The 122,385-nt window shown below is 45.6% G+C and overlaps 4 protein-coding genes, 1 long non-coding RNA gene, 9 other non-coding genes and 1 pseudogene across 21 annotated transcripts in view; 14 read left to right on the forward strand and 1 right to left on the reverse strand.

Annotated features, from left to right (window-relative positions):
- The window catches only part of LOC133381043 (carnitine O-acetyltransferase-like), a 50,758-nt gene extending 3,544 nt beyond the window's left edge, over positions 1 to 47,214 (forward strand). The window contains exons 2-15 of one of the 3 annotated variants that reach the window (XM_061619463.1): positions 2,023 to 2,244; positions 3,168 to 3,286; positions 26,184 to 26,237; positions 27,809 to 27,974; positions 29,240 to 29,414; positions 30,995 to 31,173; positions 33,404 to 33,504; positions 35,702 to 35,821; positions 37,819 to 37,941; positions 38,435 to 38,570; positions 41,099 to 41,161; positions 41,808 to 41,945; positions 42,878 to 42,941; positions 46,668 to 46,800. In XM_061619463.1, the coding sequence (XP_061475447.1) occupies positions 2,023 to 2,244; positions 3,168 to 3,286; positions 26,184 to 26,237; positions 27,809 to 27,974; positions 29,240 to 29,414; positions 30,995 to 31,173; positions 33,404 to 33,504; positions 35,702 to 35,821; positions 37,819 to 37,941; positions 38,435 to 38,570; positions 41,099 to 41,161; positions 41,808 to 41,945; positions 42,878 to 42,941; positions 46,668 to 46,717 (1,710 nt within the window). In that variant the 3' untranslated portion in view covers positions 46,718 to 46,800. Of the gene's footprint in view, positions 1 to 2,022; positions 2,245 to 3,167; positions 3,287 to 13,695; positions 13,715 to 26,183; positions 26,238 to 27,808; positions 27,975 to 29,239; positions 29,415 to 30,994; positions 31,174 to 33,403; positions 33,505 to 35,701; positions 35,822 to 37,818; positions 37,942 to 38,434; positions 38,571 to 41,098; positions 41,162 to 41,807; positions 41,946 to 42,877; positions 42,942 to 46,667 lie in introns of those variants that run through there. The other 2 variants (XM_061619462.1, XM_061619464.1) reach the window with 2 other exon arrangements.
- TRNAC-GCA (transfer RNA cysteine (anticodon GCA)) lies at positions 5,648 to 5,719 on the forward strand. Its single transcript has one exon. It is a non-coding gene; the product is annotated as a tRNA-Cys (tRNA).
- TRNAC-GCA (transfer RNA cysteine (anticodon GCA)) lies at positions 8,315 to 8,386 on the forward strand. Its single transcript has one exon. It is a non-coding gene; the product is annotated as a tRNA-Cys (tRNA).
- On the forward strand, positions 11,948 to 12,019 carry TRNAC-GCA (transfer RNA cysteine (anticodon GCA)). The gene has a single exon. It is a non-coding gene; the product is annotated as a tRNA-Cys (tRNA).
- Positions 14,122 to 14,193, forward strand: TRNAC-GCA (transfer RNA cysteine (anticodon GCA)). Its single transcript has one exon. It is a non-coding gene; the product is annotated as a tRNA-Cys (tRNA).
- On the forward strand, positions 16,991 to 17,062 carry TRNAC-GCA (transfer RNA cysteine (anticodon GCA)). The gene has a single exon. It is a non-coding gene; the product is annotated as a tRNA-Cys (tRNA).
- TRNAC-GCA (transfer RNA cysteine (anticodon GCA)) lies at positions 19,792 to 19,863 on the forward strand. The gene has a single exon. It is a non-coding gene; the product is annotated as a tRNA-Cys (tRNA).
- On the forward strand, positions 20,507 to 20,578 carry TRNAC-GCA (transfer RNA cysteine (anticodon GCA)). The gene has a single exon. It is a non-coding gene; the product is annotated as a tRNA-Cys (tRNA).
- Positions 21,416 to 21,487, forward strand: TRNAC-GCA (transfer RNA cysteine (anticodon GCA)). The gene has a single exon. It is a non-coding gene; the product is annotated as a tRNA-Cys (tRNA).
- On the forward strand, positions 22,231 to 22,302 carry TRNAC-GCA (transfer RNA cysteine (anticodon GCA)). The gene has a single exon. It is a non-coding gene; the product is annotated as a tRNA-Cys (tRNA).
- On the forward strand, positions 23,786 to 23,904 carry LOC133382560 (5S ribosomal RNA; annotated as a pseudogene).
- Positions 47,215 to 50,911: 3,697 nt separating the features above from the next.
- PRRT1 (proline rich transmembrane protein 1) lies at positions 50,912 to 79,967 on the forward strand. The gene is made up of 4 exons (XM_061619496.1): positions 50,912 to 51,157; positions 68,626 to 69,038; positions 70,327 to 70,506; positions 76,148 to 79,967. The coding sequence occupies exons 1-4, from the start codon at positions 51,139 to 51,141 to the stop codon at positions 76,322 to 76,324; spliced, it is 789 nt and encodes a 262-aa protein (XP_061475480.1). The 5' UTR covers positions 50,912 to 51,138; the 3' UTR covers positions 76,325 to 79,967.
- A 2,066-nt stretch (positions 79,968 to 82,033) lies between these two features.
- Positions 82,034 to 95,582, reverse strand: FKBPL (FKBP prolyl isomerase like). Of its 4 annotated transcripts, none has more exons than XM_061619486.1 (3): positions 95,425 to 95,582; positions 83,288 to 83,375; positions 82,034 to 83,151 (listed from the first exon to the last, which is right to left on the reverse strand). In XM_061619486.1, exon 3 carries the CDS (start codon positions 83,027 to 83,029, stop codon positions 82,052 to 82,054), a length of 978 nt encoding a protein of 325 aa, XP_061475470.1. In that variant the 5' UTR covers positions 83,030 to 83,151; positions 83,288 to 83,375; positions 95,425 to 95,582; the 3' UTR covers positions 82,034 to 82,051. The 4 variants fall into 4 exon arrangements, with proteins under 4 accessions (XP_061475470.1, XP_061475469.1, XP_061475472.1 ...); XM_061619485.1 differs by having other exon boundaries at positions 95,421 to 95,581; XM_061619488.1 differs by lacking the exon at positions 95,425 to 95,582 and adding an exon at positions 95,228 to 95,249.
- On the forward strand, positions 88,219 to 90,568 carry LOC133381051 (uncharacterized). The gene is made up of 3 exons (XR_009761611.1): positions 88,219 to 88,326; positions 88,551 to 88,646; positions 90,291 to 90,568. It is a non-coding gene; the product is annotated as an uncharacterized LOC133381051 (long non-coding RNA).
- Positions 95,583 to 95,628: 46 nt separating the features above from the next.
- ATF6B (activating transcription factor 6 beta) lies at positions 95,629 to 120,026 on the forward strand. 3 transcript variants are annotated; one of them, XM_061619454.1, is made up of 16 exons: positions 95,629 to 95,914; positions 102,162 to 102,265; positions 102,989 to 103,073; positions 104,223 to 104,335; positions 104,423 to 104,552; positions 105,840 to 106,016; positions 106,832 to 107,019; positions 107,611 to 107,796; positions 109,964 to 110,055; positions 111,868 to 112,038; positions 113,395 to 113,502; positions 113,636 to 113,726; positions 113,911 to 113,981; positions 116,016 to 116,127; positions 118,069 to 118,153; positions 118,504 to 120,026. In XM_061619454.1, exons 1-16 carry the CDS (start codon positions 95,740 to 95,742, stop codon positions 118,773 to 118,775), a joined length of 2,160 nt encoding a protein of 719 aa, XP_061475438.1. In that variant the 5' UTR covers positions 95,629 to 95,739; the 3' UTR covers positions 118,776 to 120,026. The 3 variants fall into 3 exon arrangements, with proteins under 3 accessions (XP_061475438.1, XP_061475439.1, XP_061475441.1); XM_061619455.1 differs by having other exon boundaries at positions 95,770 to 95,914; positions 102,992 to 103,073; positions 118,504 to 120,025; XM_061619457.1 differs by lacking the exon at positions 95,629 to 95,914 and adding an exon at positions 101,500 to 102,078.
- Positions 120,027 to 122,385: the final 2,359 nt, after the last annotated feature.

The following is a 122,385-nucleotide window of genomic DNA, read 5'->3' on the forward strand; positions in this document are numbered from 1 at the left end:
ATTCATAGAAAATATCTAAGTGGTTTACAACTGTCATACATATATACATATACATACATATATGTATACATATATATATACATACATATATATACATACACACACACAAAATAAAAACCATGTAAAAAATTTAAACTTTGAGATAATTCACTGTTCTATTACAGAAAGATTTTCTGAATTGCTGCATAAGCTTGGTGGCATAGAAATATTTTCAGCAGATGTTTGAAAGTTGAAACAGAAGGCGCCTGCTGAATCTCTATTTGCAGAGCATTCCACAGGATTGGGCAGATGATACTAAAGGCTCGATTTCTTGTTCTGTCAAATGAGCCTCACCAACTTGGGGGATGACCAGTAATGCTCCTGCGGATGATCTCAGTGATCAAGCTGGGATATAAGGGTTCAGGCTGTTCCTAAGTTACCCTGGACCTTTACAAGTTAATGCAAAGACCTTGAGGCCAGTGTGGTGTAGTGGTTAAGGTGCTGGACTACGACCTGGGAGACCAGCGTTGGAATCCCCACACAGCCATGAAGCTCACTGGGTGACCTTGGGCCAGTCACTGCCTCTTAGTCTCAGAGGAAGGCAATGGTAAACCCCCTCTGAATACCGCTTACCATGAAAACCCTATTCGTAGGGTTGCCATAAGTCGGGATTGACTTGAAGGCAGTGCATTTCCATTTTGAGCCTGGCTTGATAGTAGATGTCAAGCCTGTGCCTGTGTTTTAACAATGGTGTCACATTTTTATTTCAGCAGCCTAATTTAGTTTGGGAAGTTGTTTTGCTGTTCCTATTAAAGAATTGGGAACTAGAAAACCATGCTGATCTGTACAAACTGGCCAAAGATCTACCAGTAGATCTTAATCTATCTCCTGCCCACACCTAGGCTAAAGCACACTGGAAGCACATTCTTCTTTCTAGGTAAGTTAGGCAGAACATTGCCTATACTAGGTGGGGCGGATAACCTGTTGCCCCTCTAAATGTCCTGCCATCCCTAACCATTGGACCTGCTGGCTGGGGCAGATGGAAATTGGGTTCAACAACATCTGGAAGACCACAGATTCTCTATCCCTAAAGTTTTTTTTAGCTTTGTTTACTAAACAAACAAATATGCTAAATTAGATCAATCTATAGCGCATCAGAAAATGTTCTTATGCAAATTACCGTAACCCATTCACCGGGAGTAACAAACACCTGAAAAGCCCTGTCTACAAGTTATTCATGTGAAGAGGCAATGTGGCTAGAAAGGGGCTGTGTATCTGACCCCACCTTGATGATGTGCAGTTCCCCCCCCCCGCCCCACTCCTGTGGTCTACGAATCAGAAGAGATATCCAAGCCTACCTGTGGCTCCATCTCCATCACCTGGAGATGCTGTAGCCCTCTGTGCCATGGATGAGTAACCTGTGGTGTTCCATATGGTGTTAAGACTCCAACTCCCATCAGCCCCAGGCAGCATGGCCAGTAGTTTGGGGTGATGGGAGTTGTAGTCCAGCAACACATGGAGGGCCACTGGTTCCCAACCCTGCTCTGTGCAAATAGGCTTTTCCAGCTCCTGCAACCCTATGAAATAAGCTTTCTGGGATCCAGGCAATTCCAGACTTTTCAGCCTTAGTCACCTGTGCTATCCATGGACAGTGGGGGAGGGGGGTCAGAGGCAGGGCTCTGTACCCATGTTGCCCCTTTGTGTGAGTAATGCGTGAAGGGGCTAGATTAAAACACATTTCTGATAATCTGCCCTTGGTAAAAACTCAGCAGCCCATTAAACATAGGAAGCTGCCTTAACACTGACTCAGACTTTGGGGCCATCTGGCTCAGTACTGCCTACACAGACTGGCAGCAGCTCTCCAGGGATTAAGGAAAGATCCCCTCCCTGCTGGGGATTGAACCTGGGACCTTCTGCATGCAAAGCAGACGCTCTGCCACTAAGCTACAACCCTTCCCATAGGGTGAAGTGGGTCAAGAGTTTGTTAAGAGGAAACAACTGTTCTTTTGAAGGTGGCCTCTCGGTCCTTCCCTCCCTTTCCAGACACTCCACCGCAGGAATGCGTCGTCTTTCCCACTCCCTCGTCAGCCCCTGCCCTCGCTGGCGGAGACCATGGCCCGATACCTGCGCTCCCTGGAGCCCCTGGTGAGTCCTGAGGAACTGGAGCAGACGCGGCAACTGGTGGCTGAGTTTGGGGTGCCTGACGGAGAGGGCGAGAGGCTCCAGGCACGGCTGCAGCGCAGGGTGGATCGCATGGAGAACTGGGTAAGGAAGGGAATCCCTGGGGCTCTGTGAGAAGGGAAGGAAATGAGAAGGATTTGCTCCCAGCAAAGGAAGAATAGGCAACTTGTGGTCATGGGGCTTCCCATCCAGCCCCTAGCAAAGCTCTCAAGTACCATTCCCTGCCGGCAGTGGAGGCTGGTCCATCAGGGCAAATGAAGTGCCGCCCCACCAACCTCAGTCTGCCCTTAGCTGACCCTCAGCTGCCTGCCTTGCAACCATGCCAGGGGGTGTCAGTGCTACCTACTGGCTTTCCTCCTCCCCTGTCTTACTGTTGTCCTTGTACAAGTCAGCAGAGAGGAAGATGCATATAAAACTAGAATTAGTTGGCTCTGCCTGTTACTGGCTCTGGCTGTGCCCATCATTGGCTGTGGCTCCACCTCCTGTTGGCGTCTCTGCCTTCCACCCTGCCAGCCCCAATGGGCACCAGACACCACTGCCAGAGACAGGCAAAGGGCTCTAATAGACAAAGGAAGGGCTGGGGAATTATTTATTTATTACTGCATTTATATCCCACTTTTCCTCCAAGGAGCATTGCATGACACTGTGGTTTTGTTTAACGTTGCATTGTAAGATATTGTTTCTCAGTTTCGTTGCTTGACATATATATACTTGTTTTAAATGGCGTAGAGGTTTTCTACAGTCAAGCGGTATATACATTTTGTTAAATTATCTTTATGTAGCACAGTATTATTTTTGTAAACTGTTTAGAGACTCAAGTGCTATATAAATACATTAGATGAATGGATAAATAAATAATAAAGCACTGTGCACATATAAATCATAGCAATGGGTGACCAATGAAAGGCTGTTGCATCTGTACCAGCTATATTGGGTGGGTTGGCATATGGGGGCAGGGAGAAGCATTATAGCCTCTCCGCTTTCTAACCTTATCTAATTCATCCCAGATCACAGACTGGTGGGTTCAATCAGCCTATCTGGAAAGCCGCCTCCCGCTGGCTGTTCACTCGAGCCCGGCTGTTGTGCTGCCTAAGCAAGATTTTAACGATTGGAAAGGACAGCTGAGGTGAGGAATGGAGGGGGGGGCATATGGAAAGATGCTCAAGTCTGGCCTTGAGAGTGGGATGTTGACATGGCTCTGGGATGGGAGTGAAGCCCTTGGAACATGTTGAGGGAACGGTCGTGTGCGTTCAAGACCAGTCTCGTGACCCTGGAGTTGGGTTCCTAATCTTCAGGGAAAGAGGACGAGGGCTCTGAAGCAGAAGGGGAAAGGGTGTGCAGCGCCAGCCCCAGAAGTGCTCTCAGGTGAACCCACTGCTCCCCCTGCGGGGCTGCCATCTGACTTGGAGGACTTTGCTGCAGAAGACCTGAGGCTCCCCACTCTGTTGCGGTAGGAGATTACTGGAGAAGGCTGAGCCCCTTTAAGGAGAACAGCATCTGGCAGCCCAGGTGGAGCCAACAATTTGGCTGCAGCTGCTGCTGCTAATACTAGATAAGGGCTCAGTTGCAGCTTGTTCATTTGCTGGAGCAACTTCAGAGCTCTGGGTTTCCCAGAGCACAGTCTGAACCTGGCTTCCTGTTCTCTTACACCCAGGTTGGGCCTTGCTTAGCTGCAGAGCGCAACTCCAGTAGCTTTGGAGCCTTTCTCCCTCCTGAACTGAGCTGAGCTCCTTATACTTCCTCTCCTGGATAAAGGAGGGTCTCTTCTTTTTCTTACACTGAAAGGATCCATCACAGAAGGAGCTGCCCTTTTCTGAGGAGTGCAAAGCTCTTGTTGAATACTTTAGGACAGAAGTAGGGGGCATTTTTTCAGCCTGCCTATATTCCCTTCTGGGCAGCCTTCTGAGGACAACATTCCCAGTGATGGGCAGGGCTGTAGGCAGAAGTGGGCAGAGCAACAAATGTAAAAGTTACCTTTGTGTGGTAGGCCAGTTTTTACGCCCACTTGTGTGTCCCATCTCTATTCTCCATCTAGGCAAAGATCAGAGTTCAAGGAGACATTTCCAGCCAGGCAGAAATGAGCATGGGTGTGAAGCAAGGCCAGTGAGGAGGGTGGTTCTGGGAGGAGTTCCAAGGGCCAGATAGAAAGGCCTGGAGGGCCTGAGGTTCCCTAGGCTTGCTTTAGAAAGTCTTCAGTTTCTGAGCCTTCTTACTCGTGCTGCTCTTCTCCATCCCAAGTCCTGGCCCTTGAAATGGTTCCTCAGAGCAGGCAGCTTTCTGTGACAGGCGTGGTGTCCAGTTTGGCTTAGAATCTTCAGAACAACACTGCTTTGTGGTAAAGGCTCTGTCCTTTTACTCTTCCCCCCCCTAAGGACTTTGACAGTGGCTGAGGATATTTATTTTTGTATTTATTTTTATTTATTATTAAATTTATATCCCATCCTTTCTCCCAAAGGGAGCCCAGGGTGGCCAACAATGTGATAAAACACTGAAAACATCTTAAAAACCAACATCCTAACAAACCATCTTTAAAACATTTTAAAAAGCAATTCCAACACAGACGCAGACTGGGATGAGGTCTCTACTTAAAAGGCTTGTTGAAAGAGGAAAGTCTTCAACAGGTGCTGAAAAAACAACAGAGATGGTGCCTGTCTGCTATTTAAGTTCCAAAGGGGGGAGTTCCAAAGTGTTGGCGCCACAATGCTAAATGTCAGCTTCCTTTGTTGTGCGGAATGGACCTTCTGATAAAATGGTATCTGCAGGAGGCCCACACCAGCAGAGTGCAGTGATCAACTGGGTATGTAAGGTCTGAGACTATCTTTCAGGTATCTTGGTTCCAAGCTGTATAAGGCTTTATAGACCTAAACCAGCACCTTGAACCTAGCCTGGTAGGTAATTTTAAACAATGTTAACATTCTCCTGTAGCCAACCAAACGAACGCTTTGCTGGTGACACTGGATCATACCACCAGTGGGCAAATTGCATTGACGATTATGTTCCCTGCACAGCCCCTTCCATTGGAGGACTTCCTTGCGCTGCTAATCTGATCTATTCATCCAGGGATGGGGAACCTGTGCCCCTTCAGGTGTTGCTGGACTCCAACCCTCATCAGCCCAACGGTCAGGGATTGTGGGAATTGTAGTCCAGTAATGCTTGGAGAGCTACAGGTTCCCTACCTCTGTGTTAATCCAACAGCAGTAAGTTATTACCAGCACTTAAGCTGCCCGTATGAATGCATCTGTGGCATGTATCCAGGTTGTCACACGGATGCTTCAGATTGAGTAACAATGGTTAGAGAGAAGCGTGTCCAGACATCTAAGTAGTTAAGCATGATGTAAAACTAAGCATAATTATATAATGAGTGTGGGTGGCAAGTAACACAGCGATCCATGTAGTTAATAGACCTGTTACTGGCAGCAGATCAAAGTGGACAAGGTGACCAAACCTGTATCCTTAAGAAGGCTTCCTGGGAAGGAATAATTGTGTTGGGGGTATAGCTCAGCAGTAGAGCATTTGACTGCAGATCAAGAGGTCCCTGGTTCAAGTCCGGGTGCCCCCTCTTTTTAGAGGAATTTAGAGTCTCATATTGGATAAAATTCAGAAATACCTTTTCTTAGAAAAAGTAAGAATGAATTATAGGACAGACCCTATCTCCTGTGCCAGACCTTAGTGAAATGTACCTGTGTGCTAGGGGTATAGCTCAGTGGTGGAGTATTTAACTGCAGATCAAGAGGCCCTGGTTCAAATCCAGGTGCTTACTTTGTGTGTGTGTGTGTGTGTAGAAATACTTCTGCCAATTTTTCCAGTCCCCAAAGGTTCCTGATGGGTAAAATTGTGGAAATAATTCTTCTTCATCATCTTCTGCTTCATCTTCATCTTTCTCTTCGTCGTCTTGTTGTTGTTGTTAATTAAACTTCTATCCTAACCTTCCTCCCAGAAAGAGCCCAGGGTGGCAAACAAGGACAAAACACTAAAAATATCTTCAAACATCTTAATATAAAACATCTTAAAAAGTCTTAAAACTGGAACATCTTAAAAACATCTTTTTTAAAAAAAAATTAAAATCATCTTTAAAAGCAATTCCAACACAGAGTGGGATAAGGTCTCTACTTAACAGGCTTGTTGAAAGAGGTAGGCACTGAAAAGATAGCAGAGATTGCGCCTATCTGATATTTAAGGGTAGGTGCCACAGTGCTAAAGGTCCATTTCCTATGTTGTGTGGAATGGACCTCCTGGTAAGATGGTATCAGCAGGATGCCCTCACGGGCAGAGCATAGTGATCGACTGGGTATATAAGGAGTGAGACAATATTTCAGGTATCCTGGTCCCAAACTGTACAGCAAAACCAGCATGTTGAACTTAGCCCAGTAGCTAATGGTCAGCCAGGATGTATACTTGGCATAATGTAATATGCAATATAATTTCCCATATATAGCGTGAAACATTCAGGAGGTATACACCCCAAAATTTGCTAGGATGAGCGAGTTAGGATTTGGTGGATCTCCAGGTCAGGTGGCTGAACCTTGGCTCAGCCTGGACTATGTTAGCATAAGTCCCGAACCCCAGCTCAGCCAGAGATAGCCAGCATAAGTCCCTCATCCTGACTCAGCAGACGTCAGCAGAAGTCCCCCCAGAGGGGCATTCTGGGGGTGTGGTGCGACTGGGCATGGGGGGGGGACTTATTCTGAATCCTTACTCCATTCAGCTTAGTCACATGACCCGACAAAAAGGGTGGTGTAAGTCAAAATACTTTCAAGGCTTGTTCTTCTGTCGATCAGAGCCTTGCTCCTGAACAGGGTTTGCATTGGGCCTACAGTGTAAATTACACTGGCTTCCCATAGCTAGGATTGCTCTCTGAGGGCATACTTTTTTTTTTTTTAAACCTTCTTACACTAACAGTGCAATCCTAAGCACATCTTCTCAGAAGTAAGTCCTATTGAATTCTTAGGGTCTTAATCCAAGGTTAATGGGTTTAGGATTGCAGCCTTAGTCCAACATCCCACAATATTGACAGGCCTTAGTAGCTGGCAAAAACCTGTGTTCCTCTTTATCTGTGACATGGGGCTGAACCTCAGGAGCACGAGATCTTTTGCTGATGGAAGTGGAGCAGCAAAGTCTGCTTCTGTGTTGGAATTGCTTTTAATATGCTTTTAAACTTTTTTTAACAATGTTTTTAAACTTTTTTAAAAAAAGTCTTCAAAGCTTTTAAAAAATGTTTTTAAAGTTGTTTTGTTTTAATGTGTTTTAATGTCTGTTTTTATGATGTTTTAAAGTGTTTTTAGTGCTTTTGTTTGCTGTCCTGGGCTCCTGCTGGGAGGAAGGGCAGGATATAAATAAAATAATAAATAAATAAATAAATGAAGTGCGTCGTACAAGGCAACATGTATAGTATCCAAAGCTGGTCAAGTTATGCTGGCCTCCGAGGCTCAAAGTGCCTCTCCCTGGCAGCAAATACACAATAGTAACAAATAACCATTTCCTGCCCTTTTCATGATACCCCCAAATCAGCTGCCTAAGGGACTGACTCACTGTGCCTAATGGTAGAGCCACCTGGTGGAGGCACTCTGAAGACCATTGTGACTGCAGAGGGCAAGCCCCTGTCCTTATTTCTAGCTCTCACCTGCGAAGAAGTGAACGGGAGCAGTGGCTTGCTGCAGAGTCTTGGAAAGGCACGGAAACAAGACGGAAGAATTTGTTGCTTTCCTGCCTTTTCAGTGTGAGGTCTGGGAAATGCTTCATTCTTCTTCAGGCTCAGGAGTGCGTTGGGGGTCATGACATCTATCCTGTTTCCTTAACAAGATCAGTAACAGTGACGGCAAACAGTCCATGGAAGACAGTTTTCACACCACTGTCAATCTTTCCCTGTAATATACAGCCACAGGAAGTGCTGGACGTATTCACAGCTTGCGAGGAGGCAATGGTGCAGAAGCTGAATGTAGACCATGCTCTGTGTCAACTGAGGCTGTGCTGTAGTAGAACATACTCTTGAAGCCTTTGCAATGCAAGGGGTTGTTGCTTACCAGAAAACCTGTTCCAGAAAGAGTTCCCTGTGGACAGAATATTCAAAAGCCATTACTCATAAACATATGGCAGAGAACTATGTGGCAAAACCAGTATCCATAACTAGGCTCTAGGTGAGGCATGTCTATGTGCAGGGGGTATAGCTCAGCGGTAGAGCATTTGACTGCAGATCAAGAGGTCCCTGGTTCAAGTCCGGGTGCCCCCTCTTTTTAGAGAAATGTAGTTGGATTTCTCACCTTCCCTTTCCCCAAGGGCTCATGATACATAAAATGCAGAAATAACTTTTTCCAGGAACGTATGGGAGCGAACGAGAAAAATATCTCATATCCTTCAATATTGTTCTGATTCATTTCTACCCCACTTTTTTGTTACACAAATTCTGCAAGGCAGCTTACATAAAATATAACACAAAACCAGATCAAAATTCCACATAAAAACAAATGAACATGCAATATCAACAGCAGTTTAAAACAGAAGCAGAGTACCCCATAAAAACCAAGATTCTAAAAAGGCCTACTTAATAAAAACACATTAACTGCCTACAGTGAGGGGGAGACATACATACAGGGGTGTCCACTGAGAGGGCAAGGGGGGCAGTTGCCCCCCCACGATAAACCATAATCTCCACATTCCCAGCTTTCGTTTTGCAAAAAAGAGACTGTAGCATTTGTAGAACCAAGATATGAGACAAAGTGTACAGACGCTATTAGAAACATAGGAAAGCGCCTTTTATTGAGTCAGACCATTGATCCATCTAGCTCAGTATTCTCTACACTGACTGGCAGCAGCACTCCAGGGTTTTAGGCAGGAGTCTTTTTTCCAGATCCACATGGAGATGCCGGGGATTGAACCAGGGACCTTCTGCATGCAAGGCAGAAGCTTATCACTGAGCTATGATCTTTCCCCTATGATTCTAATTTTTGTGTGTGAGAAATTAGCCTGCTCCCCTCTTTCAGTGTTTTACTTTGCTCTCTTTGAAAAAGCTCTGTGGATGCCCACACAAGCATATCTCTCTTGGGAAGCCATTCCACATCCTGGGAGCCACAACTGAGAAGGCCTTTTCCTAGGTCCCCAAACGTCATATCTCAGATGGCAAAGAAAGTCTCCAGAGTGGAACTAAAGTCACAAGAAGCTGTTTAAAGCCACCTTGGAAGCAATCTGAGAACAAGTCAAAATGATGGAGGATCAGTGCAACGTGGTCTGAATGGGCAACTCCCATTGTAAACCCCCCCCAATGGCTGCATTTTGGGCCAATTGGATGATCTCCAATGTGGGGAAGCCCACATAACTAGAGTTCTTGGTGAAAAAGGGCCATATCTTGGGAAGTGGGTATCACTCCACTGTAGAGCATAGGAATCCAAATCAAGAGGTGCTTGATTCAAGCTCGGGCTATCCTTTTTAAAGGCATGTATTTGCATTTTTTTCTTTCCTTGTCTTCAGAAGTGCATGATGGGTAACACTTTTTACTAGAAACATATGACAGTGAATGCCTCAACAAATTCTATATCCTTTAGTAAGAAGTTCTTAGGGTCAGCTCAGTTGAGGGGTACAGCTCAGTGGCGAGCATTTGGCTACAGATCAGACTGGTTCAAATTCAGGTACTTTCCCCATTCTTTGGGGGAAATGAGAAATAAGTCCTATTCAGGTGTTATAACCCCCTACATTTTTTTAAAAAATGTATAGTTCTTATTACCTTTTTGAATATTTTATATACAGAAAGGGGGGTAAGGAAATTACAAAGGAAAAAACACACACAAATGCAATGAACATTAATAGTTAAATAAATAAAGACATTTACTATAAACAACCATTATGTACATATGTTTATAACTTTGCTGAGACATAGTTTTGGGTTGTTTTGGGTTTGTTCATTCTTATTGATATGTAGCCCTCTTATTGTTTATTGTATGCAATTACATCATCTTATACTATGTTAGTGGTTTGAACTGTATATGTACTTTATTTTCATCTTGTTATTTCAGTCATCTGTTGGTCTGTGGTCATCTTGTATATTTATTTACAGTATTTGTATGCTTCCCTTTAGCCAAAAAGGCTCTTCCAAAAATCAGTATTTAGGTGGTCCCTGATCTTTGGCTCACAATCTGAAAAGACACGACGCACGAGGAAAAACGGAAGGGGAAGGAGGAGGGAATGACAGGAAGATCAGGGCTCTAAATCACACAAAGAGCCTCAATGGGAGGAAAAAGACTCCCTGCTTCAGAAAGCATCTCTCCAACTCATGGAAGATGATGGGGATGGGGGTGGAGGAGCTGAATTAGTGTGCTCATCCCTACACTCCCTCATCGTGTGACATATTAGAATACCTAAACAAGACTTTAGGTGAGATGTGTGTGTTTAGTCCTTCCAATCTTCACAGGCTTCTGTTGGATAACATTTAGAAAAGACTTGAATAGAAGCTAGTGAAGCTGCTATTTTGTATACTTTCATATCAGATGAAATATAATTACCATTCGGAGCTCCTGAGAAATGCAAGATAATTGTTAACAAGCGTCTTCCACTAAGCCAGGAGCGTGTTCACAATGGAAACCCTGAGATCTGAGGTCTGCAAACTTCAGCTGGTCTTGGTAGCCAGTCAAAATTTGTGTTCTCCTAATGGGGCGAATCGGAGGACTTCATTCTGATCCACAGGGAGCTTTGAGAGGGGTTCTGAGCACCTCAAACACATAGGAGATCAGGTTGTTTCAGGGAGGATAAGGCTTATCAGTGGCTACAAGCCCTGGTTGATGTGTCCTGCCTCCACCTTTGGAGGTAGCATGTTTCTGAGTACCAGGTGCTGGAAACTACAGAAGGTGGGAGTGCTGTTGTGCTCAGATCCTGCTTGCAGGCTTCCCATAGGCATCTGGTTGACCGCTGTGAGAACAGGATGCTGGATTAGATAGGCCACTGTCCTGATCCATCACAGCTCTCCTTACATTCTTAGGTTTGTCCCTGACATGATTCTGATTTCACAAAGAGCTTTGGGAGGTGCTCTGAGCACCTCCAAGATGCATTGTGACTATACCTCCTGAGCTCTGAGGTAGGAAGAGGAGGGCAGAGGATTGTCCACGAGCCTTGGAGAAACTTGAAAAGACAGTGAGATGCCGTGGCTGCTTTCTGATCCCTTCTAAGTCAGTGCAAGGCCTGGAGGATCCCAGAACCTTCTCCAGGCTCATGAGAAGCTTAGGGAATCTTGGCAGAATAAATAGGTGATTGCCTGTGACACGTTGGTGAGTACATTAATAGACTCCTGTTTGGGGGTTGGGGCTCCCTGAAAGTTTCTCCAAGGTCCTTTAACAAGATCAGCAATGATGGTGGAGAAGCATCAGTGTTTTTGCCCCACTACTAATCTTCCCTTACAATGTGCAGCCACAGGAAGTGTTGAGTATGTTTGCAAGGGAATGGTTGATAGGACTCCTTGCGCTCTTCATGAGCTAGCCATGTGCTGTAGAATACTTTGGAACACACAGATGTGTAGATGTGTTCCTCAGTAGAAAAATCAATGTGAAAAGCTGTCTGTAGGTCAGGTGAAGAGAACCTTTGGCCCTCCAGATGTTGCTGAACCACAACTTGCATCAGCCCTAGCAAACATGGCCAGTGGCCGGGGATGATGGGAGTTGGAGTTCAGCAACATCTGGAGGGCCAAAGGCTCCCCATACATGCTGTAGGTAGAACATTTAAATCTATTATTCCTAAGTATATGGTAGAGAAGTATGTGGCAAAACCAGTATCCTTAATAAGTCTTCCTAGGCAGACATGTCTATGTGCAGGGGGTATAGCTCAGCGTCAGAGCATTTGACTGCAGATCAAGAGGTCCCTGGTTCAAGTCCGGGTGCCCCCTTTTTTAAAAAAGCAATTTAGGATTTTTGTCCTCAAAAGCTAATGGTGGGTATCACAGAGAAATACCTTTTCCTAGAAACGTGACAGTGAATGATAGGACAAATGCTATATCCTTAACAAAGACTTCTCAGTGACAATTACTTGTCTACCGGTAGATACAGCTCAGCGGCTATGGTCTAAAAGCACATGAGCCAGCACCCTGCTGAGGGTCAGGTCTGGTCAGTGCCTGGATGGGAGACCACCTGGGAACCATATGTAAGCCACCTTGGGTTTCTATCATGAAAAGAAAGGCGGGGTATAAATGTAATAAACTTGACTGCAGATCAGTGGCTACTTGCTCCAATGGCTATGCTCTGCCTCCATGGTCAGAGGCAGTGTGCTTTTGAGTACCAGCTGCTAGAAACCGCAGGAGGGAAGAGTGCTCTTGCGCTCAGGTCCTTCTTGTGGACTTCCCTTTGGGGCATCTGGTTGGCTGCAGTAAGAAGAAGATGCTGGGCTAGATGCTGGGCACTGACCAGACCTGACCCTGCTTAACTTCAGCAGGGAGCTGGCCTTGTGTGCCTTCAGACTGTAGCCTGGGACCATTCAGACCATAGCCTGGGAATCTTGACAGAATAAATACATGCTTGCCAGTGGCACGTTGGTGAGTACATTAGATGGGCCAGTGGCCTGATCCAACAGGGCCCTTACTATGTTATGTTCCCGATTTAAATACAGATGCTGCTGCCTCTCTTTTTGGGGAGTGGGGGGAGAGAAATAACTTGGTGATTTGCGTTTTTTTAGGCGCCAGGTTAAGACCTGGCTGTACTCCCAGGCTTTTTAATGTTTTTAATGTTAATGTTTATGTCTACGCTTTATTTTAATATTGTTGTTGATATATGTGATTGATTTTATTATAATATTGTATTTTTAATCTGTTTTGTACACCGCCCAGAGAGCTACTAGCTATGGGCGGTCTAAAAATGAAACAAAATAAAATAAATTTTCCGATCCCCAAAGGCTCTCTAGGGTTAAAATGTAGACGTATTTAATCGACAGCTAGCTATCATTGTCTTTCATGTCTAGTGATAAACACAATAAGCATAACTTTTTAAACAGTTATTAACTTCTTCCATGCAGTCAGACTTTTCCAACTGGGTAACCTGGTGCCCGAGGTCCCCAACCTTTAATAGGCCTTGGTAGCCAGTCAAAATTCAACTGTCCTGATGAGGAGAGACAGGAGTATGTCATTCTGACACACAGTGAGCTTTGGGAGGGGCTCTTGAGTACCTCTGATGCCCAGTCTGACTGTGGAGGCAAGTCTCTACCCCCTTCCCCAGCGCTGAGTGAGGAAGAGGAGGGCAGGGGATTGTCCCTGAGCCTTGAAAAGACAGTGAGATGCCTTGGCTGTTTTCTTAACCTGTCAGAGGTCGGTGCAAGATCTGGCAGATCCCACACCCTTCTCCAAGTTTGGGAGACTCTTAGGGAATGTCGTTAGTTATTTTATTTATTTATTTATTTATTCCATTTATACCCCGCCTTTCTTTTCATGACAGAAACCCAAGGTGGCTTACATATGGTTCCCAGGCAGTCTCCCATCCAGGCACTGACCAGACCTGACCCTGCTTAGCTTCAGCAGGGAGCTGGCCTTGTGTGCCTTCAGACCATAGCTTGGGAATCTTGACAGAATAAATACATGCCTGCCAGTGGCACGTTGGTGAGTACATTAATAGACTCCTGTTTGGTGGGGATGGAGGCTCCTTGAAGTTTATCCAAGTTCCCTTAACAAGATCAGCAATGACAGTGGAGAAGCTTCAGGGTTTCCTGCTACTAATCTTCGCCTCCAATTATTGGGCACGTTCTCAGGTGTAATCTTAGTTTGCAAGGGGGTGATGAATAGGACTTATCACTGTCGCCAGTGCTTGGCATGAGCTGGCCAGATGCTCTAGAACACTTTTCAACGCGCGGGTCTGCAGGTGGATTGTTCCTCAGTAGAGAAATTGGTGTGAAAAGAGCTGTCTGTAGGTAGTACATTTAAAACTATTACTCTTAAGTATATGGTAGAGAACTATGTGGCAAAACCAGTATCCGTAAGAAGGCTTCCTGAGCAAACTTGTTTGTGTTGGGGGTATAGCTCAGCGGTAGAGCATTTGACTGCAGATCAAGAGGTCCCTGGTTCAAGTCCGGGTGCCCCCTTCTTTTTTTTTTAAAAGGAATACCTTTTACTAGAAAAATGACAGTGAATGATAGGACAAATAGTGGTAGAGCACTTGAACTGCAGAGCAAGAAGTTCCAGATTTAAATCCAGATGCTGCCACCCCTTTTTTTGGGGAAAAGAGAAATAACTTGGTGAGTTGCATTTTTAGTCCTTCCAGTCCAGAGGCTCCTTGGGGTAGAATTTTGACATTCTTAAAATGACAGTTAATGAAAGATTAATTATATCCTACCTGTCATGTCTAGTGATAAACTTAATAAGCATAACTGTTAGCAAACTTCTTCCATGCAGTAAGATGTTTTCCAACCGGGAAACCTGGGGTCAGGGGTCCACAAAATTCAGCTGGCCTTAGTTGCCCGTCAGAATTCATCCTCTCCTGATGGGGAGGTAGAGTCTATCTTTCGGATCCACGGTGAGCTTTGGGAGGGGCTCTGAGTACCACTGATGCCCAGTGTGACCGCAGAGGCAAGTCCCCACCCTCTTCCTCAGCTCTGAAAGAGGAAGAGGTGGTCAGCCGGTTGCCCCCCTAGCCTTGGAGAGACTTGAAAAGACAGTGAGATGTCTTGGCTGCTTTCTGATCCTTTCTGAAGTCTGCACAAGGCTTGGGAGATGCCACATCCTTCACCAAGCTCTGGAGAAATTGGGAGTTCTTCTTGACAGACTTAAAAAATGTGCTTTCCAGTGACGGGCTACCAAGTATATTCCTGGACTCCTAGTTGGGGACTCCTTGGAAACTAGTGAAGGCTGGTCCGTTAGGGCAAACAGGGCACCGTCCCACCAGCCTCAAGTCTGCTCTCAACCAGCCGCCTGCCTGCCTGCCTTCTTACCTACACCTAGGCAAGGGGGTGGCACAACTCCCTCCTCCTTAGTCTTAGTGTTAGCCTTGTAGAATTCAGCAGGGAGGAAGATGGGAACTAAACTAGAAATAGTTGGCTCTGTCTGCTATGGACTCTGGCTCTCCCTACTGTTTGGCCTCCCTACCTTCTGACGCACCTGCGTTAATGGGCACCAGCCGCCACTCTTGGAAGCTTAAATAGGATTTCCTACAAAATTCAATTTTTACCTGTCACTAATAATCTTCCCCTGCAGGTTTAGCCACAGGAAGTGTTGCTTATGTTCTCAGATGTAAACTCTGTTTGCGGGGGGTGGGGTGGGCATAGCTGTAGCCAGTGTTTTGTGTGAGCTGACTGGATGCTCTGGCTTTCCCCCAACCGGATGCCCTCAGATGTTTTGGATTACAGCTCCCATCATCCCTAACCATTGGCCATAATGACTGGGACTGATGAGAGTTGGAAGTGCGAAACATCTGGAGAGCGCCAGATGGAGGAAGGCTGCTCTAAACCCTTTGCAGTGAGCGTATGTGCAGGGGGAGGGTTTGTTCCAGTGTAGAAAAACTGATGTGGAACGAGTTGCCTGGTAGGTAGAAGCTTGAAGTCATTTGTCATAAGTGTATGGTAGGAAACGATGTGACAAAGGCAGTATCTCTAAGCAGGCTTCCTGGACAAACATGTCTATGTGCAGGGGGTATAACTCAGCAGTGGAGCATTTGACTGCAGATCAAGAGGTCCCTGGTTCAAGTCCAGGTGCCCCCTCTTTTAGAGAAATTTGTTTTCATTTTCAGCTTATGGTGGGTCAAATTTAGAAATACCTTTTACTTGAAACAAATGATAGTAAATGATAGACCAAAACCCAGATCATAGTGACAAGCACCTGTGTACCAGAGAAGGGGGTATAGCTCATTAACTAGATTGTTTGACTCCAGATCAAGACGTCCCTGGTTCAAATCCAGGTACCTCCTCTTTTGGGGGAGGGGAGAATTTTATTTATTATTTGTATTTTTGGTTCTCCTAGTTCTCCTTTAGTAATCCTGATGGAAATGCTTAAATGCTTAATGACAGATGATTTAAAACTGAAATATATAAAACTGAATATATTGTACATGGATGTCAAGAAATGCAAAGGGTATAACTCTTTAAGAAACTTCTTAAAGTCAATATGAATGTTGAGGTTGGGGTCCTGTACCTTTTGGTTGGCATTGGTAGCCAGTTATAATCTTTTCTTTTTCCCAGTGGGGAGAGATGGAGCCTTGACTGTAATGCTAAGTTTATCTTTGGAGGCTCTGTGAGTGCCTGCAAGACCCTGTGTGATTGCCAAGATTGATTGCCAAGACAAGTCAGTGTCCTCCACGCCAGTTCTGAGCTTGGGGGGGGGCAGAGGAAGGGAGAGCATCATCTGTGAGCCTTGGAAAGGTTTGGAATCACCAAGAAGTGTTACCGCTTTCTGATCAGATATCACTGTGAATTCTGACACCCCCACCCTCTTACACAGGAAATATGGGGGGGGGTTGCACCAGAATTATTTTATTTTATGCACTTACAAGTGGTGAGTATACCTCCCACAAACTCAAGGCAGTGGACTGGAAGTTTTCCAGACATTTCTTTAAGAAGAAGATCAGTGATGGCAGAAAGATGATTTCCCCGTCACTACTAATCTTCCCCTGCAATGTGCAGCGATAGGAAGCATTAGTTACATTCTGAGGTGTAATCTCATTTTGCAAGTGGGTGATGCTTGGGGCCAGAACTGTAGCCGGCTCTAGAACACTTTGCAAAACAGAGATTTGCAGGAGGTTGTTCCTCAGCTCCTCAGCAGGAAAACTGATGTGGGAAGAGTTGCCTGTAGGAAGAGCTTGAAACAATTAGTTGTAAGTACATGATAGAGAACTATGTGGCAAAACCAGTATCCATAAGAAGGCTTCCTGGGCAAATATATCTATGTGCAGGGGGTGTAGCTCAGCGGCAGAGCATTTGACTGCAGATCAAGAGGTCCCTGGTTCAAGTCCGGGTGCCCCCTCTTTTTAGATGAGTTTATTTCTATTTCACCACCAATCTCCTTTCCCCAAGGCTTGTGGTAGGTAACATGATAGAAGAACTTCATTAAATGTAATGTAAATAAGAAGATCAGTGATGACAGAAAGATGATTTCCATTACTAATCTTCTCCTGCCATGTGCAATTATAGGAAGTACTGGTCATGTTCCCAGATAGTTTGCAAGGGAATGATGGATGGGAGCAAAACCATGGTGGTGAGAGCAACTAAGAAGGCCTAATTCTCTGCCACCATCGCATCCTCAAGTAGCCGTCCAGTGGAGCTTTTCCTTATTGTCAGGGGTTTGTTGATATCAACTCCAGGAAATGGACTTTTAGACCCTCTGGAGGCCCCCTGTGAATTGTTTGCAAGGCTTTTTGAGGGTAAAGTTGCTTGCCTCCGTAGCATTCTTAATGGCCCATCCACATCTACTGCAGTCCCCAGTGAGGTGTCCAGTGCAACATCTGCTGCAACTTCTTGGGATTGGTTTCAGTTGATGCTGCCTGATGACATGGACCAGGTGCTTGCGATGATGCATCCAGCAACGTGTCCTCTTGACCCTTGCCCTTCTTGGCTTATTAAAGCTTGCCAAGGGGGTTTGACCGAGAGGGAGTGGTTCCAGCCGCCCTGAAAGAGGCAGTGATCCGACCTGAAAAAGCCCACCCTGGACCCCTTGGCTTGTAACAACTACCGTCTGGTCGCAAATACCCCCTTTTTTAGGAAAGTTCATTGAGAGGGTTGTGGCACAGCAATTGCAAGTACTCTTGGATGAAACAGATTATCTCGACCCATTCCAGTCTGGGTTCAGGCCTGGTTATGGGACTGAATCGGCCTTGGTTGCCCTGATGGATGACCGTTATCGGGAGAAGGACAGGGGGAGTGCAACCCTGTTATTCTTACTTGATCTCTCAGTGGCTTTTGATACCATTGACCATGGTATCCTTCTGGGCTGACTTGGTGAGATGGGTATTGGAGGCACTGTTTTACAGTGGTTCCGATCCTATCTCCAAGGTCGCTTTCAGAGAATAGCATTGGGTGACTGTCTTTCGGCCCCCTGGCAGTTGTGCTGTGTGGTGCTGCAGGGTGCAGCAAAGGTGGATGGCATCTGATTCGTCAGAGGAAGAAAAAAGGGGAAAACCCCCAAGACGCCAAAAAGTGTATTTGTGAAAATAATTCCAAAGCAGTTTATTAAAAAGACAAGCCCAACGCGTTTCGGCCACCTTATATTTTGGGCTTTGTCAGGGTCTGAAAGTTGAAACATACAAACATGTAATCAGTATTAAAATCTTAATACTTTGGGGTGCCGCAGGGTACCATCTTGTCCCCCATGCTGTTTAACATCTATATGAAGCCCTTGGGAGCAGTCATCAGGAGATTTGGGGCGAGATGTCAGCAGTACACTGATGATACCTAGGTCTATTTCTCTGTAACATCTGAATCGGGAGAGGCCGTGCAAGCCCTGGACCACTGCCTGGACTTGGTGGTGGGGTAGATGAAGGCCAATAAACTGAGTCTGAATCCTAGCAAGACGGAGGCACTGTGGGCTGGTGGTTTTAGAGTTCGGATAATTGGTCAGTTGCCTGCTTTGGATGGGGTCGTACTCCCTCTGAAAGAGCCGGTCCGTAGTCTGGAGGTGCTCCTGGATCCATCTTTGTCTCTAGGGGTCCAGGTGACCTTTGTGGCAGGAGTGCCTTTTACCAGCTTTGGCTGGTAAGACAGCTGTGGCCGTTTCTGGACCGGGGTAGCCTGGCCACTGTTGTCCATACACTGGTAACCTCCAGGCTGGATTACAGTAATGTGCTGTATGTGGGCTACCCTTGAGATTGGTCCAGAAGTTGCAGCTGGTGCAAAATGTGGTGGCAAGACTGTTCACATGTATTCCCAACATGTCACCCCACTGCTGAATGAGCTGCAGTGGCTACCTATTAGCTACCAGACTAAGTTCAAGGTTCTGGTTTTGGTGTACAAAGCCCTAAACAACTTGGGATCAGGATACCTGAAAGACTGTCTTACCCCTTATATACACAGTCAATCATTGCTCTCTGCAGGTGAGGGCCTCCTGCAGAGATCATCCTATCAGGAGGTCCGTTCCGCACAACATAGGAAGCAGACCTTTAGTGTAGTGGCACCTACCCTTTGGAATTCCCTCCCCTTAAATATTAGACAGGTGCCATCTCTGTTATCTTTTTGATGCCTACTGAAGACCTACCTCTTTCAACAAGCCTTTTAAGTAGAGACCTTATCCAAGTCTGCTTCTTTGTTGGAATTGCATTTTAATATGTTCTTAAAGCTTTTTTTAAAAACGATGTTTTTAAACCTTTTTTTTAAAAAAAAGTTTTTAAAGATGTTTTGTTTTAATATGGTTTTAAGGATGTTTTGTTGTAATATATTTTAGTCTGTTTTTATGATGTTTTAGAGTCTTTTTAGTGCTTTTGTTTGCTGCCCTGGGCACCTACTGGGAGGAAGGGCAGGTTATAAATCAAATAAATAAATAAATTAAACCTTAGCCAGTGCTCAGTGTGAGCTGACTCTGTGCTCTAGAACCCTTTACCACTCACAAATTTGCAGGAGGTTCTCTCTCAGCAGGAAAACTGATGTGGGAAGAGTTACCTGTAGGCAGAGCATTTGAAACCATTAGTCATAAGTACATGGTAGAGAACTATGCAGTAAAACCAGTATCCATAAGTAGCCTTCCTGGGCAAACATGTTTGTGTTGGGGGTATAGCTCAGCGGTAGAGCATTTGACTGCAGATCAAGAGGTCCCTGGTTCAAGTCCGGGTGCCCCCTCTTTTTGGAGGAATTTATTTCTTTTTTACCACCACCACCAACCTCCTTTCCCCAAAGGCTTGTAGTGGGTAACATGGTAGAAGAGTTTAATGAAATATGATGTAAAATAAGATCAGTGATGTTAGAAAGATGATTTCACCATCACCACTAATCTTCCTCTGCCATCTACAACTGTATTTACTATTTATTTATTTATTACATTTATACCCCGCCTTTCTTTTCATTATAGAAACCCAAGGCAGCTAACATATGGTTCCCAGGCAGTCTTCCATCCAGGCACTGACCCGACCCGACCCTGCTTCGCTTCAGCAGGGTGCTGCCTCATGTGCCTTCAGAACATAGCCTGGGACCTGGGAACTATAGGAAGTGTTGGTCATGTTCCCAGGTGAAATCTCAGTTTGCAAGGGGGTGATGGTTGGGCCCAAAGCTGTAGCAGCACTCTGTGTGAGCTACCTCTGTGTTTTAGAACCCTTTATAAAAAGACAGATTTGCAGGAGGCTGTTCCCCAGCAGAAAAATTGAGGTGGGAAGAGTTGCCTGTAGGTAGAGTATTTGAAACCATTAGCTGTAAGTACATGGTAGAGAAGTATGCGGCTAAACCAGTATCCATAAGAAGTCTTCCTGGGCAGACATGTCTATGTGCAGGGGGTATAGCTCAGCGGTAGAGCATTTGACTGCAGATCAAGAGGTCCCTGGTTCAAGTCCGGGTGCCCCCTCTTTTTAGGGGAATTTTTTTTTACCATCACCACCCCACTTTCCCAAAAGGCTTGTAGTGGGTACCATGGCAGAAGGACTTAATGCAATATGATGTACTAGGGGCTGCCGCCCCAGCATATTTCTTGGATAAAACCCCACCACCTAACTCCAGGACCAACAACTCCAGGTACCTCCACCCCCTCTCCAAACTCCCCAGTGCTGCCAGGTGTTGTCATGACCACCTCACTCACCTGATACCAGCCCACTTCACACCCACTAGGTTGGTAGGTCACCCACCTGCCTGACTCGCTTGCATGCCTTACAGCTGGCCACCTTACTCAACCTCCTTGCTTGCTTGTTCTCTTGCTGCACCTCCACTGGTTACCACCATGGATTGCTGAAATATTCATGTTGCAATTTGCATCAGCACCTGTCTGTGGCGAAGAAAACTGCAGTGTGACGACCTGCAGTATGTTGACTTCTTACATTTTTGTGTATTAGGGAAGAAATAAGAAGATCAGTGATGAAAGAAAGATAGTTTCTATTATTAATCGTCCCCTGCCCTGTGTACCTATAGGAAGTGTTGGTTATGTTCCCAGATGAAATCTCAGTTTGCAAAGGGATGATGTTTGGGCCCAGAACTATAGCCAGTGCTCTGTGTGAGCTGACTCTGTTCTTTAGAACCCTTTACAAAACACAGATTTGCAGGAGGTTGTTCCCAAGCAGATAAACTGGGATGGGAACAGTTGTCTGAAGATAAAGCATTTGAAACCATTAGTTGTAAATACGTGGTAGAGAAGTATGTGGCAAAACCAGTATCCATAAGAAGGTTTCCTGTGCAATCATGTCTATGTGCAGGGGGTATAGCTCAGCGGTAGAGCATTTGACTGCAGATCAAGAGGTCCCTGGTTCAAGTCCGGGTGCCCCCTCCTTTTAGGGGAATTTATTTCTATTTCACCACTTCACTTTCCCCAAAGGCTTGTGGTGGGTAACATGGTAGAAGGACCTAATGTAATGTGACGTAAAACCAAAAGATCAGTGATGGCAGAAAGATAGTTTCCGACCATTACAGTACTAATCTTCTCCTGTCATGCACAACTATAGGAAGCGTTGGTTGTGTTCTCAGGTGTAATCTCAGTTTACAAATGGATGATGGTTGTGCCCAGAACTGTAGTCAGTGCTCTGTGTGAGCTGACTCTGTGCTCTCTAAAACCCTTTACAACACACAGGTTTGCAGGAGGTTGTTCCTCCAGATGAAAACTAATATGGGAAGAGCCTGTTGGTAGAGCATTTGAAATCATTAGTTGTAAGTATATGGTAGAGAACTATGTGGCAAAACCAGTATCCATAAGAAGGCTTCCTGGGCAATCATGTCTATGTGCAGGTGGATTGTTCATCAGTAGAAAAACCAATGTGAAAAGCTGTCTGTAGGTCAGGTGTAGAGAACCTTTGGCCCTCCAGAACTTGCACCAGCCTCAGCGAGCATGGCCAATGTCCAGGGATGATGGGAGCTGGAGTTCAGCAACATCTGGAGGGACAAATACCCCATACCTGCCCCATACCTGCTGTAGGTAGAACATTTAAACTTATTATTTTTAAGTATCTGGTAGAGAAGTATGTGGCTAAACCAGTATCCATAAGAAGTCTTCCTGGGCAGACATGTATACGTGCAGGGGGTATAGCTCAGCGGCAGAGCATTTGACTGCAGATCAAGAGGTCCCTGGTTCAAGTCCGGGTGCCCCCTCTTTTTAGATGAATTTATTTCTCTTTACCACCACCATTTCACTTTCCCCAAAGGCTAGTGGTGGGTAACATGCTAGAAGAACTTAATGCAATATGATGTAAAATAAACTTTTGCTAGAAATATATGGGACATATCTGGTACCCTTACCTAGAGTTCTTAGTGATTAAAAGCCTGTGCATTGTTATTTGGCTTCTGATCAAAAGTCCTTGATTCAAATGTGGCTCTGCCATCTCTTTTTTTTAATTTAACAAACAACCATACCTTTTTTGTGAATTTTATAACACCACACTCAAACATCACCGGGGCAGTGTGATAATTATTCTTAATGGACCAGTTAAATTCAACATTCTGAGGAGATATAGTGAAGGTACTCATTTGTGTTTGTGTGTGTGTGTGTGTGTGTAAAAGGAGAACAAAGGAGAACATTTTCCCTCTATTTCATTTTGCTGGGTATTATTCTTATTTAAATTATGTCTATATTGCTCTTTATATAAATATATCCCAGGGAGTTCACAGTACAAAATTACAATAAAATACAATTTCATGATTAAAATGCCACAAAAACCACAATGAAAACAAAAGCACTTTCCAAATTCTCCACAACTTCAGAACAAAGCCAGACAGTAGAATGGGTTTTACTCTTATTTCTAAACCATTGTGCTGTGTTTTTTTAAAAAAACAAAACACTAAAAGTGGCATTCAGAGAGAGTGCAACTAGATTGTGTACAACAGCCTTCGCTTAGCTTGGTGCCCTCCAGCTGGTTTGGACTACAACTCCCATCAGCTGTGCTGTGTGGGATGATGGGAGTTATAAAACAGTTGGAGGGCACAAGGTTGTCAAAGGCTGGGGTAGGACCAGAGCTTGGAAAAGTTACTTTTTTGAACTACAACTCCCATCAGCCCAATCCAGTGCCCATGCTGGCTGGGGCTGATGGGAGTTGTAGTTCAAAAAAGTAACTTTTCCAAGCTCTGGATGCCCAGGTTGTGTCTCTGCTTGTCAGTGGCTCTCCGTTATCAGTGAATTGAGTCTTTTGTGGATCTCAGTGATGGGAGCTGTCACAAATTTCCTTTTTTGCAGAATTAGTCTTCTGGCAGCAAATGCATATCCAAAGAGCCTGATACGGATTACAATTAAATTATTAAAAAAGATGTGTGCGGTGTGGCCTAGAAATTAGGGTAGGGCTGGATATATTATTATAGGACACTTAGGCTGCAAACCCTGTACCAACTCCCCTGGGAGTAAACCCCATTGAGCACAGTGGGACTTAAACATATACTGAGCCAGGGCATTGGCCTATCTAACTCTGTATTGTCTGCACTGACTGGCAACAGCTTCTTCAGGGTTTCAGTCCTAGGCTTGTCTGGAGATGCAGCTGATTGTACCAGGGAGCTTCTGTATGCAAGGCAGATGGTCTACTACACATGTATAGGAACTGGACTGCAAATGGGAAGGTCATTATTTTGGCACTGATAACTAGCCACAGCCTATGGCCATACTACCCTAAACATGCCTGATCTTGTCTGATCACAGAAGCTAAGGAGGGTCAGGCCTTGTCAGTACTTGGATGGGAGACTGTGTGGGAATACCGGGTGATGTAGGCTTAGAGGAAGGCAATGGTAAACCACCTCTGAATACCTCTTACCATTAAAACCCTATGAATACATGCAAAAGATTCATAGGGTTGCCATAAGTCATAATCGACTTGAAGGCATATAACAGCAACAACCAGCCACAATTTAACTGGTTCAGCCAGACTTTTAGTTATGAAAGCACTTTGATAGATAAAAGTCTGTATTTTTAAAACGGTGTTTTAATCAGCTGACAGAACAGAAGCATTGAAAGCCAGTCTGTTCCCCACCACCACCTCCATCACTAACTGACCTGGTTTCTGTCAATTAAGTTTTTTTTCTTGAACTGTATCAATAAAAGTTGTTTAGTTTTTGTTTCCGAAGAAAATATTTCAGAGAGATAATGTTCATGCATCTGTTGAAGTGGACTTGTCAGTGAAAACATACGGCAAATAAATTTGTTAGGGTGTATGCAATGCTGCTGTTCCATTTGCGCAACTGTCTTCCGTTTGCACAGTGGGACTTCCCCTTCCTCCACTTCCCTCCCACACACTCTCAAAATTTCCTCCAGAGGATTACGGGATCCTCCAGAGCATCTTTGTGGGGGGGGAGGACGTGAGGGGGAGGAGAGGGAGAGGAAGTTCCGTTGTGTGACTGAAACTGCATGCAACCCTTAGTCTTTAAGATGCCACAAGACTCTTTGTTTTCAGAAAGCATTCCACAGATGCTCAAAAGCACTGCCCATCAATCTGTGTTGTTGTTTTAAAGGAGACCCTGGCTACCTTCACAAAAGGGAACTCTACATATGCTTAGAGGCACTGTGCCCGTATGTAGTTTTTGCTGAGGCCTGTCTTCAGAGGAAGGCATTGTAAATGTGCTCAGAGGCATGAAGGACCATCCTCATATAGATAGAGATTATCCTCTCGGGATTAGAGCCTTCATGTGACAACTTCCAATCCTTAATTGTATAAGGAAGTATTTGTTCCAATCTTCATTCTGTTTCTGTGTTCATAAGAGTGGTAGTCTCTGCTCAAAAAATCTCTGTGTGTGTGGGTGTGTGGGCATGCATTTCCTTGCTATTCTGGCTATCTTTGAATGAAAGCTTGATTCTGCTCTCTGAGTCTTGGGAAACGGATGATTGCGCAAGTTTTCAAGCTCAAAATCACACTTTCCTCCCTCTGAATTAAAACTGGAGGCACACACAGCCCCAGTAATGTGTAAAGAGAGACACAGATGAAGAAAGTTGGTATGCCTTTGTTCAATCCATAAGAAACAAAGAAACACCAAGGGATCCCCCAACCACACATGGAAGTGTGTGGGGTGATCTGCTGAGTGAGAGGAGTAACATTAGGAATCATATATTGCAGTACTTACCAAGACCTATAGAAGACTTGACTTACCCTTATATTGAAAATGTAGAGAAATGTGGAACTCTATGTGTGTGTTGGGGGGGGGGGAACCCAAAGGGCACAGTTATTGTTATATTGTTCCATACTTAGGTGTCTACAATGTGGAAACAATTGTATACATATTGAACATTCCAAAAAACAAAAGTAAAAAAAAGCCAAACAACTTGGAGACACTATTCACTTCACATTGAAAAATAATGACTCTGTTAAAGTATATTAAAATAAGAATCACTCTGCTTTGCTTGATGTACAGCTTGATGACGAGAGCTTTTTTACGTTGTATGAAAATCCCCTGCCCCCTGGTATAATGTATTTATATTTACTGTTCTAAATGTAAATAGCTTGGAGACCTTTTCACAGAGCCATAGAATAGTAGATTTGGAAGGGCTTATAAGGCCATCAAGTCCACCCCCCTGAAGGAATCCAACTTAAAGCATTTCTGACAAGTGGCTGTCCAGCTGCCTCCTGAATGCCTCCAGTGTTGGAGAGCCCACCACCTCTGCAGGAAATTGGTTGTACTGCTTTTAAGTAACAAATGAGAGTAGTAAGTTTAATAAATAAATGAATAAAAACAACTTGAAAGCATTAATTATTGCTGTCCTGTCACATTTTGGTTGATTGGTCTTAATCAATAAAGTAATTGCCTTTATTATTGCTATTGTTGTGTTATTAAACCAAATGTGGGCAATCTTTGGCCCTCCAGATGTTGTGGAACTACAGCTCCCATAATCCCTGACCATTGGCCATACTTACTAGGGTTGATGGGAATTGTAGTTCCACAACTTCTGGAGGGCCAAAGGTTGCCCACATTTGGTTTAAAAGGACAGTGTGAATCTCAGGGCCAGGTAACACAGAGGTGCATATTGGAGCTTGGTTTAGCCTGGGGTTTCTTTTCTCTCATAGGTTTGCTGCAAAACTCATTGCTGGTGTGCTGGATTTCAAGGCAAAGATTGACACGTAAGTATTCTGGAGTGGTGAAATTGGGAAGCTCAGAGAGACACATGTAAGGCATAGCCTGCTGGTCAACATTGGGGGATGTAAGTAAAGGGTACCTGGGAGGTGAAGAGGGTTTTTACTGTTGCAGGACATTATTTGGTATGTGTTAAAGAATGTAACTTACTAACCAGCTTCTGTTGGTAAGACAGCTACGGTTGTTCCTGGAGCCAGATAGCTTGACCATTTTGGTCTTGGTGTTGGTAACCTCAGGACTGGATTACTGCAATGCGCTCTATGTAGAGCATCCCTTGGGCTTAATCTGGAAGCTGCCACTGGTTCAGAATGCAGCAGCCAGGTTGCTGACTGGGGTGTCCCAGCAACACCACATAACACTCCTATTGAGGGAGCTGCTCTGGCTGCCAGTATGTTAAAGGGCACAGTTCAGGGTTTTGCTTTTAGCTTTTAAAGCCCTAAATAACTTGTCTAAGGGACTGCCTCGCCCCATATATCCTTGCCGGCAACTGTGCTCCTCAAACGGGGCACTACTGAGACATGCCTGGCGGTGTGTTTACTGTGCACTAGAGACTGGGCTTTTAGTGTTGTAGCTCCTCTGGAATCGGTTACCAGCTGAAATTAGGCAGGCACCTAGTGTCGCAATGCATAGGTGCTTACTGAAGACATTTTTTCTTTAAGAAAGCTTTCCATGAGGAGTGACTCAGCCAATTATGGAACAATTTCTGTCTGTCAATTTTTTTTTTTTAGGATGTGTAAAGATGGTTCTATTGTTTTCAGAGTGTGCTGATTCTATTGTTTTTAGAACTTGTGTTTTATTCTGTTTTTTTAATCTTATACACCATTTCAGTGGCTTTATGCTATGAAGCAGTCTATGCATTTGCTGAACAAAAATAAAATAATAAATAGCCCGTAAAAGCTTATGTCACAATAAAGGCAAACAGATTTATTGTGGCATAAGCTTTTTCAGACTACATTGTCTAACACGCCCAATAACGCCTCTTCGGCCATGTTCACACCATACATTTATTCCACTATTATCTCACTTTAAACTGCCATGGCTTCCCCAAAGAATGCTGGGAAGTATAGTCTGTAAAGGGTGCTGAGAATTGTTAGGAGACCCCTATTCCCCTCACAGAGCTACAATTCCCAGAGTAGTTTAACTGCCCATCATTCTCTGGGCTTTGTACATATTGATTATTGTATTGTGCTATTTATGCTCTTAAGGGTTTTGAATACCCAGCTAGGGTTTATCTTTACTTTCTTTCTTGCTTTATATTGGTTGTTTATAAGTAAAAGCCTATTTTTTTTAAAAAAACAAACACCTGTCACTCTGTCTTCCCAGGGAACTCTGGGAATTGTAGCTCTCTGAGGGGCATAGGGGTCTCCTACCACTCTCAGCACCCTTAGCAAACTACAGTTTCCAGGATTCTTTGGGAAAGCCATGACTGTTTAAAGTGAAATAATAATGGGATAAATGTGTGGTGTGAATGTGGCCTTCTACTCAGAAGAGCAGCAACCTTACAGATTGAGATTTGAAGTGCATTGACTTGTGTACCCGATTTTTCCCTTCATGCCAGTCAGACCCTGATAGTTGAATATTCCCGAGGCTACCCTCTCTGTATGGACCAATATTCCCGCATCTTCGCCTCATGCAGACTTCCAGGGCCTAAACATGATTCCGTCTTGCTGCCTGCACCTGGCCGGAGACCCCCCACCTACATCACTGTAGTCCGCAACTTCCAGGTAATTATCCCCATCCTGTTGCAGTCGCAAATTGTCCCAGTCTAGCGAAAGGAATTATGTGCTCCTGAAAATGAAGGTCTAATCTCCCTCCTACTGGGCAGAAATGAAGAGAGATGGACAAAATGAGGACCACATTGCATAAGGTAGAATCAAAGGATTCTGGGAGTTATGTCAAGCATCTTAGCTTAGTTTCTCTCTATGGCAAGGATGGGGAAGTTTTTTCAGGCAAAGGGCCAAATTCCCTTCTTGGCAACCTTCCAGGGGCCACATGCCAGTGATGGGTGGGGCTAGAGAGAAAAGTGAGAGGACAATTAATACAGATTTTACCTCTGTACTGTAAGCTAGCTTCTGCACACATTCACACTTCCCCCTCTATACCCCATCCAGGCAACAAAGAGGCATTATCAGAGTTGAAATACACATTCCAGACTGGCAGAAGCAGTCAAGAATGATGCAAAGTAGGACAGGTGAAAGGTGTGGCCTGGAGAGAGTCCCAAGGGCCAGGTAGAGAGGCCTGCAGAGCCACATTTGGCCCCTAGGCCTTAGGTTTCCCATCTCTATTGTATGGTGACATATTAAGATTTTAACCTGTATATGAAGTCCACCTTTGAGAAAGACAGAATGTTGTGTGAAACCCTGAGTGGGGATTCCTATGAAATGGGGAAAAAGGCTTTTCCTCCACTGCCATAAATCACTGATCACCTCAGTTAGGACAAAGCAAACTGAGTGGACTAGGGAGAGAAAACAGAGCTTTGTATGTAGCAGGCCTATGAACATGGAGTATGCCGCGCTGCAACCTCATGTTGAAGGTCCTACTTGTGATATTTTATTACTTTTTTAAAAAATTGTAGCTGTTCTTATTTTGTGATTTCTGGTTTTTACTCCATTTTATCGTTTTTGTAGTGAGCTACCTTGAACCTTTTATAAAGTAAGGCAGAGTATAACCATTGTAAATTAAAAATAAATAAGTAAGTAAATAAGGTCACCTCGGAAAGCACCGTGACTTTGAAGGAGCGATGCCGCTGCTCCACTGACACGGAGCCACCAGCAGCCACCGGACTCTGCACAGGGCAGCTCCCTTTCTCCATAGGTTCACAGAGGTTTTCAGTGGGGAGGAGAAGGGGGTCTTTGAAGTATTGGGCCCTAAGTTTTTTGAAGCTCATGGTTAAAGCCACCTTGAGTTGTGCCCGGATGAGAATGGGCTTTTTTTTTTTGGCCAGGAATGGATGCATCTCATTTCTGTGCTCCTTTCGTTTCTCCTGCAGTTCTTTCAGCTCGAAGTGTACAACAGCGACGGGACCCCCCTCACCGTTGACCAGCTACACTGGCAGCTCCAGCGAATCCGTGCCCAGTCTTGGAAGACAGATAAGGAGCCCCTGGGGGTGCTGACTAGTGACCACCGACATACGTGGGGACAGGCCTACACCACTCTCATGAGAGGTCTGTTTGTGTGTGTGTTCTGAGAAGACTGGATTGATGTTAAGGAGTGTGCTCTTAATTCAACTTTCTGAAAGCTCTCCAGGGGCTGCCTGTGGATGTAACACTTCACCATTTGTAAGGCAAATCTTAGTTAACTGTTGCAGCTGAATGCCTAAACCATGGTTAAGATGCAGCGTTCCAAAATATGAAACCTTGGTTTGTGCTACCCATGGTTGTACGTGTTGTATCTCTACCACGGGTAGAGCCATTTCCTCACCTCTTGAGCCTTCCTGTTTGCAAAGTGGTAAGTAGGTCTTGATGGTGTCTTCCTAAACCAGGGATGGAGAGAACCTGTGGCCCTCCAAATGTTTTTGGGCTCCCACTCCCAGTGACCAATGGTCAAGGATGATGGGACATGTAGTCCATCAACATCTGGATTGCTACAGGCTTCCCTTCTGTGTTCTAAACACTCCCTGTGTGAGCAAAGACTTGGGCCTGGTCTATACATGCAACAGAATGAGGCTGTGGAGTAGAGTGAAACACGTGAGGCTGCAAGTGGGAGAAACACTTCCCTACATTAAAACCTCCCTCCAACAACAAAATCAACAAACAGAAAGAAAGACAGACAGACAGACAGAAAGAAAAAGAAAGAAAGAAACCTATTTATATACTGTATATATAGACCCCAACCTATGTTTGTGATTATAAGTTGTTTTAAATTGTTTTTAAGGATGCATTTTAAAACTGTTGTAACCCACCCTGGAACTTCAGGGTGAAGGGCAGGTAATAAATTAAGAATAAGAATAATACACTAGATTTCCATTTACTAATGGTGTTGTTTGGGTTTTTTAAAATACCTAAGAGTATCCCAAAGTGGTAGCACTCAAAAAGGGCATGTCCCATCTTGAGTAAGAAGCAGTACCGGCCATTCCACCACACAGGCAGATCAAGCCTTATTCTGCAGTCGCTGCAGATTCACCACCAATCCACCACCACCACCCCGCCACCATGGGAAAGTAAGAGGCAAGAGAGGAGCCCCCCCGCCCCGCAGGCCAAACGATACAGAGGAGGCCTCAGCAACAGCCTCCCCAGCAGGGCCAGACTGTGGAGGAGGAACAGGAAGAGCTGGAACCACACAGCGGGGCAAGAGACAGTCTGGGATGGGTGAAAAATCCACTTAATTCTGACGCCCCCACACACAGTCAGAATTAAGTGATTTTTCCGCCCAGCAGAGTCTCCAGCTTATCTCTTGCCCTGAGGTATGACGCCTGCTGTTCCTGTTCCACCTCCACAGCCTGGCCCTTTTCAGGGAGGCTGCTGCCAAGGCCTCCACTGCATTGTTTGGCTGGGGGGGGGGCTTCTCTCCTGCCTCCTTTTTTCCATGGGTGGTGGAGGGGGTGAACCTGCAGCAAGAAGATGCCATCCCTAGCCAGGATGAATATTGGCATCAGGCCAGTGTGGGGACCTGTCCTCTACAGCACTCTCTGATGGGCTGCTTCTTCAAAAGACTTTGCTGCTCTGCATGTGATAACTCCTTGTCCGCTATGCCACAGCGGTTGCTTGATGTAAGCTTGTGGGTTTTTTCCCCCCTGCTCCTCCAGACAAGCTGAACCGGGAATCCGCACGTGCAATCCAGCGTAGCCTCTTCACCGTCTGCCTGGACGCACCTGTCCTGAAAGTCTCGGATGCTCTTGCAGCAAGCCGTCTTGCGGCACAAATGTTGCACGGCGGAGGCAGCTACTCCAATAGTGGGAATCGCTGGTTCGACAAGACTCTGCAGGTGAGAACTACTTCAGGGTGAGGAGCTTTTGGAAGCCTAGAGGAGGCTACATAGTCAAGAAATCAGAAAAAGGCTAGGACTGGGGAGGGCAGCTATGAGGGAACTAGAAAAGATCCTCAAATGCAAAAATGTATCACTGAACACCAAAGTCAGACTCATTCAGACCATGGTATTCCCAATCTCTATGTATGGATGTGAAAGCTGGACAGTGAAAAAAGCGGATAAGAGAAAAATCAACTGGAGGAGAGCTTTGTGGATATCATGGACTGTGAAAAAGACAAATAATTGGGTGTTAGAACAAATTAAACCAGAACTGTCAGTAGAACCTAAAGTGATGAAACTGAAGTGGTTATACTTTGGACACATAATAAGAAGACATGATTCACTAGAAAAGACAATAATGCTGGGAAAAACAGCAGGGAGTAGAAAAAGAGGAAGGCCAAACAAGAGATGGATTGATTCCGTACAGGAAGCCACAGACCTGAACTTACAAGATCTGAACAGGGTGGTCCATGACAGATGCTACTGGAGGTCACTGATTCATAGGGTCGCCATAAGTCGTAATCAACTTTAAGGCACATAACACATGCACGCACACACAGGAGGCACCACCGATGTGTTCAGACTGGAGGTGTTGGGAATGTCAATGGAAACCTCAAGCCTGGAGGTTGAATGTGGCCCTTCTAGCTTTTATGTCTGGCCTTTTGGGCTCTCCCTAGGCTACACCTTCTCTCCAGGCCACCCCTCTTACTGATCCTGCTTTGCCCTCTCCTTGAGTATGTTTGCCTGGCTGGAATGTGCACTTGACTTCTGATCATGACTCTTGCTTGGATGGGGGGATAGAGTAGAGATGTGATGGTCTGGAAAAAAAGTGTTCTTTCCCATCTTTTAGTTTTTTTCCCAGTTTTTTTTGGGGAAAAGAGGGGAACGTGATGCTTTAAAAAGAAAAATCCAGTTTTTTTCCAGGCCTTTCAGATCTGTAGGAAAGAGTTGGAGGTGTGAATGTGTATAGAAACTAGCTAATTGTACAAAGATAAATTTTTCAGCTGTTACTCCTCCCACTTTTCCCTCTGGCCCATTCCACCAACAACATGTGGCCCTCAGAAGGTTCCCCAGAAGGCAGTGTGGCCCTTGGGCTTAGAAAGGTTCCCCACTTCTGTGATATATCTCTGAGTATTAGATACTGAGGACAAACAAGGGAAACTTGCCACTTTCCTGCCTTGTGAGTTTCTCAGAAGCATTTAGTTTTGAAGAGCATGCTGGGGGAGATAGATCTTTTGGCCTGATCCAGTCATGAGACAAATCATGTGTTTGTGAACAGCATGTTTCTGATGTGGGGAGAGCATTCAGTGTTTCAACCCCGCATATATCCTGAAGAGATACAGTCCTAGGTGGCTCTAACACCCTCTTTTTTTTCTGAACACAACGTTTAGTCCTCCAGCCCAATCAAATGGTTTTGAATATCAAACAAACAACTTGTTCTCCTGGTCTTTTTAAGCTTATTACAAAAAGAACTCCAAGGACATCAGACAAAGGGAAACCTGCTGTTCTTATTTTTTTTTTTATTGCTTTGCATGTTGGTTTCTCTTAGGCTTCTAGTTCTGAACCCACACAAATGTTCACTCGCTTATTATTTGAACTCCACAGAGCTCTTTTATAAGGGCAACAATTCCCTCCCTCCCTCTCCTCCCCCCCCCTGCTTTTTGGAGAGTGGGAAGCAGCTAGGAGAGGATGAACAAAAAGAGATGACCTTTCCTGAGAAATGGGGAGAGGCAAGCCACCTTCTCCTGGAATGAATGGGGGATCAGGGGGATAGGCAGAAGTTAAGAGTGCCTTTACCCCGTGGGTGGGGAACTTTTTTCAGCCTCATGTGCAACCTTCAGGGGAGGGGTCATATGCCAGGGGTGTGCCGGACCAGATGCAAAAATGGGTGGAGCAATTGATGTGGATATTTAAATTGCCTGTTCCGTAACCCTTTAGGCGAGAGCTGGGGCACCTCTGGCCCTCCGGAGATTGTTGGATTCCAACTCCCATCAGCCCCAGCCGGTATGGCCAATGGCCAGGGATGATGGGAATTGGAGTCCACCAACGTCTAGGAGAGGACACACACAGAGGTTCCCAGCCCCTATTTTAAGATGAACGCTCTCATAAGGCCCTTCTCTCCATCACATTCTCTCTTTTCTGTCTTTTCCTTCCACGTTTTTTTGTCCTGCCCCACCCGGACTCTCAGTTTATTGTGGGAGAAGATGGCTCCTGTGGGGTGCTTTATGAACAAGCTGTTGCTGAAGGGCCACCGATTGCCATGATCATAGACCACGTCCTTGACTACTGGTAATGTCCCCACTGGGGAGAGGGGTGTGGGACTGCCCAGATTCAACTCTCGTATGTGTGGGAAGGATTTCCTATTTGGCTTTCTGTAGAGGCAGTCTTGAGGAAGAGAAAAACAGACATTTTAAGGGTGTTGGGTGTTCAAGCTCACTTAAAAATGTGAATCGCTAACAGGAAGTTTAGGTGTCTTCATATCTATAGCAGGGGTGGGGATCCAGTGGACCTCCAGATGTTAATTATTATTTATTTATTTAGGCCATGTGTATTCTGCTTATATTTGAATAAAACTCTAAGCAGTGTACAACATAAGTCAAAACATCTTAAAACAGCAGGTACAGATGTCATTGGACTTCAGTTCCCATCAGCCCCGGCCAGCATGGCCAGAGGTCAAGGATAATGGGAGTTATAGTCCAGCAACATCTGGAGGGCCACAGCTTCCACAACTCTGATATGTAGCAAGAAAAAGAGTTTTGCCACTCTAGAGATTTTAAACTGATTTGATTATCCCTCAGTATCTACCCTTACTCATAGCTGTAAGGGGAACTTTCTCTCCACTGTCTTCCCCTGCCTGATGTCCTCCAGATGTTTTGGACTGCAACCCCCCTAACCCCTCATCCAGCACAGCTTCTGTGCTGGAGGGCACCAACTTGGGAAAAGCTGCTCTAAGTACACATATATGGTTAGACTTGCCAATGTAATTACCGTGATACTGATTGCTATGTGCAAATGAGAAGGGTAGCAGCTATGCAAAAATACTTACTTTACCAGGATCAGCAGCAGGTTTTTTTTGGGGGGGGGGCTGCTTAGGCAAAACATCCCCTAGGGGATCTCCTCGATGTTGCTGCTTTCATTTTTGGGGGGTCCCAAATCAGTTCACATTTACTACTAGCTCATCCATGGTTGGGGTGGGGGGGAGAGAAGAAAACCAACTGTAAAAATTTCCCTCCTTGTTTGCCTAGAGCAAGAGTGGGGAACCTTCGCAAGCCACTCTTGGTCCGCCAGAGATTCTAATTTGGTCCACAATGCCATTTCCCCCCAAACTGCACCCATCAACTGATGGGCAGGGACTAAAGCCTTTGCAAAAGCAGCTCTGTGCTTTTACTTCAAACGAGCGGGCAGCAAGCAAGCAGGTGAGGACAAAGGAGGCTGTACAATACAGGCTTCTTTCTCCTCTCCTCCCCCCACCCCACCCCTCACCCACTTAAAGGAGAAGCATGGGGACTCTCTGAAAACCCTTTACAAAAGTGCTCATTGAAGCAGCCTCTCCCCCCTGCTTGAAACATCAATGTTAAAAGAAGGGGGTGGAGTTTCAAAGAGCGGTTTTGTAAAGGGCTTTTAGACAGTTCCTTCCCCTACCATTTGAGGATCCAAAGGCTCAGACAAGAGTTCAGGGGCTGTCTTAAAGCCCTTGGCAACAGCAAAAGGACTTTGAAGCTGTTGCTGGTTCCCAAGCACCCTGCAGCCAATTGGCTGTCCAGCATTTGGAAACCCTGCACAAGGGATTTTGAGATGTGGGTGGGGTAGCCCACGTGTCAGTAATGTGATGTCATAATGACATCGTGATTGAGAGGTGGAGGGCCCTGTTCATCTGCCAAATTTGGCCCATGAAGCTGATCCTGATGAGGATCTGGCCCGTGGAGCCAAAAAGCTTTCCCACCCCTGACCTAGAGGTTTTCTAAACTGACAAGTAGCTATTTACACGCCTGCTAAAAGGCTCAGAGGGCAGCCCTTGAGTCTCATACACATACAAGAATTCTTGCGCATCTAGCACGGTTTCCTGAATTGTCCAAAGCTGCTACATGCATGGGGTGGGACTTCCTGTGTGTTTAACAGTGGGAGGCAGAGAAAAGAAGGGAGCTGAACTTTCTGTTTAAAGATAGTGGGAAAGGGTGTAGGCTGGAGCTGGGGCACCTGGGGACCTCCAAATATGTCTGGAGTTCAGCAACATCTGCAGGGCACGAGGTCCTCCATCCATAATGTAGGCTATAGTGCAGGGATGAGGGACCTCTGGCCCTTCAGAAGTTGCTGGTCTAGAACTCCCATCCCTTCTTGACCACTGGCCGGGGCTCATGAGATCTGGAGTCCCATGGGTTTCCCACCCCTCCTATAGGGAGACAAACAGATTTGGGTCTCTCCTTTCATTCAACCCATTCGTTCCTTCTGAATGCATCTTCTTCCTCTCCTCTTCCCCACATTCCAGCAAAGATCCTGTCCCGGTCCGTGCCCCGCTGATACCTCTGCAGTTGCCCAAAAAACTCTACTTCTGCTTCACTCCAGAAATCAAGCGTGACATTGAGCATGCCAAGCAGAACCTGGACATGTGAGTCTTGCCAGGGTGGGAGGCTCAGGGTGGGATTTTCAAAACGCAGGCTTGCGGAAAGGAAAATGCGCCAGCCAAACTAGTAGTCCCGTAGTTGGGCATTTCTCAGTGTGAAAACCTCCTTGTCCTGGGGCTCCTTGCCAAACTCCTTGCAGCACCTTGGGGGACACGCTGTGTTTTTTTCCTCCCCGTGAATCGGGTATGAATTAGCCATGTCTCCGGCCCTGAGATCAGCATCTGAGTCACAGGGGCCTGGCTGCCCGGAAGACAGAGGAATATTCTTGTGCTGGCAGGTGTTTTTAGGGACAGGTCGAGATGAGGTTAAATAGGAGGGAGGGAGGCTATGCCTGTACAGTTTGTCTCTGTCAGACACCCCTATTTACCATTTACCCAGAATGAAACAGAGGCAGTGGCGTGGTGGCAAATCCAGATGTGTAGGGTCTCTTTATGTTAACCACAGCCACCACCCCTCCCCCCTTTTTTTGCTGCTGTGTTGCGAATGAGGTCCTTGGATAATGTCATATCAACAGACGCCCCTAGGAGCCAATAAGCATGAAAGGGGAGACTGTTAGCTACTGAAAAGAATCTTCTCAGTCGCTGACTCATCTCCTTTTACTCTGATTGGCTCATAGGGTGCTGGAGACAGAGGGCCCCTGCTCCCAAAAAAGTAAGGAGTGTAAGACCCCCTGAGACCCTGGACGACTATAGTCCTGAACAGAGGCCTCTTAGGAGCACAGGAACCGGCCTTGTTCCATAAGAAGAGCCTGCTAGTTCAGGCCACCGGCCCATCTACCAGATGCCCCAGTGGGAAGCCCACAGGCAGGGCCTGAGTGCAAGAGCCTTCTCCTCCATGAATTTGCCTAACCCTCTTCTAAAGCCGGCCAAGTTGGTGGCCAGCACTGCCTCTCTAGGAAGCAAATTCCATCGTTTAACTCTGCGCTGTGTGAAGAAGTTCTTTCTTTTGTCTGTCCTGAATCTTCCAGCATTCAGCGTCATTGGATGTCCACAACTTCTAGCGTTAACAAGAGGGGAGAAAATTTTTCTCTATCCACTTTCTCTGTGCCATGCAAAATCATATACTCCTCTATCATCATCATCCACCCCTTTTATTTACATTTTCCCCAAATTAAAAAACCTCAAATGTTGTAACCTTTACTTTCAGGGTTGTTGCTCCACCCCTTTGATCATTTTGGATCTTTTCCATGTCAGACTGTTTTCCATCTAGCCTACTGTTTTCCACCCTGGCTGGTAGGGGCTCTTCAGGGTCGCAAGCTGAGGTCCTTCACATCGCCTGCTATAGGTAGTCCTTCAGATAAGCTGGTCCCGAAACATTCAGGGTTGTAAAAGTTATTACCAGAACTCTTTCAGTTCTGGGCTCAGAACCAATGCAGCTGATGCAAAATTGGTGTGATGTGATTAAACTGCCTAGCCCCCCCCCCCAACATTCTAGTGGCTGAATTTTGCACCAGCCAAAGGTTCTACCCGGTTACACTGTGGCATTTAAGCTGTCCTTGGAAGAAGGTAGAGGCTTAAGGTACATAGACTAAGCTTATGGGGCGTGCCTGGTTGGCAGTGACCCATAACAGGGCCTTCTTGGTGGTGGTTCCCTGTTTGTGGAATGCCTTCCCTGGTGAGGTGCATCAGTCTCCATTCTTAAACTTGTGGGAGAAATTCTAAAACGTTCCTGTTTACCCAGGCATTTGATGTTTGAAAGATCTGTCCCTGGTCATCCTAAAATTATTAGTTTGGAGAATAGGTGGTTGTGTTTAGGAGTTTTTAACTATTTTAGGAGATTGCTTTTAACTGTTTTTAAGTTTTAATGGTGTTGTTTTAGTAATGATATATTTGTTGTCCTGGGATCTTTTGGAGGAAGGGTTGGGTATAAATTTAATTGATTTAATTCATAAAGTCTAGCATAGCAAGGAGGAGGCAGGCTGTGAGCTGTAACTGAGGATTATCGGCTGAGCTTTCTGTCTGTCCCTTTTTCTCTGTGACAGTCTCATCACTGACCTGGACATCAGCTGTTTCACTTACTGTGGGTTTGGCAAGGAACTTCTCAAACGCCTTAGGCTGAGCCCAGACTCTGTCCTGCAAGTGGTGCTACAGCTAGCCTATTACAGGTGAGGTGACTACTTCAGCAGAGCTACCTGAAGCTGGTTTTAGGAAATTTATGTGGAGGGTGCTATCCACGTTGAGAGCCAGTGTGGTGTAGCAGTTAGAGTGCTGGACTGGGACCTGGGAGACGAGGGTTCAAATCCCTGCTCAGCCATAAAGCTCACTGGATGACCTTGGGCCAGTCATTGTCAGTCAGCCTAGCCTACCTCACAGGGTTGTTGTGAGGATAAATCAGAAAGGGAAGGGGAATGTTTGCACAACACCCAGAGCTCCTTGGAGGAAAGGTGGGATATAAATGTAATAACAAATAAAAAGAAATATCCAGTTTTTCTAGAAAGAGGCACTAGTTGCTTCAGGATAGTTAGGGCTGAACACAAGGTTATACTTCTGCATATGTAGCATTACTCATCTGGGAAGTGTCGGTTGTGGGTATCTGTGGGGAGCATGTGTGTGTGTGTGCACGTGTCCTTCTGCCTGACTGCTATTGTCTTCCTTTAGGGCACATGGGGAACTGTGTCCCACTGCTGAGTCGGCCTCTCTCCGTCGCTTCCATCGTGGCCGGACAGAGACCATCCGTTCCACTACCTCTGCCGCACTGGCCTTTGTCCGGGCTATGGCTGATGACAGCTGTCAGGTATTCAGCTTTCCCACAATCCCATGCCTCCTAAAGGGGATACTTGAAAGGACAAGATTAAGCTGCAGTAATGATGGATGTGATGAGCTGTGGTTTAAAGTGTTGGACTAGGGCCTGGGAGACTAGACCACATCCACACCATACATTTAAAGCACTATTATACCACTTCAGCAATCATGGCTTCCCTCACAGAATCCTGGGAACTGTAAGGTGCTGAGAGTTGTTAGGAGACCCCTGTTCCCCTCACAGAGCAACAGAGTTTCCTGGGAAGAGGGATTAATTGTTAAAGCATTCTGGGAATTTTCACTCAGTGATGGGAACAGGGGTCTCCTAACAGCTCCTAGCACCCTTAACAAACTACAGTTCCCAAGTTTTTTTGGAGGAAGCCATGCTTGTTTAAAGTGGTATGATACTGTTTTACAGTGCTTTTTTGGTAAACAAAAAATTAGGTGCTGTTAGTCATAGCTTGATAAAAGTGCTGTGGGTGCCAGCACAAAATGGCTGCCATGGACAGTTAAAAAAAAAAAAAGAGGTGCCAGTACTTCGTATCAGTGAATACTGTCACAAAAAAGCTCTGCTGCTTTAAATGTATAGTGCAGATGTGGCCTAGGGTTCAATTCCCCTCAGCAATGAGTTTCACTGGTTGATTTTGGGCTAGTCGCTGCCTCTCAGCCTAGCCTACCTTACGTGTTGTTGCGAGGATAAAATGGGGAGAGGGAGAATCATTGACACTGCCTTGAGCTCTTTGGAGAAATGACAGGATGTAATAAAATAAAATCAGTATTGTCTCTTGAAACATCATGCCTTGGGGCAGGGATGGCCCTACCATTTGTCGGAGAGGAGCAACCACTTCCAGTGCAGATGCTGGGATGCAGGAAGTGGTGGTGTCATGGCCCCGTCAGAGGACTCATCAGACGAGGATGACTCAGGAGTAACAGCAGCAGACCCAGAAGCAGCAGACCCAGAAGGAGAAACGGAGGAAACTCCTGAGAACCCAGCTCCTTCTCCCCCTCAGCTGCAGAGCACCCCATACACAGCTGAAGCCCTTCAGCCAGACGCAGACAGTGAACAGGATACTTCCCCCTCACCTGCAGAACGTAGACAGCAGAAGGTCAGGCAGAAGAGGGGCAGGCCTGTCCACCTAAGGCCAAAACGCTGAGGGCTCACACCTGCTGATAAACCTGCTCCTTAAAAGTCAAACCTTGGCTTCAGCTTGTTGCTGACTACAACGTCAGGGGTGGCTTCGTGTGTTTCTAGTTTCCCTGAATCTTATCTTGGACTGACCCCTTGGCAATTGAACCCAGACCTCTACTGACCTCGCTTCTGGACTTCTGGCTTGGCACGTAAGCTTAGGAAGGGCCTTGCCCTTATCATGCTTCATCCTCGTTAGCCTGGCAGATTTACGACCAGACTGCCAGCTAAGGACTTTCCCGCCCTGATAACTACCCAGGAAATTCCAGCCCCCACCGGCACTGCTGTCTCAGTGTAGAGCTGACAGGTGGTGAGGCACTGGAAGGCAAAACTGTGTGGCCCTGTTCCCTTAAGCTAGTCTGCTGCCCTTGTGTACAGTGCAGGATGCTGTACCCCACAAGCATTGAAGTCAACTCAACTGCTATACTATACTGTCAGTACAGTCGACTCCTATACTAACCCTGAAGGCTTTGTTCCATCTGCACTGTTGAGGCAGTATGCTTCTAAATACCAGTTACTGGGAATCGCAATTGGGGAAAGTGCTGTTAACATTCAAGTCTCGCTTGTGGGCTTCCTGTTGAGACATCTGGCTGGTCACTGTGAGTACAGGATGTTGTACTAGATGGGCCATTGGCCTGATCCCGCAGGGCTCTTTTTACGTACTTATGTTGACTATGTGGAATGAGCAGAGGGGTGTCCCATCTTACCTAGGGCAGCAGAGTGTCTTGGGCCTGCCCTAGTCTCCTTCCCCAGCCTGAACTGAGAGTGTCCATGTTGATCCGTAGGACGCCTTTGAGCATTTCAACAGTAGGCCTCACTAATCTCACTGTCAGCAATCTGAAAGACCTCCTTCCCTACAGATCCTCTTGGGTGTTAAAATCACAGGGGGGGGGACTCTTGGGAGGGCCAGAAGTTAAGAGGGTGGCAGCCCAGGAGAGGTCATTATTTGTGGCAGCCCCTAAGCAGTGGAATTTCCTCCCCACAGATGTGCATTAAGCACTTTCATTTTGTAGTTTTGTTGTATGCTGAACATGCACCTCTTTACCTTGGCGTGTGCGCATCTTGAATGTAATTTTAATGGACTTTAATGTTGTATCTTTAAACTGTTGTAACCACTCTGGGTCCCCATGGTGAAAGGTGGGTAAGAAATCTAATACTATATTATCATCATTATTGTCAGGTGCTTTTTGGGGGGTAAAAAAGGAAGTGCCAGTACTCTGTACCGGTGAGTGCTGTCACAAAAAAGCCCTTATTATTGTTGTTGTTGTGTGTGAGAGAGAGACTTGGAGCTTCTTGCCATCCACCTGTGATCTGTTTCCTCCCTCCGTCTGCACTAGGCTCTGGAAAGATTGTCTTTGCTGAAGAAAGCTGTTGAGGTCCACAGCACCCTTACAGAGCAGGTAATAATCTCCTCACTGCAGGTACTTCAGTAGTTATTAAGAGAGAACACAGTAGGTAGGAAGTACTAGCCCATCCTTGAAGGACTGATTTCCCCTCTCCAGATGTTGCTGAACTACAACCCCCATTATCCCTGGCTCTTGGCCAAGTTTGCTGGGGGTAAAGGTGGTTGTAGTTAAACAACATCTGGAGAACTAAAGATGCCCCACAACTGTCTTAGATATATTGAAAGCTTACAGAACTGGAGCCTTCCCAACCACCAACCACCCTGTTATGATGGTGGTTTCTAGAGCAGCTATATTGGGGGTTTTGTTCTGAAACAAACAGCACAATAACAGCACCTACTGACAGAACACAAGTATTACAATACCAAGAAAAGAGCAGATGGAGATGAGGAACCACAGTTGTCCCTACTCAGAGTGGAAGCTCCTTTTGAGAACAAGAACCCATGGGTGTGTGCTTCCAAACACAGGTATCAAACTATAGAAATTCAACAGCACACAGTTGCTGGGTAAGCTTGCCCTTTCATCTTTAGCTGTGTCTGGAACGCAGGGGTGTATTTTCCAGGGTGAGCCTGATGATGACACAGGGACATCACAAAGCCCACTTTCCAGTGAGCACTGACTCTTTTCTCTGATTCTGTTGCAGGCTCTGGATGGGCAAGGCATTGACCGCCATTTGCTGGGACTGAAACTGGAGGCCATTGCTGATGGCTTCCGTGTGCCAGAACTTTTCATGGACACTTCCTACGCTGTGGCCTCTTATTGGAAACTCTCCACAGGACAGGTAAGATCCTGTTGGGTCCCCAGCATGCTCTGCTCATCCACGTTCCTGGGACGCCCAGCCTCACAGTACCATTGGTTTTGTTCATCCTCTGAGGCCTTAAAAAAGCTACTGATTATTCACTTAATTTATCAGCACATTGGTGTGCTGGCTCTCCAAACAGCACAGTTTATTTATTTAAGAACATAAGAACATAAGAGCCTGCTGGATCAGGCCAGTGGCCCATCTAGTCCAGCATCCTGTTCTCACAGTGGCCAACCAGGTGCCTGGGGGAAGCCTGCAAGCAGGACCCGAGTGCAAGAACACTCTCCCCTCCTGAGGCTTCCAGCAACTGGTTTTCAGAAGCATGCTGCCTCTGACTAGGGTGGCAGAGCACAGCCATCATGGCTAGTAGCCATTGATAGCCCTGTCCTCCATGAATTTGTCTAATCTTCTTTTAAACCCATCCAAGCTGGTGGCCATTACTGCATCTTGTGGGAGCAAATTCCATAGTTTAACTATGCGCTGAGTAAAGAAGTACTTCCTTTTGTCTGTCCTGAATCTTCCAACATTCAGCTTCTTTGAATGTCCACGAGTTCTAGTATTATGAGAGAGGGAGAAGAACTTTTCTCTATCCACTTTCTCAATGCCATGCATAATTTTATACACTTCTATCATGTCTCCTCTGACCCGCCTTTTCTCTAAACTAAAAAGCCCCAAATGCTGCAACCTTTCCTCGTAAGGGAGTCGCTCCATCCCCTTGATCATTCTGGTTGCCCTCTTCTGAACCTTTTCCAACTCTAGAATATCCTTTTTGAGATGAGGCGACCAGAACTGTACACAGTATTCCAAATGCGGCCGCACCATAGATTTATACAACGGCATTATGATATCGGCTGTTTTGTTTTCAATACCCTTCCTAATTATCGCTAGCATGGAATTTGCCTTTTTCACAGCTGCCGCACACTGGGTCGACATTTTCATCGTGCTGTCCACTACAACCCCGAGGTCTCTCTCCTGGTCGGTCACCGCCAGTTCAGACCCCATGAGCGTATATGTGAAATTAAGATTTTTTGCTCCAATATGCATAATTTTACTATATAATATAAATAAATAAAATAAATATAAATATTTATTTATTTAATAAATACTTGTATACCGCAGTTTCATAAAACATACCAGAGTGGTTTACAGTGACACACAATAAAAAACGCATTAAGATTTAAAATTATAGATTGCCAGCTGATTATTACAGAAAATGTTTTCTTAATTGTCTGCATAGGCCTGGCAGCATAGAAAATTTTTCAGCAAACATTTAAGGTTTAATATAGAAGATGCCTGCTGAATCTTCTTGCTGCCACTTGGGCTGTAGAATGCCCTCCCGGTACTCAGCCATGAAGTTCATTGGGTCATCTTGAGCTAGTCACTACTTCTCAGCTGTATCTACCTCACAGGGTTGTTGAGGTGATAAAAAAGGGGGAGGAAGAGCCATGTATATCATCTTGAGATCCTTGGAAGAAAGATGGGATATAAATGTCGTCAAATACACATAGCAGTAAACTGCAAAATTGGGCAAATGTGCTCAGTTTTCATGCTTTATTCTGAATCAGGACAGTGGCAGCTGGTGGCTCCATGTCAGTGGGGCAGTGGAATCCACTCCAGGTTTTAGTCCAAACTTTCAAGGAGCTGCCCAACGTGCTGAAGCACCTTGAAAGTTCAGATTAAAACCCGGAGCAGATTCCACTGTCCCACTGACATGGCGCCATCCGCCGCGACTGATTTAGGAACTAGGCATAAGTTCTGTTTCATTCACAAACAGGAAAGCACATTTAAGGAGGCCGCATAATTTGTTGGCAGAGCATAGGCTTTGCTAGCATATGTTTCCAAGTTCAGTCCTCAGCAGGTCCAGGGATTTGGAAGGACCTCTCTGCCTGAGACCTTGGAGAGCTGCTGTTAATCAGAGTAGGCCAGCCTTTGCCAATCTGGTACTGTTTTGGACTGCAACTTCCAGTGGCTGTGTTGGCTGAAGCTGGTGGGAGTTGTGGTCAAAAACATCTGGAGGGTACCAGGTTGGCAAGGTTGGAGGAGACAGTACTGGGCTAGATGGACCGAATGTTCAGAATCTGTATAAGGCAGCTTCAGGTGTTCACATGAAAGGCCTGAGAAATTCGAAGTGATTGTTCCTGTAAAGCTCCCAATGACTAGGAGATTGTTTATATATGTAGACGAGCGGTTTCCAAGTTGTGGTCCACAGACCACCAGTCGTCCACAAGCTTCGTTCAGATGGTCTGCGGCATGTCTGTGGATTTGTGGTTGAAGACGGGAGATGGCACATTCATTGCATTAAATATTAATAATTGATTTTTAATAGTGTTTGAATTGCTTCCTTTATTTCTTATGTTGTATTTATTGTATTACAGTTTGAATTCTATGGAATTCAAATTATAATACAATAAAATGCAATATAAAAAATAAAAGAAGCCATAAAAATGCAATTCAAAATCACACAGCATCTAACACTGCACACTACAATTGCTACAACAGGCAGAAAAATAATTTAAGGGGTCCATGGGGAAGAAGGTCTGAGAACCACTGATTTAGACCACTTCTGTACTGCTTAATATATACAAATATCTCTAAGCAGTGTACAGCAAACGTAAAACAGCAACTGTCACAAAAATACACAGTGTTACATATAGAGAACCAGTATGGTGTAGTGGTTAGAGTGCTAGACCGGGGCCTGGGAGACCAAGGTTCAAATCCCTGCTTGGCCATGAAGCTCACTGGATGACCTTGGGCCAGCAACTGTCTCTCAGCCTCGCCGATCTCATAGGGTTGTTATGAAGATAATATCAGGAGGGGGAGAACCATGTTTGTACTCTACCTTGAGCTCCTTGGAGGAAAGGCAGGATACAAATGTAATAATAAATAAATAAATAAATGTTACAATAATGCAAATTACTAATAAACATAGGCCAATATCAATTCCTTCTCCTTCTGAAACACCTCCCCTCTCAGCCTCCTGGCTCTCACCCAGGGCCCAAAGAAACTCGCAGCTCTCCCACCAACTCTCACAACAAAAGAGGGTTCTTGGAAGCTGCTTGGCCGGAGAAGGGTCATAGCTCAGTGGCGGAGCATCTGCCTTGCATGCAGAAGGTCCCAGGTTCAATCCCCGGCATTGCCAGGTAGGGCTGGGAGAGACCCCTGCCTGAAATCCGGGAAAGCCACTATCAGTCAGTGTAGACAAGACTGAGCTAGATGGACCAAGGGTCTGAACTCAGTAGAAGGCGGCTTCTTATATGCCTGTGCTGACATCGCCCTGGTCTCTCACTCTAGGCTAGCTTTTATGGGCAGGCACCAAGGCTGGTAGAGCTTCCTCGGGCTGCCCACAGCCATGCCCCATTCAGCCAGTGTGCTCCACACACCCACTTCCAGGCTGCAGCAGGTTTGTTCTCAGGCCGGAAGGAGGCGGCCTGTCTTGGGAACGTTCTCACAGGCAAAGAGTTCAGCAGTGGTCGTACACTTTTAAAGAAGAAACCATGTTTTTATTCCCCCGGTCCCCCTTTGCTTTTTGTTCTTCGGCCTTCTCTCAGCTAAGTGCTTTTTACAACATGGTAGCGATTTCTTATGAAACAAAGTGACTGCATGGCCTCTTGGGTTTTCTTGTAGCAATCAGCAGCCTTGATCACAGGATAGATGGCTTTCCCTCACTCCCCCAAGCCTCCCATGAGAATAGGAAGCTGTCTTCGCCTGAGTCAGAACACTGGTCCGTCCTGCTTGTTATTGCCCTCACCAGGGGCAACCAAGGTGGTACGCACCGGATGGTATCACCGCTGCATAGAGAGATCCCAACTCCCATCAGCCCCAACCAGATTGGCCAGTGGTCAGAGATTATCAGAGTCCAACCACACCTTTGATCCACCCTGATTGGCAGCAGCTCTCCGGGGTTTTAAACTGAGATCTTTCCCAGCCCTACCTGGAGACCCTAGGGATTAAACCTAGGGTCTTCTGCATACAGAATGTGTGCTCTGCCACTGGACTATGGCCCTTCTGCTGTGCCTTTTCAGCCACCTTCGCCCATACGATCCTCCCTAGTTGCCAAGATCTTCTGTAAATATTCCGTTCTGGGTGTCACTCTTAGAGAGAGAGTGTGGAGAGAGCAGGGCCTTATCAGTGCTGGCACTGTGATTGTGGAATGCTTTTCCCTAACATGCCTGACTGGCATCACCTCTTTTAAAAAATAGTGTTGTTGCTGTTGTTGTTACAATTTAATCACACCTTTTCCTCAAAGAGCACAAGGAGGCATATAAGATTCTCTTCCACTCCTCCCCTTACTCTAAGAACAGTCTTGTGAAGTAGGCTGGCCTGAGAGAGAGTGACTTGTTGAACATCACCCAGTGAGCTTCATGGCTGAATGGTAATTTGAACCCGGGCCTTCTCAGCTCTCGCCCTATACTCTACCCCCTGCACGGCTATCTTTTTCCACCCAGTGAAAATGTCCTTATTTCACCAGACAGACCTATGAATCTGTGTGTCGCTGTTGTTACTGGCACTTAATAGTGATGCCATGTGATTTTAAAAAACATTTATTTGTGTTTTGTGGCATATTGTGTTTAGCGATGTTATGTTTAAAGTTTTGGGTGGCGGTTCATCATTTTGAGCTTTTGGAAAAGCACTTTATACTTACGGATTTTTTAAATCTGTGGTGATAATCTATTGATCCCCCGTTTCCTTTCCCTCTCTCAGGTAGCTGCCCGCACGGATTGTGTGATGTGCTACGGGCCACTGGTGCCTGATGGATATGCTGTCTGCTACAACCCTCTGCCTACCCACGTTAACTTTGCTGTCACTGCCTTCAATTGTTGCCAGGAGACCAATGCTGAGCATCTGGCTGGAAGCCTCCAGAAGGCCCTGGATGATGTGGGGGCTTTGCTGGGGAACTGGGGAGCTGGCAGCCATCAAAGACAACCTTGAGAAACACTCCATACCTCTATTTCCTCACCTTGGACCCAACTGTGGCTTACAGAGAATTCTCTGCGCCTCGTACCAATGCTCCACTTATTACCCATAATTCCATATGTCTCGGGCCCCACATCTGTGTCCTGCCATTCCTTTGTGCCAAAGCTTGTTGCCCAGGTATCATCCAACCTTTCTTACCCATAGTGCCCTTTGTAACCCACAAGAGGGGACCTATCAGAAGGCAGTCATTTTTTCCCCTACATGGTCATAATTCAAAGCCAAATCTAATTTATTTCCAGGTTGAATAATGAAATAAAGATTCTTTCAGAAAAAAGGCTCGGCTTTCATGTTTTGTGGGCAACAGAAAAGAATGTGGCAAACGCACGTGCATGGTGCAATTCAGTGGACAGTACCCAGAGTTGGATATGTGGATCAACTGTCCATAGGCACACAGGGCACGTCCCCTCCTCTGGGCATCTGTGATGGGAACATGGTGCTGTACATGGCTCAGAATTTCTCACGGGAAAATGAAATCCTCGCAGAATGCTTATTGCTACACAAGTCATGAAAATACATTCCATATCACTTTCTTCTCAAAACAAAACCAAGTATGTTGTGGTTTCTCCAGCTACTCTGCCGCCTGACAGTAATTCTCCATGGCCTCTTATCGATCACAGTGTTTTCCTTATCCTCCCAGGTGGCCAGGTATCACGCTTCCTATCACTCCCTTTCAGCAAAAGTTACAAGCAACTTTTACAGAGCTGGATTTTTCTATTCTGTCATTCATTTTAGCCCCTCATGGCTACTCTAGAGTTCATTGAATTAATTGATTCTGTGGGCCTAGCAGGGTTTGAGAAAAGGGAAGGATATTCCAGGATGGGAAAATGATGACTTGGCCACATAACCCAGTGACTGAGTATCTGCTTTGAATGCAGAAGGTCCCAAGTTCAATCCCCAGCGTGTCTAGGTAGGGCTTGGAGAGATTCCTGCCTGAAACCCTGGATAGCTGCTGCCAGTCAGTGAAGACAGTACTGAGCTAGATCCAATGGTCTGCCTCGAAGGCATCTTCCTGTGCTCCTAAAATCTCAGGTTTGCTTGCAGGACTAGCAGAAGATTTTGTGCAGCTAAAGATAGACAGCCCCCATTAGGATGCACACCTTAACGTGGGGAGGGGGTTTGAGAGTGTTGAAGAAGCTGAGAGCAATGCCGTCAGGAGTCTAGACCAAGAGGCTAGACTCCTAGCAGGGGCACCCAAGGCAGAATGGTCAAAGCTGAGACGCCAGACTAAGATGCATCCAAACTTGGAGGAAGGCAATGGCAAACCACCTCAGAATACCTCTTGCCACGAAAACCCTATGATCCAAAATGTAACACGAGATAGTGCTGGAAGATGATATCCCCAGGTCAGAAAGCACTCACCAAGCTACTGGGGAAGAACAAAGGACAAGTATGAGTAGTGCTGTGACTAATGACATAGCTGGGTCAAAGCCAAAAAGCCCAGAGGCTGATGTGCACAGATGCGAAAGGAGAGTCTGGAGTTGTACAACGCACACAATAGGAACATGGAATGTGAGATTTCATAAAGGAAGGCACAGACCTGAACTTACAAGATCTGAACAGGGCAGTTCATGACAGATGCTCTTGGAGGTCATTGATTCATAGGGTCGCCATAAGTCATAATCGACTTGAAGGCACACAATAACAACAACAAAAGATAGACTTGCTGGCTGCCTCAGGCCTGGCACCGGCAGTTGACCAGCTTGGGCACTGGATGAGGGCCCCAGCTGCTTGGAAGGGTGCTTCACTATCCTGACCCAGCCATGCCACCATTCACCAACCTCCCAGGTACTTTTCAGTGGTGGGTGGTGGTGTAGCTTTTTAACAAGAGCCAAGCTCAGTTCTGCCTTGCCCTAATCAGACCTGCTAGGTCTGCCCATTTGGCCCACAAGGCCATTCAGGGCAAACCAGTTCATTTCTTTGGGACAGATATGACTGGATACCTTTAGCAAAGAAATATATTTTTCTCATCCTTGCTCTGCTGAATAACCAGCCTGAGGAAGAGTCTTGTGTGACTAGTGGGTAGATAGTACTGGACTAGAGATGGACCAATGCTCTAACCTGCTTTAAGACAGCTCCTTATTTCTTTATTTTCAGCATTGGTAGGCTTCTCCCATAATATAAAGCTCTATGGATGGCTTACAACAAATAAGTGAAAATGATGGCACTAAGAACGTAAGAAAAGCCCTGCTGGATCAGGCCAAAGCCTTCCTAGTCCAGCATCCTATTCTCACAGTGGTCAGCTAGATGCCTCTGGGAAGCCTGAAAGCAGGCACTAGGCAAGTGTAACCTAAGTAGCACCCAGGTTTTGTGCTCTGCCACCACAATCAGATGTGCTATGCTTCCACAGGAAGGGAGAATGCTCTGGCACTCAGATCCTGCTTGCAGGCTTCCCGCATCTGGTTAGCCACTGTGAGAACAGGATGCTGGACTAGATGGGCCACTGGTCTGATCCAGCAGGCTCTTACGTTCACTTCTGAAAACACTCTTACGGTGGTAGCAGTAGTCTCTTATTATGGATCCTAGTCACAACTTGCCCATGCAAACGTGTCCTTGGAGCTATTTGGGACTGCTTGCACAGAGGGGAAAAAAGGAGTTTGTGGACTGGTGCAAATACTTTGATCCTTCACATTAAAGGTGGCAGGACACCACCTACAGCAAGATTGCAGTGAAACGACAATCAAGGCTTTGGAGCAGAAGTCCAGGGGCCATACTCTGCAACTTAGCAGGGGAGGGATGCAACTGAACCCAGCAAGGCTGTCTTTCCACATTTTGAAGCCAGTTAAAGCAATAAACAGCATGATCTAAAGCAGGTATGGGGGACCTTTGGCCATCTAGATGTTCCTGAACTACAACTCCCATCAGCCTCACCAAACACTGCTAATGGTCTGGGACGATGGGAACTACAGTTCAGAAGCACCTCAAGGGCCAACATTTCCCCACACCTAATCGAAAGAAGGTGTGTGCATGCACACACATGTGCACGCACACACACACCCCTTTGAAGGGGGAAGGAAGAGCAGTGGCTCAGTGGTAGAGAGCCATAGGGTAGAAAAGTGCAGAACCCTAGAATCGGAGAACCAGCTCAATTGGAAATAAAATCCACATGGGTTTACAGGCTTGAGGGAGGACTGTGGCTCAGTGTCACAGCGCCTGTCTTGCATGCAGAAGTCCCAGATTCAATCCCTGACTTCACAACTGACAGATGAGGTCTTGTTGGGGGTGCTACCAGCAGTGGCTGCCCAGTTGGTATCCCATGACAGGGCCTTTTTAATGGTGGCTCCCTGATTGTTGGAATGCCCTCCCTGGCGAGGCACGTCGGTGTCTGTCATTACTGAATTTTAAGAGAAATTTGAAAACATTCCTGGTTGCCCTGGCATCTGATGGCTGAAGGAGAATGATCCTGGCAACCCAGAGATCACTGGATGAAATAAAGTTTTAACTGCAGCTGGTTTTAGAATGCTTTTGTTTTGTTTTGTTGATGTGTTTAGGAACATAAGAACACAGGAAGCTGCCTTATACCAAGTCAGACCATTAGCCCATCTAGCTCAGTACTGTCTACACTGACTGGCAGTGGCTCTCTAGGGATTTAGAGAGGGATCATTCCCAGCCCTACCTGGAGATGCTGAGGATCAAACCTGGGACCGGCTGCATGCAAAGCAGATGCTCGCTTACTGAGTGATGGCCCTTGCCAACCACCATCATCATCACTGCTTACCTTCTCCAGGTAGGACTGCGAGAGACTCCCTCTCTGAAACCCTGGGACAACGCTGCCAGCCAGTGCCCACAATACTGAAGCTAGATGGGCCAATGGTCTGACTCAGTATGAGGACACGTAAGGCCATTATTAGTCCAAAATTACCCAACTGCGCCACGGGGAGAAGCGCATGGGAGAGGTGGGTTTGGAGAGTTGCAAGGGAAACTGCCTGTCCCTTTAATCTCCCCCCTTGCGCGCGTCCCTTTCTCGCTCCATTGCTCTCCATCATCGGGAAGAGCATCTTCGCGGCAAAGTAAGAGCCGCGTGGCTCGTTTGGGCAGCGAAGGAGGAAGAGAGGCAGACAGGAGGTGGTGAGGGAGGCTTTTCTGGGGGGTGACGCAGAGAGCTCTCTCCCTCCCGAGGGGTCTCTTCCTCCCCCCTCCCCCTCCTCCAGACATACATACATACGCACACACAGTGGAAGCCACGTCGAGAGCAGCAGAGATGTCTTCGGAGAAAACAGGTGAAGGGGCTATTAATAAGAATGGTGATGAATGACCAGCCGGAGATTGTGTAGGTGGCCACGGAGCTGGGGCTCGCCTGCAAAAGATTGTGAGGTTGGGAGAAAGATCTGTATGTCCGAGAATGACACACACCAAGGCTTTCAAGGATTATTACTATAACATTAAAATATTAACATGCCACCCAGAGGTTCGTCCGAGGGGGGGGGGAGACTGCAGGCGAGTGTGCTCAATCAAGATGTGTGTGTGAGAGACTGATACATTTGGATGTTGTCAGGAGGAGCTGGTGCGAATACTGTGCCCGGTTATACAAGTGTGTGTGTCTGAGTGTACGTGTGTGTGTTTTTTTGTAGGATGTTCTCCATGGATGTAGCCTTGGCTTGGGGAGGGGAAATTCAAGGGGGCTAATGAGCATGGGTCTAACATGAGAAGTGCAGTTTTTGCATGGGGGCATATACCTGCAGAAGGATCTGTCCTCATGCAGTGTGCATGTCTGTTGCTGTTAAATTGTAGGGATTTGTTTTATGAAACCGTGCTGCCCCCCCCCCAAATGCAGATGTGGAGGGAATGGGAGGTATCCAGTTTGGTGTATATGAGAAGTGATTTTTAAAGAGGACAGGTTTTGTAGTCAGCAGGGGCCTGCAGGTCATAGCCAGTGCTGGCCATACTCAGAGTAGACCCATTGAAATGGATTAACACCATTCAGTGACGTTCATTGATTTCATTGGGTCTACTCTGAGTAAAAATTAATTGGCTAGAACCCTGTGGGTATATGCGCTTGCATGCATTTGTGGATTTGCATCAAACATGAACAGAAAGAAGGATATTTGATGTGTTTGAGGCTGGGTGGGGTTATGGTATTATTGGATGTTTTCATGGAGGTCACTGGTACAGGTAGAGAGAGAGAGAGAGTGTGTGTGTGTGTGTGTGTGTGTGTGTGTGTGTGTGTGAGAGAGAGAGAGAGAGAGAGAGAGAGAGAGAGAGAGAGAGAGAGAGATGCAACATTCCATGTGTGAAGTGTGAGACTGTTTAGCAGGAGCGCTGTGTTCGGGTAAACATGTGTGCATCTGTTTGTGATGTCATCTATTATGTGTCTGGGTGATTGGTGTGTGTGTCATGCAGAGTGTGAAAGTGTATATGGGATCAGGCAGCTTTGGATCAGTGGGATTATACTGCTGATATGATATGACATGTCAAATGGATTGTTTCTGTGTATACTGCTTCACCAAAGATTGCATTGAAAATGTGTCTGCATTTCTGCTGTGGAGAAGACCATATGTGTGGCATCTGTGGCTTTGTATACACCATCCATATGAAGCACATTTTAAAAAATGTGAAAAATTCCCAGCACCCTTAACCCAACTATACTTCCGAGAGTTTTTGGCGAGGGGAAAGTGCTTTTGATGTGATTTAAATGTATTGTGGTGTACACAGTCTGTGCATTAGTGGTGTAGTCTATTTGCATAGCATTGCCTTTTTCATCAGGGAGTGTAGAAGTGTCCATTGGTCCTGGTCTTTGTGTGGATTATGGGAACCCAACAACAATGGTACCCGGGATGTGGAGGGATTGGGATGGGCATATAAGGAGTTGTTTAAGTCCATCTGGATGTCAGATGCTGCATTAAACAGTATTTACAACAGTCTCTTTTATTGTGCATCTGTGATGCATAAGAGAAGGATGTGAGGTTGTGTAGGACTTTTGGTCAATTGGATGTCAGAATTCAGGTTTCTCCCTTGCTTGTAAATATTACACACACACTTACACTCATCCCATGAGCCATTATCGTATAAAGACAAATCTTACTGCCTTTGCATTTTCCCATTGTTCACAAAGTCCCCCGTCACAGTCACACCACAACCTCCAAAACACAAATTCCCCAACACACTTTCCATACGTTATTTTCTTCTACCACGTACAGCCCCCAGTGCCTGATGCCAGCGGTGGGGAACTTCAGGCCTGGGGCCGAATGCAGCCCTCCAGGCCTCTTTATTTGGCCCTTGAAACTCTCCCCAGCCTGCACCCCCAGGCCTTGCAGCAACTCAGTTGTCGGGAAGTCAGGTGTGTGCTGCTGCCCCTTCACCACCACACCGTCTGCTCCTGCTGTAACCCCCAAGCATTTTGGGGCTCGTCTTGCTGTACCTTTGTTTTTTCAGGAGATATGATAAAACCAAGTTTAACCACATGGTGGGAAGCACTACAAATACACGAAGAACTCCCATGGGCTTCAGCAGGGATGGGGAACCTCCGATCTGAGAGCCACATCTAGATCACTAGGCCTTTCAGTCCAGCCCCCTGGCACTGCCTACATGCCACACACCCACTCCTAGGCCACATCCCGTTCTCCTGCAACGACTCACCCTCACCAGCAGCTGGGATGGGAAATCTCTGGCCCATGGGCCAAATTTGGATCACCAGGCCTCACAATCCAGCCACCATAGCATTCTCCACAGGCCACACTTCCTCTCCCAGACAACGCTGCGTTCCTCCTCACTGACTCACCACCCTCTCTCACTGGCCCTGCTTTGCCCTCTCCTCAGTTGTCCCAGAAGCCATGGCTCATTTGTGTGGTGTTGAAAATGGTGAGGTTTCAGAGAGGAAAACAGGACTGCAGAGCAGGTGGGGCTGGTGATGCAGGAATTTGACCTTTAAGGGGGGGGAAGGTTCCCCATCCTCTGCTCCAGACACCACAAGAGTATTTTAATACCTACCTCAGAGGTAGGGAATCTCAGGCCCAGGGGGCACGTGGCCCTCCAGGCCTCTCTATCTGGCCCTCGAAATTCTCCTCAGTTGACTCGGAATTCTCCCCTCTTCAGCCCTGATTTTTGCCTGGCTGGAATGCATCCTTGAACTCTGATCATGCCTCCTGATTGTGAGGATGGAGGACAGAGAGGAGTGTGTGAGTACAAGCTTATTGAACAAAGATAAAATTCACATTTGTTGCTCTGCCCACTTTTTCCCTCTGGCCCCAACCACCATTGGCATGTGGCCCTTGGAAGGTTGGCCAGAAGGGAATGTGGCCCTCAGGTTGTAAAAGATTCCCTGCCCCCAATTTACCTCACAGCTTCAGAGATCCTGGATGCATATGCCTCTTTCCCATACATGCACATACATGCACACACATTTTTCTGAGACTGGTGTAGTGTAACAATTGAGACAAACTGTTGTATACACACTTATGTGGACGGGTCCCATTGAGCTCATATATAGGAATAATATTAGCCTACCCCACCAGTGTGGTGTAGTGGTTAAGGTGTTGGACTACGACCTGGGAGACCATGGTTCGAATCCCTACACAGCCATGAAGTGCACTGGGTGACCTTGGGCCAGTCACTGTCTCTCAGCCTCAGAGGAATGCAATGGTAAACCCCCTCTGAATACCGCTTACCATGAAAACCCTATTCACAGGGTCGCCATAAGTCGGAATCGACATGAAGGCAAGTCCATTTCCATTTCACCCCGCATAGCTGTTGTAAGGATCACTGAGGGAAAATGTATGTGAAGTGCTCTGAGTATTTAGGAAGAGTGCTATGAAAATACAAAGCATTTTATTCCAGCGATTGTAATGCAAGATACTTAAGCACATGCTTACCACTCTAACCGAAATCAATAGGACTTAAAAGAGCTTAACATTTCCTGGATCATGCCCCATTTACTTACTGCTCATTATGAATTGACAGATGAGATATTTGGAAAAGGAAGACAGGTATGGATATTGTGTTTGCTAATGGGTTTAGTCATGAAGGGAATGTAATATAGAACTCATACTTGTTGGCTCTGAAATATTGCAGCCATTCAGCTATTTGATCCAATGATCCATAATCTGCAGATTCCCAGCTTTCATTTTTTAAAAAACAGTAAATTTCTAGCATTTTAATTATGTATCTTAAAACTGTTGTGACCCACCCTGGGACCTTTGGGTGAAGGGCGGGCAATAAATCTAAATAGTAGTAGCAGCAGCAGAATCTGAGATATGAGGTAAAATGTACAGGCACTATTCTTTTCAAAAATTTTTGTGAGAAAGTAACCTTCTCCCCCTTTTTAGTATTTTATTCCCCACCACCAAAAAAAATTCCTGCATATGCCCTTACAAGTATTATTATTGCAGGTGTTTGTATGAGAATATGAATGGTTTATATTGGAATTTGCTCCCACAAGAGGCACTGATGGCCACCAACTTTAAAAGAGGATTAAACAATTTCATAGAGTATAAGGCTGTCAATGGCTACTAGCCATGATGGCTATGCTGTGCCACCATAGCCAGATGCAGTATGCTTCTGAAAACCAGTTGCCAGAAGCTGCAGGAGGGGAGAGTGTTCTTGCACTCAGGTCCTGCTTGCGGGTTTCCCATTGAGTCATCTGGTTGGCCACTGTGAGAACACGATGCTGGACTAGATGAGCCACTGACCTGATCCAGAGGGCTCTTACGTTCTTATATGAATTGTAATAAATAATGATGATGATGATGATGATGATTTATTTATTTATTTATTCGACTTATTAGATGATGATGACGATAATGATGATAATAATAATAATATTTAGTAGTCATTTGAAAGTCTCACATTTAAAAACACAAATGCATTATACCATTAAAATAAATACAGAACATTCACATTCTCTTACAAACACCTACAGTTCTTATACACACAAGCACATACAAAAACAATCCCCAACAGCCACATTTAAACCCTACTTAGTGTTTAATACTTTACAAGCCATGCCCCATTTATCCTCACAACAATCCCATGAGAGATGTTCTCAGTCCATCAGGCTGGCGACAGGGACTGAGGGAGAATGATCTGAGGGAGTAAATGACTACTACAAAAATGTCGACCCAGTGTGCGGCAGCTGTGAAAAAGGCAAATTCCATGCTAGCGATAATTAGGAAAGGTATTGAAAATAAAACAGCCAATATCATAATGCCATTGTATAAATCTATGGTGCGGCCGCATTTGGAATACTGTGTACAGTTCTGGTCGCCTCATCTCAAAAAGGATATTCTAGAGTTGGAAAAGGTTCAGAAGAGGGCAACCAGAATGATCAAGGGGATGGAGTGACTCCCTTACGAGGAAAGGTTGCAGCATTTGGGGCTTTTTAGTTTAGAGAAAAGGCAGGTCAGAGGAGACATGATAGAAGTGTATAAAATTATGCATGGCATTGAGAAAGTGGATAGAGAAAAGTTCTTCTCCCTCTCTCATAATACTAGAACTCGTGGACATTCAAAGAAGCTGAATGTTGGAAGATTCAGGACAGACAAAAGGAAGTACTTCTTTACTCAGCGCATAGTTAAACTATGGAATTTGCTCCCACAAGATGCAGTAATGGCCACCAGCTTGGATGGCTTTAAAAGATTAGACAAATTCATGGAGGACAGGGCTATCAATGGCTACTAGCCATGATGGCTGTGCTGTGCCACCCTAGTCAGAGGCAGCATGCTTCTGAAAACCAGTTGCCGGAAGCCTCAGGAGGGGAGAGTGTTCTTGCACTCGGGTCCTGCTTGCGGGCTTCCCCCAGGCACCTGGTTGGCCACTGTGAGAACAGGATGCTGGACTAGATGGGCCACTGGCCTGATCCAGCAGGCTCTTCTTATGTTCTTATGTTCTTATCTGCCCAGGTCAGGTAGGCCAAGACCAGGCGTGAGCTGGGATCTGAATCCCAGCGGCCTCTCCGTCTGCTGGAGACATCCCTCCAGCCAGTCATTATATGTGCCTTTTTAAAATCCACTTCCTCAGTCACCTACTCATACGCACCCTTCCCCCCTTCCTCTTCTGCCCCAGGACTCTTCCTTCTCCCTCTATAAATAGAAGGCAGGCAGGCACGAGCAAAGTGACCTAAAAAACAGGAATGGGATTTCATTCACTCTCTGGAGGGGTGGCCTACTTTGGAGAGGTGGGGTACATGTTTATTGGGGAGGCGTGTTACCAAGGCATATACTGGTGTGTGTGTGTGTGTGTGTGAGAGAGAGAGAGAGAATTTAAAACATGTGTACATATATCAGATGCCTGTGTGCTCTGTGTGTGGAGACTGCAGATATGTGATCCTAATGTGGATCACACATGTAACATATTGGGAAACCGACAGTGTACAATGTGCATGGGTTGTGTGCAGACATGTATTCTGCACCTGCCTTTTTTCACACTCATGCAACTCTCTCAAAAAGATGTCAATGGGTGGCAAAGTTATGACAAAGGAGGAACTGAATGTCCTCTAAAATGGGACAAAGCATGACAAAAGGCTGGAGTGAAATAGATATTTCAAAGTGGGGCATTATTTCATGGACAGTCCCCAAGGGGTGGGAGAAAGGAAATAATCTACCTTAGTTTACACAGAACAGCCATTCACAGAAAAAAAGCAACTGGACAAAAATATGTAGAGCATAATGGAAGGTTAGAGATGAGAATGCAGGGCCTGTCCTATCATTAAGTGGAGCGAGGCAGTTGCCTCAGGTGGCTGATTTGGGCCACTGTGGAAGGACAGCAAAAGAGAGACGGCATTTCATTTATTATGCTGTTGGTACAGCAGACATCCTAGATTTTAGGAGATGGGAGTGGGGTGCCATTTGAAATTCCTTTCAGGTGCCAAAATGTCTTGAGCTTGGCCCTTTATGGGTTTAAATAACTGCCCAAATCAGATTTGTAACCCAAATACCTGAATATGTGTAGAGGCGTATTTAAATGTCAGGTGTTCCTCTCCCAGTAAGTGTGGTCTCCACATAACTAGAGTTGGTCTTCCAGGCTGAAGCTGAGCCTCAGAGTCCTTGATTTCAGAAGTCAAATATTAACAAGTTGGACCTGCAACAAAATGTTGCAGCATGGAGTGCTCCTGTTCACTGTTTCAGCCATCGATCAATCCAGGCTCTCCTCCACAATACTCCATTTTATTCCTCCCCACATCTTGTTTTTTGTGCCCCAACAATCAGCCAGCATTCTGGCTGAACACACATTGTCCTCATTCATCTGTTTTTGCATTTTTCTCCCCTTGGAGTATTTTTTCTAAAGATTTTTGTTTGGTACTTCTTCAAACCTCTTGTATATGGGTAGTATCATTTTGGCTACATAGGCAATGATACTCATAGCCTGAACATCAGAAACAGAAGGAATCATTCTCTAACACTGCCATCAAAGCAGTGAGAAGTAGAGAGAAGGATATCCAGTATTTTGCCTGTGACTCAAGAGATTGGAACCCTTCATCATTCAAGAGGAGAACCAGCATGGTGTGGGGTAGCGGTTAGCCAGTTGGCTTTGATTGTAGGAAACTCAGGATCAAATAGCTGCTTAGCCATGGAGCTGACCGGATGGTATTGGCATCCTGATTCATTGCAATGTCCATCACCAAAGGAAGATGATGGCTCAAGCAGAGATCAGGAGAGCCAGGGAAAGACCTTGGACAGGGAATATAGTGCTGGTTCAGGACCACGGTTAGTAGCCCTTCAGATAAGGCAAAAAAAGCAAGTTGTTTCAGCAGTCTCTTGGAGCAACTGGCAGAGCATTGCAGTCTGGGCTAGGTAGGCAGGGTGGAAGCATCTGACCAGTTAAAGGGCCAGTGCCTTTCTCTGATGCCATTGACTTCTTCTATGTCATGGGTTTCAAACTATGGGACTTTCTTTGGGGAAACTCCTTGGGGTTTTCCTGATACTCTGAGGAGTCTGTGGTCCAGTCATTAAAGTCTGGTGGCAAAGGTGTCTCCTTGGGGTTCAGGGGATGTGATGCAGACTCCAGTGGTAGCAGATCATTATGGAAAGCCTGGGGAGTGGTCCTGTCTCTTCATTGGGGCTGTTGTTGCAGGCAGGCTCTGCATCTGTGGGCTGCTGGCCTGGGGCCATGACAACTGGACACATTTCTAAAGCTCAGAATTCTTGTGAGGATAAAAATCCACCTATGAGGCAAATCAGTACCATTGATCTGACTCAGTTCCTTGTATTCCCAAGACACAAAGAATGGTGGTGGTTGATGGGGAAAAGTTTAATACCAGATGATCATAAGAGAAGCTCTCCTAAATCAGACCAAAAGTCCATCTGATGTCACAAAACATCATGGCTCCTACTGGGAGGCAGGGTGGGATATAAATCAAATAATAAATAAATAAATAATAAATAAAACTAGGTGCCTCTAGAACGTCCACAGGCAGGACATGAAGGCAAAGCCCTCTCTCATTGTTGCTTCCCAGTAACTGGTATTCAGTGGCACACTGCCTTTGACATTCAGGATGTGAGTGCCAGCCCTTATATATCCAAAATGGTACCACCCATACACAAAAGAGAAGTATCAGTAGGCTTGGGGTATCAGTAGGCTTGGGGGAGCCCCAAGGTCTACAAAAGTCCAAAAATGTTTGGAAAAAAACCTAAGGGGGGGAACCCCTAAAAACAGCTCACCGGGTTTTATCCAAAGCTGTCTGTAGATTTCTGCTTACACAATGGATTTCATCTTAATTTCCCTCCTGCTGCCCAATGCACACCCTCAACATCTTCTCTGGAGGGCCGGGGAACATATGGGGGCTGCAATGGGAAGGAGAGGAAAGGAAGGTAAAGTCCCATTATGGGAGTGGAAATCTGTTTGTGTAATGTTGGATTAAGCATGCTCAGTCACCACGGAATGCTGACTGATGTGTGCGTGTGTGAAATGGAGTGACTAGAATCCTGAGTATGAAGCATTCAACAATGCTGCAACATTTCATTGCAAATCCCAATAGTCTTCACTAATATATATCAATAGCCTTACCTTCCATGCCTTTGTCTAATCACCTTCTAAAGCTATCTAAGCAAGTGGTCACTCCCACTACCACATCTTCTGGCAATAAATTCCAGAGATGAACTATGCATGGTTGACTTGAGACCAACAGACAAGTTGGAAGGGTGTGGATAAAATAATAAAGACCAAATTACCCGCTTTTCCACTTTCATAGGTGAGTCAACTTTGGGAGTGCAGCTGTCAATCAAAACACTCCCTTTGAGGTATGCATCCTGCATATTTACTTAATTTTATTACATTTATATCCCATCTTTCCTCCAAGGAGATCAGGGTGTCATATGTGGTTCTCCCCATATGTGGTTTTAACATCTTAATAGTTTAATCCTGTTTTAATGCTGATTTTATATGTTTATATGTTTTATATTTTTATAGGTTCTTAATGATATGTACTTATTTTTATCTGGAAGCCGCCTTGAGTTCCAGTTTGGAAAAAGGGCGGGGTATAAATAATAATAATAATAATAATAATAATCCCCATCCCCATTTTATCCTTACAACAACTCTGTGAGGTAGGTTAGGGTGAGAGATGGTGACTGACCCAAGATCACCAACTGAGTTTTATGGCTGAGTGGGGATTTGAACCTCAGCCTCCCAGGCCCTAGTCTGACACTCTAACCACCATAGCACATACAGAGAAGTAGAGTTCAAGAAGACAACTTCTAACCTGGAGTTCACATCGATAGGAACAGAGCATATTTGTCACCAGAAAGTACTCAACCATGTAGTCCCTCCATCTGCAATCTGACTAGCACAGTCTATGAATGTATTGACCACCACTGACCACTGTTCTGTGACATAGTTGACAAAATGTATGTGCACTGTAAAAAAAAAGTGACTTCTGCATGGGAGAAATTCTCTTGCTTTTTCTTTAAAAATAGAAAAAAGAGATTGCCAATGTGATGCTCCCCCTCAGATGTTGTTGGACTCCAACTCCCAGCAGCCCCAGTAGCATGGCCAATAGTCAGGGATGATGGGAGTTGTAGTCCAACAACTTCTCGAGGGCACCATGTTGGCTACCCCTGATATAGCATATTGCAATCCTACTTGGGAGTAAGCCTCACTGAATTTAGTGGTACACACTTAGGACTTGGGCTGCAAATCAGTTTTTAAGGCAACAGGCTGCAACAAGTATTTCACACATGAACTGAAACCAGTTCAGATTAGTGAGTGATAATGTGGCACTGATTTTGTTTTTTTTTAATAAAAAAATAATTGTGACAAGTCATGCACTACACAAATCTTCTCCCTAATAAACTTTAAAGAAGGATGCCTAAAAATTGTTTTAGTTTCTAATTGCAATTTTCCTGTCTAAGCCAATTATGGGTGCATTGTCGTTTTGTTGCAAAGCCTTGGGTCAAGGTTGTGTCAGTGCCAAATATCACTTTAAAAGTACATTAGAGTTTAACATTTCAACAAAGTTGTGCCAGAGCCCCCATAAAATAACAGCCAATGAGCTACATCAGTCCCCAAAGACATTGAAAACTACATTATTGTGCTGGAGTACAAGTCATCATTGTGATCAACGGAAGCATAAATGTGCACTGAAGGCACGATTAAGGTCTCCTGTTTGCTATATTAAGCTGAATCAGATTAACCGCCTCATTAAAGGAAACTGTGCCATGGAACTCTTAGGTGCAGCCGAGTAAATGGCATTGTTAGTCAGGAAATAAGCTGAGCTTGTCACAAAGTGCTGGGTTGGGGGGGGACAAGAAAAATAAAGGTATGAATTAAAAAGAATGGAGACAGCACAACACAGCATTCTGTCCTAAAATGTAATATAGAATGATCATATCATATATGTGTATGTGTGACTCTGTGTGTGTGTGTATTGATTGCAGGCAGCAGTTGAAACAAGCCCCAAAGAGATTTGCTCTTGCCCACAAAACAACTAAGCATCAAAGGTCTGCACATTTGGGCATCTACCAAGGGCACACACACCCTGACAGCGGGCCTGCTAACAAGAGCGCCCTGGTCTTGTAACAGTGGTGAGGCAGTTAAGGCCGCAGTTAATTTGCTGGGCCTGATAAGACAACACAGAGCAGCCTCACCCGAGAGTAGGGGCACAATTTAGGCCAGTAACTGTGGGCTGGAGCACATTACTATGCTGCAAGAGAACAGCTAACACAATGGAGTGAAGTAATTGAAGGTTCTTGTGAAAACAAAGTACCCACACACAGAGGAGGCTGCCTGCTGAGTCTTTGTGAGATTTGCTGCTCCTGTGTTGCTTTTCCAATCAGCCTGTGCTGGGGCTGGGTAATTCTGTGGCATTTTTTGTATAGAATGTGTTCTAATTATCCAACTATTCCTGACGCAGAAACACTGACTCTCAGGTCACATTTACACCATATATTTAAAGCACCCTCATGCCACTTTAAAAGTCTTGGCATCTACCAAAGAACCCAGAGAACTATAGTTTGTTAAGGGTGCTAGCCTCACAGACCTACAGGTCCCAGCACCCTTAACAAACGAGTTACCAAGATTCTTCACAACTGTTAAAAGAGGTAGAGGGTACTTTAAATGTATGGTGTGGATATGACATCAGAGGAGGCTGCTTGTTGCATCTCCGCATGTGCCATCGTACTGGCCCTTGCCTCCTTCCCATCGGAAAGCACATCCAGGAGTCATGTGCAAATTTGAGGGATGGGCTCCTCTGACAGCCATGTATTTCTTATAGTTATAAATCAATAAGTCTCAATTTAATTCTCACAACAACCCTCCACAGAGTTAGTTTTAACAAACTACAGTTCTCAGGATTCTGTGTGAGAAACTATGTGCTTTAAATGTGCCTTAAATATATGGTGTATAGCCCTAGTCTGATGATCTAATGTAGGGATGTGGAACCTGTGGCCCTCTGTGTGTTGCTGGATTACAACTCCCATCATCCTTGTTCATTGGCCATGCTGCCTGGGGCTTACATATCTGAAGGGTTAGACTACTAATCATATTTGTTTGGGGGGAAAGCACAATGGAAGCTCACACTGCTTATTTGCTTTTTAATTATGGATGTATCCAAGAATTAGCTGGGCTGCCTGGTGCCAGCCCTTCCTGAATCTTACCCCACAGAATCTCTCCCCAGCCCCCAAATCTGAAATGGGCTGAGTCTCTCAGCTGTCAGATGAGTGCTCCATTCTGGCTCCACCACAGAGAAGGGTGGCTATCATGAGGGGGCCCATGAGCCACCCACATCACATGGCAAGATATCCCTGTTATTTTCCCCTTGGCCTGGCTTCTGTGCTAGTCCAAAACATCTGCCACCTGAGGCAAAGGACAAGATTCACCACCTCATTCCATGTAGAGAAGTTAAGCAGACCGGCAGCTGAAATCTTACTTCAGTGCTGGCAGTTGGGCTGCATAAATACCATACATTTAAGTCACGTATCTCCATCCCCATATCTCTCCTGCCCCCAGAATCCTGGGAACTGTAGTTTACTTCTCACAAAGCTATAATTCCCAGTACCCTTAACAAACTAAAGATCCAATGATTATTTGGACAGGAGGGATTGTGCTGTAAATGTATGGTGTGTATGCAGCCCATTGGTTAGTGTCGGTGGTAGAGCATCTGGTTTGCATGCAGAAGGTCCGAAGTTCAATCCCTGGCATCTCCAGGTAGGGCTGGGAAAGACTCTTGCCTGAAATCCTGGAGAGTCACTGCCAGTCAGTGTAGACAATACTGAGCTAGAGGAGCAAGGGTCCGACTCAGTATAAGGCAGCTTCCTAAGTTCCTGTGTAACAGTCTAGTTTAGTGGGTGTGTGGAAGGCCGAGGCCTGTGAGGCACATAGCTCTGAGCTCCAACAGAACTGGATGGCTTGGAACTCAGGAGGAAGGGCTGGAGGGGGCTACTGCCCCTAGCATTTGCCACCTGGGGCAATTGCCTCACCCTGCCTGGCTTGACTCTGGACAAAAGCACACGGCAATGTTAGGCAAACAATGTGTCTTTGTACGGCTTGGACAGTTGTCTCCTTGAGGCTCATTGCAAAGGGGTGGGCGGTGCATAGTGCCGACAGCAGCCAGCTTCTGAAAAAGCCCACATGTTTGGGGGGCCAGGCCCAGACTGGAAGTACTTCTGCTCCACTCCAGTCCTGAACAGTGTGTTCCTCAGCCACAGGAGAACAATTAGCTCAATGGCTGGAGCTGGGGGCAGTGTCTTAGCTGAAAGCAATGGGGAAGCTGTAGCCTCTAGGTTCCACTGGCCAGACTAGAAGGTCAGGTTGCGCATATTTGTACCAGGCCTGGGCAATCTACAGGTTTCATTGGGTCTGACTGAAGAGAGGGCTTCTGAGGCCTGGGCACACACTTCCCCTGAGCTTGTTGTTGTGTAAATTTGTATATTTGTTAAGCAGAGAACTCAGCAGTCTAGGAAAACGCACACACTGGCACACAGGCATTTCAGACCGCTGAGTTCTCTGCTTAACAAATATACAAATTTACACAGCAACAGAGCTCAGACAGGGAACAGCCATAGCTCAGTGGCACAGCACCTCCTCTGCGCACAGAAGGCCCCAGGTTCAATCCCAGGCATCTCCAGTTAGGGCTGGAAAAGACCCCTGCCTGAAACCCTGCACAGTCACTGCCGGACTGTATGGATAGTACTGAGCTAGATGGACCAATGCTCTGACTCTGCATAAGGCAGCTTCCTATGTTCCTATAAGGCAGGAGCGAGGAACCTATGGCCCTCCCCATGTTGTTGGACTCCAGCTCCCATCAGCCTCAGCAAACAAGACCCCAGGATCATGGGAGTTGCACTCCAATAACATCTGGAGGGCCACAGGTTCCCCATTATAAGGGCTGACTCTATGTTTTTGTGGGCCCCAGGGACTGCAGTCTTAATGGACCCTCGAGTGGCAGGCTCCTGAGCCAGCTTTCAAGATGCAGAGAATATGCTTGCTGCTACTCCTGCTGCTTGGCGGGTCTAGAACAACCTTCGCCAACCTGGTGGCCTCCAGATGTTCTGGGATACAACTCCCATCAACCCCAGCCAGCATGTACTGGACAGATCCACACCATACATTTAAAACACACCCAACACACATTTAAAGCACGTCACTTCCTCCTCCCCCCCCCAAATCATGGCAATTGTAATTTGTTAAGGGTGCTGGGACGTTGTAGTTCTGTGAGGGGGAAACCGTAGTTCCCAGGATTCTCGGGGGGGGGAAGTCATGTGCTCTAAATGTGCGTTGGATGTGATTTGGATGCATGGTATCGATAAAATGGCAGTGCTTGGCTGCAATGTTGGGGGCTCAGGCTGGGATGAAGAACCTGGCAAATGTCAAAGCAAGCTGCCTACACTGGTGCCAGGCCTGTCCAGTCAGCTCATTAGGCTAGTTCTCAGCCTCAGGCCTAAGACATTTGTGATTCAAACTCCCTGGGGTCCCTGACACATCCTCTTGGCTACCCACCTCTTTTTAACTGTTCATGTTTCAGTCCTTCTCCATCAAATGCCTCCATCCCAGTATTCAGGTTATCTCCCCAAGAAACTCACATTGATTAAAATGTGAGATAGAGGCTGTGCCCTCAGGTTTGCAAAAAAACAAAAACACAGACAAACAAACCACCAAAGGGCAGGGGAAAGAGAGCTGAGGGGGGAAAAGTAGATCAATTAGCTAATGCTGGAACAAACGGCTCTTCCAGACACCTTGTTTATTCAGCATTCATCCTAATTTGCTTGCTCAGAAATTGTGCGGTGATTAAACTATGATTGGTCTTTATTGAGCATTTGTACTGATTGGTTTACAGGTCAGTTATATGACAATGAACATTCATCCTGATTTGCCTGCAAGGTGTTTACATGTCTCCCTGTTAGCCATTCACTTATTCATCCCACACTTTTCAATTGCTTTCCAAGCAGTGAAAAGGGCCCGCCAGGCTGGTGCTTTTTTTGCAGGTGTCTTCTGCAACATGTAATTGATGTAAGAATAGCGCATTAGTGGTGGGTTTATACTGGACCATCCACATATCATTCTGCTTTATTCATTGTTCTGCTACGCATCCCCAAAGTTACCATATTATTGCCACCTGGAGGGACACTCTTGCACTATTGGGAATATGACTGATACAAAACTTTTGCAGGTGCAAATAGTTTTGAAAGAGTGATTGTGCATAACCATTCTGATAACACCATCACTTTTCTAATCCCTCTTGCAAAATACTGAAAGTCTGGAAACACCCCCATTTTTCTTCCCTCTATATTTTTTATAAAAAATAATTACATTTATTTGTTGTTGTTACATGCCTTCAAGTCAATTTTGACTTATGGCAACCCTATGAATCAGCAACCCTATGAATCAGCGACCTCCAATAGCATCTGTTATAAACCACCCTGTTCAGATCTTGTAAGTTCAGGTCTCTGGCTTCCTTTATGGAATCAATCCATCTCTTGTCTGGCCTTCCTCTTTTTCTACTCCCTTCTGTTTTTCCCAGCATTATTGTCTTTTCTAGTGAATCAGGTCTTCTCATGATGTGTCCAAAGTATGATAACCTCAATTTCATTTTAGCTTCTAGTGATAGTTCTGGTTCTGTTTGTTCTAACACCCAATTATTTGTCTTTTTCGCAGTCCATGGTATGCGCAAAGCTCTCCTCCAACACCACATTTTGAATGAGTTGATTTGTCTCTTATCTGCTTTTATCTGTCCCCTACTTTTTTGGTGCCCCCCTGAATTTTTAGGCTGGCTCCAGGCCTGCTGGGCAGAATTCAGCCCTAGCACCTCTCATATTAGACATCAAGCATTTGCACAAATGTTTCAGTCTTAGAATTGATGCTTGCATTGGATATACTCTTATCCTGCACATTTAAAAAAATTTAAAATTGTGTTTTTAAATTGTTATTTGTGTTTTGAAATTTGTATATTTGTTTTAAATGTTTTTAATTGCTGTAAACCACCTAGAGAGCTTTGGCTAAAGGGCGGTATATAAATGTAATAAATAAATAAATAAATAAAAATGTATTCTTCCCCCCAGAAAAAAAAGGTCATCAAAGGCAAGGAAGGTCCCGAAGAAGGGAGGAAGAGGGGGTGTCATTGCCCCAGAAATAGAGTTATTAGTGTGAGTGTTTGTGGAAGCTCTTTGTTTTGAGTTGTAGGGAAACAGCATTATATGCACAATCCTTGTACAAGTAGCTGGGAAGTAATGCACTCAACAGTTTTTGAGAATTCCTGGTGTGGCAGAGTCCTTGCCATTTGTCAATGCTTATCTATGGATTTGGATACAGTATAGAGGTGCAGGTTCTCTGCCTTCCTACTTAAAATAAACAGACATACCGCAAATCTCAATTTCTGTGCTTTGTTCAATGTGACAGCATGGTATGTCTTCCTCCTCACCCCTGCGGACTGGCCAGTCAAGAAGCAGCATGGGGGAGGTTATGTCACACTGCATCTTTGATGAGTGCTTTGATGTTCAGCAGGGCTTCCATCAAAAATGCATTTCACAAGAGTTAGGACTTGTTTTGGTATGTATGAACCCAAACAGAGGTCTACCACAGTTTTGTGTCTGTTTTGGATTATCAGTGCTTTGATGCATTGAAAACACTAGTTTTGGAACGTCTTTGAGTGTACATGTGAGACCAAACTGAGAGGAAAGAATACACAGATCTTCTATGTTTGTTTTGGATGCTGTTTTTGTCAGTCATTTGAATGTCACAGATTTGTACAGATCTGGGCATCAAATTCATAGGAGACACAAAGCTCAAATGAATTGCAAACACTTCAGAGGACAAAGTTTGAATTCAAAACAATTTTGTTGGATACTTTAATTTACGTTCAGCTGTGTCTTGGAGACAGAAAAGGTCAGTCAATAAAAACTGAGGTTTCATAGAGAAAGGAAAGATATGAGTAGTCCTGTTTTCAAGCTGTTGTTTTGTAAGACCTTAAAAAACTCTTACTAGCTAAATTCCAATGGGCTGTGTCCACTACTGGCACTACTCAAAGCAGACCCATTGAAATTAATGAACTTGAGTTAGTCTGATGGCTCCACTCTGAATAGGACTAGCACCAGATACAACCCAAGGTTTCAGACGATGGCTGTGTACACCCCATATATTTAAAGCACATTTAAAGCACATTGCTTAATCCAAAGAATCCTGGGAACTGTGGTATACCCCTCACAGAGCTGTAATTCCTACCATCCTTAACAAACTACAGTTCCCAGGTAGGGATGGAAAGATCTGTCTGTTTCGGTTCTCTCATTTTCTCATTTTTCCAATGTTAAATTCAGTTCTCTACATTTCTACAGTGCTCAGTGAATTTTTTAAAAAAATCCTCATGTAAAGTCTCCACCATTTTAGTGTGAATTTCTCCAAATAAACACATTTTTAGGCAGTTTTGACAAAGGCACACATTTTTGCAAGCCATTTCTCATCATTTCATATCTTTTTGCAGGTTATTTTCACTCATGTATTCATTTTTATGCACACTTTCCCCTAATATATGCATTTTTGTAAATGTTGTTTGGTTGGTGAACTGCATCTCAATATTCTAATAAATGCAAATTTTGAAGGATGGCTGTGTTTTGGTTCTTATTGTTTTGGAAATTGTGAATTTGATAAATTCTGCTTGAAACGTGAACTGAATTGAAATTCTCACCCATTCCTATTCCCAGGATTCTTTGGGGGAAGCCATGTGCTTTAAATATATGGCATGTATGCAGCCTCTGCTATGTTGAGCGCATATGGATGCTTTTTTAATCTCTTTTTCTTATGTTTTCCATTTTGTCTTTTCCTTCTCCCTTAGGACTCCCAGATTCTACCCCACACACCTCCCCTCCGCCCTACAACACCCCTTTGCAGCCTCCTCCTCCTCCCCCACAAGATGCCCCCATCCCCGGTTACAGTGACCCCCCTCTCACGACCGTGCACTCTGGCACCGCCACATTGCCCCGGCTTGGAGGGGCTGCTACCCTGCCTCGCCCTCCCCCTACTTCAGCCACCCTTCCACGCCCGCCCCGCCACCATTCAGCCACCCTGCCTCGCCTTCCCCCTGATCCCTACATGCAGGAGACTCAGTTCAATGGGGGCCCCCAGGGCTATGTGGTGCAGACTCATCCATCTGTTGGGACCCTACCAATTGGAGGCTATATGCACCCGGGATACCCTGTCCAACTGCAGCCCTGCACGGCATATCTACCAGTCTACCCTGTAGGGGCGGTAAGTTGTTTACTGTTATGCATATGCAGAATAATTCGGCATTCTGAGCTGTGTGTGCCAGTGTGTGTATTTACCTAAGAAGCAGGCTTTTACCCTGCATTTACAGAAAATCACCAGGACTTAAGACTTAGTAAAATAAGAAAAAGCTACTTTATTTATAGAAATACATAGTAGATAGTAAAGGCATACCATACTAACTAATTTAGAAGCACAATGCCCAGACTTGGGTATTGCCCTCATGGTTCAGGAGAAAGAACAAAGACAGAGATCTCTCCTTGGAGGAAGAAAAAGACAAAGGAAAGAAGGGCAGGTCAGCTTCCCTGAGCATGTCAGTTTACAATGTAAGTTAGGCAGAGAATAGCACAGGTAAAGGTAGGCAAGCCTAGCCAGCTGGGGGACCCTAACTCTATCTTCCTTCTGGAATACACACAAAAGAATCCCAACAGGAGTTGCTCTTATCTCACTTCCAACATTTATGATGGTGGGAAGGCTTCTTCAGATGGGCACGTGCAGTGCTTCTTATTGGGGGTTTGGGCTCCCTTGGAACAGCACAAAAATCTGTGTCCCTTTGCATGCGAAGCATGTGCTCCTTGAGTTGCAGAGAGCATTCATGAACAGGGATAGGCAAATCTGTCAATTTGGGTTTCTCTCTGATGCTCATTTTTCCAATCCTAAATTCAGTTCTCCACATTTCCACATCAGTCCGATCTTTTTTAAAGTTCTCATGAAAATTCATTAGCATTTCCATATGAAATTCTCCTAATATACACACTTTTGTGTGCAATTTAGCCTACTATACTAATTTTTGCAACGCAATTCCCCCCAATATACTGCATTTTTGCAGATTATTTTGACTAATATATGCATTTTTATGCATACTTTACCCCTTGTGTATGTATTTTCATACACATTCCTTGGCTGGAGAACTTCATTGCAAAATTCAGAGAAGTGTGAACTTTTGAAAGATGGCTGTGTTTCAGCCCAAGCATTATTTTGGAAAGTGTGAATTTGGTAGGTTCAACTTTAAATGCAAACAGAAGCAAAGTTCTCCCCAATCTCTATTCAAGAACAGTCTCCCACCTGCAGCCTGAAATTCCAGGAAGCATTTATTTAAGTAGTGCCATTCATGTGTATGGGGTATTACAAAGTCGATCCTCTCAAGGGCTTACAATCTAAAGTCCACTTAGTTTTGCTGAACACTTAGGTCATCTTGGACATTTCTCAAGAGAGGTAAAACGAGAGATCCCTCCTCCTCCTCCTCCATCAGCTTTTTGTGTCTTGCTTCCAGCCCTACCCTCCGGCCAACCCTCCTCCTCCTCCACCAACTCTGTCCCCGACACAGATGACCCCTGGCATTGCCATCCTGGAGCCGCGGCGCCCACCACACGATTACCTTCCCATCGCTGTCCTCACCACCATCTGCTGCTTCTGGCCCACGGGCATCATTGCTATCATCAAGGCTGTGCAGGTGAGCCATGGGGGCAGGAAAGAGGGAGGGAAGCATCAATGGGCACGTTCATGATGGGTGTCCAGGAATTGTTGCCCTCGTGTATAGGAATTGTTGACTTTGTGCATTGTGCCGGTCAGGGATGGGGAATCTCAGGCCCAGGGCACAAATGCACCCATCCTGGCCTACCTGTTTGGTCCTTGGGACTCTCCCTAGGCCACACCCCTCCTAAACCACACCCCTCACCCACCCTACTTTGCACCCTGCTTGAGTGTTCTTGCTTGACTTTGACCTCTGACAATGCTTCTTGCTTGCCTGGCTGGAGGGATGTGTGAGTGTGAAGAAACTATTCTACTGTACAAAGGTAAAATGCACATTTAATGCTCTGCCCGCTTTTGCTGCTGGCTCCATCCACCACTGGCATGTAGCCCTTGCAAGGTTGTCCAAAAGGGAACCTGGCCCTAGGGCTGAAAAAGGGTCCCACTTGGTTATAGGTACATTAAGGAAGTAAAGTGGCTGTGTTTGACTTGGGGATATGCTATATGTTCCTGGCCACCAGCTAATTTCCCTGCAGAGCCACTTTGAGGAGGGTGTGGTGTGGTAAGCCAAAGCCGCCTTCCCAAAATGGACTCCCCGCAACTCCTGTGGACATAGCCACTGCCCCTTTCATATCCCAAATTGGCGGGGAGAGGGCAGATTTAGACCAGGGGTGGGCTGGCTCCAGGTTGGAGGGGCCCTTGGCAAAATACCCTCTGGTAGGCTTCCTCCGTTGGTGGGTGCCAGCTGTAGGCTAACCTGGTGACCCCAGCAGTGGGAAGCCATTTTAATTTTCCACAATGCCCCAGAGCAAAGCTATATTACGGGCACTGTGTGAAATGAAAATGGTTGTCTTCCACTACTGCTAGGTAGACCTGCATTAGGGTTGCCAGGTTCAGGGCCTGAGACTGATCCTATATCTTTAGGAGAAGAGAAAGTCAGCCAAGTGCAGGTGTTCTTGCAACCCCCAAGGAGTATTCTGTATCTTTAAACATTGTGCAGGGGGAAGGGAGAATTCCACCTTGTGGTTTTTCCCATTACAGGGTGTCAAGAACACCTGCACTTGGCTGACTTTCTCTTCTCCTAAAGGTACAGAATCAGTCTCGGGCCCTGAACCTGGCAACCCTAACCTGCATCCAGGGGCCCAGGGTAGGCACCAGCACCCAAAGCTGAGCCCTGCAGCCTGTTCTTTGATAAAAGTAACCACAGCAGAGGTGCAGTTTGTGCTGTTAACTCAACAGCTGCTTTTACTGGTGGTTAGTGCTGGTGGTTCCAAAGAAGGGGATCCCAGAGAATGCAGTAATTACCGAACTATTGCCTTAATAACCCATGCAAGTAAAGTAATGCTCAAGATTCTACAACAAAGGCTCTTACCATATATGGAGCAAGAAATGCCAGACGTCCAAGCTGGATTTAGAAAGGGAAGAGGCACCAGAGATCATATCGCAAACATATGTTGGATAATGGAACAGAGCAAGGAATTTCAGAAGAAAATCACGCTGTGCTTTATAGACTACAGCAAAGCCTTTGACTGTGTAGATCATGAAAAACTATGGAATGCTTTAAAAGAAATGGGGGTGCCACAGCATCTGATTGTCCTGATGCGCAACCTATACTCTGGACTACTGTAAGGACAGAATATGGAGAAACAGATTGGTTCCAAATCAGAAAGGGTGTAAGACAGGAGTGTATTTTATCACCCTACTTGTTTAATCTATACGCAGAACATATACGAAAAGCAGGATTGGACCAAGATGAAGGAGGTTTGAAAATTGGAGGGAGAAATATCAATAATTTCAGATATGCAGACAACATCATACTACTAGCAGAAACCAGTAATGATTTGAAACGAATGCTGATGAAAGTTAAAGAGGAAAGCACAAAAGCAGGACTACAGCTGAACGTCAAGAAGACTAAAGTAATGACAACAGAAGATTTATGTAACTTTACAGTTGACAATGAGGACATTGAACTTGTCAAGGATTATCAATACCTCGGCACAGTCATTAACCAAAATGGAGACAATAGTCAAGAAATCAGAAGAAGGCTAGGAATGGGTAGGGCAGCTGTGAGAGAACTAGAAAAGGTCCTCAAATGCAAAGATGTATGACTGAACACTAAAGTCAGGATCATTCAGACCATGGTATTCCCGATCTCTATGTATGGATGTGAAAGTTGGACAGTGAAAAAAGGCGGATAAGAGAAAAATCAACTCATTTGAAATGTGGTGCTGGAGGAGAGCTTTGCGCATACCATGGACTGTGAAAAAGACAAATAATTGGGTGTTAGAACAAATTAAACCAGAACTGTCACTAGAAGCTAAAATGATGAAACTGAGGTTATCATACTTTGGACACATCATGAGAAGACCTGATTCACTAGAAAAGACAATAATGCTGGGGAAAACAGCAGGGAGTAGAAAAAAAGGAAGGCCAAACAAGAGATGGATTGATTCCATAAAGGAAGCCACAGACCTGAACTTACAAGATCTGAGCAGGGTGGTTCATGACAGATGCTCTTGGAAGTCGCTATTCATAGGGTCCCCATAAGTCGTAATCGACTTGAAGGCACATAACAACAACAACAGTGCTGTGTTCTTCAATCCTGGATCCCCATATGTTGTTGGACTACAATTCCCATCATCCCTAGCCAGCTTAGTCCATGCCAGGAATTGTGGGAGTTGTAGTGTAACAACAGCTGGGGATGCAAGGTTGAAAGGCTCTGCTGTAGGGAATAGGAACACTGCTTATTACTGCTGCCGGCAGGGGTTTGAACAGGGTGGCAGCTCACACCTTTGCTGTCAAGTGGCCTTCCTTTGTCAAAATGGTCCTGAAAATTCTTGCCACGTTCTGAATGATAAGCCACCTTTTTCAGACACAGAAATGCGTTGAAGATTTTGAATAATATACAAGGGATTAAAAACAAAAAACAAAGAGAGGGAGGGAGAGAAAGAGAAGGAAACGGTTTGAATTCCTCAGAAACATATGCTCGGTGCACTCCCTGTTCATGTCTGGCTGACATCCCTCACCTCCCACACACGTACACATTTTGTACTCGGAGTCAATTGCTTCACTCTGTGTTCTCAAAATAATCCCGTGCTTTGAGGAGGCTGGCAGCCATTTTGTCAAGCTGCACGAGTGCGAGGCCTCTGTCTCCAGCTGAGGTGTTGAGCCCATTTCTGCCTGCCTGCCCAAAGGATAAATAGCATGTAAAAATTAGTGCTTGCTAGTCGCTGAGGAGAACTATTCTGAGAGAGTGACATTCTGAGAACCTGATAACAGAGGCTGCATGCTTTAAACATATGGTATGTACACAGCCAAAGATAATGTAATGGTAATGTTAGGAAGATACTCTTGGCCAATCTCAGGGGCATCAGAGGAGAGTGATTTCTAAAGGCATATCTGCGCTATAAATTGGTTTATGCTGCAATCCTCAATGCAGTTACTAGGGACTAAGCCTGGGGTGGGGAAACCTTTTCAGCCTCAGGGCCACCTTGCATCATGCAGAACCTTCTGGGGGGTGGGGCCAGAGACACAAGTGAGTGGAGCAACAGATGCGACTCTTCCCTTTGTACAGCAGGCTACCAACTAGGCCAAAATCAAGATGTTTTTACATATACCTTCATCCGCCCATCGAGGCAAGCAAAAAACATTATCACAGTTCAAGGACATGTTCCAGCCAGGCAAAATCACTTGAAGAGGCCACAGAGCAGGGCTGGTGAGGGGTGTGGCTTCATGGGTATGACCTGGGCAGGGTCCCGGGGGCCGGATAGGAAGGCCTAGAGAGCCATATCTGGCCCCCAGGCCTGAGGCTCTCCACTCCTGGACTAAGACTTTGAACATAATGAGACTTATTTCTCCTCTGCTCTTACCTTAGATGAATGAGGTGGCTGAGGGTTATTTTTCTCACACTTTAAAAAACTTTTAAAAGAGACTCAAGCTACTTATAGCCGTCTGAGACCCTCTATGGCCTGCTCTCTCCACTTATTAGGAGAATTTCAGAGCAACAGGGCACAATAGGAGTCAATAAGGCATGAGCTGCTTAAAAAAAAAGATTGAAAAGAGAAAAAGAAACCTACTCATGTGAGATCACTGGCAGCCCTGCCCTGACACTCTCCAAAGGGCCAATTCCATAGGCATCCCCATGAATTTTTCAGAGGTGAGGGGCATAGTAAAACACTGAAAGGAGGGAGAAGGCTAATTGCTCACAAAAAATGAGAAGAATAGTGCCTGTAATAATAATAAATAAAATTTTACTTTTGAGTCGCCTATCTGGCCGAATAAACGGCCACTCTAGGTGACGTACATGATACAATAAAATACAATATAAAAACCAAGAAGGACCATAATCAATAATTAATCGAAACACCAGTTAATAACAAACAATTAAAAACTAACCCACCCCAGAAATCCCATAGGCCTGCCTGAACAACCAGGTTTTCAAGGTCCGGCGGAAACTTGTCAGGGAAGGGGCATGGCGAAGATCGAAAGGAAGGGAATTCCAGAGGGTGGGAGCCACGATCGAAAATGCCCTCTCTCTGGTCCGCACCAGCTTAGCTAATTTAACTGGTGGGACCGAGAGAAGGTCTTCTGTGGCTGATCTTGTCAAGCAGCATAATTGGTGATGCCGGAGGCGCTCCTTCAGATAAACTGGGCGGAAACCGTACATTTTGTCTCAGGTTCTACAAATACTAGAAACATGCCCTTTAATTAAAATGACAGCTGGGAATCTGGGGGTGATCATGAATGATGATTTTTTAAAAATGTATATCTCACCCTTACTTTTAAAGGAGGCCAGGGTGACAAACGCATTAACAACAAAACATTTTCACAACAACAAAAGGCATGCTAAAAACAATTTAAAACATTCTAAAAATAATGACAGTTAAAACATTCTAAAACGTGGTTCATTGTGCTTCATTGGAGGTGGGTGAGCAATTGCACCCTTTCTTTCCCATGGACACCCACGTCCCTCAGCCTGCTTTTTTTTGGGGGGGGTACCTGGTAGCATGGGCTCCCAGACCTGCCCCTGCTAGTCTGCCCCAGCAGCATCTGTGTTTGAAATGGAGGGGACACTTGGAGATCAACCTCTGGTGATGATCTTAAGGTCAGGGTAAGCACATAAGGGAAAATGTGTTCCTTTAGATACTGTCCCTGATCCCTTGCAGGGCTTTCAGACTTCAGGAAGGGGGAGACACACTCCTTCTTTCATGCTGCTAGGCTCCTAGGGCAAGTGAGAAGTGAGCTTCATGGCAAAGTACCTTGGAATCCCAAATCCTAGTGCCACCCTTGGCTTCATTTTAGAATTCTTAAAATCAAAACATTTCTGGTAATGTTTAGCCCCCAGAGAGTCTGAGCTGCGGGAAGCCTATGTACACAAGAGTTCTATTCTGGTTCTATAATTCTGTAATTGCAAAGAGACGGTGAATCCTGGGGGCCTGGCTGTGAGGGGGCATAGTATGAACTAACATGAAGGGACCGTGATGTTTTGTATTTGCCACTACAATGCTCCCCGTCCCTAGTAACTGGTCCATATGTTTCATAAACTGCATAGAAATCTATTTTGGCAGTATTTACAAAAATAATACTAACAACAGTTAATAATTGACAACTCTCCTCTCTGTCAGGTGCGGACTGCAGTTGCTCGCGGCGACATCGTCTCGGCAGAAATCGCCTCAAGGGAGGCCCGCAACTTTTCTTTCATCAGCCTGGCTGTGGGCATTGCTGCCATGGTCCTGTGCACCATCCTCACTGTGGTGATCATCATTGCTGCCCAGCACCATGACAACGACTGGGACCCTTAGCGATCAACAACCTGCCTTTCGCCTACTCCTGACCAACTGGTGTCAACAAGCCCTGAAAAAACCCTGGCAACCATTGCTCCCAAGGATGGTCCTTGGCAACTGTCTCCCCTGCGGTCCTTAGCAACCGTCTTCTCCCCCTGCCAACGATACTTGGAATGCTTGGCAACAGTCTCTCTCACAGTCCTTGACTACTGTTAGCTGCATTAATAGTACCTATTCAGCAGATGACTTCCAGACGATGATATTCAGACCGAATGCTGACACATCCGAGGAGCCATAAGCTAGGGCTCCTAACAACACGTTTTCCAGCCTGCCAATTTTTTCTTTTTTTAAAAAAAAACACACCAAAATACTTTGCTTGCTTCTTTCCTTCTCAAGGAGTAGGCTCCGCTCTCTTCTGTCCACGGCAACAACTATATTCCTTCTGTTGCATTTGCATGCCTACTGTTGCCCCCATATACAGAACGACACACCCGCCTGTGTCTTGATTAAGCTATCCTCTGCATCCACAATTGCTTTCTGGCACTTCTGCAAAGTAAAAGAAGGTCGGCATCTTGTCAGCTCGTGTAGCCTAGTAAGATGCGACTCTGTAGCGCTCTGCAAATGTTGTTGTTCCTGTTCTTCAGCTGCTTCTCCCATCATGCATTAGAGTCCTTCAGTAGGAGGTGGAGCGACCTAATATTTGGGGGGCTCATGTCTCTACCTCCCTTTATTTTGTTTTCCTCCCAAATCCCCCCTCCCTCTCTGCACTATATAATACAGCCTTACTCTGTCATCTATATTTTAGGTAGGAAAGACTCAATTACTTCCAAAATATATTGATTCCTAAACCCTTCCTTCAATATTCAACATAGCTGTCCAAAACAATCATGTGATTGTCCCCCTACCCATCTCAGATATTCAGTTGGGCATTAGCTCCTATCTGCTCAGCCCGCATCAATGGCTGAGTATGCAGAATACATTTAAAGCACATTTCCCTCAAAGAATCCTGGGAACTGTAATTTGTTAAGGGTGCTGGGAATTGTATCTCTGTAAGCGGTAAACTACAGTTCCCAGGATTCTTTGTGGGGGAAGCCACATGTTTTAAATGTGGATGCGACTATGGTCTATTTGAAGGGCATTCTGTATTGCTGAAAGCAGCTCTCTTTTTGTGCCCCTCCATTTCATGTAACTCTTCCTTTAAAAACTTTCCATCAAGACAGAAAGAGGAAAATGAGGCAGGGAGGGGGAATTCCTCTCTTCTTCCATCGGGGGGGGGGGGGAATGATGGCTATTTAAAACCTTGCATGCATTCATTTATTTGGATTTCCTCCCACCTTGTTCTAAATGTTTGGGATAGATTACAATATCAGGAATGCAGGGGTCCTACTGGGAGGAAGGGCAGGATGTAAATCTAATAAACAAATACATAAAATTATTCATCTCTCACCCACATAGCTGTTTTAGATCCTGGCTTTATAGAGATAATGATCAGTAGTTTAAAGCTTTTATTTAGAGAGCCAGCTTCTTTCCTCGCTGCCACATTAAAAACATACCACAAACTTTTTTTTTTAAAAAAAAGAGGGGACATGAAGGGGAAACTATATTATGGGGAATTAACAGCACATCCTCAAAAAGCAGCATGAAATATATGGTCAGGCACTTTCTAAAAGATGCAGAAAGAGAAACATAAAAAACAGCTGAAGGAAGAAAATAGCCCACTCTGTGGGGTGCCACAACAACAAAAGACCTCAGGACGTGACAGTGGTATTTCCAGTCATCAGGAAGAATCCAGGGCAAGATTGCAAGAAAGTTGTTTTATTTGTGCTAAGTAAGCCAGTAAGGTCTAGTAGTCTATGGATTGCAACCACTTCAGATTACAGCGGTGGAGATTGCTTTTTATATATATATATAGGTGGAGATTGCTTTATATATATATTTATATATAATATAATATATATATATATAATGCTCCCCTACCTTAAAGACACCATCTACATAGAGCCAGTGTGGTGTAGTGGTTAAGAGTATTTATTTGTAGCATTCTGATCCTGTTCTTCAGACAGCTGGTATAGTACAGTGGGGAGGAGAGCCTGGCTGAGAGTCCAGAGTCTGTGAGTTCAAAACCCCGCTCGTGTCTCCTGGGTGTCAAGGGCCAGATAAAGATCACCCCTATGGTGGCTCAGGGGTTACGTGCCCTACCACCTGTGCAGCCGTGGGCAAGCTACAGAGTCCCATGGAGCCCAGTTGCCCCCCAGCTGGCAGTTGCGGACAAGGAAGTGGCTGGCTTGTGCAGCTGTGGCAAGCTGAGCAGGCCCTAGCCAACTGGGGAGGGCTAGCCTCAGAGGGAGGCAATGGTAAACCCCCTCTGAATATCGCTTACCATGAAAACCCTATTCATAGGGTCGCCATAAGTCGGGATCGACTTGAAGGCAGTCCATTTCCTTTCAATCCTGTTCTTCAACCAAAAATGACTCCCAGAGTGGCTTGCAAATTTCAATAATAAGATAGAGGAAGAATAATTAGAAGTGTTTGACCTAGTCCAGGGTTCACATCCCCACTTGGCCACAAAGCTTACTGCAAGATCGTCTCTCAGTCTAACCTACCTCACAGGGTTGTTGTGAGGATTAAACAGACAGACCATGTGTTCTGTCCTTAGCTGTTTGAAGGATGGGATAAAATTGTAACAAGCAGCAAGTGAAGAGATGAACAAGATCCTTCTTATTGGAAAAAGGTTTCTGTTTTTACAAGGGGTTTTTTTGAGGGGTGGGGGAAGAAGGGGATGTTCAAACATACTAATCCACACCTGTGATCTGAAATTGTACAGTTTACTCTGTCACTTTGTCCTATTACATACACAGACCTAACCTTACAGGACATTCAATGTATTATGCTAAATGAGACAGTGGAATCCTGGACTATACCACTTCAGTCTGCAGGTGGGGGAAGGGATGCTTTTGAATGCTTCTCCCATATACAAAACTCCCTGCATGCAGTAAACTACTACAGCAGGGAAGAACTATAATAAACCTTGTGTGCTGATATTCCAGTTTGCTGTGTGCAGGGAAGGCTTTTGGGGTGTGTCGGTTCTTTTAAACATGGAATTATACCATCGTCATTCTGTCTAACGTAGGTTTGGTGGTATTCAGTGCAAGTCTTCTCAGCGTAAACCCATCAAAGTTAATGTACATGACTTAGGCTCATTAATTTCACTGGATGTACTCTGAGTAGGTTTTAGCTTAATACCCCATTGGCTCCAAGTGGCAGTGAGCAAAATATAAGGGGCTGTATCCACCTAAGCTTTACTCAGAGTAGACCCATTGAAATTGATGAATTTAAGTTAGCGATGTCTATTGACTTCAGTGGGTCTACTTTGAATAGGACTAGCACTCGATACAACCCAAGATATTTGAGGCTAGAAACAGGCACACAAGCATGTGTTTATGTTGAATGGATCAGGCACTAAAAGGCGTCATTAAATCTGGGTAACGGCTGTTCTATTTATCATTTCCAGACTGCCTCCTCCATCCCAGACTCTGCCAATATTCTGTCATATGAACTCCCCATTCATTTCCCTTTTTTTCTTGAATGTTGGACTCTGTGATTATAATATATCTCTGTTTGCAAGTGACATGGTTACAGAATCTCTCTCTATTACTTAATAAAGACATTTGACTGATTCTCAAGACCTTCTTATCGGGCTGCATTTTTAACAGCATTTGCCCCAGACTGGCTTTTGCGGGGGATTCCTTGCAAGAGTTGGGATTTCTTGTCATTGTGAATAGATGCCAACTCCCATCATGACATCCTGGTCCCGTTGCCTTTCCCCCAGTTCTGGCTGGCCTGTCTCCTCTGTGGCATTCCAGATGGTATGTGAGGTATGCCAGAAGGTTCACAATTTCCTCTCTCCCATTCACCTCCTCCTCCCTCCCTCCCTCCCTCCCTCTTTCTCTAACCAGTGTCGTGTCCCCCCCCCCAATTCTTTCCCTTTGGTTTACCATCCTCAATATGAACTTCCCTATTTCTGCAGTCTCTCAGGAGATGGTTGCTTGGAAACAAAAAGAGAGGTATGTATGGATTCAAAGTGATAGCAGGGCATGTGACAGCCCTTGGGAAGGTGAGGGGGGGATGGCAGGGAACCTGGAAAAACCCACAATAATGACAGCAAGGGAGAACTGTGGATTTTAGTTTTGCTTTTGCAACAGCAAAACATCCAGCTGACTACATTACCTGGCTTCTGCCAGCAATGTACCAAGTCAGGGTCACACCAAGGCTTTAATATGGGATTACCTGCAAACCCTCCTCCCCTCGAAAGGGCCCTACCATGACTGCTTACATGCAGTTGCTATTTTTGTACAATTTGTTTCCAGAATTTTGTCTTTCAAAGGATTTTAGAAAGATAGGAAGCTGCCTTACAGTGAGTCAGGCCATTGGTTCATCCACCTCAGTATTGTCTACACTGACTGGCAGCAGCTCTCCAAAGTTTCAGGCAGGGTTCTCCCTCAACCCTAACTGAATATGCCAGGGACTGAACCTGGGACCTTCTGCATGCAAAGGAGATGCTCTACCACTGAGGCCCCATATGCACTGCACATTTAAAGCAGTTTCATACCGTTTTAAACTGTCCAATAAATCCTAGGAACTGTAGATTGTGAAGGGTTCTGCTAGGAGGCCCCTATCCCTCATAGAGCTACAATTCCCAGAGTGGTTTAACAATCAATCTCTCTTCCCAGGAAACTCTAGAAATTGTAGCTCTGTGAGTGTGTAATCCCAGCAACCCTGAAAACACAGACTCCCGTGTACACGGTGTAGAAAAAGAAGTGTGAGGAACACTTATCGCTGGGCAGTAATCTCACCATGCAGGCTCTAGGCCCTGTTTTTAATAGCAGAGATTTCACCAAGCACAGCCCATACATTTCCAAAGATTTCTTTACTCACCCCTAAGGGTTATAAACCAGCTCATTTTTTAAATAACAGGAAGAAAGCAGAGTTTCTCAGATCCCATGCTGGGCACCAAGATTGGTATTTGTGCAGCAAGCCTGTGTGGTCTCACAGAATATATGCAGCCCTACTTTTAATCTTCCATGCACAAAGATATACACAAGGCATTTCCAGCACTGCTATTCCACTCGCAAAACAGAATTTCAATTGCACACTGCAAGTTCCTCCTCCTTTCTCCTGCACCCCCCTTACACCCTCAAAAATCTGTTCCAGAGGTTTGGGGGACACTCTGGAAAAGATCTGGGGAGGGCATAAGGAGAGCAGAGGAAAGAGAAATCCTGTTGCCTACAGCCCAAGAACTCCTGATGGCAGTGTCCTACCTCCACTGTCAGAGGCCGTATGCTTTCTGAATACCAGTTGCTGGAAAGTGCAGGAGGAGAGAGTGCTGCTGCGCTCAGGCCCTGCTTGTGGGCTTCCCACTGAGACATCTGGTTGGCCACTGTGTGAACACAGTGCTGGACTAGATGAGCCTTTGCTCTGATCCGGCAGGGCTTTTCTTATGTTCTTACATCCAGGGTAGTACAGTGAACAGTGATAGATTTGGACTAAGGAGACCAGAATTTAAATTCTCACTCAGCCATGAAGATTACGTAGTACCAGACCCCATCTTTCACCTCACAGAGTGGTGAAGCTAAAATGGGGGGAAATCCATATGTTGCCCTGGATACTTAAAAAAAAAAAGGGGGGGGATGAAAATGTAGCATTTTAAAAAAACCCAGCAACAGCAGCATCGCTTCGTTCTTTTATTCAGGCAAACATTTTCTGCATGGCGCGGGCCAATTTTGCATCCCGTGCCATTATGCGCTCTTTCACCCTTTCCAGCTCCCTCCGGGCTGCTCGGTTCCCTGGCTCCACCTGCAAAACACCCTTCAGATCTTTGGCCGCCCCCTCCAGGTCGTTCATGGCATCGAAAGCTAAGCCCCGTCGAAAGAGCGCCTTGGTGTTGGCTGGCTGCAGGGCGAGCGCCTTGGTGCAGTTGCTGGCGGCGTTGGCTGGCTGGCGCAACCTCAGTTGGCAGGCAGCCAGGTTGGCATGGAGCTCAGCTTTAATTTGGTCATAGTCTGGGGGAGGGGCTGCCACCACCAGCAGCCGCATGGCTCTGGCGTAGCGCTTTGCAGCCGCACCAGTATCTCCAGCCCGGTATAGTTCGCTGCCATGCTCTTTGTTGCCAATAACCAAGTTCCACTTCTCGCTGGCGCTCATCTCCCAGGAGTCCTTGGCGGCCGTGAAACTGGCCAATTGGACGGTCATGCTGCCTCCACCCGTCAATCTTACCTCAGCCAGCTCCCCGGCCAACATTGTCTCCAGGCAACGGTCAATGATCCCATCCCACTCTGCGTCACCCCCACCCAGCTCCACCTCAGCCCATTTGTGGGACGGGTAAGTCAGTGGTCCTCCTGGCTCAGCCTTGATGAAGACCTGACAGAAGGAACCTTCTTTAGGCTTATCTAAACCTGTGCCGCTCTCCAGAACCAGTTTGGTAAATGTGCCGTCCGGGCAGGCCCAAGGGACGTTCCTGTTGGCTGATCCTAGTTGGCTGGGTGGGGGCAGGTTCTCTTTCAGCTCCTCTCCTTCCCCCTTGGACCTGCTCTCCTTTTCTCCGCTCCTGACAGACAAACTGTGGCCCTTCCCTTCGCCAGTGACTGACCCCTGGCTGGGCTTCTTGCTCTCTTGCCATTCTTCTGGAGCCAGTGTCTTCTCAGGGGCCGGTTCTGTACTTGCCATTGCTTTCTCAATCAATCAGATGTTCCCAGTTTAGTGATAAGATGCTCCTGTATACCAACAAGTGCAGGGGGATGAGTTGGGAGGTTAAGGAGCTGTCTGCGATGAGGTAATCGGCCTAGTAACTGCAAAGAAGAAGAAGAAATATGGAATGGTGTTGAAGGAATGGATGACTGTGCCATGTTTGCCTTGCCTTCCCACACTCAACCCAGACCCTTCTAAGGCGCCTATGTAGTGTATGACAGTGGATTGAGTGGTTACCTTTTCTCCTCCTCTGAATCCCAGCTCAGCTGAGGATTCCCTGTGTGGCTTTGGGAAAGTAAACAGTGTTTCAGCTTCAGTTCCTCATCTGTAAAATAAGAACAGCAGCAGCTTAAATCACAGTGTTGGTGTGAGGACCAACATGCTCGGATTGTAAAAAGGGGGCTTTGGTTGTTGTTTTTTTAAATGTTTGTACATTACAAAGGATGATGGAGGGGGAAAGTTAGCTGGAGATTTGATATTTGTTCAAATTAAATTTCATACTGCCTTTTGGAATCCTCTGACTCTGTGGCCCACAGGACTTCAGTGCTTCCTTGCTTGACAGCTCCCTTTTGCTAACAGCGCCAAGAAGGCCCTGCAATGCTTGTCAATGTTCTATTGCTGCCAAATTCTCCCAAGCAATTAGAATGTACATGATCACTTCATGACATCACAGCAAGTTGGCCAATGGTTTAACAGGGTTTGTATTGACAGTCAAGTTGCAGCTTATTCTCCCTCATTAGGTATAAACACACACCCAGCTGCCCTCCAAGATCTGACTCCAACCATCCACCAAACACAACAGACACCATATGTCTTACAGACTGAAAACAGAATAGAAAAGATGGGGCTTCCAACCCCCCCCATCATCTATGTACCATCATCTCCCCATGTACACATACATACTGTAATTACCTTTCCAACAAAGCAGCAGTTAAGCAATGAAATCCTTAATTTTTAGTATATGAAAGTCCCGAATATTTCCCCCTCATCCTAAGTCTCACACTCCTTTATTTCCATTTATTTGTTTTTTTGTCCTCCATCACTACTGTCCATCCTTTCTTCCTCTTACCCCTCTTGCTCAGGTTCTCAGTGCTGGATGGATGAGCTGTAGTTGGGGCAGAGCATACGTTTCAGCTCCTGGTTCAGGCACACTCCTTTATCTAGCCCCCTTTGGTGACATTCCCCCTCTTTAGACGTCATTTCCTCAGCAACCACCTGTCTTAGCAACCATTGTAAGTGGAAATGTTCCCCCAGGAGATGTCAGGAGAAAAAGCAGACAGGGGGAGAAATGGTTAAAACCCAGAGAAGCCCTCCTTGACCACCCCACCCTCACTCATTACGAGACAGATTTCCCTTCTATTTATAGCAAGTCCCTTCTTCTTGACATCTCACAAGATATCTACAACTTTTAATCAGCTGCTAGAGCAGCCAAGGTTTCAACACTTGACTTTCTGAGAGAAGACAGAAAGCTGCTTTGAAATGATTGGTGCAAAAACGCCAACCGTTAGTTTGCTATGCAAAGCTGCAATCCTCTGCACACTTACTTAGGAGTAAGCATCACTGAACACAATGGGGCTTACTTCTGAGGAAGCTTGCACAGGATTGCATGTGAGAATAACAATATAAACTAATTTAGAAGAGTTAGTTAAAAAGAGATAAGACTCAGGGTATCTTTGAGTGCTACTTTTGGGGATGTTGTGGGGCTAGTACAGTTACATAGGCTCCCATGATGAGAGAGAATGGCATAAGATACCCTCCTCCTTAGGAAGGCTGGATCTCATCCACTGGAGAGTCCCACACACAAGCTGAATTCCCAGAGAGCTTCAACTGCCAAACCAGAGAATTGGGTGAACTCAAGGGAAGGTTTGCTCTCCAAGACATGGCAGCATCGATCAGGGACTTCCTGAGACAGTCTCTCTACAACAGGTTTGGGGAACCTTTGGCCCTCCAGATATTGCTGAACTACAACTCACAGAATCATCAAATAGTATAGTTGGAAGGGGCCTATAAGGCCATCGAGTCCAACCCCCTGCTCAGTGTAGCCCATTATTCCGTGTCCTGCACTCTGGGACGATCGAGAAGAGATCCCGGCCCTCCTCTATGTGGCAACCTTTCATGTACTTGAAGAGTGCTATCATATCCCCCCTCAGCCTTCTCTTCTCCAGGCTAAATATGCCCAGTTCTTTCAGTCTCTCCTCATAGGGCTTTGTTTCCAGTCCCCTGATCATCCTGGTTGCCCTCCTCTGAACCTGTTCCAGTTTGTCTGCATCCTTCTTGAAATGCGGAGACCAGAACTGGACACAGTACTCAAGATGAGGCCTAACCAGTGCTGAATAGAGGGGAACTAATATTTCACGCGATTTGGAAACTATACGTCTGTTAATGCAGCCTAAAATAGCATTTGCCTTTTTTGCAGCCACATCGCACTGTTGGCTCATATTCAGCTTGTGATCAACAACAATTCCAAGATCCTTCTCACATGTCATACTGCTGAGCCAAGTATCCCCCATCTTATAACTGTGCATTTGGTTTCTTTTTCCTAAGTGTAGAACTTTGCATTTATCCCTGTTGAATTTCATTCTGTTGTTTTCAGCCCAATACTCCAGCCTATCAAGGTCCCTTTGAATTTTGTTTGTCTTCCATGGCATTAGCTGTGCCCCCCAATTTTGTATCATCTGCAAATTTGATAAGCATGCTCTGTACCTCCTCATCCAAGTCATTAATAAAAATGTTGAAGAGCACTGGGCCCAGAACCAAGCCCTGTGGTATCCCACTCGTTACTTCCGCCCAGTTTGAGAAGGAACCATTGATAAGCACTCTTTGAGTATGATTCTGGAGCCAACTGTGGATCCACGTGATAGTTGTTCCATCCAGCTCACATTTAGCTAGCTTCCTAATCAGAATATCATGGGGCACTTTGTCAAAAGCTTTGCTGAAGTCGAGATATATTATGTCCACAGCATTCCCACAGTATATAAGGGAGGTAACTCCCATCAGTCCCAGCAAGCGTGGCCAATGGCCAGGGATGATGGGTGGTATAGTTCAGCAATATCTGGAGGGCCAAAAGTTCCCAACACCCAACTCTACAAAAACTACCCACTCTTTGGCTGGGATGAATTCTCAGCTTCTACATACAAGGGAATGGTGCCTTCCAGATGTTTTGGATTACAACTTCCATTAGCCCCGGCTAGCATAACGGGGAAGACAACAGAGACAAGGCAACACGTGATGAATGCAAGTGAATGCAGTTATATGTACAGTAGGGCCCCGCTTATATGTCAGGTTAGGGACCAGGCTCCCGCCGTAAAGCGGAAATTGCCGTAAAGCGGAACCCATTGACTATAATGGGCCGTGTCGCACAAAAATGACACGAAAATGCCAAAAAACCGCAAAATCGGCTTTAAAACAGGGAATTTCCCCTAATTGAAAGCCACCGCATCAGCGGCCGTAAAGCAGGGCCCTACTGTACTTAAATAGGCTAAACCCATCCTTGCTTACTCAAGAGAAAGTTGCACCAAGTTCAGTTGGATTTGCATCCTAATTAAGTGTTTGCAGGAAGAGCAATAATGTACTGACAGATTAAGCCCTCATCCTAAAACCAACTACTAACTGAGATAATGAGTCAATGCAGTAAAGAGAAAAATACATATCTAAAAGTTAGGCTTGAAGAAATTACTCCTGACAGTTACAATTTATAAGCACATTTATTTCATCATCATCATCATGAAATTACTACCCACCCTTCAACCTGAGGTCCCAGGGAAGGTTACAACAATTTAAAAACAATCCTTAAAAACAATATGAAATAACTTACAATAAAAAAAATAGAGTTTTAATATGAATTTGTATACTAGTCTTTGGCCAATTGTTTGTCAGGACAGTTAACAATATAACAGGACAAGTTCAAGATCAGAATAAAACAGGTATAAACACAAACACCCACCCATATTAAGATCAGCAATTAAAGGCAGCAGATCAGACTAAACAATAAAAAACAGAGTTTCAAAGGTTAAAAGGTCTAGAAGAATAAAAAGGTCTTTATCTGGTGCCAGAAAGGTGCCAGAGTGGTCATCAGGCAAGCCTATGAGTTGGGAGTTTTATAAATGGGGCACAAGCACTATAAATAATAATAATAATAATAATAATAATAATAATAATAATAATAATAATAATAATAAAAAGACCCTTTCCCTGGTTGCCACTCACTTCAGGCAGGGGCACCTGGCTGATCTCAGCATGTTGATGCCTTTTTATGATGCTTTTTATTCTCGAAAGGGCTTAACTATGCTCTCTCTCTCTCTCTCTCTCTCTCTCTCTGTGTATGTATATATAGATAGACAGATATATAGATAGATTGCTCTCTCAATAACAGATGCAAAGGAGAGGCTGAGACACAGCAGTTTGCTCAATACTACACAGTAAAATCTGTAGCAGATACAGGACTTGAGTGCACAACTCCCAGATCCAGTTCTGAACCATCTGGTACAGAGATAGTCTGCAAAAGCCAGAAGCCTTGAATCTGCCATGGCAACCTATACAATTGGCTACTGTTCAGCATGCAAGTTTTTCTAAATAACGCATAAGCACTTGGGCAGAAAATATTGATGAGAGAACATGAAAAGGCAAAAAAACAGAAAAATGGTGCTCAGCAACATGACATCATTTTATATACTTGTCTAGGCTCAATGGTGATGAGAAATTCCACAAGCCATTATAAAAAACTTGAGAGAAAAAGGGGCATGGAACAGAAAGAGGTGGTGCCTGGAAGCTCCTAAAGTGGCATATAAAAGACACCCAATCTGTTTGTAAATTTGTAATGGCAGATGTGCTGCATTATCTATCTATCTATCTATCTATCTATCTACATCATCATCATCATCACCACATTTCTTTCCCATCCTTCACCATAAGGTCCCAGGGCAGGTTACAGCAATTAAAAAAATAAAATATTAAAAACAGATTAAAAGAAATGACAGTCAAAAGAATAGGATGCATGGATTCATGTTTTTTCTGGGATGGGGCAGAAGTATTATTTTGCAGAACTGTCTTGTCACACCTTAAAGAATGTTATTGTAGCACGTCTTTAAAGTCTTTGTTGGTTTGACTACAACGCTTATAGAAGATAGAGATAATAAAACTACATTTCCCACAATACTTTTCTCTACCCTTCAAGTCCGCCTCCTTCTTTCCTATATCCTGTTTATGCAAGGGGATAGCTGAGTTTCCAAGCTGACGGCACTCTCTCTCCTAAAACATGGTGTGACTCATAATTGGTGGTACGTAAAGGGTGTGCAGAGTGTGTGAATGAAGGCAAGGGGAGCCAGGGCTCCTGGGTTCTCTTAGAATCAGGGAGGGGGCAGGGAGTCTAGTGTATGAAAGCAGAAAGCAAAGAAGCCAAGACTCCTAGACTGGAAGGGCAGCGGAGAGGTTTAGCTACACTGGTGCTGCTAGCTCCTCCAGTTAAATGCATCCCTAAATCTTTTCTTTCTCTCCAATTCAGCTTGCCGCTATGTGGCCAGGAAAATAGCAGCATCGCTGCGTAACGAGGATCTGGGGGAGCCTGTGTTGGCATACAAGAATCAGGTGTGCCAAGTGGGTAAGTGACTCCACCTCTTCGCCCACTCTTGCCTCTCTCCCGGCCAGCCTCAATCTGCTGGAAGAATCTCCTTCCAGGAAATGCAACCTGTGCTCAAGCCCCTTCCTCCAAATCCTTCCTAAAAACTCACCTTCTCCATGAAACCTTTGACAAGAATCCCTTAATCTTCATCTCACCTTAAACCCTCCCCTCCCCCCACAACTGCAGCCAAACCCCCAACCCATGTGGTTTCATCTGCTGCTCTCTACTCTTCCTCCCTCTGTTGCTTTTCTCATCATCACAGTTTTACACTGTAATCTCCCTGGGGCAGAGTGCCATCTTTTGATGGGGAGTGGGGGCTTATGAAATTATGTAAAGGATCGTGTAAGCTGGTGCGCCACAGAAACCATTTATAAATAGTGAATGTAAGTACTCCCTGTGTCTCTAGACCAGGGGTGGGGAACATTTTCAGCCCAAGGGCTGCATTCCTTTATAGGCAACAAGCTTCTGGGTCCACATGCCAGTGGGCAGGGCCAGAGGTAAAAGTGGGTGGAACAACAAATATACATCTTAACTTCAGTATGCTAACTTCTACACCTGTATCTTCCAGGCAGGCAGGCAAGCAAGAGGCCTATAGCACAGAATGCATAGATTCTGGAGAATATAAGCCATGCGTCTGAGCCATGGGGGTTTCTAGGAACACAGGAAGCTGCTTTATACTGAATCAGACCATTGGCTCAGCATTGTCTACTCTGACTGGCAGTAGCTCTCCAGGATTTCAAGCAAGGAGTCTCTTTCAGGCCTATCTGGAGATGCCAGTGACTGAATCTGGGACCATCTGCATGCAAAGCAGATGCTCTACCACTAAGCTATGGGTCCGCCCCAAATTTGTATCTCATAGGAACACAGGAAACTGCCTTATACTGAATCAGATCACTGTTGCTCAGTATTGCCTACACTGACTGGCAGTGGCTATCCAGGATTTCAGACTGGGGTCTCTCCCAGTCTTACCTGGAGGAGCTGGGGATTGAACCAGACCTTTCTGCAAGCTACACAGGCAGGGATATAGGCAGATGCTGAGAGACAGGGAGTGGTGGTGCAGTATTGGGAGGATAGGGCTGTGATCTGCCATGTGGCCTGCCCTGCATCCCGGATCTAGCCTCCTGTGCCCAGGTACAGAGGAGGCGGTTGGCCCGTCAGCATTGCTGAAGTATCTTCTCCATCTCAGCACAATGTCTTGGGCCAGCCCTGTTCATTCTCTGGCATCTCCAAAGGATCAGGCAGAGCAGGGGTGGGGAACCTGTAGCCCTCCAGATGTTGCTGGACTATATCTCCCATTATTTCTGGCTATTGGCAGTGCTGGTTGGGGTGGACGGAAGTTGGGAGTCCTACCACATGTGGAGAGCTGCAGGCTCCCCAAGTCTGAAGGTGATGGAGAAGACTTCTGCGTGAGACCCTTTGCCAACCTGATGCCCTCAAATGTTTTGGACTACAACTCTCATCAGCCTCAACCAGCATCGGCTGATAGAAATCCATAACATCTGGAGGAGACCAGATTATCAAAGGCTACTGCAGAACAAATAAGAGCCAAGAGAAGGTAGTAATATCAACATTCCAGAGAGCCTGGACAGCACCCACATCCCTTACCATTGTCTTTTCTTATAGGCAAACAAAAACCCACAACAATGCCACAATCTGCCTGTTGCCCTGTCAGCCAGGGGTACCCCCCTGCTGCCACTTCGGAAGTTGGGATCCAGAAGCCACATTCTTGATGGAACAGAAAAAGGAACAGCAAGGAGGGGGGGAAATGACGGTTCGTTTGACAACTCCTGTGCATGCAGGAATTGAACGGACCTGAACATCCTTTAGCCTCCCTCCACCTCACCTTTTCACTATGAAAACTTCTTAAATAAAAGAAGCACTTTGTGTGCTCTAATACACCAGTGCGTTGTTAGAAGTGTAATTTTCGGGTTGATTGGTAAATCTCTATTGCAGGAGAGGATGTGAAATAGCTTGGCATCCACAACCATTTTTCTTTCTGGGAATTTTTGTTACTTTGTTTTTACAGTTTCAGACTCATTGGTTGGGACACAGACACTATTTTTGCCCTTTCATGAACCTTCCAAAGGAACCATGAATCTAATAACAAACAACAAAGTAGATCCATTCATAGAATTTCTTACTCATCCTTCACCATAAGGTCCGGGTTGGTGGGTGGGTGGGGGAGGGTTACAATGCCAAGGATACAAAGGTACACCAACCAGACCCAGATGCAAAATGGTGCCTGGGGGCAGAGTCAGTTATCTATGACACTCCATGACCTGTGCACCAAGAAGACCTATACAAGTACAAATCTATATCCAAATTAGTATATCCTACACTAGGGTGAAGAAAGCTTTTTGTTGTTATGGTAAGTAGCTCTTGCCAATCTACTGCAAATCCTCCAGTGATCTGCTTTCTGCTCATCCATGTTCTACAGTAAGAGTGGAGAACCTTTGGCCCTTCAGATGTTGCTGAACTACAACTCCCATCCTCCCTGGCCAATGGCCATGTTTGCTGGAGCTGATGGGAGTCATAGTTCAGCAACTTCTGGAGGGCCAAAAGTTCCCCACACATATGCTAGAGCAGCCTTTTTGTACTTCCGGATATTTTGGACTACAGTTCCTATCATTCCTGATAATTAGCCATTCTGGTTAAGGCTGATGGGAGTTGGAGTTCAAAACATCTGGAGGGGGTTGTGAAAGGCTGTTCCAGAAAAGGGAGGTATATCAGCTTGCTGCAGCCTCAATGAGCATCATAATCAAGACAACCCTGCATTGTTCTCATGACTGTAAACTTAAAAACCTTGACTGACTTGCATGGAGACAAGGTAAGAGGTCCACAGTCATGGATATTACTGGAGGCTCCTATTGTGGTCTCTTAAAGTAAAAGATTGTGGTATTTATGTTCCCAGAGCACAGCGGTGGAGAAAAGTGCCCTCATCAATGGCTCCCTTCAACCTTCTTGCTCCTCATGAAGCTATCTTCTTTAGACATCCAAGAATGTCTCAAAATTGGTAAATGTTGACATTGGCCTGTTAATGCTGACAGTCCCAATCAAATATTTTGAGAATCCAAAAACTCAGAAAAACAACAGTGACTGTTGACACATTACCCAAATGTGATGATATGCATGTCTGAAAAGTGGGGAAATAGGTATTTAATACATTTATATCCTGCCTTTCCTCAAAGAAGTTGTAAAGTCCCCCCCCCCATTTTATCCTCCTAGCAATCCTGTGAAGTACGTTAGACCAAGAGAGTGACTTGTTCAAGCTCACCCAGTGAACTTCATGGCCATGTCAGAGTTTGAACTCTAGTCTCCCCACTCCTGGTCCAGCATAGCTTGCTGCAAAGATGACTGTACAGCCTTTATTTAAACTGCCCTATGACTGGCAGGCAAGGCCTTGTTGGTGGTGCCGCCACCAGGGGCTGTCCGGTTGGTTCTGACCCATAGGGCCTTTTCAGTGGTGGCTCCCTGTCTGTAGAATGTCCTTCCCAGAAAGATGCATCTGTCTCCTTTGCTATTGACTTTCAGGAGGAATTTGAAAATATTCCTGTTTATGCAGGCATTTGATGGCTGAAGGGGGCTGTTTCTGGTGGCCTGGAGATCACTGGATGAAATAATGTTTTTAACTAACTGTGTTTTAGAATGTTTTTAACTGTTTTTAGAATACTTTTCTTTTTGTTGTTTTGTTGATATGTTTGCTGCCTGGATTCCTTTGTGACAAAGAGCACAATATAAATTTAATAAGTAATAATAAAAAATACCTCTGTTGAACTTGCGGGGGGGGTTTGTCACTTCGGATATGCTGGGAGGGCTAGATGGTGGACTGGTGGGCCTCTCCTGATCCATAGGTGGTGGGCCAGTGGGCCTTTCCTCATCTATACGCCGCCTATACGGTGGTGGGGCGCTGGGTAAGGTTTCTTCCTCAGTCTCAGGCAGGACGGGTTTGGAGATGGGGCCTCGCTGCGACATGACTCGCAGTACCATTGGAGTGGGCGGATCCCGGTCCAGTTCTCTCCACATTAGGGCATACTGGACATAACAGGGAGCTGTTATGTTGCCTACTTAATACCCAATGTTAATATATGGCCTAAGGGACAACAAATCTTTAGGCCTTTATATACTAACACCAGATACAAGAGGGGTACATTACATGCTGGAGGCCAGGAATGGGGAAGCAGAATCTGGACCCCCCAAGATTTGGTCAATTATTATGAACCCCTCACATGGAGTGGTATTGGAGTCAGGGGACTTCGTTCCCTTACTAACGGATTAATTAGATTACAAGTGGTGGTAGAAATTGTCACCAATGCTACAGGGGATGCAATACGCACATTAGCACATGAGACTGAACAAATACGTAAAAGGTTGGTCATACATCAGCAAGGTCTTGATCTGTTGTTGGCCAATTCCGGTGGGCTATGTGCAGCTTTGAACACCAGCAGTGATTGTTGTGTGGAAATTGGGGACCAATCACAGGTAATCAACCAGTTAGTCGATCATGCAGAAATAACAGCGTATGTGGGGAACCAGCACTGGGAAGGTCTAAACTGGGATTGGCTTACCAGTTGGCTCCCAAACTGGGCTTGGTTAAAACATTTGTTTGTCATTGGTTGTATTATACTGCTGGTCCTAATGTGCCTACCATGTATTATATCTTGTGTATCAGGTATGCTTATTAGGCTCATGAAAAGAAGAGGTAAGCTGATAATGTACCAGCAACTCGCTCTGCAAGAGATGCAGGGTCAGTATGCAGAAATGTCACCAGTTCAAGAGGGACAGGAAGACCAGACCCTCTACGCCACTATTGAATAGTAAAAAGATACTTTCTTGAAATAAGAAAGTATCTAAGGGGGAATTGTGACAATCAGGCCTCTTAATGCGTGCAAAAAGTATGAAACCTATGCTTCTCTGCTTTCTCAGCATTTGAATTATTCTTTCTCATATAGCTTGCAGAACTAAAGGTCAAGGATAGAGGAACTTGGGATAAGAACAGGGAAGTGAGCCATGGGAAACAGATGTAAAGGGCACGAGGTGAAGATAGGAAAGCCCCGGATGAGACATTTATTCTGATTAGCAATGCACTTTGATGCTGTGATGCCTTGATGATTATGTATGTGACGCATAACAGCCTATAAATGTTATGGTTGTCTGTTTTATGGGAGAGAGCCTCCTGTATGGTGATCTCTCCCTTTGCAAAGGAATAAAGGCAAGTTCTTGCTATCTAAAGGTCTCGTCTCTAATTCCTGATCGGCATATCCAGGAATTGGGGGCCACAACAGGCAGCCCAACACTTAAGGGTCTTGCCCTTTTGTAACACCTCCACCAGTGTCCAAAGCAGTTCATTCCACTGTCAGATTGCTCTTACTGTTACAAAGCTTCTCCTAATACTTAGCCAAAATCTTCCCTGGAATTTCTACCCATTGATTCTAGTTCTATCTTTTCCTACCACCTCTCTGTTCAGGTAAAAACTTCACCAGTTAAATTTGATCTGCTGCTGGGAGAAGGGCCAGAAATCAGTTGTAACTTTAGCAACTGCCCAGCTCTGCAGGAGCATAAAGAAGCAAATACAAATATTCAGGGCCAGTACCTGGCATGACTGGGGTGCCTGGGAGCTCCTCTGCAATCCGCACCAGGTCAGGTTGCAGGACCTGACACTGCCATGGATCATGGAATGGGAGCACCAAGGGGCCCTACTGGGGCCCCTCGGGCCCTCAGCCATGGCCCAACCTGGCCACCCTCTGGTGCCAGCCCTGCAAATATTTCTTCTGAAGTAATAGTGACTTGCTTCCTGGCCTAGATAAGTGGATATGAGAGAGTGAATAGAGGCAAAAGAAATCTGGAGTTATTTCCTTTCCCTCTATGATATTACAGCTCCATCTGTAGCACATTATGTGAGATCAATCATAGAAGTGCAAGCAATGAAGTTGCTCATGACAACATTTCCTTGACTAATTGATAACATTCAGTTTCATGATGCTGCACCGAGACCAATTGATAGCATGTTGCCATCATTTGCCCGTTTATCAGGGCCAAACAAAGGACCAACTAACATGCTTGTGCCATATAACATTTTAAATTGGTTTTCATGTTTCTCTTTTACTAACCCTGCCATTTATGCTTTCATTTAAAATGTTTGCATTGTTTTCCAAAACAAAATAAAGATTAAACGTTCCTTGCATCTTTGAACATTGCCCACAGGCGCAGAAATGTAGCAGGGAAGTGTTTCTATTTTTTGGCTAGGTAGCTCTATGCAAGGAAAAGAATCACCTGCCAAGTATCTGTGTGCGAGGTTGGTTGTTTAAAAAAGAGCATAGAAATAAGGCAAGTGAAAAAACAAGTAAACTGATTGCAACCCTTAGGTACAATCTGTTTTATAAATATTTACCTTATTATCCTTAAAATACCCATGTGAGAAAAGTGACGTTATTTTCATGTTACTGAGGTCAAAATATGTTGTTAATTCAACTAGCACCATGGGTGAACTCGTCGGGACCATGTCAAATTCTATTTGTTAGGGCCCCAAGACACCTAATAATTATTTAAAAAAGGACACTCACTCGTCGTCAGAAAAACTCTGGAATTAAAACGCGCAACCAAACTACAACTCCCAGTAGTACTTGCGCAATATGTCATCCAATACGCGCATGCCTCGTTCTCCTATAAGGAGGATTTACATTCTGCACATGCGCAACGCTCCACAGCCTGGAAACGTCTATTTTACCAGTGCGCGTGCGCCAAGCTAATACTTACCCACCTCCGCCTGATAGAAGGAGTAGAGCGCGGAGCACTGAAATTTAGCGCGTCAGGGGTGAGCTATTTACGCCGCTCCTTCACCGCACAGGTGTACTATGAAACACGCATCACTCCGAGAGAAGTTCGGAAAGAAAAAAAAATCGTATTCCATAATGCGCTTGCGCACAGTATATAGTAAACTCTACACATGCGCATTAGTGCTTTCTGTCCTTGCAGCGTGGTTTCTAGTTCTGTACGCTTCCGCAACATCTTTCTTTTCCGTTGGTGAATATTCCGGCCGTGCCCCGCCTCCTCTTCTTTCTGGTTGGTCGAAGAGATGCAGGAGTGGGCTTCCTATTGGGCATTTCTGTTGCTATGGCAGCAGTGGGGCGGAGGCGGTTGTAGTGTAAGAACAGGCGGAAGGAAGATGGCGGCGCTGGCTTCGGAGCTACTGCTCTTGAGCGACTCAAGCCGCTTCTGCGCGGATAATCTATTGAGCAGCGAGGACTGGGGTGAGCGGGGGTCGAGGAAGGAAAGACAGACAGAGAGACAGACAGAGGCGTAGACTGTCTAGTTTCCCGAAGGGGTGGGATAAGCTTTCGTAGCCCGGCACCTACTTGTCAGATGCATGAGTGAAGAATCAGACAGGGTGGAGGTACCGTCAACATCCTGGCCGTTCGGTCACAGATCTTAAAAGTCATTAAGCTCAGGAACACAGGAGCTTAACGCCAAAACAATCTCAAGATGGCACATGACTCCAGTTAAACTAAAAGGAATCCAGAATGGGTTGCAGACACTAAAAGAAAAATTTAATAACCATGAAGTGAAATGAGCACAACTACTAATAACAAAGCACACCTTAAGTGGTGCATGCCTGTTTACAATGAGTGCTCCTAGAGTAGGAAGACCAAAGGCGTTACCACTTTTTGGTCTTCTTCAGTGGCCAAATAATACAGAAATTCTTAATTGAAACATTAATCAGGCTTGTTTAAGCACAGGATTCTATCAGTCCTGCAGAAGAAATACCAAACAATCTTAATTCCATTTCGGAAGTTCAAGAAGATCTGAGGGTCTATCAAGAAAACAATGTATACAGCTGGAGGAAACAAAAGCAGGAACATATACCTAGAAAATCTGACTCCTCCTTCAGTCATTCAGAGGCAGAAGGGACAGTCCAGGGGAAAGAACAAGCTGGTACTGTTTCTAGTTTGTCAATAGATTTTATTTTTCTTTGACTCTGTTCTTTCTCACATGTTCTTTTGTTAAGGAAAATCAAACCTTTTGTGTGCTTGTTTAGACTAAATAGAATAACAAAAATGATTGTTGTAATTTTTTTTATTTAAAACCCAATAAAAATAATATAGGATTATGGGGGTGGGTTTACATAGAATTGTGAGTCCCCATCCAGTTTATAACTGTGTGCCTAAGGGATACAGTCTGCTAAATTGGACAAATCAGTTTCCTTTGTCCAGTGAACAATTAAGTGCCTGATTAGCAAAAACAGATGTGTTGTTATGGGAACAAGGATGGCTTCCCCCCCACCTGGCCAGGGGCTTCCTCATCCTGGGGCAAAAAGAGGATTGTGTTGTTAGTCTTCGGGTGAAGCTGAAAGACACACAAAGAGGCCTGTTCTCAGGGACTGAACCCCAAAGCCATACGCTTTGGGAAGCAAGATCTGATGGATTGTTAATGCTGATAACCCCTCTATCTTGCACTTAGGTTGTATATATGTATAAATAAACTGTATATCCTCTAAGACACCACAGTCTTCAGTCACCTTCATTCCAAGGAAACCAAACCCTTCGTAAGCATTGGTACCCCTGGAAGGATTCGGGTGGATATATATATAAAAAGGAAGTAGGCTGTGGCCTACAAAAGCTTATGCCATGATAAAAACAGGTGTTAAAGTGCCACAGACTCTTTGTTGCTGTTTTTCATGGTGACTGAGACACCGCCCCACCTGTGACAAAATGGTTATTGTCTCTGTAAAATGTTTTTATTTATATTTAATATTATGGAGGCTCTTGCCTAGTTCATGTTGACCCATAGGCAATACTACCTCTGGTTATTTTCCATCAAGCCTGGAGCATGAGTTAAGTTTCTTGAAGGTCCTTGGAGAGCCTTGGCAGAGGCCTGGCACGGCCTCAAGGCCAACCACCTGCTGCTACCAAGGCAACCGGTCAGATAAAGGCTGCAGAAGCTTTTGCCAGCTTTCTGTGGGGGTTTGACTTCTGTGGGGGTTTGATTTCTGTGAGAAGAAGCGGCTTTCTGTAGAGTGCTGTTACTGAGTGTTTTCTTGCTAGGAGGAAAGTGAAACTACTTTGTAAGCGTGCATGCCTTAATGTCCGAGTAAAAGGACTCTTAAACTATCTCTTGCCTCTGGAGTTTCTTGACCGTCTCAATCTCAAGTGTAAGCTGTGCTGATCACGCAAACATCCGCAAACACCAACAGGGTTATGGGCCCAGATCCAGCGCATGCTACACGAGAGTAAGAGGCTGGTCTGAACTGAAGGCAGTGTTCCAGAGGGCAGCTTGATTGATCGTGCCAGACAGAGGTGAGCAGAGATGGCTGTCAACATGTCTGGAGGCATGCCGATGGAAAGGCTTACAGAATCTAATTACGCCAGCTGGAAGCTGAGGATGAGAGCTTTCCTGATAAAAGAGGATTTATTTGAGGTGATAGAAGCGGCCCCACCAGCACCACCTCAAGCGGCCTGGAGGCGCAAAGATGAGAAGGCGCAGGCGTTTATTACCCTGGCTCTATCCGATTCTCAACTTTTGTACGTGAGAGATGAACCCTCAGCCAGACGGATGTGGGACGTGTTGCAGGCCCTTCATGTGCAGCAGACAGCGGGATCTAAGCTGTGTCTGGCAAGACGGCTGTACCAGATGCGTTTCACGGATGAGTGCACTATGACTGAGCATCTCACGGAATTCCGGCGCTTATTCGCTGAGTTAGAGGATAGAGGGATGGAACATAGTATTCTTCAAAAAGTTTATATCGTTCTGGCTTCACTGGATGAAACTTGGAACAATCTCGTCATGGCGATGGAGGCCATGCCCGATGGGGGGTTAAATCTGGACTTTATTGAAGAAAAATTGACCCAGGAATGGCAGAGACGACAAGAGAAGAAAAAGACTGAGCTGCAAGCTGTCAAAAGTAAGCAGGCAAGCTTCAAAGAGCAGCAGGGCACTAAAACGTGTTATTTTTGTGGAGCGCGTGGGCACATTCAAAGGTACTGTGCAGTCAAGCGAAAAAATAGAGACGGAGGCTGGAAGCAGAGCAGCGTGAACTTTGTCAGTACAGAAAAGCCTCGGATTATTGAGACGGATTGGGTGATTGACAGTGGTGCGTCGCATACACTCGTTAAGGACATGAGTTTGTTTCACACATCTACAGCTGTGCAGGACTCTGTGCTATTAGCAGATGGTTCCAAAAGAGTCGTGAAGGCACGAGGGACGTTGAAATTACGTAAGATTGGCATTATTACAGATGTTTTGTATGTCCCTGAATTGTCTAACAATATCCTGTCAGTCAGAAAATTAACCAATATTGGGTTTAATGTGGTGTTTGAAAAGGACAAATGTTTTGTGAAAAGAGGGGGTGAGGTATGCATGCAAGGAAGCCTGAAAGATGCACAGTTCGTTATACAGAGCAATCAGGCAGGGTGTGCTGCGTTCGGTGCTGAGGCGCAGACACATAAAGGCTGTGTGCATGATTGGCACAAAAGGCTGGGGCATGCAAATTACGAAACAATTAAGAAAACCCCGAGTCATAGTGAAAACATGCATTTGACAGATTGTGGTCAGTTGATTGATTGTGATGCCTGCCATAAAGCTAAAATGACAATTGCACTCATAAACAGGGAGGCTGAAAGCATGACAGCTGCTCCCTACCAGCTCATTCATGTAGATTTATCAGGGCCAATACAGGCTTCACAAGGAGGTGCGAAGTATTTTATGGTGGTGGTAGATGATGTTTCGAGATTCACTCATGTTTATTTGCTGAAACAGAAGGATGAGGCAGAACAGAAGCTGCGTTTGTTTATAAAGAAGATTGAAACACAGCATCAAGTTACTGTGAAAGCGATACGCTCAGACCAGGGAGGGGAATTCACAGGCAAGGCATTAAATGAATTCCTGGAAAGTAAAGGAATTGAACAGCATTTCACAGCTCCATTTTCTCCGTTCAGTAACGGAATTGCGGAGAGAAAAAACAGGGTGCTTCAGGAAGCTTTGAGAGCCATGTTAGGTGATTCCAGTCTAGCACACTCTTTCTGGGCAGAGTGTATTTTGTATGCAAATTACATACACAACAGGGTGTTGCACAGTGCAATGGAATGTCTCCATATGAAAAGCTTACTGGAAGAAAACCTAGGGTGCAGCATATAGAGAGATTTGGAGCCCGCTGCTGGGTTCACATTCCACAGAGAAAAAGACGTGGCAAACTGGCACCCAGAGCACAGGAAGGGTTTGTGCTGGGTTTCCAGAATGCGTATTACAGAGTGTGGATCCCACAAACACAGCAGGTTGTTCTGAGCAGAAGCATTAAAGTCTCAGACAAGCCTTGGGATCATAGACAAACAGTTATACTCGATGGGTCAGACGAAACGCCAACACAAGGGGTAAAAGTGGAAGGAACACAAATTCCACTGAAGGATGCATTAAATGAACTAATTGGGGGCAAACATAAAACAAAGAAACGTAAGGCTGACGATCTGACATATCCTGAGCAAGCTGTGCCAGGAACAAGCACAGGTGGTGGTGCAGTGGGAGCCGAAGCTCCAGTTCCCTTAAGACGCTCTGAAAGAGCTAACATTGGGAAGCCGCCTGACAGATTTACAGTGGGTGTAGTCAGCGGCCCGGGTATGAGTAAAACAATAGAGATGGATGCAGAAACTTTGTATCTGACCTGTGTACAACCAAAGTTTGATTAATAAAGTTTGAGCTGTGTGAACTGTAAATTGAAAACGTAATGTATGCAATGTACTGTAATGTAACTGGAGACTAAAATGTATTACTGGATGCATATGTATGTAAAAATGTACTGTAGAAATGTACTGCTGAAATATAAATGTAGTGTGCAGTCTTGATGGAAAAGGTGGGAGCTGTTGACCCATAGGCAATACTACCTCTGGTTATTTTCCATCAAGCCTGAAAGCCTGGAGCATGAGTTAAGTTTCTTGAAGGTCCTTGGAGAGCCTTGGCAGAGGCCTGGCACGGCCTCAAGGCCAACCACCTGCTGCTACCAAGGCAACCAGTCAGATAAAGGCTGCAGAAGCTTTTGCCAGCTTTCTGTGGGGGTTTGACTTCTGTGGGGGTTTGATTTCTGTGAGAAGAAGCGGCTTTCTGTAGAGTGCTGTTACTGAGTGTTTTCTTGCTAGGGGGAAAGTGAAACTACTTCGTAAGTGTGCATGCCTTAATGTCCGAGTAAAAGGACTCTTAAACTATCTCTTGCCTCTGGAGTTTCTTGACCGTCTCAATCTCAAGTGTAAGCTGTGCTGATCACGCAAACATCCGCAAACACCAACAGTTCAGTCGTCTTTACAGCTTTTGCAGCTTGTTGGACCCAAATGAGGCCTTTTGGTCCAAAGAAAGTGGATGGAACCAGGGTTAAGGACTTGCGAGGGCCATAAATAAATGAATAGGCCCTTTAAGGCCGGGTATAATTTTTCAATAAACAAACACACCAACAAACAAATACTGGGAAACAGGAACAAAGCCCCACAGAATCATGGATATTGTAGTATGACACAGCAGATAGGTGGGGGAGTCCTGAGCTGCAGCTGCTGTTGTAACAGAGTCCATCATGTAAGCCTCACAGCCCGCCCTCCCCCCCCTCCGTTTACACCTATGCAGATAGCTACTAGTTGGGGAAAGGGGGGTAGGACTTATTTGGAGTGGGCGGAGCATGGCTGGCAAGGAAGGGGGCTACGGGGGTGGGGCTAAAAAGGCAAAGAGGCAGGTGAGTGACTAGGTGGGGGAGGATCAGATTGTCCCTCTGTCCCCCTTTGACAACTGTAACAGGTGCATGATAGGTAAGTGTGGAGCAGGTGCTATAGCCCTCTGCATCTTCTGGAGGGATTTGCCTGTTGAATGTCTACCTGTCATGTATCTGTTGAAGTGGACTCTAATCCAAGGATGGGGAAATTTTGGCTCTTCAGATGTTGTTGGACTACAACTCCCATCATTCTCAATCAATGGCTTTGCTGGCTGGGGTTGATGTGAGTTGCAGCCACAGGTTCCCCATTCCTGGCTTGTGACATCAAATCACTATTATTCCTTTATTCAGAATATTTCTAGCCCACCTTTCTGGGCACATTGCGTCTAGTCTTTATAAAATACCACAAGACTTCCTGTGCTTTGTTTTGTTTTTACCTGTCATGAACTGGTTGAAGCTAAAGGGGCCTACTGTGAGGGAAAGGCCTTTTTGGGTGTGGTCTTTATTATATTTAACAAAATACATTGTTTAAACAACAGCAGTGAAAAGAAAAATGTACATGCTGTAAAACAAGGAGAAAATCTTGACAACATCACAGTAGATTCAGTCCAGCTGGGAAAGACACACCCATTTGCATTAACTAAGAGTGAGTTGCTTATGTAGCTAATCAGCAGACTCTATAATTCCAAAAGCAAGGTGGTGCAAGGCACATACACCTACAGATGGTAGTGTTAGGTATGGCTTGTAGGTGAAAGAAAGGGGTGGAAAGCATTTCTGTTAGCTGCCCCACAGATTGTACCTTTCTGGTCTCCCCACAGATGCAGGTCTCTACAGCTGCCTGGATGACGATGGAGATGTGGCAGCTGAACTTTTCCCTTGCCTTGAACGCAGCATTGTGGATGGCGGATGTGCTCATTCTATGGTGAGAGCAGCCGTCTTTCAAATGTCTTCCAAGGAAAGGCATTCAGTTTCCTGTAACTTACTTTATTTTTATTTATTGAACTGAATTTATATACGGCTTTCTAGAACAGAAGACCTCTAAGCTGTTTATTATAAACCCATCTGATTGGAGGATGCTCTCCTCATCTCTTCAAATCTCCTTTTCTTTTTATTTTCCTCATTCCCCACTACTTTATATTAACCCTGAATTAACTTTATATTGAGGCCCTGCTCACTTTCATTCCTGCTGCTTCATCTTCTGTATTAAGAGTGCATGTGCATGCACAATTGTGCTTATGTGGGGTACATGATGGCTTGAGCTGGATTTGCATCTGGGAAAAATCAGGCTACAGAGAGAGAGAGAAGGGAAGCAGCGGTCACTTCATTGACTTTGTGAAGACACCAGCAGCTTCTGGTTTCTCTGCTGCACGAATTGTTTTTATTTCAGCTGGTCATTATAAGAACTTTGTAACATTAAGGACTGATGTCTGAGTTTGCATTTTTCCTCCTCCCTCCCACTCCTTTTTTCCTTTTGTGTTGTATCATTTAGCTTGTAAACCTGAGAACAGGGACTGTCTCATTACTGATTTTTGTAAGCCACTCTGGAAACCTTTTTTGACTAAAGAGTTGGGAAGGTGCTTCCACTAAATAAGTACGCGTACACACGTGCAACCAATTTTGTTTTCTGTCCTTCCTCTCTGGGTAGCAGTTCAGTGATGGGTTTGACCTTGACATGGAAACAACGCCCCCGGACCCGCCTTGGGATCTGCTGCAAGACTCTCTCTTCCCAGGTGAGTACCGTTATGAGGAGGCCATTAAGAACTTGGTATGTAGACCTTTGTGTAAATGTGGAGAACCATTGGCCTCCAGATGTTGCTGAATTGCAGCTCTCATCAGCCCTAGCAAGCATGGCCAGTGGACAGCGATGATGGGAGTTGTAGTTCAGCAACATCTGGAGAGTCTGATGTTCCCCATATCTGGGTGTGTATGCGGTAGGCTGGAATCTGTATGGCTTAGACACGTGTATGGCAAAGAAGCCCATATTAGAGTTGTCTGTCTTCTTGGATTAATGCAAAAAAACAATGTAAACCCCACTCACTGGATGTCCATGCTTTGCATGCATAAGATTCTAGGTCTGATCCTCAGTCCCTCCAGTTTAAAAAGGTCTCAGTGAAACATTGGAGAGCCACTGCCAGTCAGAGTTGTGAATATTGAACTAGGTGGAACCAATGGACCACTTGGTAGGGAGATTCCTTTCTTGCAGGTGTGGGGGGGGGGAGAGGGCTGTTGCTTTCATGCCCTCCTAATGGGTTTTCCAGAGGCATCAAACCGACCACTGTTGGCCAGCAGGTTAGATGGATCTGTGATCTGATCCAGACAGGGAGGTTTATTTTATTTCTGAGCCTCAGGATATTTTGAGCAGTGATATTACTTGCCTAGAAGTAACATGGGGCAATCTTTCCATTCTGGACTGCCTAGTCCAAGTGTCTGTGGACATAATGTTTTTCATGTTTAATATCAGCAGTTAGCAGCTGAACTGGCTGGGGGGCAGAGCAGCCGAATGGGTGAGAAGCCATATTGCTTTCAGCTTCTCCCTTCCCCCCTTGCCGGACTTCTCCCAGCTGAAGCTGAAAGCCACAGAAGAACCTGCAACTTGTTTTCTTCCTGAAGATTTCTTGGCTAGGATTAAACTGCTCCTTTTTGCCACTGGACGGCAGTAAGGGGCCAACTAGCAGCCATCTGAGGGCCAGATTTGGCTTCAGGGCAACAAGGAACTTTCCCTCAACTTAGAACCTCTCTGACCAATACCTGTCGAACTTTTATTTTCAGTACAACCCTCCTGAAGGGTGCGGGAGAGGAGATCATTTTAAGTGGCTGTTTTCTTGGCTGTACTGGCTGGGTGAAAGTGTGTTAGCAATTTGTCTATCTTCTTCCTTTAGAACTCCAGGTGAAGTCAGAGCCGGTCTCCCCTGCTTCATCTCATTGCTCTGATTCGTCGGCGGTGTCGTCTTCTTCTTCCTCCTCTTCCTCATCATGTGATCTCCCAGGGCAGGTAAGCTTGCCGGATCTCTTTATACAATAGAATCTTGTTCCCCTGTCTTTAAGCTCTTGTGTTCAAATCTGTGCTTTTCTCTCGCAGGCCGCTGGGCCAGATTATGTGATGGGAGTGAAGACTGAGCACCCTCCAACCCCTCCGTGCATGTTTGGAGATGTTCTTTCACCCCCCTTTGGCACTGTGCACATCAGCATAGTCCCGGCTCCTGAAACAGGTATGTAGCAGATGAGAGCAAGGGTAGAAATATTGAGGGCCTAGGGAAGCAAATTCAGCTAAATATGAGAGTCCTGTGACAAAAAAATTGCCCAGTTAATTTAAACCAGGGGTAGGCAACTTGGTGCCTTCAACTCCCATGAGCCCTAGCCAGCATGATGGGAGTTGTAGTCCAACATCTAGAGGGCAGCACGTTGACTGCCTCTGGTTTAAATCAATGTTTCACGTGTTCTTTTGTCTCAGGAGCCTCATCTCATCCTCCAGAGCTCCTTCTTGCCAGCAATATGTTACCCTTCCTGGCATTAGCTGCATGTGCAGATTTTATTGCGCCCAAGTTGACCTTTTGCTCCCCTCTCTCTCTCCCCCCCTCTCCCCCCTCTCTGAAGCAGACTGTTCATTGAAATACTAGTTAAGACAGTTACATTGCTGACGTGCCAGCAGCTCACTGGAGGGCAAAACAGAACGTGGGGGTTGGACTCCATGGCCTTGTAGGCCCCTTCTAATTCTACTGTTCTATGATCTTTAAAAAATAAAGGTGTTTTTCTTTTCTTTAAAAATTGCCTTAACAATATTGATGTCTTTTTTATTATTTGCTCTTGATAATCTGTAAGCTGCTTTAGACATATATTACATAGACAAGCAGGGTAAAATTGTTAGATTTGATTTTAAAATAAATGTTGTGAGAGTAGATGGATGTCAATTTGGGACACTTGGTTGAAGCTCTGATTACGCAAAGAAATCTTCTAGGGAAGAGTTTGGTTCATAGCACCCTACTTTGAACCCAGCTTCTAAGTCAGGGATGGGGAATTCTGGGCCTTGGAGCCATGTTTTGCCCCCTAGGTCTCTCTGTCTGGCACTTGGGACTCTCCCCCTTTCTAGCTGCATCTCCTCTCCCCGGACCACGTCCTCCTTGAGTGTGTTTGACTGGCTGGAATATGTCCTTGAACTCTGATAACGCTTCTTGCTTGTCTGGAGGAAGGATATAGAGGAGTGAGCGTGTAGACTAGTCTGCTGTACAAAGAACAAAAATTCACATTGTATCTGACTCTGCCCACTACTTTGGTCCTCAGTTTCCCTCCCGTTCCATTCTGCTTGAATAAAGGGAGTGATAGGAGGATCTGCCATTTCTCACTTGCTTACTCTTCTCCTCCCTCCCACTTCATTTCATACATGGCGAGCTTCTCCCATTCAGAGTGACCCATCCATTAAGTTAATTTCTGACTAAGACTTTTGGACCTTAAGAAAAGAGAGTGCCTGCTGCTCCATTGATTAGCTCATTCTGTTTCAGGGAAACCAGCAACTCCTAACAAAGCTGAGAACATTCTTAGTCGGAAGCCCCTCATTCAGCCAAAGCCAGTTGTGGTGACCACTGTCCCAGTGCAGCCAACGGCCCCTTCCAGTCAGACCATCTTATTGCAGCCTGTACCTGTCACCCAGTCACAGACTATCAACCCAGGAATTTCAGGTAATGATTGTGCTGGCTGGGGGGCTGGTGGGAGTTGTAGTTCAAAACATCTGGAAGGCAGCACATTGGGGAACACTGACAGAGAGGGGTTCGTGTAATTATGGCCTCCTTGAATCCAGGTTCTAAGTGCAGTTCAGCATGCTGTACTAGGCACACACAAGTCCTGGTTTTCAGGTGTCCTTCATGTTTTAAAATGCTTTAAATCACAGGTTACCAATGTGGCGCACAGGGGCACCCTTGAGGACTTCCTTGGGGACCCACCCGGCCACTGAACCATCCCCTCTACTTCCCCCTTGGACATGAGGTAGCGAGAGCGGTTGCTTTTTTCTCCCTTGAGAAATATATAGAGCTGAATTAGGAAGTTGGAAGCGTGACTTTCCCACTTCTTTGAGCTCTATGTGCTTTTCACGGCTCACTAATTCTATTGGATCTGACTTTTTCCTTCAGCAAGTGAGGTGTATGTGTGTGCCCTTTTTCTGTAGCTTGTGTGGAGGCTGATCTAAGGGTGGGCCGAGACAGGTGACCGGGTGTTTGTCCACAGCACTTGCTCAAAAATCCAAATGTGTCCACAGGGCTGAAAAGGCTGACAACCTTTGTTTTAAATGTTTTCATTGATTTTATTTTTGTATTGTTTTGCTGCTTTGCTGCCCTGGGCTCCTTTGGGGAAGAAGGGCATGACAGAAATTTAATAATAGAGGAAAACAATTTTGGTTGGGCTCAGCGGAGGAGAGACCTTTTCTTGTGGGGCAAAGACTACAGTGTATGTGCAGCAAGCATGGATTGACGTGGCTTTGCCTTTGCTTTTTTTGTCTCAGTTCCAGCACAGGGTGTTGTGATTTCCCAGTCTGAACTGCTGCATCTCCCTGTGTCGGGGCTGATCAAAGTTCAGTCCCCTGTGAAGGAAAGTCTTCCAGCCAAACCATCTCCCTCTCCCCCCAAACCGGAAGCCAAAACTATTGTCCCTGCACCAACGCAAATAGGACCCTGCAACCAAGAGATTGATGTAAGTCATGTATTTTTAGTAAGAACTCATGGTTCTCTTCTCTCTGCTATTCTGAGACTTCTCAGTCCGGTCCTGGGACCTCTCCTGAACATATCACTGCAGGGGACATGGTTGACATGGCTGAACACTCTGTCTTCCAGCAATGTCTAGTCAAAGGGAGGGTTTTGCCAGTAATATCCACGCCGTTGTGTCCAAACATGGAGATATTGCCACCAGTGGCTGTTTGATAAATCTGTCTGCTGTACATGTTAGACACTTGTTTAATGGTAATGGCTGCAGCAACATTATGTGGCAAGGAATTCCTTATATTAACTTTGTAGAAAATTTGACCTTCATCTTGTCTTATACCAGAAGCCTCCGATTTCAATGCCTGAATCTCATTCAGTTGCTCAATTTACAGCAGGGGTGGGGAAACCTGTGGCCCTCCAGTAGTTGTTGGGTGCCAGCTCCCATCAGCCCTAGCCAGCATGCTCTGTGGTCAGGGATGATGGGAGCTGTAGTCCAAAAATATCTGGAAGGCTGCAAGATCTCCGTTTCTGTTTTCAAGCATCGCTGTGTGTAAATAACCTTTTCTCTTGCTAATTCTTGAAGATCAAGGTACTTAAACGGCAGCAGCGAATGATTAAGAACCGTGAGTCAGCCTGCCAATCACGGCGAAAAAAGAAGGAATATCTGCAAGGGTTGGAGTCCCAGCTGCGGGAGGCCCTGACAGAGAACGAGCGACTGCGGCGAGAGAATGTTCTCCTCCGCCGTCGATTGGATTGTGTCCTGAACGAGGTGAGTGCATGCTGGTCAGACTTGTGGCTTTGTTAAGGAAATGTGTTCTCGTTTACCCCCATGTCTTGTATGTATGATATCCACATTTCAGCAAACCTGTTGGACGCCATCCAGCAAAGTAGTTCCGTTATGCCTTAGGCTGACTTATGCCTGTGCAAAGAAACTTCCTCTCCCTACACCCTCATCTGTTTGGGGGTTCCTGCAACCCTCTGGAGCAGATTTGGGGAGGATGCACATGAAATCCTGATGTTCAGCATTCTGTGGCTACTGAGCTGGCATGAGCTGGGTTTTTTTTTTTTTAGTATTTCTGTGAACCTTGGGGTTCCCTCAAGCAAGCAGAAACCTCTCTCTAGTTTCTCAGGGGTCCCGTTTTCACTCTGATCCTGTTGGCGCTCACCACCTGAAGTTTGCTGTTAGTGATAATGGTATTGCTCTGAGTACTACAGAAGTCACTGTGGCCCAAGAAGCTCTGCCTGGCTGCCTCTTAACATTTGTTGTGGTTGTTGCATGTATACACCAAGAGTTGTATTCAATGCTAGTCCTACTCAGAGAAAACCCATTGAAATTAATAGACATGGCTAACTTAGGTTCATTCATTTCAGTGGGCCTCTTTTGAGTAGGACTTATCTGAATACAGCCTCAAGTTCCGTCTGTATAAGAACGGGGTTGGCATCATCGTACAAGAGCAGGCTTAGCGCCAGTGGGCAGCCAGGTTGGTCATGGGCCTGAGGGCTCCTGTGGCTCAGAAGGGCCCCTGCCTAAATCTATAGGCTGGAGCTGAGAAGATGGAGCTCTGTGATCTGCACCAGTGTCGGGTTGTGGGTTGTGATTTGCAGCCTGGGGTAAGGGGTTGACACCTCCAAGATGGCAGCGGGGGTGCCAACCCCTTACCCCAGGCTGCAAATCATGCCTCATGACCTGATGCAGGGGCAGAGCATGGAGTAGGAGCTCTCCTAGACAACACCCTCCCATGCAGCGGATGCAGGCTTAAACAGGCCCAGCTGCCCCACCTCTCATTTTGCCACATCAGCGTGCACATAGGCGTGGGTGCACAGCACATGACGACGCAGGAGGTGGTGCAGCTGGGCCTATCTAAGTTTGCACTGGCTGCATGAGATGTGTGTGATAGTGCCCGAGGGCCCCCTCATGCCTGGCGCTGGCCTTGTACAAGAGCCAGTGTGCATGATGCTCCCAGTGTGTGATTTTCCCTCTGCCTGTTCTGTTCCTCCCTGCAGGAAGAGATAAGGGATGGTGGTGGTGGTGGGATCTCCTTCTGTTCTTCTGGGGACCTGGCAGGATAAGACTTCCTACTTTCCTGTATCGGTCTTCCCTTCAGTAGTCGGTGAATGAGGTGTTGAGCTCTTCATACTTGCTGAAATGTATCACTTCGGCCTCTCATAATACTACTGATCTTGCCATCACTCTTCTGTAGAGGGGCCATTATTTATTTTGGGTTTAACATTTATATACCACCCTTCATGATAGATTCCAGGGCAGTTTACAGTATGAAAGAAAAGCCATACAATATACAGTATATTAAAACACAACAATGAAACTAAAGCAGCAGTTTTATAGTGCTTACTACCAGTAAAATGAGGTGGCTTTGCCAGTTTTATTGCAGTGGCACAGCGGTTAATTTGTCCGTTGTTTTATGAAGAACAGCATATTCTCTTTCAAAAGAATTGGTGTTTGGTTCAGTTTGTCTTGAAACCTTTAATAATGCAACTTGGATGCAGGCTGTTAATGAAAAACAGCTCTCCCCCTTTTGAATGGCAGCAGCCTTTGACTGGATGTGTTCCTGTTTGGCTCCTTTCCATGTGAGATGTGCCATGCAGGTATAATGACGCTAGGATCCAATATGGAATCTCAAGTGTTTACAATCCCATTACAAGGACAGTGAGACTTCTAAATGATCTCCGCCATGCCCCTTCTATGATGAGCTTCCGCCGGGCCTTGAAGACCTGGCTGTTCAGGCAGGCTTTTGGGGTGGGTTAGGTTTTTACTGTTATGGTTTTAAATTTGAATGTTTTAATGTATTGTTTTTTTATCTTGTACGTCGCCCAGAGTGGCTGGACAACCAGCCAGATGGGCAACTAATAAATTTAATAAATAAATAAATAAATAAATACAAAAACGGGCAAAGTTTGTCTCGTGTGTCCCCCTGTAGAACCGTGAGCTGAAATTTTGCTCTGGGAACCGCAAAGTTGTCTGTGTCATGGTTGTGCTGCTTTTCATAGCCTTCAACTTTGGGCCTGTCAGGTGAGTCTTTGGAATCTATTCTTGCCCTTAGTTAATAAGCAACCTTGTTAGTTGATCCTTGTCTTGAAGACTTTGAATCTGGAAAAGCCCCAGAGAATTTAGTTTCACTCGCAGACGGAGCAGGTGTAAATGAAGTTGGCATGTGTAGGCTTGCTGGATATTGAGCTAAACCCAGCAGACCTGTTAGGGAAGTATTTTCTCTGGGATGAACCTGTTTCTGGGAAGACGATGACCTGCTTACTGAATCTATTCCTACAGGGCTAGAGTCTTGAAATCCCACATTTGTTGTTGTTTCAGCTCTTCGTTTTCGCATTGTGTTTGGAAAAGAGCTGCATGCCGTGGCTCATAGTTCCTAATCTTGTGTACATTTCTGCTCTGCAGACCTACCTCTTAAAACTTTATGGCCTTTTGGCCCCTGCCATTATGCCACTTATTGTCCCATACACATGTATGTGCATCTGCCAACTGTGGAGAACACTTGATTATTTCATTTTTCTTCTATGTATTTATTAAATTTCAATCCTGCCCTTCCTTTCAAAGGAGCCCAGGGCAGCAAACAAAAATGAAGTAAAACAATACAGTTCAAAATAAAACTAAAAAACCTATTTCAAACGTTAAAAAGCAGTAATACATCTTTAAGGGTTGTGTGCAATGTTAATGCTGCGTAACTCATCCATCAGCACGAGGATTTACGCTTGTGCAATGGAACGTTTCCCCCTCCTGCCCCCGTGCGCTCCTTTAATCTGTTCTGGGGTTTCCCCCAATCCTCTGGAACACAAAGAGAACAGAGAGAAGGGGAGTTCAATTCTGCAAGTGTAAGTCCTTGTGCTGACAGAACAAGTTCAAGTGCATCCAACAAAGTGGGGCTCTAGTCCACAAATTTTATGCCACAATTCATCTTTTAAAAATGCCACTCAGTTCTCTCATTTTTACACGGATATGGCCATATATCTGCTTTGTCTTCTGTGGCCTTTCACATCTGTGTTACATCTAATTGTCTGTGTCTTCCTACTCTGGGCTATCCCAGGAAGATGGCAGACATAAGGAAGCTGGGTCATCTCTTCACGTGCTTTTCTCTCCAACAGTTGGGGTAGATTGAGGAGGAAACGTGGCATGTTGGACAGTAACCTCTGAGATGCGGCGGGCTTGAGTTGGTGTAAGGAGGCTTCACTTCATTGCTTATTAGGCTTTCTGATGGGACACTTTTGATGGGTCTCCTATGCCCCTGGAGGTTCTGTTACCCTTTCCTGGGGACCAAGCCTATAATGTGGCAGGCCCTGTCTTGTGAAACTCCGTGCCAACAGAAGTTCACCAGGAGTTGACCCCTGGGTTTTTTAAGGTGTCTTTTAAAAACCGTATTGTTCATACAGGCCTTTGGAACATGATTTTTTAAAAATTACATAATTCTTACTATTGTGTTTTTATGTTTTATGCCTCCTTGTTAAATTTTCTATGAATGTGGACTTTATAATTTTTTAAGACATTATTTAAATACAGTAGGGCCCCGCTTATACGGCGGGTTAGGGACCAGGCCCCCGCCGTAAAGCGGAAATCGCCGTAAAGCAGAACCCATTGACTATAATGGGCCGCGTCGTGCAAAAATGACCAAAAATGTCGCAAAATGCCGTAAAATCGCAAAATTGGCTTTAAAACGGGGAATTTCCCCGAATTGAAAGCCGCCACATCAGCAGAACGCCGCAAAATGGAACGCCGGTAAGCGGGGCTCTACTGTATTGATAAAGTAAACTCCAATCCCTGGTAATGTACCTCAGGAACCTCCAGGGAACTGATTCTACTTTTCCATCCCTCCAGCATCAGTGAGCATAAGGTGGCTGACGGGGACCTGCCCAAGCAGGACATGGAGTCTGGCCCAGGTCGGAGGCACCTTCTAGGCATAGCAGAGGAGGCTCATGACATTCCAGAGGAGGAGCAGGAGGAACAGCAAGAGGAGGCCCCAGCCAGGGCGGGAAAGGCACAATTCCGGTAAATTTGGATGCTGGGTGGAGAAATAACAAGGCGGTGAGGAGCAGGACCTGCCCGCCGTGCGTCTCTCCATTAAATTATTTTGGGGGCCTGAACAGCCAGAAAGAAACCATTGGCCACATTTGAATGCTATGTTAAGACACGGGTGGGAATCCTCGGACTTGAGGGGGGGGAATGTGGCCTCTCTACGCTGGCTCTTTAGACTCTGTCCAGGCCACGCCTCCTCCTTAGGCCATACTTCTCGCCTTCCCTGCTCCACATCCTCCCCGAGTGCTTTTGTGATTTCTTGAACTGCGACAATGTCATTTCATTTCATTTGGGTCACCTGAATGCAGGAAGGGGGGTTAGCATGTGCATGTGTGTATGAATAGGTGTGGCGTAACACAAAATTACAAAGTAGTCATGGCAAAGCTTTTCCATAATTTCCATACTACAGAAGGCTTTTCCAGCTGTGAAAGGTACAAGAACCCTGTTTTGCTCCAATGCCAACCCTAAACCAAAGCCTCACAACTCACTTAGTAATCATAGCTCTGACTCATTGGTTAGTAACACTGACAGGCGAGAGCAGCCAGGCTGGCTCATTTCACATAAATTGCTTAGAGAGCACCTGCATGTTTTGCTTCATAATTTTCTTTCTAGGATGGCTAGAGAGACATTAAAAAAAGAAAAAAGCTCAGATTCTGGGCTACCTGTTGAGGTCCCTACTGAAGGCCTTTGTGGGCGCCAGGTTGTCAACCCCTGGTTTTGCTTGATGTGAATGAAGCTCGCTTCCTCCCAGGTTTGTGTGCTTTCCCCACCCCCTGTCCTCTCTCCCATGTGGCTGGGAGGAAGAGTTGAGAAGTTTTGCTTTTAGTTCTTTGTCATGTCCTCTGTGGTCAGTGCCATCTGTGGGTAGTTTCAAACAAGCCAACTTCAAACTGTGGTTTCTGAAGCTGAAACTGACCGTTGTTAGTGTGCATCACAGTTCCTGGTTTAGACAGCCCTGGGAAGTTGGAGTTCGCTAAAAGCACAAGCCAAAGCTTTAAACTCCTTTGCTGCATGGAGAAGCACATGAGTCTGGGAAGAGGCTAAACAACGTTTAAGCATGGGCCTTGTCTTCTAAGTTACAACATTTTCCCTGTCTGATCATGTGAAGGGGAATTATTAATAAATCAATGTATGTGCTTGCTTGCTTGTGCAGGCTATTTGTGAGGTTGATGTAATGCTTCAGGGCAAGCAGCTATTTACAAATCTTACAAGGCGCTTGATCTTTTTAGCCCATAACTGTCTATTGATTCCTTCTGGGCTGAAGCCTCTTTGAATATTCATGTTTCGTTTCCCCTGCATTCCACCCTCCTCCCTGCCCCCTCCCTGAAGGAACCTGTCGGCTCCCTTCTCTGACATGAAGGACCTGATGCTGAGGGACTTGGACAAGTTGTTCCTCGCTTCAGATTGCCGCCAGTTCAATCGTACTGAATCTCTCAGGTAGGTCATGGTGGGAGGAGAAGTTGTGGCTGAGCATTTCTGGAGGTTTTGCCTGCATGGAGGCTTTTGGGGGGGTAGTAAGACCCGGAAACATGGTGGGTGACCCTCTGCTTGCCTGCTTTTCCATCTACAGGCTGGCCGACGAGCTGAGCGGCTGGGTCCGCCGACATCAGATCAACCGGAGGAAACCCTCACAGTCTCGCAAAACAGCACCAGCCAGCCAGGTGTGACATGATGCGGCCTGTGGCTCAGACAGGGAAATAGGAGTACAGTATTAATAACTACCAGGGTCTAGAGAGGGGATTCCAAAATCTTGTTGTGGTTTGCCAAAAGGTGAGAGGTGTTAAGGACTCTCTTGCCGCCAGCCTTTACCCATCCCTGCCTTCCATCTGTGCGTTCTCATTTCAGGACAAACTGCAGAAGAAGCCTCCCAGCCCCTCCCACTATGTGCCTGCCAGTCCCCCCAGGCACCCTGAGAGGTAAGCGGCTCCTGCACTGAATCCTGTCTGAGATAGATTGCCTCTCTGCCTTTTCATTGTGGGGCCTCTTTTTGGAATCTGTTTTCCTCACTCAGAATACCCTGACCCTGTAAGCCACATATCTTCCAGTATATGGGATTGTAATGAGTCCTGTTTTGTTGGAGTGACTCTCTGGAGGCAGCCAGAGAGAGAGAGGTGGGACTGCAATGTTTCACTCCTCTCCAAATTTTCCCTGTCCTGTTGTTTGCTGCAAGGTCTCTGTAACAAAAAAATAGTTCCTAAGCTTGCTTTTTTTCCTCCTTCCACTCAATCTCTTTTCCTTTTGTGTCACGTATCAGGGACTGTCTTCTCATTTAAATTTGTAAGCCATTCAGGGAGGCTTTTTTAGCAGGAAAGCAGGATGATAATGCTCTTAATAATGATGCCCTGCAGCTGGATCAGGCCAAAGGCCCATCTAGTCCAACATCCTGTTCTCACAGTGGCCAACCAGACGCCCATGTGGGAAGCCCTCAAGCAGAATCTGGATGCAACCGCACTATTCCCACTGCAGTTCCCAGCAGCTGGTATTCAGAGACATATGCCTAACAGTGTACGCCTGCTTTTTGGCATTCCGTTTCTCGGTGTTCCCCTAATATGGCGTTTTTCAATTACAGTAGGGCCCCACTCATATGGCGCTTGTTCCACTTTTTTGGCGTCTTTCAGGTATCGGGCGCCATTTTATTGTCGGTGTTCCACTTTTTGGCAATTTTTGCTTTTCGGCGGGGGTCTGGAACCTCACCCGCCGTATGAGTGGGGCCCTACTGTATTAGAGTTTCTAATTTGGTCTTTCTACACAACCTCTCTTTCTCTCTTTGTGGCCTTCCATTGAGGGCACACAGGAAGTAACATGGCCGGTCATTATGTTTCCATTTATTACTCAGTGGCGGCAGAAATACCAAGAGAGAACTTGGGTCTTTTGATAGTTAGTTCACACATGCAATACCACAGACAAAACTTATGTATTGCTTCTGTGCAAACCTTTTATATAGGTGGCCTGGGAACCTGTGGCCCTCCAAATGTTGCTGTACTCCAACTCCCATCACCCCTGACCACTGGCCATGCTGATGGATGTGGAAGGCCACAGGTTCTGCACTTCTACTTTATATACATGGTCAACTTGCACATTCAGCTGCTGGTAATCCAGTATAGCGAAGAAAAGCGATTTGCATGTCTGGGTGAACTAGTATTGTTCCTGTTGTGTGGACAGGGAAGAGCTGAGCTTGAAGGAGTGTGACTGGCCCAGGGCCCCTTGTGGAGGGCACTGCAGAGGTAGCATTGAGCTCCCTGCATCCAAGACATTGGCTCACCTGCTGTTGCCTTCCCTGACTTAAAGTGGGGGCCTGCCTTGCGCACACACCTCCCTATAGGCCCAGTAGATTTTCCTTCCAGCCAGAAGGAGGGAAGAGTATTTGGTAATCATCTGCGCTCCTCATTATTGCCATACTTGTCCTTCCTCCTCAAACCTTCCCACCTTCACTTTCTTATAGGCAGAGTTCCTGATCTGAGCTTATTTTCTTATAAGGAAGCCTTTACTCCCAAGCAGAATATCCTTCCTGAGTTGCATTCAGTGAAGTCATTACATGGGCAGAATGACGTCCGCTCACTAATGGAATTTCTCCTCCTTTTCCTTCACATGCTCCCAGATCTCTACTCTGAGGGTTTACCCAAGCCTCCAGAGCAGATTTGGAAGGGGAGGTTTTGTGGTACCGGCTGAACGTTTTTCAGCCCACTGCTCCTGGCTCAGGAGTAAGTTGAGCCACGGCACCAGGAGCTTGATGCTCCTCTCCTTCTAGGGCAGCTACTAGGAAGCCGCGGCAGCCTGCCACTGTTCTCTCTGCATCTCATTCACACCATAAATTAGCTCCTCACCTATTTGCTCTTTCCTCTCAACCCCTGTAGACTCCATTCCTGTGTCCTGTGACAGTAATGTGGTAGAGACAGCTCCTCTATTCGCAAAAAAGCCAACCCCTATCTCCTCCTCCTCTGTGTTTCCAGGGATTCCCTGAGTCAGCTGCAGGTGTATCGGCACACCGACCGCACCGAATACGACTTTATGGATGCAATAGATCGGCGCGAGGATACCTTCTACGTGGTGTCCTTCCGCAGGGTGAGTGACGAGTAGCTCCAATGTTGTGGAACCACAGAGAAGGTTGCGTGGACTCTGTAATAATGCTTTTATTTATTAAGACCAACTCAAAGTTCACAACGTGGTGCCCTTTGTTCTCCAAGCCTGTGGCTCCTGTACAAAAAAAGAGAGAGAAGTCAGCAATGGAGACTTAAGTAGGGTGTAGATATGCCTTGTGCAGAAGATTATAGAAACTGGGATAGAGAAGAAAATGGAGCCTCTGTTGAAATACATGAAATGGGTGGCTCTGTAGATGTTGCTGAACTGAATTGTATTCAGCTGTGTTTACTCTGTCGCTCATCTCTCTTCTCTTCCCCACCCTTGCCTCCCTGTGTTGAATTTTAGATTGTAAACTCTTTGGGGTCAAGGAGCTGTCTTTTTGTTAATCTGTAAAAGTGCCACGCTCACAGAGGGTAATATAATATGGTAATATAAGAAGTGTTAAACAACTATTGCCCAGTGGCAAATATCCCCTTTTTGGGTAAGGTGCTTGAGAAGGTGATGGCGGTCCAACTTCAAGCATGTTTGGATCTGTTCCAATCTGGCTTCAGACCTAGCCATGGCACTGAAATTGCCTTGGTCACCCTGGTTGATGACCTTTGTCAGGAGAGAGATAGGGGGATGGCAGCCCTGCTTGTTCTCCTTGATCTTTCAGCGGGTGTTGATACTGTTGACCACAATATCTTTCCGGAATGTCTCGAGGAGGTGGGGGTTGGGGTCACTGTGCTTCAGTGGTTCTGCTCATATCTCCAGAGCCGCTTCCAAAAAGTAGTTATGGGAGGCTACTGTTCAGCACCATGGGAATTATCCTGTGGTGTTCTGCAGGGTTCCATCTTTGCCCCCATGCTATTTAACATTTATATGAAGCCACTGGGAGTTGACATCAGAAGATGTGGAGTGAGGTGCCACCAATATGCAGATGTCAACTCTATCTCTCTATTCCATCTGAATAAGGAGAGGCAGTTGAAGTGTTGAACTGGTGCTTGGAGGCAGTGATGGACTGGAGGTGGGCCAATAAATTGAGACTGAATCCTGAAAAGACAGAGGTGTTATGTATCCGGAGTTCTCATGGCGAGGAGGTGGGAAGATGGCCTGTTCTGGATGGGGTTGCTCTTTCCTTGAAGGAACAAATCCACAGACTGGGGGTATTCCTTGATCCAACACTGTCACTGGAGGTTCAGCTGGCCTCAGTGGTTAGGAGTGCCTTTTCCCAGCTCTGGCTAGTTTGCCAGCTTCAGCCTCTTTTGGACAGAGAAGACTTTGCCATAGGGCTCTATGCTCTGGTAACTTCCAGACTGGATTATAGCAATGTGCTCTATGTGGGGCTGCCCTTGAAGACTACTCGGAAACTTGCAACCGGTCCAAAATGCAGCAGCCAGATTACTGGTGGGGATTCCTTTTTGAACTCATATAACCCCTGTTATAAAACAGCTGCATTGGTTGCCAGTTCATTTCCAGACCCAGTGCAAGGTACTCATGTTAGTGTTTAAAGCCCTAAATGACTTAGGTCTCAAATATCTGAAACACCGCCTCCTTCCCTACAGACCCTCTCGGATGTTGAGATCAGCAGAAGGAGCTCTTTTGGTAGTTCCGCCACACTCAGAAGTTCAGGTGGTGGCGGGCCAGGAGAGGGCATTCTCTGTGGCAGCCCCTAAGCTATGGAACTCCCTCCCAACTGTGGTGCGTCAGGCAAATTCACTGTACAGCTTTCAACGAATGCTGAAGACGTACCTCTTTATCCTGACCTTCAACATCTGAGATGTATATTTTTAGGACCCACTCTGTTTTCTGTTACGTTTAGGTTATTTTTAACTGTTTTAAATTATGTGTTTTAAAATGGTTGTAACCTGCCCTGGGACCTCTGGGAGAAGGGCAGGTGGTGGTAATAATAATATTTTCTCTCTCTCTTTTTTGAAATCTTAGGATCACTTACTGCTGCCTGCCATCAGCCACAACAAAACATCTCGCCCTAAAATGTCACTGGTGATGCCAGCCATGGCCCTCAATGGTAAAATAAATAAATGTGTGGGTAGAATTGAGGGACACGCACGCACACACGTACACACACACGTTAAAATGTATGATTCCTTACCCACCCTTTGCTGTAAGGTCCCAGGGTGGGTTACAACAATATACCACTGGTGGGAAACCTGTGGCTCTCCAGATTTGGTGGGGCTACACCTACCATCATCCCTGACCGTTGGCCATGTTGGCTGGGGCTGATGGGATTTGAAGTCCAGCAACATCAGAAGATGCCACAGATTCCCCACCCCTGCAATAGTTATAAAAACAGGGACAATTCCCTCTTTCACCCCAGAGGCATTTGGGTTTCATTGCTGGTTTTCTTTTCTCCTCCAGAGAGTCTGTACAATTCCTCCCTGGGCTACGAGGTGATGATGCAGATAGACTGTGAGGTGATGGACACCCGCGTCATCCACATCAAGAGCTCCACGGTGCCCCCCTTCCTGAAGCGGCAAGACCCCATCCGTGACAACCGCACCCACCCTTCTCCAGCCTTTTCCGGGAGAGCGACGACCCGTGCAGCTCTGCGGTCCCACCGGCCCACTTTGACCTCGGGCAGGCGGCACCCACATCGCACCCTGTACCTCGGGGAGCACGGAGGAGGCTAGCCTGACCCTCTGGAAGGGTATAAAGAAAGCCCCAACTACACTGGGGAAGAGGACACAGTCCTGGCAACGGTGCTACTCCCACCAGGGAAGCGGACATCCCCCCTTAGTGGAACCCTGCCTGTGTTGAGGAATGGACAATACCACTTCTGCTAGCTGGTACCCACTCTGTGGAGTGGCTGGGCCGTACCTCCTCAGAGATGTTCCTCTTCTTGGGAGGGTCCTTATCTAATATTGCTGCTGCTTCCAGGATGGGTCAGTAGGGATTTCTTCCTGCGTCTAGGGGTGCTGGGTCGTGCCCATGGCCACCTTTCCCCCCTTGCAGCCAGATCTCTATGCCTCAGCATGGCCCTGATGAGACTTTCTGTGTGTCTCTGCTGCTCCCTAGCGGCTGAGACGATGAAATCTGTGCATTTGTAAATGAGGGAGAGTGAGAAGGGGTGCCTTTAAACTGCTGTCTGCAATTGTACGTGTGTGTGTATGAGAGAGGGAAAGGGAAATCTACGAAGTGGAGAGAGTGAATGTGTATATATGTATATGGGTGGATGTACTCCTCTCCCAGTTACTCTGATGGAACTTAGACCTGCCCCTTTGGATCCTCCTTGTCTCCCCCCCCCCCCCCCGGCAAAATTGTGTTTTTTAAAAAATGAACAATAGCTACAAATAAACATAATGTGTGACCTGACCTTTTTCTCTTTGTTTTTCGTTCTGGTTTGGAACCACTATTATACAGACAACTCATAAGAGCCCAACAGGAGAGCTGGACCCAAATAAAAAAACTTTGCATGCTATTGCTAGTAACTGATGCTGAGGTAGTTCTATTATAAAAGAAACAACCCGAACACAGCATGAACCAGAGAGGTTAGAGCAATATTGTGCTTGGTTAAGCCAGTTTTGTCTTCAGTTGCAAAATACCACCATCCCTCTGAGGAAAAGCTGAGTGATTTTATATCAAACCTACCTCTGCTTTTTATTACTGTTGTTTCAAATCTCAATATTTGTGAAGCTGCAATTGTGTGGCAGCGCCTGTTCTCTGGAACTCCCTGCCTATTGATAGTAGGCAAGCTCCTTTGCTGACTTGTTTTCACTGCCAATTAAAGCTTTTTTCATTTAGGCAAGCCTGTCCAGACATGTAATTTTGTTAAGTATATTTGTGTTGAAGCTACTGATTTTCATCTGTATTTTCATAATGTTATGTCTGCTGTCGTTTTGAAGTCTGTTGATTTTTATCTGTATTTTCTTATGAATATTTTCTATTTTATGTAAAGCACTTAGTGTTTTTTAAATTGTGATATATAAATCTTGTTAAATAAAAATAAATACAATTGCACTGTCGGGTTTCAAAATTACCCTGGTAGTGGGAGAAATCAAGATATCTCTTTTGAAATGAAAAAGCTGGTGATCAGGTGGACCCTTGGTTGGGGTAGGGACGGGCAGGGGAATATGGGCTAGTTGCATGGCCATCCAGAGCATTTCCAGATGCCTCCAGTTGCATGTATGGGGAGAGGGGCAGGTGGAAGCCATGTTGCAAGAGAAGGCCTGTGAGAACAGGAGATGAAGGCTGCCAGTAGAACAGTGGCAAGCTGAAGCAGTTGAACAGATTTCCCAACAACTAATTTGAACTGTCTTCTGGACTTAATAAGCAGGAATTATAATTTAATACTGTCCCCAGATGTTGTTGGACTACAGTTCCCATCATTCCTGACCATTGGCCATGCTGGCTGGGGCTGATGGGAGTTGTAGTCCAAGAAAATCTGGGGACCCAAAGGTTGGGAATGGTTGCACATAGTGTAGAGGTGCCCATTGGCTCTACAGTGTGTTTAAGTGATCATGACTGCGCAGTATTCCTAAAACTATCAATAGGGCTGTATGTACTTAACGTGGGCTTCAGATCGCTCATCTACCCGCATTTGGATCGGTGACGGCAATTCCTCACTGCATGCATGGTGGAACTCAATAGGTTCCTGAATGCTGTGGAGGATTTTCCAGAAGCGAAAGCTGATGTTTCTATCAAGCCCCTGGTTTTGCTGTGGAAAGGCAAGATGGGGGTGGTTGCCACAATAGCTCCTGAGTGAGTGGAGTGGCTTCTTAGTATTCTGAGGAGCTAATGACCATAAAGTAAGTTAGGCACAGACTAGATCATGTGTCTCACTCTGAGGTCCAGCCATTGCTTAGTGCACATAATCATGTCTACCACAGGGCAGGGCAGGCGCCAAAGAAACAGAGCCTGAATCGCAGCAAGACTGAGGCACTGTGCGCGAACAGTTCCCATGTCAGAGAAATTGGCCAATTGCCTGTGCTAGACGCATTTGCGCTCCCCCTGAAGGAGCAGGTATGCAGTCTCGGGGTGCTTCTGGATCCAGTTTTGTCACTGGAGGCCTCTGTGGCTAAGAGCACCTTTTATCAGCTTTGGGTGGTATGATGGTCATGGCTATTCCTGGGATAGATTGAACGCAATAGTCCAGGCATTGGTACGCAAGTCTAGATTGCTGTGATGTCCTCTGTGTAATACTTTCCTTGTGGTTAGACCAGAAATGGTAATTAATGCAGAATACTTCTGCACCATATTATACCTCTGCTCAGAGATTGCACTAATTGCCAATTTGCTTCTGGGCAAATTAAAGGTGTTAATTAATATGTAAAGCCCTCAACAGCTTGGTATCAGTTTCACCTTTCTCCATACGTGCTGACTGGACTGCTTCAATCTGTGGAACATACTCTCTTACAAGTGCTACATAATGGCATCTGTGAGGAATCAACCTTCATGTCTGGTAGCCCGTTCTCTGGAACTCCTTGCCTATTAACATTAGGCAGGCAACCTCACTATGCTGATTTAGGTGCCTGCTAAAAACTTAATTGTTTTGGCAAGTCCACCCAAGCATATATATTAACCACTAAGATTTTTCTTCTTTTGATTAAGTGTTCTGTACAGTTAAAGTAAATAATTACTTGGCTGTAAAGAAAAGAAACCTCTGCTCCAGGTGATCTGTGCCAAGAAAAGTACAAATGTATTTGCAAAAGTAGTCAGGCCCTTGACCAATGCTCTCATATTACTGCATTACAAATAGTACGTTGTAATTTCATTCTGTATGATATTTTATTTTGAAACACTGAAACTCAAAATCTATTGTAAGGTGACTTTGGTTTTATGTTGGGAAATGTTTGTAAGAAACATAAAAAACTGAAACAAGTTGCTTGCATATAATTGCAAATCAATAATTGATCTACACCAGATATTTATTCCATTTTAAACAGCCATAGTTTACCCCAAAGAATCCTGGGAAGTGTAGTTTGTGAAGGGTGCTGAGAGTTGTTAGGAGACACCCTATTCTCCTCACAGAGCTACAATCCCCAGAAGAGGGGCTGACTGTTAAATCGTTCTGAGCACTGGAGCTCTGTCAGAGAAACGGGAATCTCCTAACAACTCTCAGTATCTTTCACAAACTACACTTTCCAGGATTCTTGGGGGGAAACATGAGTGTCTAAACAGTGAAATAAATAGCTAGTGTAGGTGTGGCTGCCTGATTAGCCAAGCCAAACAACTGTGAGTCTGGCTTTTAGAACACTGACAGTTGGTTCTTACTGAGCATGCCTGCGCTATCATAGATTCCAA

Source organism: Rhineura floridana, chromosome 3, assembly GCF_030035675.1.
Source record: "Rhineura floridana isolate rRhiFlo1 chromosome 3, rRhiFlo1.hap2, whole genome shotgun sequence".
Classification (NCBI taxonomy): domain Eukaryota; kingdom Metazoa; phylum Chordata; class Lepidosauria; order Squamata; family Rhineuridae; genus Rhineura; species Rhineura floridana.

Coding starts and splice junctions, on each gene's coding strand:
- FKBPL (XM_061619486.1), bottom strand. CDS start 83,029: ATGGCAAGTACAGAACCGGCCCCTGAGAAGACACTGGCTCCAGAAGAA.
- PRRT1 (XM_061619496.1), top strand. Junction 69,039..70,326: donor CAGTCTACCCTGTAGGGGCG/GTAAGTTGTTTA, acceptor TCTTGCTTCCAG/CCCTACCCTCCGGCCAACCC. Junction 70,507..76,147: donor CTATCATCAAGGCTGTGCAG/GTGAGCCATGGG, acceptor CCTCTCTGTCAG/GTGCGGACTGCAGTTGCTCG.
- ATF6B (XM_061619454.1), top strand. CDS start 95,740: ATGCAGGAGTGGGCTTCCTATTGGGCATTTCTGTTGCTATGGCAGCAG. Junction 102,266..102,988: donor GCGGATGTGCTCATTCTATG/GTGAGAGCAGCC, acceptor CTCTCTGGGTAG/CAGTTCAGTGATGGGTTTGA. Junction 113,727..113,910: donor AAACAGCACCAGCCAGCCAG/GTGTGACATGAT, acceptor TTCTCATTTCAG/GACAAACTGCAGAAGAAGCC.